Source organism: Phocoena phocoena, chromosome 4 (assembly GCF_963924675.1).
Source record: "Phocoena phocoena chromosome 4, mPhoPho1.1, whole genome shotgun sequence".
NCBI lineage: Eukaryota > Metazoa > Chordata > Mammalia > Artiodactyla > Phocoenidae > Phocoena > Phocoena phocoena.
In genome coordinates this window covers 133518891-133663069 of record NC_089222.1, presented here as the reverse complement: position 1 = coordinate 133663069, position 144179 = coordinate 133518891, and the positions used below count along the sequence as shown (strand labels likewise).

The 144179-nt window shown below is 41.0% G+C and overlaps 2 protein-coding genes across 2 annotated transcripts; one reads left to right on the top strand and one right to left on the bottom strand.

Moving 5' to 3' along the window:
- The first annotated feature begins 56003 nt into the window (after positions 1 to 56003).
- On the top strand, positions 56004 to 112220 carry SCAF4 (SR-related CTD associated factor 4). Its single transcript, XM_065875907.1, has 20 exons — positions 56004 to 56390; positions 76933 to 77016; positions 77918 to 77962; positions 79478 to 79639; positions 80790 to 80925; positions 81253 to 81392; positions 82013 to 82189; positions 86660 to 86868; positions 87215 to 87323; positions 88740 to 88922; positions 89434 to 89519; positions 90200 to 90390; positions 91323 to 91423; positions 91868 to 91981; positions 92841 to 92997; positions 94581 to 94738; positions 96525 to 96690; positions 96780 to 96866; positions 97023 to 97214; positions 110951 to 112220. Exons 1-20 carry the CDS (start codon positions 56004 to 56006, stop codon positions 111856 to 111858), a joined length of 3792 nt encoding a protein of 1263 aa, XP_065731979.1. The 3' UTR covers positions 111859 to 112220.
- A 2218-nt stretch (positions 112221 to 114438) lies between these two features.
- Positions 114439 to 122054, bottom strand: SOD1 (superoxide dismutase 1). The gene is made up of 5 exons (XM_065876900.1): positions 121871 to 122054; positions 118641 to 118734; positions 116873 to 116942; positions 115949 to 116066; positions 114439 to 114854 (listed from the first exon to the last, which is right to left on the bottom strand). The coding sequence occupies exons 1-5, from the start codon at positions 121940 to 121942 to the stop codon at positions 114747 to 114749; spliced, it is 462 nt and encodes a 153-aa protein (XP_065732972.1). The 5' UTR covers positions 121943 to 122054; the 3' UTR covers positions 114439 to 114746.
- Between the last annotated feature and the right edge of the window lie 22125 nt (positions 122055 to 144179).

Below are 144179 nucleotides of genomic sequence, written 5' to 3'. Positions count from 1 at the left end.
ATCACCATCCCTAATAGCATAACCCAACACATCAACACAGACCTCAGCACACACTGTGCCTTGACCACCTCCCTGACTTGGCACTTCTATCACCTCTGTCTGGGATCACCCCCTCTGTGCCTCCCTCATCCTTCAAGACTGGCTCAAATGTCACTTTCCCATGATATCTTCTCCCAGGTAGAGTTTGTCCCCCATCCTCTGTGCAGTCCTAGCAGTTTGTCTATTGTTTGCACTGAGCTCCTTGAGGCAGAGACAGTGTTTTACTCATCAGCACAACTATAGCACATAGTAGGTGCTTAATAAATATTTGTTGACTGACTGATGTTATGTACTTAATATTTGTCTTCCCCTCCAAATTCATAGGTTGAAGCCCTAACTTCCAATGTAATGGTATTTGGAGATGGGGCTTTTGGGAGGTGATTAGGGTTAGATGAGGTCATGAGGGTGAGACCCTCGTGATGAGATTAGTGCCCTTATAAGAAGAGACAATGGAGTGCTTCTCTCTCTCTCTCTCTCTGTCTCCCTCCTCCCTCTTTCCCTCCCCTGTCTCCCCACACCCCCACCCTGCTCCCTCCCTTCTCTCTCTCCTTCCCTCACCCCACCCTGCCATGAGAGGACACAGCAAGAAATCAGCCACCTACCAGCCAGGAAAACAGCTCTCACCAGCAACCGAGTTGGCCAGCATCCTGCCTCCAGAACTGTTAGAAAAGTTCATTTCTGTCATGTAAGCCATCTAGTCTATAGTATTCTGGTATGGCAGCCCAAGCTGACTAAAACAGCTGGGTGGCAGAATAATGCAGGGCTGTACCCCCCACTATTTTAACCAAGGACTCCTCCCCAGACCTGTGAATTGTTTCCTTACGTGGTCACTGTCTGACACTCAGTCTCAGGCAATCCCCATCTATCTTGTTTTCCTGACACTGATGAGCTCCCTTGGGTCCTTAGAGCTTTTGCATGTGTATAGCATTGTCTGAGCTGTATTGCCTTAACCAAGGACTCCTCCCCAGACCTGGGAAGTGTTTCCTTACGTGGTCACTGTCTGACACTCAGTCTCAGGCAATCCCCATCTATCTTGTTTTCCTGACACTGATGAGCTCTCTTGGGTCCTTAGAGCTTTTGCATGTGTATAGCATTGTCTGAGCTGTATCGCCTTTCTAGCCACTTTCTGTTTTCGGGGCTTAATAATTGCATTTGACTTTTACCAAAAAGTATGCATTTTGTTTTTTTCCACCCTGAAAATTCCTTGTGCCTTTCTTTTGCCAGGAGCCTGTTTGTGTAAATGGACGCTTCCCAGTCACCTCCCTCACAGGTCTTTGCCAATATCACCCGATTACAGTTAGAGTATTCTGTCCAAGGGAGATGGTGCCTCAGTCGGAAGCTTAAACCCAGCCTGAGCTGCTTTCCTCTGTGCAAACCCAGGATTCTTCAAATTCTTCTCTCATTATGTAATTGTAATTCCCACAGGCTTGCTCCTAAAACGTTTGTAATATTGCACCTTCAAGCATGCATAAATCTCTCTAATAACACATAAGTTTAAACGTACATGAAACTGGCATAGAAACATAACCCACCTGGGATTCCGGAACTCCATTTCAGAGCTGGCCATTGTCTCCTTCTACACACATGCAGATAAACCTGTTGTGTCAACAAAGAAAGTTCTTGGCGAAGAAGCGCAATTTTCTCTCCTGTATTACTGACATTTCAATAAGCCTTTCCCAACCTACCTTACAACTTGCCCTGTGAAGAAGTCTGAGAGCTTGCAGAGAAGTTGCAGGGCAGTAAGCTGAGTGTTTGCTTACTTTCTCTGGTGTCAAGGAGCCTAGAGGGGGGTGATGAAGAGTGCCTGGATCACCTAAGGGGAAAAACTCCACTGAATTGAGATTTGGAGCGCGTAGAGGGGGAGGAGATACACCCATGGTCTACCACGGCAGGGTTCAATACTGGAGCCACTAGCCACATGCCGCTATTTAAACTGACATTAGTTGAAATGAACTAAAAGCGACAATGCCATTTTTCAGTCCCTCTAATCACCTTTGAGCGCTCGAGAGCCACCTGTAGTGGCTACTGTATTGGAGAGGGCAGTTATAGAACATTTCCATCATTGCAGAAAATTCTATTCGGCAGCTCTGATCTATAAGCAGGTAATGCTTATAAGGAAGACCAAAATGTGAAGTTCCTACCATTAAAATGTGTTGGAGGGCTTCCCTGGTGGCGCAGTGGTTGAGAGTCCGCCTGCCGATGCAGGGGACATGGGTTCGTGTCCCGGTCCGGGAAGATCCCACATGCCGCGGAGCGGCTGGGCCCGTGAGTCATGGCCGCTGAGCCTGCGCGTTCCGGAGCCTGTGTTCCACAACGGGAGAGGCCACAACAGTGAGAGGCCCGCGTACCGCAAAAAAAAAAAAAAATGTGGAATGGATTTGGGTAACCGTAATAAGAGTAAAACATAATTTTTTTTAAAAGGCACTCAGATTTTTCTCTCAATGCTGGTGAAAGATATAACTGTAAGTGGAACAGAACCTTTAAAAATTATATTAAAAAATTAAAATTTTTTAAAAAGTTTAAAAAAATGGTGAAAGAAAGAAATGAAGGGCAGAGAGAAGAAAAGAAGATAGTCAGATGGTTATCAGCACTGAGGTGTCTCCTTGAAGATCAAGAGAACCCACCACATCTACAGCACAGGAAAACCAGTGGCCAGGGACCAACTTGTCTGAAGCCCCATCTGAAGGTGGCAGGCACGTCCTCATCTGAAGAAGTGGCTTCAAAGACGTGATCGTGCAGACATGATCATGGGCCATGTTTGATGTGGCTGTTTAAAGACCTAATATGAGGAAGGAGGATGATGTCACCTTTAAATAGCTCCCAACCCCTATTTACACATGGCTTCCTTTTCTTAAGGTCATCGTGGATGACTGGCCAGTTGTGCAATAACCTATGTGGGTGCCACCACTGGGGGAAAAAACACACACAGGCAAAGGAACTGGTTGCACTTGTTCAAGATGCCAGGAAAGAAACCCCAAGAATCTGTAATCCCAAGGAGTCTTGGTATTCAGACTCAGGGGCTCATGACAATGAGTGATGCCCATGTTCCTGGCTTCTCTAACCTACCAGCCCATCTCTCTAGGTCTTTAAACCTTTGCTCTGTTTAGTAAGACTCCATCCCTTCCTCCACTGTCAAGTAGTAAATGGCTAGTGTACATCCTACCGCCATATTGATTTTTCAAGACTCGTTAACAGCAATCCTGCAAGAGTAGCCTTGGCTTCTGGGCTCCGTAAAGTCTAACGAAAATCAGGTTTGCTGACTCCTCACTCTGTTCACCCTGTCTGCTGGGCTAGCCAAGAATGGAATTATCCAAACAAGCTCTGGAACTGGGCAGGATCATAAATGTGAGCGTGACCCAGCCAGGGCTGACTTGCCAACACCTGTGCTTTTTTATTCACAAAATCCTAGCCAAGTGTGGGACCTCAAAGCACAATTCATATTCTACTGCTTAGGAACGATGGCCGAGTGAACTGCTTCCAGAAGTTCCACAGACGGGTTATTGTTAGTGGCGAAGCCCGGCTATGATCCCCTCTGCCTCGCACTGTGACCAGGGGAGAGGCGATGACAAGAGGCAAACCCAGGCCTGGAGACAGGCCCCGCCCCCAGCCTGGGCTCTGGTCCTGCTCACCCCCTCCTTTTTCCCCCTCCCCCAGCGCTGTCACCCACCCTCTCACCAAAACAAGGAGCAGGGGAATGTCTCTGCACCCACATTTGGGCTCTGGCAAGCTTGTTCACCACCCGAGGTCCAGAGTATAACCATCAACGCTCGGGGATCTTTTAAGAAGGCTATGTGCATACTGGCATGCACACACACGCACAACACACACACACAACATACACAACACACACAACATACACACACACAACACACACATACACACACACACAACATACCCACACAACATACCCACACACACACACAACATACCCACACAACATACACACACAACATACCCACACAACGTACATACACACACACAACATACAAAAATATGCACCCATTCCCCAAACACATAAGTACCTACACAATCATGTACACATATTCATACACATGTATATATACACACATATACACAACATACAAACTCACAAATATATACATATACATACACCCCGTGCATATATACACACATGCAACATACACACTTAAACGTACACACTCACACATACACACACACACACCACAAACACATCTACATACTTACATGCCCTGGACAGCGCTGTTTTGCTTGGCTCAGGTTTAAGCGGCCCGGGAATAGGAAGCAAGCTCCGGAAGTGGGACCGCACCTCCCCCTCCCCTTTAGCAGCAGCTCTGGAGAGGGGTCGGGGTGGGGGGGGGCACATCTGTGCTGAAGCCTTTCCCACTTCTGCCCCATCTCAGAGGCATTCGCGATCAGCCTGAGCTCAGGGCAGAGCGTGGGCTGCTCTTCAGCGTTGTAGCTGTACTGTCACATCAGCTCCATCTCTCATTACAAGACATATGTCATCTATTGATAGAATGTCATGTGGTCTATGATATTACACTTATGGTACATAAAACATATATGAGAGATGTAAAGGATATCTATGAATAGGCCAACCAGAGGAGAGGCAGGGGGAGGAGCAATGCAAGAGCTCTCCAACAGGAATCCGATTGCACAGTTAGAAACTGGCCCCGTGGTAAGTCAGACAGCGAAAGACAAATATCATATGATATCACTCATATGGAATCTAAAAAAAGGGGACAAATGAACTTAATTTACAAAACAGAAGTAGAGTCACAGATGTAGAAAACAAACATGTTTATCGGGGGAAAAGGGGGAAGGGATAAATTGGGAGATTGCGATTGACATAATACACACTACTGTATATAAAATAGATAATAATAAATACCTACTGTATAGCACAGGGAACTCTACTCAATACTCTGTAATAGTCTATATGGGAGAAGGATCTAAAAAAAGAGTGGATCTATGTATATGTATAACTGATTCACTTTGCTGTACACCTGAAAATAACACAACATTGTAAATCAACTACACTCCAATAAATGTTTTTTAGTGTAACACTAAAAGAAAAAGAAATTGGCCCTGTAGCTCACCAGTAACGCAGCCTGGGCCCCGGGCTCTTTGTATATAATCCCTTTCACACACAAGTCAGGCACCTGTGGCCTCTTCTATTCCACTGAGAGGCTCATGCTGGAATCTGCAGGAATTCAGCTATTTCAAAGGAATCGAGAAGAAATAAGGATGGAAGGGCAGAAACGTACATTTTTAAAGGTGGAGCTCACTGGCTAATGATACCTGGGTTTCAGGCTGGGCTGCATGCTCTCCGAGGCTTCTGCAAACATGAACTAATCAGCCTGTTCTCAGAGGTGGGCGCACGTGTGAATTGTTACCACTCGAGCTAGCAGAGCCACTTAGCTCTGTCACACTTCTTGTAGCAATATGCCAAATAATCACTAAAAACACACTGGGTTTAAAATACCTGGATCTAAACTGATAGACCTGGGGGATCTGTGAAGCCACTCATGCATTCGAATTAGAATTCTCCCTCTTCTCTCCTAGCTCTTGGCTGCTCTACGTTCTTCTAGACTCTGATGGCCACTCAGTTATTTCCCTCCTCCACAAAACCTTCCCCAGCTAGGCTTGCTCTAAAATCAATCCTTCTCTGTAGTGACCAACTGTCCTGTTTTGTCCTGGACTGTCTCAGTTTTAACATTCCAAGTCCCATGTCCCAGGAGACCCCTTAGTCCTGGCTGGTCACCCTGAGACTCTCACCACCCTACAGGATCGGTAGCATGTGATTTTGCTTTTAATTACGCTGTATGCTCTCTAGTAATATAACCTACTGATTCACATGCTGAGTTTGTCCCGACTGCTCAAGTCAAGTGTCCTTTCTTGATCTCCTTGGTATACCTAATTTGGGCCCCAAGACTTGCACGTTGACTTCATTTCTTTAAATACCAGGTCTCTGCTGTGACACAATACAAAATAAGACACCCCCCCCCCACCCGCCGCCAACGGTTTCACCTGTAAAGGCAGGATGGAGCCTTCCCACCAAGTGATGTCTTGAGCTCCAATCCTCAAGATTGAAGGTCCAGACAAAGAAGGACCTACGGATTTTGCCCTGATTAGTAGAAGAGCCCTGAGAGGCCAACTCTTCTTAGTTGGTCCCAACTGGGGTGGTTTAAATGCAGGTTCCTCCAGCCCATCCTCAGAACTTCTGACTTTGGACTGCAGCTCCCCTGTTGATTCTGATTCAACGGGTCCTTAAAAAATAGAGTAGAAACCCTTTCATCAGACCCAGCTGGGGACTAGTTGTTGGTTGCCAATCAAAAGGACCACTTACAGTGAAAATCCATTTAAAAAAATAAAAAGATACATACTTACCATCTTACTTTACTTATCTTACTTTACTTATCTTACTTTACTTATCTTAAACACTCCCTTGTAACTTAAAACACGTAAATGTCCATTGCTTCACCTACCTCTTGAGGAATGACCAAAGTGTTTCTTGGGTATAGGTTTGCTGATTGTATGTCTTCATTGTTTTTCTTGTAGAAATCACATCCATGTATTTCTAGTTTTGACTACTTTAAAATAGAACAAGAACTTAAAGACACTTGTGAAGTGCTCTGTGTGTGGAATCCTTCTAGATCCTTGCAATATTTTTTCAAATCTTTTTACAGTTGTCTTAACCACATCAAATTAAGCAAAAATTTCGAGCAACTCACACGTGTTGAGTCTCACAGAAGCATTTAACATAGTTCACGTAGATACAACTCTATGACGTAGATTTTTTTTTTGCATAGAAGATAAGTTACATGAAAAAAGAAATCCTTGTTTCTTTGTTCATCGATTTATTCCAAGCCTGAAGATCAAAGCCTGGTACGTTGTTGGTGTTCAATTTGGTTTTTTTTTAAGAAAAAATTTCACATAATATTTAATTTATTAGTTATAGTAATAAGTACAACCAACATACAGATATTTGGGAGCTAACACCTGACTTGATAAACACAGCAGCTAAATCCGCAAGTGGGTGAGACAGTGGTCAATTAACTCTGAGATTCAACTTACCATGGGTACCTGTTTTGTGTTTTGGAGGCAATGGAGAGTGTCCATTAAGCTGGGGAGTCAGGTGAATGTTTCTCATGAGACTTTCCTCTCTCCTGATAAGATAAGGAGCCTAGGTCAACTGAGGCCCGAGAGACAGAAAGAAGTCAGGTAGAACTTCTCCAATTTCCAGTTTGCCAAGGAGTTCTTCTCCCAAAAAAATCATTTAAAGTCTTTCAACCCCTTCTAAATAGCTACGGGTTGCTGTGATTCCCAGCAGGGGGTACACATCCTGCCACCATTTTAAGAGCAAGATACCCACCTACTTCCTGATGTTCTTCATTCGTGTCCTCCTTTGCCAAGAATGCATCTGATTAAAATCATGTGAAGCTGAAACTAACACAACATTGTAAATCAACTATAATCCAATCAAATTTTTAAAAAAAGTCATTTGAGACCACATCTAGAATGACATCAGAGATTCAGACTGCCTTGTATGATCCTAGTGTTACATCAGCAATGTGAAACCCGGGACAAGTTCTTCACCTTCTCTCTACCTTGCTGATAACACTTCATGGGGTTACTGTGAAAGCTCCTGAGATAACACAGGTGAAGATTTTGAACCCAACATGTTGTTAATGTATTTGCATCTGTGCTATGCTTCTCTCTTGGGGCCTAGTGAGTGTCAAAAACAAATAAGCAAAAAAACAAAAAAAAAATTGTTGATTGAATTTCTGCTCCTAGCACAGGAGAATGAGTTTTCAGTGCCCTGATCCATTGCATGTAATTAACCTTTGCTTCTTCAGATTTCAGATCACTTTTGTTTCTGGGACAATCAAAACTTATGGCAAGAGGCAAGTAGAGAATACCATACTTTCAGACAGATTGGGAAGACTGCAGAAGATTCAAGGAGTGACGTGGGTCTTGTCATCGTCCAACAGGCTCTCTCTCAGACCCCAGCTCATTAGAAACGTAATATTACATTTACTGGATGAAACGTTACCTAGCCATTAAAGTGGATCGTTTTCTATTGATAATGGAAAATGATTACAATATTAGTTTAAGATTTAAAAAGCAACCATTCATTTAGGCATTCATTTATTAATGTGGAGCCATGGCAAATAAAACAGATGATATCCTTGGCTTCATGAAATATATGTTCTCCTAAGATGGCTTAGGATTCTTGGGCTGTGAGCTGCAGCTAATGTTTGAATGGTTGGTCATGAACTTGGAAGGAACAATATTGGAGAACTAGTAACAGGATTTGAGAAGGTATGTGGATGGGCTTCTAGGAGAGTGCCTCAAATGCAAACTCACTAAAAGACTCTCACTCCACAGTGGGAAAGATACTCAATAAACCAATGGACAAGGTGCCCACTCCTGTAGCTATTGGTCAGTCTCCTCCCCAGCCACCCCAGTGGTGGTTCAATGGACTCATGGGCAAAGAGGCCATGGAGGTGGGAGTGGAACATACTGATGGACTCGAAGACACAGATTTCGCTGAGGCTAACCTCCCTCCCTCCAGCGCTGAGGTCCAACTTGCAAGTGGCATGAATCATCCTTTATCCCCTAATACTGTCTTCCCTGGATGGACCAGCCTGCCACCTGGTGGCGGATGGACTGAACTCAATCCCTTCTATCATGAGGCATCAGCATTTGTCCTCATGGATATAAACACATTCTGGATTTGGACTTGTTTTCTGCACCTGTCATTCTTTGGTCAGCATCACCATCCACCATCAAATTGCGTCTGTCTAAGGAACACACATTACAGGGAAAAAAAGGTTAAAGGGCTGCTGCATTTATAATTCACTGGTCCTACATTGTACACTTTCACCCAGAAATAGCTTTGCAAGCAGACCAAAAAAAAAGATGTGTTGTTGGTTGCATTTGATTGACTACCAACAGGGAAACGGGGCTGCTGCTACAAATTGAAGGCAATTGGAGATGGATGGAACCCATGGATCATTGGGCTATCTCTTAATATTACTGTGCCCAATGGTAAAAAACCAATCAAGGGCTATAGAAACCCACTTCAGGCAAGACCACCAAGATTTCAGAACTCTTAGAATGAAAGTTTGTATCATCTCATCAGGTTCAGAACCCTGACCAGGTGAGATGCCGTCTGAGTTCAAAAGAAACATGGTGGTAGTGGAGGGGAGATATATTTATCAACTTAATCCTCTTGACCAAATACAGAAATGAGCTCCTTAATTTTCTTCCTCACTAAAATATATATGTTGGTATTTTAACTAACTTTCTTCTCCTTTCTCCCACTATTTTATATCAGGTGATGGTTATTACCCTTACAAATCTTCCCAGAGATTACAAAATATCAAAATGAAATCATTATGGAACAGATGAGAAATGGTCATGGCCCAGAGATCCTGAACTCCAAGGTGGACACAGAAGCAATGAGACTTTGAGTCACCTGTATTTAGGAAGTGAGAGCATATCTTCAATGGCATGAATGATGGTTGTTAGGTGGGAAGTATAAGTATAGGGATAAGAGTATATGTTATTGGGCTGCCGGAGGGGTACACGCTGAAGGACAATTAACTGCCCAGCTTCTCATTCTCCACACAGAGTCTCCAAGGAATACAAAGGCAACCACCCCTGATAGATGCTGGAAATGGCAGATGTTTTCTTCCCGAGCCTCCTTGGACACAGATTCCTTGCATCAGACACATCCACATGGACGGCAGATGAGGAATACGTGCTGATACGAAGCCAGAATGGCAGAGAATTCTGTGTATGTGTGTGTTACAGTGGCAGGAGGATTGAGGCGGAGGTACGGTAGCAGCAAAAATGGCAGAGGGATGGTGATTAGAGGCATGGAGTTCTTGGGTCAGCAATGCAAGCCAAGGCATCCAGGGCAGGCTGTGGCATCACTGTCCTCTCTGTGGTGTATTTGTAGACTTTTTTTCCCTTTGCTTTCTAGTTCCAAGCCTAGTTCTTCAGCCCTCCAGAAACTTCCAATAAATACCTATTATTCTTGTAGGAAATTCCTTTTCTACTTATATCAGCCAGTTATTTTGTCTTGCATACGACCAAGGATACTGACTGATTCTGAATATGCAAGAAGGGTAATTAAATACCCCTTCATAACCTGACCCACATCTCAGTTCTGTTATTCAGACGAGGCTACTTTGAACTAAGTTCTTCTCCCTTCGTTCTGCTTTCACATTTCAGCAACCTGTCTGTATCCTGATTCTTGCCTCTGCTATGTACCTTTGCCTAATGTTTCCAGGGGTTCATCCAACTCCAGGGCAGCAGGACCTAGTCTCTCTGTTCTGGAAAAGTAGGTTTCTGGGGGGGGTTTTTTTGCATTTCTTTAAAAATTTTTATGTTATATTGGAGTGTAGTTGATTACCGATGTTGTATTAGTTTCAGGTGTACAGGAAAGTGATTCAGTTATACATATACATGTATCTATTCTTTTTCAAATTCTTTTCCCATTTAGGTTTTTACAGAATATTGAGCAGACTTCCCTGTACTATAGAGTAGGTCCTTGTTGGTTACCTATTTTAAATATAGCAGTGTGTACATGTACAGTCCCAAACTCCCGATCTATGCCTCCCCCCAACCCTTCCCGCCTGGTAACCATAAGTTCTTTCTCTAAGTCTGTGAGTAAAACAGGACTTTTAGACTCTAACAACTTGGGAAAAACAGAGATTGTATTTGGTTTGAAGGAAGGCTCACAAGGTCTTATTACTGTGTTTCTAAGTTTCCACTAATTGTCTTCCCTTTTGGGGGGAACCACACATTCTTTCTCATTGGATGTTTTTGTATTTGTTTTTCCTTTATCTGACAGCCTGGCTTGATGGCTGCAGTTTTTGCTACTGAAAAGTGATTAGCCATCCTCTTGATACCAGAGCCCGAGTCCCAACACTTGTCCCACTGCTTCTGCAGGGCCCTCAACACTGACACTCTCCTTCCTCGGTGATTATAAATTTCCAGGGCCCCAAAAAGTAGCCTCAATCTTTCTGATTAGACTAGAGTTGATTTGAGGGACACCATCAAATACTACATCAAATGTATCGGTCACTATACCTGACCAGGAACCACAGGACAACCCAGGCAATCTCAGACCATTTTCTCCACCTTCTTGAAATACCCAGGTACCTACTGATCTCAGACAAGGTGGGCAGGCTTTGCCTCCCTGATTTGAACCAAATACCTCAAACAGGTATTCTGAGGCTCTACCATGAGTCCCAGGGATGTCTTTCTCATTTCTCCAAGGAGATTTGGAATCCTCACACAAACAGGATTTCTGGTTACCTCTGGTATCCCAGTGTCTCCAAGTGGACAGACAGGTTAGGCCTAGATCATGACCCTCACATGCAATGAGACAAGCAGTGCAGTCAGTTGTGAGGCAACCTGTTTTGGTTTGCCTTGGACGGTACCAGTTTTAGCACTGACAGTCTTATATCCCAGGAAAACCCTCAGTCCCAGAAAAACTGGGACAACTGGTCAACCTAACAATCAGCCAAAGTGGAAAAAAAAAGGATGCCTACAAGCAGAGATCAACTGCATGTTGGCACAGGTAGTTTTTTTTTTTTCCTTTGTGTGTACACACAGTGCATTTTCTTAGATCTACCAAAATGCTAAAGTAATTATGTCCCCTCTTTATCATAGCTTGAAAATATTCATACAAGTCTTGGAGCCGGCTTTCTTCTAGCCGGCTGACTGCTTAGTGAAGCATTCCCTGCTTAGCTGCTTCAATCTTCTCGCTATTCATCATTTTAGCTGATCTCTTCTGGAACCTCTGCCAATTTGTCTGCATCTTCTTCATACCATGATACTCCGGATTGAACGCCAGGCACGTTTGTGTAGACTTTCACCTCCCCATCTCATTAGGTGCCTCAGGCAGCAAATGCAGCAAACCCATGTAAGCATCTTGTCCAATTATTGTAATTGCTTTTAAGACACATACACACAGACAGATACGCTTTGTTAGTCAAGAGAATTAACCACCATCCCTTTTGGTTAAAAAAGGCAGGGCAATAATCTTGGAACACTGATGAGCATAACAGTAGGAAGGGAAGTGGATGGAGTTCTGAGGAGCTTCTTAGAGATCCAGCTCTGCCCCAACAGCTGGGAAACCTTGGAGACAGCCTGGCTTTTCGTTTTCTCATGAATAAAAATGAAGGGTTTAGAGAGGTCATCACAAAAGTCCTGAAGAGCTATTTGGGAAAAGACAGACACTACTTCAGGATAACGTTTCATCCAGTGGATCTCAGTAGAGGTGGAGCTGAATCACTTTCGCTAAGTACACCGGCTTTTCCAGCACACTGCCTGCTGCCCCTCCAAGGCAAGTCAACATTTGGTGAAAGGGGAAAGAGACATTTCTGCTTTATGGAAGCTCTTCTAGTGATCATGACAGTGACCGTGGCAGGCTAAATAATGCCGCCTCTTAATCCCTGGAACCCGCGAATATGTTAGGTTACGTGGCATAAGGTATTGAGTTGCAGATAGAATTCAGATTGCTAATCAGCTGACCTTAGGTAAATTACACTGAATTATCCAGGTGGGTCCAATGCAATTCCCAGGATCTTTAAAAGTGGAAGCAGGGGCAGAAGAATAGGTCAGAATACTCGATGTGAGAAGGACTCTTTCTGCCATTGCTGGCTTTGGAGATGGAAGAAGGGCCACAAACCAAGAAACATGGGCAGCCTCTGGAGCCTGGAAAAGGCAAGGAACAAATTCTCCCCTAGAGTCTCCAGAAGGAATGCAGCCCCGCTGACAACTTGATTTTAACCCGATGAGACCCATTTTGGACCCCTGACCTTCAGAAATATAAGATAATAAATCTGTGTTGTTTCAAGCCACTAAATACGTGTCATCTTGTTGCAGCAGCAACAGGAAACAAAAACAGTGATCTCTAGCGCCAACGTGCAGACACATACACTCACTCTCACACACATTCGCACACACTCATGTGGTCACACTCACATACATATTCCCACCAACCCACACTCTCTTTCATGGACACACTCACGTACACTCTCTCGCACACTCGCATACACTGACACACACTCACGTGCACTATTCACTCACATACTCATGCACACGCACTCACTCCTCACACATGCTCCCTCGCATACACACACTCATTCACACACATACTCACACACTTGTCCTTAAAAATGAATCCATGCAATTGCCCTGGACTTTATGGAATAATACGTATAGACTTTTCAGTGTCCCCAGGAGGAAACTTTAAATCTCTTCTAACCATACCAAGAAATAATTGGCAGTGAAAGAAGCTATGGAATGCGATGGGCGTTCTGGCAAACTCAGCTTCTGCCAGGCTCACTCTCAGTGACCTTACCCTGCCCCACCCACACTCCCCCAGGGGAGCATCTCTCCTTCCTCTCACGCCCCCCTCACCCCCTTCATCCCCTCCCCCGCCTTGCCAATCTCCTTCCCTTGGCCTGAAAGAAGCTCCTTACTTTCTGTGCTACTCAACACAGCAAACTCTTAGACCAAAAGGATAACCAGCCATAAAACTGCTCTCCTAAAAAAAAAAAAAAAAAACTGCTCTCCTTGCTCCTTTCCTCCCTGATGCTTCCCTCCTCCAAGATGCATTTGAAATGCTCTTCCTGATACCAGGATCTGATTTTTTTTCATTTGCTTAAAACTTCTGAGGCATTTAGGGCACAACTTACCACTGCAGTTCGTGGCGCTCGTTGGGGTCCGTGGACGGCTAATCTGATGGGAAAAGTACTGGGCGTGGAGTCAAGAGGCCACAGGCTAGTCCTGGCTTATCACGTTATTTTGTGGTCCCTTAATTACAAAATATGTCACTCTCCACAAAATAAATTAGGCTGCTGGTCTCTAAACCCCACATGAAATGTTTCATTATGAGTGTGTTTATGTTCAGTGGGAATGTTCTGTGTCCCTCAGAAATTAAAAGCTCCTTCAGGGCATGAGTTGAGCTTCTATTTATTTTTAATCCAGCCCCACACCTAGTAAAATGTGCCACATCCTGTGGGTGTCCGGTAGATGTGGGTTGATTGACTGCTGGCCTCAAAGGAAGAAAGCATGACTCAATTCAAATAGTACAGATCATGAATCCACTTAGGAAGGAAAACTGCTTGGCGGGCATGAATTTGGATCTTCTTCATATCACCAGTGACACTTTGGAGCTCTATGTCTAAATGTGTAACATAACTTTTAGCCTGCTATAAAATAATTATTAGCTTCATGCTGTAATTATGTTTTTACAGCGGAAAGTGTTTCATGTGAAAACTAGACTTCCTTACTTTATTTAGAAGGCAACTGTTATGAGCTAAATTTTGTTCCCCCAAATTCATACGTTGAAGGCCTGACCCCAGTACCTCAGAATGTGACTACACTTTGAGATAAGGTCTTTAAAGAGGCAATTCAGTTCAAATCAGGTCATTAGAGTGGCCCGAATTCAATATGACTGGTGTCTTTGTAGGAAAAGGAGATTAGGACACAGACACATACAGAGACAGGACTGTGTAAAGACTCAGGGAGAAGATGGCCATCTACAAGCCAAGGAGAAGGGACTCAGAAGAAATCTTACTGATGCTTTGATCTCAGACTTCTAGCCTGTAGGACTGTGAGAAAATTAATTTCTATTGTTTAAGCTACCAGTCTGTGGTACATTTTTTTTTTTTTTTTTTTTTTTTTTGCGGTACGCGGGCATCTCACTGTTGTGACTTCTCCCATTGCAGAGCACAGGCTCTGGACGCAGAGGCTCAGCAGCCATGACTCACAGGCCCAGCCACTCCGTGACATGTGGGATCTTCCTGGACCGGGGCACGAATCCATGTCCCCTGCATCGGCAGGCGGACTCTCAACCACTGCGCCACCAGGGAAGCCCTGTGGTACATTTTTATGACAGCGCTAGTAATCAAATATAGCAAGTATATAGGCAAATTTTGTTTATTTCAGATGTTTGTGGAAAGCATATTCATTTTGAAATTACATACTTAATACCCGATCATTGCAAAACATTTTTGTAAAGAGAAAAGAAAACAGAAATTTGATGAAATTTATATCTCCCCTTCCCTCACCACTGGTGCAAATCCTTCCAAAACTTTTAAAAAACAAAAATATATGCATATAAATATAAAAACTTTTTGAAGTGGATAATACACATACAGTCTATAATCAACTTTTTACTAAATATATGTCCATTTTGTTCTTCCCTTTTAATAAATATAAATTTAAATTTAATGGCTGTCTAGTTCTCCATTATATAAGTGTATAACTCAATCAGTCCTCTTGTTTAACAGGTAAGCTTTTTCCTGGTTTTTACTTTCATCTGATAAACAATGCACACTTTGCATTTGCCTGGTAGCTTCCTTCGGATAAATAGGAGATTGCTGTATCAAAAAGAATGCAGTTTCCAGACTTCTGATACTTTTTTTTTTTTTTTTTTTTTTGCTGCGTGGCTTGAGGGGTCTCAGTTCCCTGACCAGGGACTGAACACAGGCCACAGCAGTGAAAGCCCGGAATCCTAACCACTAGGCCACCACCTTTTTTAAGAGACTCATTTTGTTCTCCACCTTGTCCTCCGTACCTCAAACGAGGCCCAGCACAAAATAGAGGCCAGTCAACATCTGTTGAATTCATCAGTTTTGCCAGATGAGGTAGAGTTACTCATATCATGTCATTTCTAAATCTATTTTAAGATGCTATAAAATTAAAAGTTATTTTATGTGCACAGCCATGTGTAAAACAGATAGCTAGTGGGAACCTAGCTATACTGCAGGGAGCTCAGTTCGGTGCTCTGTGGTGACCTAGATGGATGGGATGGCAGGTGGGAGGGAGGTCCAAGAGGGAGCGGATATATGTATACATATAACTGATTCACTTCATTGTACAGCCGAAACTAACACAACATTGTAAAGCAAATATACCCCAATAAAAAGAAGAAAGTTATTTGAAGACCCAGAATTCACGGTTAGTCAGAGATTGGCAGCAATGAGGGCCCATTGGCGCCTTCAATCTCATGTACATCAGAGAATCTTACCTATAGCATTTGAATCAGAGTGACACCTCTCCCAGGCAACGTTGCTCTCAAAAATCTGCACTTTTGGCAATGTATGGACTTGGAAAGAGTGGAAGTGGTTAGCCTAAATCATTTGCCACTATTAGAAAAACGAAACAAAAAACTAAACCCACACATTCACACATACACACCTCACCCAAGCTCAGCTTACTAGAAGGCCGGCATGTAATGCCTCTGTCTTAGCCCATTCAGGCTGCTATAACAAAATACCATAGACTGAGTGGCTTATAAATGACAGAAATTGATTTCTCACAGTTCTAGAGGGTGGGAAGTTCAAAATCGAAGTGCCAACTGATGCAGTGTCTGGTGAGAACCTGCTTCCTAGGCGGCCATCTTTCCACTCTAAACTCACATGGCCTAAAGGGTGAGAGAGCTCTGTGGGGTCCCTTTTATAAGAGCACTAATCCCATCATGGGGGCTCCACCTTCATGACCTAATCACCTCCCAAAGGACCCACCTCCTAATGCCATCATAGGAGGGTTAAGTTTCAACATAGGCATTTTGGGATTTCGATTCATCTATTTTACAGTCCTGAAATGAAATCCACTGATGGAATGGCCAACCCACAACTATGTAAATGCTCATGCTTGACTACAATAGAAGACATCAGTGGGTAGTCAGATGCTTGCCTTTCACGGAAAACTCCAGGAATAGGACAGTTAATACTGCAGACAAAAATGGGTGTGCTGCATTGGCAACTCAAACCCCATGAGAGTGTTGCCATCGGTGATGGGATTTTCAGAAACGGTGAGCAACTCTTGGTAAGTTCTCACAAAAGAGAATGCAGTGTCACTTCAATTTACATGGTTACACAAATGGGATTCGTTGCATATTAAAAGTGTGTGAAAAATAACTTGTGTTGCATATAAAGTGGAATTCAGGTCTAGGATTAGATCACTACCAACAAATTTTTCACCTACATGAATGACCAACAAGATATTAAAAAATAATGCAGTCTGGGGGACAATTCTTCATTGTGAGGGAAAACCTCACTCATTGCAGGGGTATTAGCAATACAGGCACCTACCTACTAAGTGCCAAGTATGTCCTTAGTCATTGTGACTACAAAAAGATCCCACACGCCTGGAGGGGTGGGATGGGGGTGGGGGGTGGGAGGGAGGGAGACGCAAGAGGGAAGAGATATGGGAACATATGTATATGTATAACTGATTCACTTTGTTATAGAGCAGAAACTAACACACCATTGTAAAGCAATTATACTCCAATAAAGACGTAAAAAAAAAAAAAAAGGTCCCACAAAGATGTGGAGAAATTGGAGCACTTGTGCATTGCTGGTGAGAAGGTAGAACACTGCAGCTGCTATGGAAAGCACCATGGCAGTTCCTTAAAAAAAAATTAAACATAGAATTACCATATGATCCAGCAATTATGCTTCTGAATATATATCCAAAATAATTGAAAGTAGAGTCTCAAACAGATACTGGTACAGCCACTTTCATAGCAGCGTCATTCACAGCATCAAAAAGTAGAAACAATCCAAGTGTCCACCAACGGATGAACAGATACACAAAACGTGGTATATACCTGCAATGGTTATGTATCTATTCAGCTTTTAAAAGGGAATAAAATTCTGCTGCATGCTGCAGCATGGGTGAACCTTGAAGAAATTATGGTACGGGAAATAAGCCATTCACAAAATGACAAACACTGTATGATGGCACTCACACGAGGTGTCTAAAGCAGGCAAATTCGCAGAAAGCAGGATGGTGGTTATAAGGGACTGTGGGAGTAAACTGAGGGACTAATGTTTAATGGAAATGGATAGTGGTGATGGTTGCTACTGAACTGTGCACTAGAAATGTTTAAGATGGTAGATTTTGTGTAATGTATATTTCATCACACGCACACCCCCCCACACACACACACAAACTGGAGATACTGATAACACAGAAAAAAAAAATGTTTAAGATGGTAGATTTTGTGTAATGTATATTTCATCACACGCACACACCCCCCCCCACACACAAACTGGAGATACTGATAACACAGAAAAAAAAAAAAAATAGGGCTTCCCTGGTGGCGCAGTGGTTGAGAGTCCGCCTGCCGATGCAGGGGACACGGGTTCGTGCCCCGGTCTGGGAAGATCCCACATGCCGCAGAGTGGCTGGGCCCATGAGCCATGGCCGCTGAGCCTGCGCGTCTGGAGCCTGCGCGTCTGGAGCCTGCGCGTCTGGAGCCTGCGCGTCCGGGGCCTGTGCTCCGCAACGGGAGAGGCCACAACAGTGAGAGGCCCGCGTACCGCAAAAAAAAAAAATAAATAAACAGCAAAAAAAGTCCTGCAGATTTCCAAAATTCTCCGAGAGTGGAACTGCACAATTAAGCATCAAATATGCTTTTTAAAATAGAGGCCCAGGGAATTCCCTGGCGGTCCAGTGGTTAGGACCCGGCGCTTTCACTGCCAGGTTGGGTTCAATCCCTGGTTGGGGAACTAAGATCCCACAAGCCTCGCAGCGAGGCCAAAAAAAAAAAAAAAAAAAAAAAAATTGAGGCCCAGACACTATACTTTAAACGGGGAGTGATGCAAGTGTGAAGGAAAATATCTCAGGGATGCCAAATTGGTTTTCTCTCAAGTTCCACTGATTGCTGGAAGTTGACCGAAGTGCTATGGTGAGAAGGCATCTAACCTGCCTTTGAACTCAACAAGGAAGATCACCTAAATCTATCAACAGTGCCTTCCGAGGGCAAAAGAATGAGGCAAGGGTGGCCATGTGTCACATGTGTGTGGACTCAGAAATGTAAACCCTCTTACTCTGGACATCTTCTGCCCGTGAATGAAGCCTAAACTCAAAACAACTTTTTGGGGCTTCCCTGGTGGTGCAGTGGTTGAGAGTCCGCCAGCCGATGCAGGGGACACGGGTTCGTGCCCCGGTCCGGGAAGATCCCACATGCCGCGGAGCGGCTGGGCCCGTGAGCCATGACCGCTGAGTGTGCACGGCCGGAGCCTGGGCTCCACAATGGGAGAGGCCACAACAGTGAGAGGCCCGCGTACTGCAAATAAAAAACAAAAAACCCCCAGCTTTTTGGCAGGAAAAAAATGCAATTGACATATCAAGCTCCATCTTCCCACATTTTGCAAAACATTTCAGAATTTAGAGCAAAGAAGAAACATTGGGTTCAAATATTCAAAACCATATGTATTTCACTCAACAAGAGAAATTCACTGTGACAGAGAAATAGGGGAAAAAAGTAGAACGGCTTAGTAGATCTATAAAGCCTGGTTTGGGGAGCAGTCTGGAGGTATTTACACTCAGGCAGCTCCAAAACTCAAAAACCGAGTAAAATTCTTCAATGTATTAACTTGGATCACATTTTCCTTCCAGAGTCTGCCCTCTGGTGACATTACTATGAAGCAAACTCATCTGAGATTGAATTTACTGAGGGAGAAGGGGGGGAGGGTAAGGAGAAATGGGCCAATTCTGCCCTAAGACCTTCTAATGATGGAGGAAATATTCTGTGGCTGCTGGTGACGATGCTGGTGGTGATGCTGGTGGTGATGACGGCTGTAATATCTAATCCACATTTAACTTTTCTCCATGCCTGGCTCTACTGCAAATGCTTTACATACATTCATAAACGTAATCATCACAACAGTCTTATGGGGCAGGTACTTTTATGATACCTACTCACACACGAGGAAACCTAAGCAAGAAACCGAGAGGCCCGCCAACACCCTGCTCTAAAATATTAATTAAATAAAATTTCCTAATAGCTTGTTCCTAATTAAAGTTTCGTTAAGATTCTCTCTCAAAGGAAAAGTATAAGCTGGTTAGTGAAGGCCATCAGTCATTCACACATGTGTGTGAAGTACCTTAATCAAATATGGGAGTTTCCATCGAAGGTCAGAAGGGAGTGGTGGCACTGGAGGAGAAGCGCCTGAAGAATAGGTTTGAGGGGAGGGGCTGCTGTAGTTGGAGGGGCTTGACTCTGGCAGTCAGCAGGCACATGTCTTTGAGTCAGAAACAGGGTGTCAAGCAATCCCACTACTGGGCATATACACTGAGAAAACCATAATTCAAAAAGAGTCATGTACCACAATGTTCACTGCAGCTCTATTTGCAGTAGCCAGGACATGGAAGCAACCTAAGTGTCCATCAACAGATGAATGGTTAAAGAAGGTGTGGCACATATATACAATGGAATATTACTCACCCATAAAAAGAAATGAAATTGAGTTATTTGTAGTGAGGTGGATGGACCTAGAGACAAGTCAGAAAGAGAAAAATAAATACCGTATGCTAACACATATATATGGAATCTAAAAAAAAAAAAGGTTATGAAGAACCTAGGGACAGGACAGTAATAAAGACACAGATGTAGAGAATGAACTTGAGGACACGGGGAGGGGGAAGGGTAAGCTGTGACAAAACGAGAGAGCGTCATGGACTTATATATACTACCAAATGTAAAATAGATAGCTAGTGGGATGCAGCCACATAGCACAGGGAGATCAGCTCGGTGTTTTGTGAACACCTAGAGGGGTGGGATAGGGAGGGTGGGAGGGAGGGAGATGCAAGAGGGAAGAGATATGGGGATATATGTATAGCTGATTCACTTTGTTATAAAGCAGAAACTAACACACCATTGTAAAGCAGTTATACTCCAATAAAGATGTTTAAAAAAAAAAGAAATAGGGTGTCAGAAAACGGGAGGGTTCCAAGCATGAAGCTTATTTTCCTTGTGAATTTTTCAAGAGACTGCTCTTGACATGTATGACCTTGGTTTATTTTTCTAGTACTGTCCATCCTTAAAAAACTGGTGCAGGGCTTCCCAAGACCACTTATTGGTTAAACTTGTCACTGGAAATCATTACCATGATCATTTCAACTGCCTAGTAATTGTAGCAGCATCCCAAATAACCAAAACATGTATTTAGGAATAGGCTTAGAAAGGTTTAATGTATTCACCTACTACGTTTTAACAAAAGGGAAAGGGGATGGGGTTGGGAGGGTAGAGAAGATGATAAAATAGCCCTGGTGGGTTGATTTGACTCTGTATCATGATTTCCTCAGGATTTGGAATAGTGTAGATGCTCAGTGAATGTTTGTTAATAATAACTAAAGGGATGAATTCATGAAATATACCAGGGATATCTCTAAAGTAAGAAGTCTGATTCGACATCAGTGACGTCACTGTCAATCTCTTTCAGTTTCCACAGATAACACATTTGTAGTCATATTTCACGTGGATTTTTACCCCTGGATTCTGAAATCATTGCGTCTCTGAGTGACAATACCGAGGGGATGTGGATGACATGTCCATTATGAAACAAGACATGACTGTTGGTCTGATATGATTCATGGATTTGTGTCAATGGATGGGATTTAACAGTAGATGCTTTATTAGGGACATGATGTGATGTGCAGGTAACATCAGTTGGTTGTAAGTATTTCATAGAGCATTCAGGTAGGGTGGAAAAGAGTGCCTGGTGAAAAGGGTGAAAAGTTGTGAGAACTTTAGATTGGGAGATGAGAAGGACTTCCCTGAGCAGATGGCACTTAAGCTGAAAATCAGACGCATCACAGGAGCCACCATGAGAAGACGGGGAGCCCGCGTGTGCAGTGTCCACGGAAAGAAGGTGTGGCATAGACTGCGAAGGAATATGTAGGGAGAAGGGTCTGCAAAAGTAGGAAGGCCGTGACCGGGTGGGACTTTCTAAGCTAGGGAAAGGATCTTGGCTTCTGTTTTAAGTGCTATGGGGAAGCCTAGGTGGATGGTGGCGACTTAAGGGAGTGGCACGATGTGATTGTAAAGAACACTGGCTGTGTTTGAGGAATTGGTTAAAAAGGACAAGTGAGGCAGCACGGGAACCAAGAGGAAGGTTCTTGGCAGAAGTCCAGGCCAGCAATCACGGCGGCTCTGCTAGGCTGGAAGACAGAGGGTGAAAAGAGAAGGGCAGAGTCGGGGTGTGTCTTAGGAGAGTGGGCAGGACCTTTTTGGGGATTAGTGGAAGAGGAAAAAGAATGGACTCAAGGATTTGATTTTGGGCCTGAGCTGCTCAGAGGATATGGGTGCCATTTATGGAAATGGGGAAGACCGTGGTTGGAGTAATTGGTTCTTCTTCTTTTGGAAGTAGAGAAGAAAGCAGATCAAGAATTTATTTTAGCCTCATTAATTTTGAAATGCCTCTTTGACACTGGGGAGGAATTCCAAGCAGGACATTGGAGACATCTTTCACATCATGGAGCACCTTCTGTGTGCCTGAGCCCAGTAAGCCCAAAGCCTCCTTGTGACGGAGTTACTACTTCTACACTTTTACTGGTTAATATTAATACTTTGCATCTGTGTCTCCTGTTAGAGTTGCCTAAACACTTCTCCAAGGGCTGTCTCTGTCACATTTCGCTCCTGTAAATCACACTGGGAATTAGAAGGCCTGGGCAATGGTGGCCATAAGGACAGGAATTATACCTGTAGAAACGTATACCTGTTGAGACACACGGATGACGTCAGAGGGTATGCACACCTGTGCTTATTCTCTTTAAAAAAAAAAAAACAGTTTTTTTTTGTGATGGACACAAGAGCCCTCTGCTGTTCAGACTGGGCGTATCCATTAACTACAATTTTTCAGCTGAACTGTGTGCAGCTATTGAATCAGAATTCTCTTTAATTTTTGTAAAATGTTCTTGGCATAGAAATCCTACATGATGTATAGACTGATGTGTATACAATTGATGACTAATAAGAACCTGCTGCATAAAAGAATAAAGAAAGAGGGCTTCCCTGGTGGCGCAGTGGTTCAGAGTCCGCCTGCCGGTGCGGGGGGCGCGGGTTCGTGCCCCGGTCCGGGAAGATCCCACATGCCGCGGAGCGGGCTGGGCCCGTGAGCCATGGCCGCTGAGCCTGCGCATCCGGAGCCTGTGCTCCGCAACGGGAGAGGCCACAACAGTGAGAGGCCCGCGCACCGTAAAAAAAAAAAAAAAAAAAAAAAAAGCATCTGGCCCCAGGCAAGGTACTTTGGGCGTCATTATCTGCCCTGGAGAATTGCTATGTGGCGTAACAACTAATTAATAGCAAAGGGCTCTTGGCACCTATAAATCCAGAGGTCAGTGTTCAGTGGTAAAAACGGATGCGCACATTATGGTAGAAGTGGTATGGAACATGATTGGCCCCAATAGTGCTTCCAGGCTACAGCTGGAATCTCACTAAATTTTAAACAAGTTAGGTTTGTGCCGACAGGACTTTTCCAAAACCATTGGTTTCCTTGGCCTCCTGCACAGCTAAATGGGACAGTCCCTGGAGAGGTAGGCGGGTTTCCTGATAGGTCACACCTCCCTGGGCAGGCCTGCTCAGCCCCCCACAGGAAAGCCATGGTCTCATCTTCATCAGCCATTGAATCTTGCTTAACCCAAGACTGACAAGACCAAAACATATCCTGCTGACTGCCTCCTGCCTTGCGACAGGGTCAGCTGCGTTGAAAGAAGGGCTGACCCCCAGCAGTAGGTAACTGAAAGAATTGTAACAATGTCCTCTTCTCATCGGGCAATAAAATGTGTTGCAAAGCAATTCTTATAAATCATTAGGGGTCGAAATACAGACCACTGAGACACATAGGTGTTCTGACACAGCCTAATTGGGGTGCTTTTGGAGCAGCAGTGAGCCTCTAACTTGTGAAGCACTGCAGAGCAAAAATGAAGACCAAGAGATGTGATTGCAGGACCCTCTTATCACATGCACAGGGAGGGCTGGACCAGGAAGCTCACTGTAGCAGTGTTTGTATGTTGAAAAACCCCCAGGAACAATCTAAACGTCAGAACATCAGTAAAGGAATAGCTAAATAAAATGTGACACGTCCATAGGATAGAATTCTAGACAACAATAGAAAGACATTATATCTCTCTCCCCCTCTCTCTCTCTCTCTCTGTCTCTCTCACTGGTGTGTGTGTGTGTGTGTGTGTGTGTGTGTGTGTGTGTGTGCGTGTTTGGCTATCAAAAATTTAGTATCGAGTGAAAGTAAGTTTCTAAATGAACATCCAGTATAGTATCATGTGTTTTATAAACATATAAAATAATGTAATATTTTTTCATGGAAAATATATTTAAAGGTATACGATATATATTTTTAATGGGCCAGAAGGATACTTGGCAAATTTATAGCACAGATTGTCTTAGAAGAAGGAGAGGTTGCAGGGACTGGGGAAGGATCAATGGGACTTCCGTTCACTTTGAAAATTTTTATTTGTTATACGTATATGTATATATAAAAGACCAAGCAAATATGTTATGGTTCATCCTGATGGTTAGAGAAGAGGGGTAGGAGAAGGAGAGACAGGAAGAAGGAGCTCACTGCTTTCATTTGGCAGACAGGGCTCTTGGCAAACAAACCACAAGGAGCCCCGTCCCTCCCTCCCTACTGCACTTTGAAGAGAGAGAGGAACCTGTTCTCTCTACCCTGCAGGCCCCCTGCATGGCACCCAGGGGGGATGCTCAACACAGCTTCCACTCCATTTCTGCACAAGCTGAAAGACTTGCTTCTCCCATCTCCCTCCTCAAGCCCACAGACGACAGCCTTGGAGCAGGGACACCTGTGATGTCAGCCCAGGGGTGACTTCCCAGGAAGGTCACAGAAGTGTCTTGTAGGCCAGTGCCACGCCCCTTCCTGGCAACAAGCCTTGATCGCAAGACCAAGGGCAAATTATAGCCTTTGCGGCACATGTGTGGCTGTGTCTAGTCACCCAGCTCAGAGGGAAATTCCCTCAGTTAGACTTGTCCTTGGTCAGGGGAGAGTGTCCCCTACCTGCTCTGCCCACCTCTTCTCACGGAAAGATCCCCAGTCTCAAGTGTTTGCCCAGCGTTTTGGGGAATGTGGGAATCTAAAGGGGTGGATCCTTCATGCTCCCCACCTCCCCTGCTCCGGTCTAGGGACTCTACCCCCTCCACACCTTGCCCTCACATCCTTCAAGATCTCGGCTTGCAAGATCTTAGTTCCCTGACCAGGGACTGAACCCTGGCACTCAACGGTGAAATCGTGGAGTCCTAACCACTGGACCAGAGAATTCCCCCTCAAGATCTTAAGTCTCCAGGTCATTCTTTCATCTGGATCAGAGGTATGTATCCCTTTCTGCTCCTATGTGTCCTGGGGGCAACCTCAGCAGAGAGGAAGGAAAATACACAGAAAACCAACTGTTTTCTCTGCTCTGATGGAGACCTCTGCTCCCTGCGCATTAGCTGGGTTGATCCTTCCACACTAGCAAATGGATTTTCTATTATTCCTATTTGGCAGGTGAGGAAACTAGGGCTTTGACTCGACCCCGTACCTGTACTCACTAAGGAAGAGTTCCATTTCTCTCCTTCCTCTTCCCTCCAAGGCAAGTCTTTTGAGATAGAGAATCGGGGAGGGGAGAAAAAAAAACGCAGAGGCAAGCAGGGGAGGGAGCAGGGAGCAGGGGAGTATTTTAGGTGGGGTATTTTAGGTTCTTGAGAACAGCATTTGTGTTGTACATTTGCAGTGAATGGGAGAGAGGAAAGGGGGATTTTCAGAGCTACAGTGATTATGGGTTTCCTTGAGTACAAGAAATAGATGAAACAAATCTGAGATATTTTGAAATGACTGTTGGTTATTGAGACTGTCTTATTTTGAAGGCAACAACATATTGTAGCTAATCCATGAGGGTCATACCTTTATAAGCTTTGTAGTAATTAAGTGAGGACCAGGGTCTGACCTGAGGCCTCTGGGGTCTGGCACCGTGTCCTTTCCGCTGGCCCTGGCTGCCTGTCCCACTGTTCTCATGACCTTGACCTAGACCTGGGGCAGTTGGACTGTTGAAGAGCCTCTCAGTTAATGCTTAGACCTGGGGCAGTTGGACTGTTGAAGAGCCTATCAGTTAATGCTTAGACCTGGGGCAGTTGGACTGTTGAAGAGCCTATCAGTTAATGCTTAGCCTCTGATATATTGAGGTCCCTGAGCACCCACTGGTGACTGGGCACAGCCAGCCTTACCCACAGCATCCTCTCTGCTGGAGAAGATCTGCCCCTGTGTCCTGCCAGCAGTGCCCCGTTTCCTCCTCAAGGCCACCACCTGACCAGTGAGGGGCCATGGAACCAGGATGGGGCAAGGAAGCTTCTCACTGGGACTGTGGGTAAGCAAAAAAATACCAGAGGAGAGAGTAGAACTTAGACATACATGGAAATAAGAGGCCAAAGATTAAGATGACCGAGAGGAATCTGAGGAACCAGAAGCAGGACCCAAAGCTTACTGTTCTGGTAAGCCTAGCATCCCTTCCCCCATCCATCTCTTCCTTCATTCATTTGCTCACTCATCCATTTACTCTACAAATGTGTCTGGCACTGAACTCTGTTCCGGGGGCACCATGGAGAACCCCACAATGCTCTAATCCTTGAGTGCTCACATACCAGTGAAGGAGGACAGAAGGTTCGTTCACTTTTTTCCGTAAGGTGGCTCTAGTAGCCCTTAGTTGTCTTTAACTTCTTTTGAAACAATTTTGTTAGATTGTACTGTGACCGCTGTCATATCAGCATGCATTTTTTTAAAAGTCATCAAAATTGGTGATAGGCCATTTTAATATTGAAGATGAAAGGAAAAAGGCAACATTTTCAGCCTATGATGCTTTATTATTTCAAGAAAGGTAAAAATACAACTGAAACGCAAAAAAAGATTTGCACAGTGTATGGAGAAGGTGTTGTGACTGATTGAATGTGTCGATAGTGGTTTGCGAACTTTCATGCTGGAGATTTCTCGCTGGACGACGCTCCAACGATCCGGTAGACCAGCTGAAGTTGATGATAATCGAATCCAGACATGAATTGAGAACCATCAACGTTATACCATGTGGGAGATAGCCGACATGCTACAAATATTCAGATCAAGTGCTGAAAATCATTTGCACCAGCTTGATTACGTTAATCGCTTTGATGTTTAGGTTCCACATAAGTTAAGCGAAGAAAACCTTCCTGATTGTATTTCCTCATGCTATTCTCTACTTAAATGTAACAAAAACATTTTTAAAACAAATTGTGACAGGTGATGAAAACTGGATTCTGTGTAACAATGTGGCAGGGAAGAGATCATGGGGCAAGCGAAATGAACCACCATCAACCACACCAAAGGCCAGTCTTCATCCAAAGAAGGTGATGTTGTGTATATGGTGGTATTGGAAGGGATCTGGAATTAGTCAACAGAAAACCCATAATCTTCCTTCAGGATAACACAAGACCGCATGTTTCTTTGATGACCAAGCAAAAACTGTTTCAGTTTGACTGGGAAGTTCTGATTCGTCCACCGTATTCACCAGACATTGCACCTTTGGATTTCCATTTATTTCGGTCTTTACAAAAGTCTCTTAATGGAAAAAATTTCAATTCCCTGGAAGACTGTAAAAGGCACCTGGAACAGTTCTTTGCTCAAAAAGATAAAAAGTTTTGGGAAGATGGAAGGGTGAATACATTGTTCAATAAAGTTCTTGATGAAAATGAGAAATGTGTCTTCTATTTTTACTTAAAAACCAAAAGAACTTTTTGGACAACCCAATATAAGGTCAAGTGGTGGTAAGTGCTACAAAGAAAAATAAATTTGAGCAGGGAGACAAAGAAAGCCTAGAGTGAGGCTGGCTCCTTCAGTTTGGGTGGTCAGGGAAGGCCTCTGAGAAGGTGACATGGCCGCTTGGATAAAGGAAGAGGGTGTTCCAATAGCAAGTACAAAGGCCCTGAGGCAGGACCCTGCTAAGGAACTCTGGGAAACCAGTATTGCTGGCCCAAGGGAGCAAGGAAAAGAGTGGCAGAAAATGTGAAGAAAAAACAGCAAAGCTTAGACCATGGAGATTTTGTCAGCCGATAAAAGGACAGATTCTTTTATTTTTAAGTAAGATGGTAACCCATTGAAGAGTTTTATGCAGGGGAGTGTTATGATCTGATTTTTTTTTTTTTTTAATGTAGCCCTAACTTGGCCATACTCAAGTCAGCAGGACCCTCTTTTGAGTCCCAGAGCTAGAGATCTCTGAAACTAACCCATTTCTCAGCCCTCTTCCTAGATTCAAATCTTCTTTCCTCCTTTTCCAGCTATTTGCCTCATTTTTCTTGTGTGTTGACTCACACTTCTTGCCCCCAAAGCCTGCCAGCCCCAAGATGTACCTCTACAACAGTTCTATCACTTATCTGTCAATTTCCGGCCCAGGAGCCCCAGCAAAATTGCAAAAGGCATATTTGCATCTCACCCGCATCAGTAGAGCAAAAAGGGGGCACAGCTGTAATAAACAAATAGTTGGAGGTAGGAAGTTCTAAAGCTAAAAGAGAAGGGAAAATGGTTCCAACACAACTAAATATAGATTCCACTGTGGACCATGTTGCTGAGGTGCAGGCTTTTACAGCAGACGTTCAGTTTTGCTTAAGACCCTTTGCAATCATTCTTAAGCTGTACAGCAAGGGGCCATTAGGGAAAGAGCCCCACCCATTGCCTTACAGATGGGAAGCTTGAAGTAGCTCACCGAGGGTCACAAGGCTGCTGAGTGTCAGGGCTCAGCTCCATCCCAGGCTCATGACAACAAACCAAGGCCTCTTTTGATAACCCTAGGTAAAGATTTATGAAAGGCTGGACAACAATAAAATAAGCTTATGTAACACTTCTCCCCAGTGCAAATTAAGAAACTGATTTGAGGAACAGAAACTTGGTGAAGGCTTGCCTACCTACAAAAGGCGCTGCAGAGAAAGTTGAATACTTAAAATAGAAGAATGGTCTGTCAGGGGACTGGGAACATTATTTCTGCTCTGAATAACTGAGAGGTTGCCTGTGAAAAAGCTCACACTCAAACTTGGAAATTTCAAAGTCTGATGTAAGTTTCTCCAGTAGACCAGAAAATAACCAACATTTGCAGAGTTTAGGAGTTTGCAAATCACGGTCATCATAAACATCCACTCATTTAGTCTTCACAGTAATCCCAAGAGGAACTGAAAATCGGTATCATCATTATCTCCATTCTACAGATGAGGAAACTGAGGCTCAGAGAAATTAAACGACTTCCTAAGCTCAAGCAGCTGAGCCTTGGACTGCAGCCTGTTGAATTTTTTTCAAACTATAGAAGAGGGAAACTCCAGCGTGAAGGTAGCACGATGTGGATTTGAATCCCAGCTTTGCTGCTCACTTACTACACCGAGGCCTCAGTTGACTCATCTGTAAAATAGAAAGAATAACACCTCCGTGGTAGCCATTGTAAGAATTAAGTGAAGGAATGTATAAAAAGCACCCAGATCAGTGCCTGACACAATGCAGGTCTTTGTTATTATTACTATTTACAGCTTCTTTTCATTAATCTCAATTTACAGCCTTTCTAGCCACTCTTTGCATAACACATGACTTAACAGACACAGGGGAGGCTTCTTTTTTTCATGGTTTCACTCCCTCATTCATTGGCTTGGTTTCTTATTGAGAAAGATGTTGGCCTGGTATAAGCAGAGAATTAAAAGAATATTAAAAGAATCAGTCGAGTCACCAGGAGGTAAATGTGAAGGAGAAGATGGTCAGCACTTCATTCATTCATCCAATAAATATTAATGAAGTTTCTATCATAAGCTGAGCTCTAGGGAGACTATGGTGAACCAGGCAGGGAAGCCCTAGGGCTCAGGGAATTTACAGAGAAAGCAAACATCAAGCAAGTCATCACCAAATGTCTTAGTCCATTCAATCTGCTATAACAAAATACCATAGACTGAGGCTTAAAAACAACAGAAATTTATTTCTCATACTTCTAGGGGCTGGAAGGTCCAAGATCAAGGTGTTGGCAGATTCCCTGTCGGGTGAGAACCCACTCCCTGGTTCATAGATGGCTGTATTCTGGCTATGCCCTCACACAGCAGAGGAGGGGAGGGATCTCTCTGGGGTCTCTTTTATAAGGACACTAATTCCATGACCTAATCACCTTCCAAAGGCCATCACCTTGAGGATTAGGATTTCAACATATACATTTTTAGGGAGACACAACCATTTAGACTGTGTCAAGGACTTAGATACCTCTGGTCCCCTGGCTTTTTGGGGTTTCAGAATTAATACACAAACAGCGCTCCTTCCTCCCCATCTGCCTCCTCCACTTGTCCACAAAATCATCTCCAATTAACGAGCATCAAATCTAAGCGGAGAAAATAATTAAGTCCTCAGTGATTCCCATCACCACCACTCACATTCCATTGCTAAGAACTAATCACGTGACTGTACCTGGATGTAGCCCTTGACTGGGCAGTCACTTTCCACACTGGGGAGGGGAGACCATGAATTTTTGGTGGTCAACTGGTCACCTATGTCGCTACCAGAAAGAAGGGCAAACATATCAGTAATTATAACACCTAATGAAAATAACACAGGAAAGTCAAATATAAAGATGTGGAAAGAGATAGAAAAATGCATGCCAGGTACATACTAAAGGCATGCCAGGTAGAAAATTATCACCTACCAAATTTGTCACAAAACTTTATGAACCTAAAAATCTTAGCCTCAAAATATATAAAGCAAACCCTGATAGAAATGTGAGGAGACACTGAAAAATTCTTGGAATGGGTGACTTTATTTTATTATTTTTTAAGCCTTTCTTTTTTTAAAAAATTAATTTATTTCTTTATTTAACTTTTGGCTGCATTGGGTCTTTGTTGCTGCACACGGGCTTTCACTAGTTGCGGCAAGTGGGGGGCTACTCTTCGTTTCAGTGCACAGGCTTCTCATTGCAGTGGCTTCTCTTAGTGCAGAGCATGAGCTCTAGGCACACGGGCTCAGTAGTTGTGGCGCACAGGCTTAGTTGCTCCACAGCATGTGGGATCTTCCCAGACCAGGGCTCGAACCCGTGTCCCCTGCATTGGCAGGCGGATTCTCAACCACTGCGCCACCAGGGAAGTCTTGTAATAGGTGACTTTAAACACACCTCTCAGAAACTGGCTGATTATTACAAAAATGAATAAGGCTTGAGAAGTCCCACCTAATACAATTAACAATTATCATTTAACAGATATCTGGAGAGAAATAACTTTTTACCCAACAGAGATTACACAATCGTTTCAAAATTTCGTGAGACATTCTCCAAGTGTATTAGGTCACAAAAGAAATCATAACACAAAATCCCAAAAGGAAAACTCTGACAGTACATATTCATGAACTATAATGGAATAAATTAGAAAATAATAACAGAAAGATAACCAACAAAAAAATCTATCCTCTTGGATATTTTACAACATTCAGCTAAGTCCTAGGTTTTAAAGGGAATAAAACTGGAAATTACAAGCTATTTAGACTCACAAGAGCACTTACAGAGAGAAGTAAGTCAGAGAGAAAAACAAATATTGTACATTAACGCGTATATGTGGAATCTAGAAAATGGTACAGATGAAGAGGTTTGCAAGGCAGAAATAGAGACACAGACGTAGAGAACAAACGTATGGACACCAAGGCGGGAAAGTGGGGGTGGGTGATGGTGGTGGGATGAATTGGGAGATTGGGATTGACATGCATACACTAATATGTATAAAATAGGTAACTAATAAGAACCTGCTGTATAAATAAATAAATAAATAAAAATTTTTTAAGAAAAGAATCACAGGAGCGCTACATATGTATCAAAGTTGATAAGGCAGCATTCAGAGGAGAAATATATAGCCTTAAACACATATAAAACACTGATAGAAAACCAGAAAGGTTGAAATAAATGAATCAACCAAGTTTTCAACTCAAGAAGCTGGGGGGAGATGGGGAGAAGAGAGATAGAAAATAAATCTGAAGAAAGTTGAAGAAAGACAATAGACTCGATTAACTGGTTCTTTGAAGGAATTAATGGAAAGACAAACCTTTGGCATACCTGTCGAAAGAAAAAAGGCAAAATATTAAGTCAAAAATTGTAAGAATGTTACCTTTGTGGCAAGCTTTTAGAAAATCTGTAGATGAAGTGAGTAACTTCCTAGGGAAATATTCATTATAAAGATTCATCCAAGGAAAGGCAGGAAACTTGAATAGAATCTCAACCATAGAACAAAGTGAAGAGCTATTCAAAGATCTACTAAAATGGCATCAATTCAGAGGGATTTTCAGGTAGATTCTACCAGATCTTTAGAGAAGAGATAAATCTATACAAACTGTTTTCAGATCCTGGAAAAGACAGGAAGCTTATCTAATCATTTTATAGATTCCATACTTGGATACACCCTTACTCTCCACATATATGTGTAGATGGTATATATATGGTGTATATATATGGTAGAAATACACACACACACACACACACACACACACATATATATATACACCTCACTTAAAACAAAAATACAAAATTCCACATCCAGCAGTGTGTTAAAGGAATCATGAAAAAGGGTCATTCTAGGAATGTAAAGATGTTTCAATATTAGGAATCTATCAAAGAGGGACTTCCCTGGTGGTGCAGCGGTTAAGAATCTGCCTGCTAATGCAGGGAACACGGGTTCGATCCCTGGTCCGGGAAGATCCCACATGCCACGGAGCAACTAAACCCGTGCGCCACGACTACTGAGCCCACGTGCCACAACTACCGAAGCCCGCGCACCTAGAGCCCGTGCTCCGCAACAAGAGAAGCCACCTCAATGAGAAGCCCGCGCACCGCAACGAAGAGTAGCCCCCGCTCGCCGCAGCTAGAGAAAGCCTGCATGCAACAACAAAGACGCAACGCAGCCAAAAATAATAAATAAATAAATTTATTTAAATAAAAGGAATCTATCAAAGAGATGAAAGTGGAAAAACCATATGCATTAACAGATGTTTCAGCGGCATTTACTAAAATTCACCACCCATTTGAGATAGCAAACCAGGAGAAGAAATGTCTTACACTTGATAAAGTGTGTTGGTAACCTAAGCAAGTTCCATTTTATGCGTCAAATATCATGCATCCTTCCCATAAAAGCCAGAGATAAGACAAGATTCCTATTCAACATTGTGCCGCAGGTACTAAATACATCAAGACCAGGAAAAGCGAATACTATTCATTGACAAGTCTTTTCTTTGGGTCAACGGAACCAATCGTCTATATCTGTTTGCATTTTACAGTTTAAAAAGAGTTCCGTAAGTGCTATCTCCTGCAACCCCCACAGTGTACAGGTGAGATGAGGACAAAGATTGTCATCCCAGCTTTGAGGATGAGGAACCTGAGGGACATGGCACTTTTAGATTTCCCTAAAGACACAGGGCCAGTAAGCAGTGATGGCAGAATAGACCCCAGGTTTTCTTATTCTTAATCAAGTTCTTCCTCGATGCCAGGGAGCCTCAGTTAAAACACAATACACCTCGTTACTACCAATGACTGACACTGGTCAGGCCACTGTCCCTCTGAACAAGTTGGGGCCCCAGGAGCAAACTGGGGTGAAGACGGGGGAACACTGCATGGTGACTAAGACGGAAAGAAGAGAGAGGGTGCTGAGGACAAACGTTCTTGGTGCCACGGCGTATAACCCTAGACGCTGTTTAACAGGTGATGCTGGCCAACGCTCAAGGGTGCACCAGGCACTCTCCCAGGCACCTGTCTATGTCAATCATTTAATCTTCAGAGCTCTCATGAGGTTGGCACTATTAATATTACTCCCATTTTACAGATAACAAAGCTGAACAACGCACCGCAGCTTATGGATTTAGCAAGGGTAGTACCAAGATTTGAACCCAGGCAGCCTGGCTCCAGGGTCTTTGCTCAAAATCACTACAGTATAGTGTCTTTAAGCCAGTACCCTGGTTCTAGGGGTGAGACCAGAAACCAACCTGCCATGTGTGTGTTTTAGATATAAAAAAAAAAATCATCAGAGCATCAATTTGCTTACTCATTTTTCTGGTATTGCTGAGGCCAGGAGGAGGGCAAAGGTTCTAACATACACACAATCTGCTTAGAAACATCTGTTTTTATTAAGTATCAGTTTTGCTGCCTCCTAAAATTAGATTAGCCAAGAGAAAGGAAACAGTGTTTCCCTCAGCTTGCTCCCTTCACACTATAGACCTGTGCACTGAATCTTACTCAATAAGAACAAAAAAACAAAATCAGAAAAAAAAATATGATTGCCCTGTTAGGACCCTAGATAGGGACTATGAAGTGTTATTTTAAAGAATTACAAAAAAAAAGAAACAAACAAACAAAGAAAAAGGGGGTGGGGATATGAGGGGAACAAAAGAAAAAAACAGAATTACCCACATAATTATAATTCATTGCTCAAAACTTCTGCACCTTTCCCCGGGGAAAGGCAATCCCTATTGAGGAATAGCCAGCTAGGGAAGAATGCTGTTGCCTTAAAAAACAAAAACAAAAACCTTTTTTTTTAATTAAAAAACTCTTTTTTTAAATTAGAGTATAATTGATTTAAAATGTTGTGTTAGTTTCTGGTGTACAGCAAAGTGATTCAGTTACATATATATATATATATATATATATATATATATATATATACACACACACACAAATATATTCTTTTTCAGATTCTTTTCCGTTATAGGTTATTACAAGATACTGAATATAGTTCCCAATTCAAAACTTCTTTTATCTGCAGCTATAGTCATTTCTTATGTCAAAGGTCCTTGATGCTTTTCCCATACCCGCAACCTGTCTCTAGACCTTGTTGCATTTCCCAGAGAGAGCCTGTTAACCCTGTGGTCTAGTCTAGTTTTTACCTTAGCACATATGTTTATAAGCATAGTTAGATAATCTCAACTCTATGTTCACATGGACCTGCTGGATAATATCCAAACAGAATTACTTTACTTTGTACAACGTGTTCCTTCATCTTGGAAGACCTTTCCCAACCCAGGGATATCCTGTGCTTCCATTAAGACCTAGTTCACCTCTTCCAGGAAGTCCTCCCTAATGACACCATCACATGGGCTCCAGTAAAACCCATACAACACACCCACAACAGTAGTTCCTTTAGCACTTCCCACGTTATATTTTTTTTTAACTTGTTGGACTTTCACCTGAAATTGCAGCCTCCATGAGGGCAGGGACACTGTTCAGATCTATGTTTATTCAGATCTGTGTCTCCACTGCCTTTGGATTAAGAAATAAATTAGTATTTCAAGTTTATCGATTTGTCCTGAAAATTGAAGATCAATGCTTTCAAATATACTAAATATATATTATAATATTTTTAATAAATAGGCTTTAAAGTTTAAAATTTTCATAAATAGTAAATTTTAGATAGAAGCAACTTAGAAACAATTTATAATGTTTCTAATAAGGACATTATAAATAATGTTTATAAGGAAGTAATGAAACAAGGGTCCCTTGGCATTAGCAATATATTTGGACACTTCCTTAGGAATTTTGTATAAAAAGCCCATAAACTATCTCAATAAATCAGAATGCAGACAAGGACTGGGACAGCTACTGTCCTTTAGGTGATAATATTTCTTTACCAAAGTAATAATTAGAGAAAAATATCCAAGGAAATAGGATAAAAATAAAAATCTTTGCATTGATACTTTGCATAGGGGGAGGGGAAAAAAGAGGGAGTTATGAATGATTTTGATAAATGGATGGAAGGGAGATCAGGTATTAAATCTTACCCAGGCTGGGATGGCAATAATGTCACTTTGCAAGAGAAGTCAATGAAAATGTCGTAGATAATAAGTACAGAATCTGTCAATCTGAATAGTAACATACATTAAAGATTTATGAAGCGATGTCCTTACATTATAGAATGATAGGAGTTATGTCTAGGGGAGACAGATTCTTAGAGTGACAGGTATTACAGGAGAATACTGGGACAATTTTAAGAACTTTAAAGACAAATTGCCAAAAATGATCCATGAAAAGCAATTCCACTGAAAGAACTAGATGTGAGGTAACTCTCACGTAGCCACTAATAGATCATTTTAAAACGTAAAACATCAGGACGTTAAAAATGCACAACGGTATAACCCCACTCCAGGCACGTAAACTGGATCTGTTTATGCAGGAAACATATGTCGTGGGCCCCAAACTATTTTCCCAAGGGAGAAATCATAATGAATTTGATCTGATCCATCCAAATTCTTCTCCTTGAATCTCTTATAAGCACAGATGTAGAAGACGAATACCTGAGATTAAGAGGGTGACAGGCAATCACGAATGAGTGGAAAGCTAGCTGTTATAACACGGGATCAAACTTGGGAACTGCTCTGTTTCAGGAAGTGTATGTGAGGTAGGGGGTGGGGACAGCACAAGACCTAGGCTCCCATTTCGCTTTGATCTGATCTCAGGGGGAGATGAATCACTCCTTTGACCTAAAGGAGAGCCTCAGATCATAAGACATGTTTGAGGAGGAAAATGAGCCTCCTCAAATACAGAAGAGCCAAATCCACAACTTCGTGGCAGGCATTGGGTAGGCAATGACAATCTGCACGTGATGTAATGATAGCAACAATAATAATAATTGCCCCTTATTTGTGATATAGGTAAGGTGGGTGACCAGTTTTATATTCGTAATCCAATAGAAACAAGAAGGAAATATTTATCTTTTTTGAATCTAAAAAGTGTGAGATTTCCTCTCTCTTAAAGACCTTAAAACCCAAGTATTTCTCTAAAAAAGATGTATCTAAAATAGAGGAGTCAGCAAACGTTTTGTGTAAAGGGTCAGATGATAAATGTTTTAAGCTTTTTGGGCCATAGGTTCTCTGCTATAACTACATGACTCTGCCACTGTAGCATGAAAGCAGCCATAGGCGATATGCAAATGAATGGGCATGGCTGTGTTCCAATAAAACTTTATTTCTAAAAACAAGCAGTGGGCCAGATTTGGCCCATAGTATGCCTACCCCAATCTAAAACACTGTTCAAAAAGTAACAAATAACGGGCTTTTACATAAAACATTCTTTCATGCATAGTAGGCAAAGACAAACCAGATCAAAATGACACTAGTATTTGAGGAGATATACTTGCAGGTGACAATTAATGGTGGTGATGATGGCAAGTAACAAGGGAAGAATAAAAGCATGTTTATCTATTATTTAACAAATGCTTACACAGTGCTTACTAAGTTCCAGGCTCTAGTCCAAATGCTTTATAAATATTAGCTCATTTAGTTCCCAAAACAACCCTATCATAAACCACCATTATTATCCCCATCTTACAGATAAGGAAGCTAAGACATAAAGAGGCTGTCACTTGCGCATCATCAAAAAGCTAGTAATGATGGGAAGACAAGAAAGTCAAATTAGGAGAGACTCTCATAGAAATATTATTAGAAGACTAAATTAAAATTCCCTTCCACAACCAACTAGACCATGTAACTAGCTGGTATGCACTCCTCTCTAAGTACCTCAGAAAGCTGTGATCATAATGCTGCCCTCCATCTTGACTGCACAGAGTCCCTGCATCTCTCAAACGGGATTATGCACTGGAAAGGGCTTCATTACCTCTGTTCGCTTCCACAATATGTTAGTTAATATTAATACTCAGTTATGAAGCACTGGGAGATAAACACCAATAGATCTGTTATTTTTTCGGAAATGAAAATCAACCACCAAAATAGGAAATGTAGTGTTTATACTAGAACCAAAATTCATGAATGATCAGTGTGACCATCTCAGCCTTGCAGAATTCAAACATAAAACCTACCTCTTGGACTTCCTGGTGGTGCAGTGGTTAAGAATCCGCCTGCCAGTTCAAGAGACACGGGTTCAAGCCCTGGTCCAGGAAGATCCCACATGCCGTGGAGCAACTAAGCCCGTGTGCCACAACTACTGAGCCTGTGCTCTAGAGCACAACTAGAGCTCTAGAGCGCCACAACTACTGAAGCCCGCATGCCTAGAGCCCGTGCTGCAACGAGAGAAGACACTGCAATGAGAAGCCAGAGCACCACAGCAAAGAGTAGCAGCCCCTGTTTGCCACAACTAGTGAAAGCCCGTGCACAGCAAGGAAGACCCAACGCAGCCAAAAATAAAATAAAATTTAAAAATAAATTTAAAGAAAGAAATATAAATGCTTCCATATATGAAAAATAAATTAGAATTTAGTTGACAACTTCTAATAAAAATTTTTTTAAATAAATAAAACCTGCCTCGTCAATGCCCTGGGCTCTAAAATGATTTTTCACATATATGAATTAATTTGATGCTAACAACAATTGTTTTGCATACTAGAAATCTAAGATTCAGAGAATCAAGTTCACCTTATTAAATCATATTAAAAACCAATGCCCTGGACTCTGTCCAAGGCTTCATAATAGTAAAGTAGCTCAATGTGAGCAACATGGTAAAGTGAGGCATAAGTAGGTTTATTTTTTTACTTGCATAAGTATTTTCTAAATGCTTAGTAGTGCCCATTTATTTGTATTACTTGGAATTGAGTTGTCAACATAAAATTTTTGGTAATTAAAGTGTATTTCTTTCATTATAAAACTATACATTTCAATCTTTCTTTTTTAAATAAATTTATTTATGTATTTATTTATGTATTTATGTATTTTTGGCTGCGTTGGGTCTTCGTTGCATAGCGCAGGCTTTCTCTAGTTGTGGCGAGTGGGTGGTACGCGGGTTTCTCATTGTGGTGGCTTCTGTTTGTCGCGGAGCACGGGCTCTAGGTGTGCGGGCTTCAGTAGTTGTGGCACGCAGGCTCAGTAGTTGTGTCCCACGGGCCTAGCTGCTCCCCGGCATGTGGGATCTTCCTGGGCCAGGGATCGAACCTGTGTCCCCTGCATTGGCAGGCAAATTCTTAACCTCTGTGCCACCAGGGAAGTCCCTCAATCATTCTTTAATCTATTTATTTCCTTTCATGTCAATATTCACACGTGTTATATTGCCATCTTAGTCCAGATTCTAGCCACTCCCATCTTGCCGGACAGTAGTGATTATTATAAAGGAATACCAGTTCTGGAGGATGCCATTAGGAGCTATAAATGCAGAAGATTTTATATTGAATCAATTAAGATATTCTCAATTATGAATAACAGAATACCCAGCATAAACTGGCTTCAACAATAAGGAAATGTATTGGCTTTCATAATTCTAAGTCCAGGAGTAGAGCAGGCTTCAGGGTTGGTTTAATCCAGCAGATCCAGCAGATCCAGATTCATAGTTGTTAGACAGCAAAGGGATGAAATGGATCGGGGGGACATTTGTCATTGTTTTTGGCTGAGTAGCCTCTGAACCTCCTTATGTTTGGGATAAATATCTGGATTTATTTTCCCAGATTATAAATTCTGGTGGAAAGCAAACTCTAATTACCTATGATTGAAACTGAAAAACAGATTTGTCAGTCCCCAGGCACTTTTGTAGCTAGGGTGTGGGCAAATGACCTAGACTTGGTCAACTGGACACCTCTCCTTCCCTCAGCCATCCCCAGAGATGAATCAGTAACAAGTGGAAGCAGGGTCAGAATAGAATCTGAATGGTCTGCCTGGAAGGGATCTTTCACCATGGTTAATTGACCATGGAATTTCTAGGACAAAAATCATAAGGAGCTCATAAACAGAGGCATGGTCTAAGACACTTCAGTAGAGATTCCCAAATGCTAGACCTGAATTAGTTTACAGACCCAGAGCCTCTTGAATGAAGGAAAGGTCAGGAACTCTTGATGAGGAACACTACAATATGATCACAAATATATATTGAAAATCTTCATTTTGATCTTCCTCCAAAACAGTTACCATCATTAATCAGAATAAATGTGTACTAGAGAAGTGAAAATACCTAGATCTTCAGAGCATTTTTAGAAACTGGGTCCGTTACTAATGCTAATTCCTATGGAAGCAGAATACCACTGTTGTCTACCAGTCAGAGAGAAGATTTATGGGGAGTAAGGTAATAAATTGAGTTTTGACTTAAGTTTGTCTTCATTAGGCTCAAAGAGCCCCCAAATCTGTATTTATTTCCTCAGCTTACAAAGGTATAACTGGAACCGATACACACAACAGAGTAATTCTCCACTTTGGCTCTCTAAAATCCATGAAATAAGGGTCATTATGATAGGAATGGCCAAGTGCAAACTGATGGAGCTCTCCCTACATAAAATAGCACATCATAAGTAATATCACATCCCTGGGAGAATTACAGAGATTAAAAGACCTGAAAGATCCAGAGGTGATGATTAATACCACATTCCCATTTAACTTTCTAGTTCGGCCAGTGAAGAAAACCAGATTGGTCTTGGGGAGTAACAATAGATTACTATAATCTTAATCAGTTACACCTGCTGTTCCAGCAGGCTTCATTTGACAAAAGCAAACATACAGAGACCCTGGCATTTGGTATGCATCTATGAATTTGCCAAAAGCGTGTTTTCTCTATCCCAACACCCAAAGAACACCAGAAGCAGGTGTTTGTTTGTGTGTTTTACCTGGCAAGGACGATAGTACACCTTCACTATCTTACTTCAGTATTATGTTACTTCTCTGATACTGTGCCACAGTTTGGTCTACAGGAATCTCAGTTGTCCAAAGGACACCAAGTTGACAGAATCCAGGGAGCTGAAGTAGCAGACACCCAGGATGACTGGGTTGGACAATTCACACCAAAGCGTGGAAGCTGGACTTCCCTGGTGGAGCAGTGCTTGAGAAACTGCCTGCCAATGCAGGGGACACAGCTTCGAGCCCTGGTCTGGGAAGATCCCATGTGACACGGAGCAACTAGACACGTGAACCACAACTACTGTGCCTGCGTGTCTGGAGCCTGTGATCCGCAGCAAGAGAGGCCGCGATAGTGAGAGGCCCATACACCGCGATGAAGAGTGGCCCCCGCTAGCTGCAACGAGAGAAAGCCCTTGCACAGAAACGAAGACCCAACACAGCCAAAAATAAATTAATTAATTAATTTTTAAAAAGCGTGGAAGCTAAGTCTCATAAAACTACATCAGATTTGGGGTAGTGGATTTGAGGAAGAGGTGGGGGAAGGGGTCCAATAATGGAGGACATGTAGGGTTCTCTCTCCAAGAGTACACTGTTGTACCTTGCAAGCCCTATCACTGGGAGTCGGGTGCCATGTTTGTGGACTTTAGACTTGTATAATACATTGGGTGTGCCATCTGACTCCATGGGTGACTCAACTCTCAGTTTGGAGAGGAAGCAAGTCCAGAGCTGGTCCAGGCTGTAGTATCAGCAACTCTGCCATTTAGCACTTGCGATCCAGCTAATCCAATGAGGCCTGACATGTCTCTGGCCATTTGGGATACAATAGAGTCTGTGGCAGGCTCTGATAGGAGAACCAAACTGATGACCCCCTGGCTCTAGCAAATAACAAACAAACCTCTCAGCAAATAACAAACCTTTAGAGAACCAGCTCTTGGGTTGCTATGCTACCAGGCAGCATGACATAGTGATTGGGAGCTCGGGCTGGCTTTAGGCTGCCTGAGGTTGAATCTCATCTCTGCCACTTACTAATTGTGAGACTGTGGACCACAGCTTATCTTTCCTTTGTCTTGGTTCCCTACCCATAAAGCTGGCTTAACAGTAGAGACTTGATGGGAGGATTCAATGTGCTCACACATGAGAAGTGCCTGGCGTGGCATCTGGCACGTGTGAGTGCTCATAACTATTAGTTATCATATCCCATATGTTGAACAAGCATGAATCGCGCCACAAACACAACCTTAGTTGTGTTTCCCCGCACCCCTTCAACCTCTTCTCATGAGCCTAGATGAAACTCTAGGAGGTAGAGCTTTTCTACTCATTTCTAGTAATAAATGAGTCACCTTAAGTCACAGATTCAATTTACTACTTAGAATGGCAGAAAACTCAACTTGACAGTGTTAAATCCTCACCCTTCCTTGACTTTTTGTCTGGAAGCTTCTGCTCCTCCTCTGCCCCTGCTCATGTCCTCCCCAACTTGCCAGTTGTTAGTGTGGTGCCACCAGGGTGAAGCAGGAGTGGGGAAGGAGGAGAGAAGGTGTCTAGACCAGCTCTCGTTTGGCTGGTGGCTTCATGCTGAGTCTCAGGGCTGACAGATGGTTAGTGCCGGATCTCTCTCATGGCTGTTTTGGTGGGTTCTTTAGAGGTTTTCTTCTGGATCCTTTTCTTCCCCTCTTCCTTTGACCACGAAGGATGTACCGATTCTGTGTGGTCTCTTGCAATTCCTTCTTTAATCTCTGGGCATGCAATACCTGGTCAGCTCTAGCCTCTTTCTGTCAAGGTCTCCAGGTGGCCTACCCAATAAGACCGCAAATGAACCACATCACTGCTTTCCGTCTCCCACTCAATCCTGAGCGGTCCTCAGGAAACACTCAGAGTCACTTCCCCTGCCCACCCTGGATCCAGGCGTCACGACCCTGGTTCTGCCACCAGGAAAGATCTTACCCTCTAGACTCCTTAGGAATCAGACCCCCAGCCCATGGGCTACGTTAGTTGCCTTAGACGTGGTTTATACCTGTCTCCCACCCTCCACACAACACATTTCAAAACTCTCCCAGTGACCCCTGAAGTCTTCCTCATGAAGCATGAGATTAGAAGTCAGCAAACTTTGCTTGAAGAGAGCTGGGTAGTATATTTTAGGCTTTGTGGGCTCCAGGTCTGTGTCATAACTACTCAGTTCTGTGTTGTGGCTTGAAACACAATATATGGACAATATAGACAATACGTAACCCAATCAGCATGATTGTGTCTCAGTAAAACTTTACTTATTTATTTATTTATTGTAGCATATTCTTGTTTAAAAAAACTCCAAGTGTTTTTATTTTTTAAATTATTTATCTATTTTTTGGCGGCGTTGGGTCTTCATTGCTGCACGCAGGCTTTCTCTAGCTGTGGAGAACGGGGGGCTACTCTTCACTGCCCTGCACGGGCTTCTCAGAGCTCAGGGCGCAGGCTCAGTAGTTGTGGCGCACGGGCTTAGTTGCTCCTCAGCATGTGGGATCTTCCCGGACCACGGCTCAGAACCCACGTCCCCTGCATTGGCAGGCGGATTCTCAACCACTGCGCCGCCAGGGAAGTCCCCAGACTTCACTTACGAAAAGGTGATGACCAAACCAAAAGTTTGCCGAACGGGAGGGTCGTATTCCTCTACCCCTCATCTCACTTCCCAATTATGTAGGTTGGAAGCAGCCACTTTCTCATTACCAACCTCCTTACACCAATTCCTCTCTCTTGGTAATCTGACCACTTTTATCATCTCAAAGTGGGGAAGGATGTTTAAGAGTTTAAGAAACACTTTCTCAGACATTTCCCTTGAAAATGTTCACACATGGACTTGCCTCACCAACACTTTTGTAACTGAAAACAAATTGTCCACTCATGTGGCACCTTAATTGAAAATGAGGCAGGAAATGTTTTAAATGCGTTAGCCTGGAGAGGGCTGCAGACTCCAGCTGGTGCATCCAATAGAGAACTGAAGGCTGTGCCTTGAAAGTCACAGAGTGAACTGAGCTCCTTTCTCAAAAAAGGCATAGCTATCGTCCTCCATTCTATCATAGGTTGTCTTGCTTTCTTAAAGAATGTGGCACACACCCTCAGTTTCCTTGTTAACTGGGGTGTGACATTACAGCAGCCTTGTTGTGACTTGCTGTAAAACGGATGTCACTGGGGGTTACGGAGGTGCCTAGAACCAGTTTCCTTTAAAAAGAATGGCCCTGACAACTTTGCCTTGATGAGTTCTTGTGTCTGCTTTCTACAGATTTTTCTGTCTCCTTCCTCACTGTCAGCCCGTCAGCAGCCACTTCACATTGCTGTCAGTTTGCCTATCCCTAGCAGCCTCCTTCCCTATTTTGCTACCTTTAATGTGCTTGGACTTAAAAATCAAAGACTCAAGGTGTTAGAATTGTTGGATAATTGTAGTAGGAGTGAGGGCAGAGTGACTGTCCAGTTGGTAGCATATATGATCTTAATATGTGGACAATAAGACATTTATTGTGGCTGCTTACAGATATTATTCATCCACTCACCCTTCATTTATTTATCTTTTGCTTGAATGCAAGGGTTCACCCGTGCGGCTAATATTTTGCCCCCAGAAATGACCTTTGTTTTGGATGGGGTTAGCATCGCTTTTTTAATCTTCTGATTGATTTATGTACTCACAAATGTATAGAATTTTATATAAATGCATACATGTGATCTATGTATTTTTTGGACACTTTTTTTTTTTTGCATTCATCCTCTCCTGCCTTCATCTACATATCCACATTAGGGCTCCTTTCCCAGCTGTGATATAGCATGTGCCAACAACTGGGTTTATATCCCTCCACATTTTCTGCATATGCGTATACAGTCACACAACACACACTCACACATGGAGTGTCTTTTGTTTAGATGGCAGTCAATCTTTTTTTTTTTTTTTTTTTCAGTACGCGGGCCTCTCACTGTTGTGGCCTCCCCCGTTGCAGAGCACAGGCTCCGGACGCGCAGGGTCAGCGGCCATGGCTCACGGGCCCAACCGCCCCGCGGCATGAGGGACCCTCCCGGACCGGGGCATGAACTCCCGTCCCCTGCATCGGCAGGCAGACTCTCAACCACTGCGCCACCAAGGATGCCCAGGCAGTCAGTCTTTGTTGTCCACTCAACAGCCATACTTTAGGGCCCTTCCTCCCACTTGTTCTTTGTTAACAGAATTTATTTGTTCCGATACTATGCAAAGATCTCTTGGTATGAAGAAAGTCACCCATATTCTAGCTCTAAAAAATGAATCTGGATTGGTTTTAAATAGGGAATTTCATTCTTCTTTTCATTTGTTTAGAGATGATCGTATAGCTCAGTTCTGGTAAATAAGAGGTAAGGAGAACTGTGTAAAAAAGTTCCTTTTTTTTTATATAAGGAAATGTACTATGCCTGCTGGATTTCACAATGGGGCCACTTGAGATTCATGACCATCACTATTACCTGAGAATCAGATATCTCAATCAAAATACCAATAGAATTTGTTTTTTCTCCAAAATTGACAAGCTTTAGCTAAAATATATAAGGAACTGCAAAGGAACTAGCATATCCAGGATAATCTTGAAGAACAACAAAATTGGAGGACTTACTGATTTCAAAACTTTAACCATAAACTATAGTAATCAATACAGTGTGTCATTAGTGACCAAAGGAATAGAATAATAAATTAGTTCATAAATACACCCATACATATGCAGCCATTTTTTCACAAAAATGCCAATGCAATTCATTGAGAGTGGGGAAGAAGGCTTTTCAATAAATGGGGATGGAACAACTTCTTAAAAAATGAAACTTGAATCCTATCTCACACGTACACAAAAATTAATTTGAGGTGAACCATAGACCTAATACGAGCTTTAAAACTATAAAGCTTCTAGAAGAAAACAAGGCAGATATCTTCATGACCTCAGGACAGGCAAAGATTTCTTAGCCAGAATACAAAAAGGATTTAAATATAAAAGAAAAAGTTACTACATTTTACTACATAATAATCAAAAGCTTCTGGAGACTTCAGTTTCTAGTGATGAGGTAGTAACAAGGTTCAGATTTACCCTTCTGCTGTAAAAGAATATTTGAAAACTGGAAAATTTATAGGAAACAACAATTTTCAGAAAATGGACAAAAGGCAAATTACTGACAGGGGAACAAATATAAGAATTATCAAAGACTTCTCAGGAGAAACTATGCAAACAAGAAAACACACATACAGTGTGTGTTTGTATGTGTGAGATAACACATATAACAATGCTGGGGGGAAAATCCTGTAAATGTAGTATTCTATACCCACTGAAAATATCAAAAATAAAAGTGAAATATAGGCTTTTTCAGGTAAACAAAAGCAGAGAGATTTTCAGTGATAGTAGACATGCGCTAAAAGAAATATTAAAGGAACTTTTTCAGGAAGAAAGAAATCAATACCAGATGGAAACTTGGATCTATATAAATGAATGAAGAGCACTGGAAATGTTAAATATGTGGGAAAATATAAAAGGATTATCTTGTTTTTTAAATGTCTTTAAAAGAAAAAAGACTGGGAATTCCCTTGTGGTCCAGTGGTTAGGACTCAGCACTTTCACAGCCGTGGCCCGGGTTTGATCCCTGGTCAGGGAACTAAGATCTCACAGACCACGAAGCATGGCCAAGAAAAAAAAAAAGAAAAAAAAGGAAAAGAAAAGATAAATAACTGTCTAAAGCATAAACAATACTAATGTGTTTTGGACATATGTAGGGGTAAAATATAGGACAACTGAGCACAAGGGTTGGACAGAACACAGATAGGTTAAAAGTAAAAGCGTGAAAAATATATATCATGAAAATACTGATCGTAAGAAAGCTAGGGATTCCCTGGTGGCACAGTGGTTAAGAATCTGCCTACCAATGCAGGAGACACAGGTTAGAGCCCTGGTCCAGGAAGATCCCACATGCTGTGGAGCAACTAAGCCTGGGCACCACAACTACTGAGCCTGCGCTCTAGAGCCCATGCACCACAACTACTGAGCCCGTGCGTCACAACTACTGAAGCCTGTGTGCCACAACTACTGAGCCCATGCGCCACAACTATTGAGCCCGCACTCCACAACTACTGAAGCCCGCACACCTAGAATCCATGCTCTGTAACAAGAGAAGCCACTGCAATGAGAAGCCCGCACACTGCAATGAAGAGCAGCCCCTGCTCGCCACAACTAGAGAAAGCCCGCACACAGCAATGAAGACCCAACGCAGCCAAAAATAAATAAAATAAAATAAATAAATTTTTTTCAAAAAGAAATTGCATGGTATTAAAAAAAATTTTTTTAAGAAAGCTAGAGTGGCTATATCAATATCAGACAAAATAGATTTCAGTCTCAATAAATTTAAAAGGACTGAAGTCACACAAAGTATGACCTCTGACCACAATGAAATTAAATTATAAACCAACACCAGAAAGATATTTGAAAAAGTCCCAAATATTTTGTATTGTATTCCCAAATGTATTGTATGTAAATAATACATTTCTAAATAACTCATGGATAAAAGAAGAAACCACAAGGGAAATTACAAATACTTTGAACTAAACAGAAATGGAAACACAACATATCAAAAAAAATTTCTTTTTCAACACATCAAAATTTTGAGAGGGAAATTTCCTTTTTTTTTTCTGGCCACGCTGCGCGGCATGGAGGATCTTAGTTCCGGGACCAGGGATCAAACCCATGCCCCCTTCAGTGGAAGCACAGTCTTAGCCCCTGGACCACCAGGGAATTCCCTAGAGGGAAACTGAAAGTTTTAAATGCTTATACTACAAAAAAATATGTCTCAAATCAGTGATCTAAGCTCCCACTTCAAGAAGCTAGAAGATGGGGCTTCCCTGGTGGCGCAGTGGTTGAGAGTCTGCCTGCCGTTGCAGGGGACACGGGTTCGAGCCCTGGTCTGGGAGGATCCCACATGCTGTGGAGTGGCTGGGCCCGTGAGCCACAACTACTGAGCCTGCACGTCTGGAGCCTGTGCTCCGCAACGAGAGGCCGCGATAGTGAGAGGCCCGCACACCGCGATGAAGAGTGGCCCCCGCTCGCCACAACTGGAGAAAGCCCTCACACAGAAATGAAGACACAACACAGCCAAAAATAAATAAATAAGAAGCTAGAAGAGCAAATTAAATACAAAGCTAGCAGAATAAAGAAAATAATAAAGAGTGAAAATCAATGAACCAGAAAGTACACAAACAGTAGAGCTAATCAATAAAACCAAAACTCTTTCTTCAAAAATATCAACAAGATAAGTAAACCTCTAACAACACTGAAAAAGAAAATTCTAATAAGAACATTCAAGTGACCAACATCAGGGTTGAAAGAGGCAATATCACCACAGACATAAAAAGGATAATAAGAGAATATTATGAAAAACTTTATGCCAATAGATCATCAACCTTTAAATAGACAAATTTCTCAAAAAATACAAATTATCAAAACTGGCTCAAAATAATAGTGCACCCAAAGAGCCCTATATCAATTTTAAAATTGAATTATTAATATAAAACCTTCCCGTAAAGAAGACTTTAGGCCCACATGGTTTCACTGGTGAATTCTAACAAAATCTTAAGGAAGAAATAATAGCAATTCTATGCAAACTCTTTCAGAAAACAGAGAAGGGAGGAACTACTTCTCAACACATTTGATGAGGACAGACTATTCGGACACCAAAACCATTACAAGAAAAAGAAACTACAAACCAGTATCACTCATAAACATAGAAGTTAATATTCTTGACAGAATATTTGCAGACTGAGTCCAGCAATGTATAAAAAGGGTAATACCCCGTGACCAGTGGTATGTGTTCAGGAATGCCAGGTTGGTTTAACATTCAAAAACCAATCAATGTAATTCACCATTAAAACAGAATAAAATAGAAAAACCATATGGGCCTCTCAATAGACATGGAAACAGCATCTGACAAAATATAACACCCACTCATGATTTAAAAGAGTTTTTTAAAAACTCTCAAGAAACTAATAGAAAGGAACTTCCTCAACCTGTTATAGGGCATCTATGAAAAACCTACAGCTAACAATGTAATGGTGAAAGAATGTTTACCCCTGAGATAAGACACAGGATAACGATGTCCACCTTTCCCTCCTTTTATTTAAAATTGCCTAGAGGGGTGGGATAGGGAGGGTGGGAGGAAGGTTCAAGAGGGAGGGGATATGGGGTATATGTATACATATAGCTGTTTCACTTTTTTGTACAGCAGAAGCTAACACAACATTGTAAAGCAATTATACTCCAATAAAGGTGAAAAATAAAATAAAATAAAATTGTAATGGAGGACTAAGTGCAAACAAGAAAAATAAATAAAAGACATACAGAGTGGCTAGAAAAACATAAAACTGTCTTCCCACAAGACATGATCATGTATAAATGGCCAATATGCATATGAAAAAATGCTCAACATCAGGGCCAGGTATTAGACTCTGGGGAAGTAGTCCATGAGGAAGGAATCTATCTGTTTGTGGACAGGCTTTCTCTAGTTACGGCGAGCGGGGGCTACGCTTCGTTGCGGCGTGCAGGTTTCTCTTTGTGGTGACTTACCCTGTTGCAGAACACAGGCTCTAGGCGCACAGGCTTCAGTAGTTGTGGCACACGGGCTCAGTAGTTGCGGCACGTAGGCTCTAGAGAGCAGGCTCAGTAGTTATGGTGCACAGGCTTAGTTGCTCCGCGGCATGCGGGATCCTCCCAGACCAGGGATTGAACCCGTGTCCCCTGCATTGGCAGGCGGATTCTTAACCACTGCGCCACCAGAGTAGTCCTGGAATGTATCTGTTTTTGCTTACTGCAATATCCTAAATACCCAGTGCAGTGCCTGTCCATAGTAGGTGTTTGCCTTTATTTTGTGAATGAATGAATAAAAGGGCAAATGTTAGATTGGGGTAGTTCGGTCCTGAGAGGTCACATTTCACTTCAGTCAAGCCAATTTTAATATTTCAATTTTGGAAAAAGAATCTTAGATCCCTATTCTTAAGTAAGACAGAATATGGCTAAGAGAAACTGTTTTCCTTTAGCAGTTACTTTTGATGGTTAATTTTCTGTGCCATCTGGCCTGGGCCACCAGATACCGAGATAAGTTATTTCTGGGTGTGTCTGTGACGGTGTTTTGGATGAGATTAGCGTCTGAACTGATGGAACCACAAAAATAGAATGCCCTCTCCAATGCAGGTGGGCATCAGCCAATTCACTGAGGGTCTGAATAGAACAGAGGTGGAAAATGGAGGAATTAGCTCTTTTTTTTCCTGCCTTACTGCAAGAGCTGGGACATCTCATCTTCTCCTGCCCTTGCACTGGTTTTCAGGCCATGGCCTAGGACTGCCCACCAGTTTTCTTTCCTTTTTTTTTTTTAAAATAATATTTTGTGTTTTTAAGGGCCTTGAGTTTTGTGGGGGTGTTTTTTACAAACTTATTTATTTTGGGCTGTGTTGTGTCTTCATTGCGGTGCATGGGCTTCTCATTGTGGTGGTTTCTCTTTTTGCGGAGCACGGGCTCTAGTCGTGCAGGCTTCAGTAGTTGTGGCTCGTAGGCTCTAGAGTGCAGGCTCAGTAGCTGTGGCACACGGGCTTAGTTGCTCCACGGCATGGGGGATCTTCCTGGACCAGGGTTCGAACCTGTGTCCCCTGCATCGGCAGGCGGATTCTTAACCACTGCACAACCAGGGAAGTTCCCCACCAGCTTTCTTGGTACTCTAGTTTGCGGATGGCAGATTTTATGTATATATGTATCTCCATATACAGTCATCCCTTGGTGTCTGAGGGGGATTAGTTCCAGGACCTGTTGTGGATACCAATACTGAGGGATGCTCAAGTCCCATAGTCTGCCCTCTGTATTCACCGGTTCTGCATCCATGGATTCTACCAACTATGGATGATGTATTAAGTTTGCTATCCACATTTGGTTGAATTTGTGGATGCAGAACCTGAGGATATGTAGGGCCAACTATATATTTACTGAAAAAAATCTGCATATAAGGGGACCCACATAGTTCAAACCTGTATTTTTCAAGGATCAACTCTATATAAAATATATATGGAGAAAAAAATATAGATATATTAATGGTATATATATGAGAATATATAGAGAGAATATATATTTTAATATACACATATATATATATATATTTATTCTAATGGTCTGTTTCTCTGGAGAACCCTAACTGATACATTACTCATATGCTCATATGTTTACTATCATAAATAAGATTGTCTGTCCAAAACACTTTAGGGTTGCTACACACTTATCTGTATGGTTTCTTTTTGTAAGGAGCTTACTCTTTATGATTACAAAGGTAATACATGCCTTCTGTATGGAGTCTAGAAAGTGCTGAAAAATTAAGTAGAAAGTGAAAATTCCCTAAAATCCCGTCACCTCAACGGACATTGAGCTCTTCCTTCTTCCACTTCCTGTTTTCCTCATAGTTTTTTCCACTATTTTGGCACTAACAACATAAAGGGCATGGAGATAGAGATTGGCACGAAAAGGAATCAGGTGGGTCCCTTGGGGACAGAGGAGGATGGACGTCCATGTGGAATTTTCTAGTGGGTAGTTGGAAATGTAAACCAGGAGAGATTTCAGATCTCTAAGTGGGGAGGGAGAGGGGTCACAGAGGTGTCAGGTGAAATCTCAGGAAGGGGAGGAAGCTGGCCAGAGAAGGAAAGCAGACCAAGAAGAAAGGAAGAATCTTGTACAGTATCATTAGTTTATACTTGCTCCAGAAAGTATATGGGGTAACGCATTAGAAAGAATCTGTTTTCTCTTGAATTCTTATCTATGAATGTTCTTCTGGGCTATTCAGGAGTGAGATGCTTTCTTTCTGTATTCTCCACACCTGCAGACTGTAGCCAGCATTCTTTTCAAGAGAGTGAGTTGACATGTGAAGGGCACAGAATTAACCAGAATACTACTTTCTGAATGCCATCTTTTCTTTCCTCTGAATATTGATTTCATCTACTCTTTTTAAAAACAAGTTTGTTTGGAACGGCTTTTCAGAACTGTCTATTTCCACACACACATTATGAATACAAGAATCTGTTAAATCTATGTTCTTTGAGAGAAGGCAAGTTTGCAAGTGGATAAAATGTCTTGCTGATTCTTGTCGCATGCATTTATGATCCTCCAGCCATCTTTTTAATAGGCCGCATTCCTACTGCTTCAAGGTGTGCTCACAAAGGACAGATCTCATGAGTTTTTGTTATTAGCCCCTAATTTCCTATTGCACGATTTGACTTGTGTGCCTGGAGAGACAGAGACAGAAGTCCAGCAGTAGTTCTGCAAGTGGTTGCCAGACGTCCCAAAGCAGATAGAGGTGCTGCCTCTATCTTCTGAAAAGAAAAATGGTAGAAAATGCTGCCAAGGCACCCAAAGCCTAGTCAACAACACATATTCCCCAAACAACTTGTTTAAAAGACCTCCCAAACACTGTAACATATAAACCAAACAACTCTATATAGAAAAGAACCCCCTAAATCTAAATTATCTACCTCAAACACAAGGATATTAGATGTCAAATCTTGTTCCTTGTACGTTCATATCTCAGTAGAATGGTGCACAGGAAATGTTCTCCTCCTGGCCATCATTCCCTCAGTTCAGCAGCCATTACAGAGCTCAAGAGCTATCATGCATTGAGTCCCAAATGCAAAATGTCTGAAGCTGAACTCACCACCTTCCCCCCAGCTCAAGACTTCAAACTTCCTTAGGCAAATCCATTTCCCTGACTCACAGGAGGAAAGAAGATTGCAGATATGAGCTGGGGGAGAAGGAATTCCATTAGGCTTTGTGGGCCCATTTTTAAGATCTGCCACGGTTCACAGAAAGAGGGAGGGGAAGGGCAAGGGCACAGCAGACTTTTCCAGATAATAACAAGACAAGGTAAGATGTGCTATAGCCGGGTCATGGAAGCATATGGTGGGAGATGTTGAGTCTGGCTAGGAGGAGAGTGGGGAAGCTTTTCAGCACAGTGCCTGACACAAAGTAGGTGCCTGATAAGTGATTAATGATTGAAAGGAGGTAATGTCTGAATATCAACCTGATGCTAAATGGGCCTGCCTACATGGAGAAGCCGGGAGAGATTTTACATGACAGCAAAAAAGGCAAGCTGTGTCAATTCCCAGACGTGTCCAGGAAATGACAAAACTTGGGTTGTGCCCTGGCAGTAGGCTGGCAACATGGTATGGGGGTCTTGGACAGGATTTGGTAGACAACGGAGATCCAGAAAAGCCAAAGGGTAGATCTACTAAGAACTGTATTTTCTTTTTTATTGGCCACACCGCATAGCACTCGGGATCAAACCCGTGCCCCCTACAGTGGAAGCGTGGAGTCTTAACCACTGGACCGCCAGGGAAGTCCCCAAGAACTATATTTTCTAATGCAATGTTGGTGGTCCTATGTATGACTACTCTGAGAGAAGCAAAATGGGCTTAAAAAAATATAACCGTAGTTCAGCTGAGAGATAAAAAGGGAGTGAAACGAAGTAGATGTTAGATGGGCCCCCAAAGAATACTTTTTTTTTCCTTCAACAAATAATTAAGAGTACACATCATCTCACATCCTAAAAGAAACAAGTATACTCCTCCTTCATCCTGCAGCTTTTCCCTGGGGCCCTCACAAACTTGCCTTCACAGTCAAGGCTGTAAAATATCTCCTGCTGCCTTCCCTTCTTTTTTTTTTTTTTTTTTTTATATATTTATTTACTTATTTGGATGCACCGGGTCTTTTTTTTAATTTATTTATTTTTGGCTGCGTTGGTTCTTTGTTGCTGTGCGTGGGCTTTCTCTAGTTGCAGAGAGCAGGGGCTACTCTTTGTTGCAGTGGGTGGCTCCTCTTGTTGCAGAGCACGGGCTCTAGGCGTGCAGGCTTCAGTAGTTGTGGCGCACAGGCTCAGTGGCATGTGGAATCTTCCCAGACCAGGGATCAAACCCGTGTCCCCTGCATTGGCAGGCGGGTTCTTAACCACTGCACCACCAGGGAAGTCCCTACACCGGGTCTTAATTGTGGCAACGGGGGGTCCTCAGTTGCGGCTCCACGGCTCCTTAGTTGTGGCATGAGAACTCTTAGTTGTGGCATGCATGTGGGATCTAGTTCCCAGACCAGGGATTGAATCTGGGCTCCCTGCATTGGGAGTGCGGAGTCTTATCCACTGTGCCACCAAGGAAGTCCCTGCATTCCCTTCTTGAGGGCACATCAGTTTGGCTTCGGCCCTCTCCACTCCTGCCAACGTTCCTCCTGAGATCCCAGTTGCTAGCAGGTACTTTCTAACCTTTACCTTGCTGACTTCTACCCTCAGCACCGGACCAGGCTGACCGCTTCTCCCATGCTCTTTCTTGGCCTGTTCTCACTCTAGCTTCTTACCCCTCACATAGCTGAGTTTCCAGTTTCGTGTCCCTTTGTCAGTTTCAGCTCCTCCCAGCATGCTTTGCACTACTGACTCCCAGACCTCCACCTCCTCTCAGCCATCTCTCCTGACTCCACACGCGTTTACCCAACTGCCTCTTAGACACCTTCACTTATTTGCGCCAGGGGCAGCTCAAACTCCACAGGCACCAGAAGGAGATCATCTGGCCTTGGGCATGTTAGCTAACTGAATTGGGTCTCACTTCCTCAACTATAAAACAGGGGCATTACCAATAGCCACGTCACACAGAAGCCCGTTAAATTAAACGAAATAACACAGAATGGCATGTCAGATAGACCCTGGCACATGGTAAACGATCTACAAGTGTTAAACCATTACTGTGCCTTTACTCAAACCCATTCCTTCCTACCCATATATTCCCTAACTTATAAACCCACCACCCATGTCCTTCATCAAGCAAATACCTAGAGCATCCTCCTTGATACCTCCCTCTTCCTTAACCTCATAGTTGTTCTGTCCCAACCCATCCATTTCCCTTCTTAACTACCTGACCTTGTCTCTCCTCTACTCCATTGCCTTAAGCTCTCAGCATCCCCTGGGCTGAGGGCTAGGGCTATTCTTTCCCTGACCCCACTCTTGCTACTCTACACATTAGTCGTGAAAGAGCATATTGCATGACACCACTCTCCTCTTAAAAGCTTTCAATGGCTTCCCACTGCCTTGGGGACAAAATCCAAACTCCTTGGAAGGACACAGAGGCTCTTCAAGACCTGATCTCAGTCCTCCTCCTTACTCCATAAGCTCCAGCTCGTCCTCCTTGGGTAATGCCACAGTACTCGTCAAGCTCAGTTAGGCCACAGTGCCTTCTCCAACCACTCTTGCTGCTTCTTCCAGATGTAGCTCAGGTGCCACTTCCTCTAAAAAGCTTTCCTGGACTTCCAGTCAGATGAATATCTTTGTCCTTTGTTCCACAGAGTCTCTGCCCTAACACTTAACATGCTTTAGTTATTACCCGCTCATTTGCCTATCCTCTCCTACTAAATCGAGCTGCCTGCGGGAAAGAAAAGTATCTTTTAATTTCCATATTCCCAGAACCCAGCACAGTGCCCGGCAGGCAGTAGGTTGCACGGGAAGTTAATCAGAACAGTCTTTCCACCTAAAAGGAAACAACGTGGTTTGGGGAATAGATATTAGTGTTCAGCGAATCCACTCCTCTCGCGGCACAAGGCTGCACAGGGGCTCCTTTAAGCCTGCGTGGATATCCAGTGCCTGCATGTCCTTCTCGGGGCTCCAGCTCAGGCAGATTTAACCCTCACGATTAGGGCAGACACAGGACTGCATCGGCAGAGCCTGCACGGGAGCCTGCAAATGCACGCTCAGCGGGCTGAGGTCAAATCCTGAGCCCTTTGTTCCAGGCAGCGGAGGGCAAGTGGCTCCGAGCCCGCCAGCCCTGACGGGTGCAGGGCCTGCCTGGGCAGAATGGCACACAAAAAGGCACCGGGGAGCGCCGTGTCGGGCAGGGGCGCGCGTGTGCACTGGCCCTCTCCGTGCCAGACTCCTGGCCCTGGGACCCCGCGCTCGCCGGCGCCCCTCTCGGGGACCCAGTCTCTGGGCTAAGCACACTTCTCGGCCCGCGGCCGCAGCGGGCGGGAAAGCGCTCCGTTGCCCGGCGTCACGCGCTAGCGGCTGGGCGGGCGGCGCGCGCGCACGCGCGGGGCGGGACGGGGCGGGGCGGGGCCAGCGGGGGCGGGGCGGGGCGGGGCGGGGCTGGAGCCGGGCACAGGAAGAGCTGGGAGGCCCGAGCCGTCCCAGCGTGCCCCGCGCGGCGTGGACTCGGGCAGCTGCCGCCATCCCGCTGGCGAGGTGGAGAGAGAGGCCCGCCCGCTTGCCGGTCGGGCCAGTGTGGGCTAGTGCGTGAGGGCGCGGGGGGCCGTGTCAGCGAGACGCAGAGCGCAGCCGCCACCACCAAACGGACATGTTGGAGCCCAGGGCCGCCGCCGCCTCTTTTTCCTTATCCTCCGAACGGGACTGAGAGGGGGCCCGCCACCCCGCCGCCTCTGCCTCGGCCGCCCGCCCCGCCGCCTCGGCCGCAGCCTCTTCCTGCCCGGCCTCCAGCTCCGCAGCTCATCGCCTCCGCCGGCCCCTCAGGCCCGGCCGGTTCCCCGGCCCCGCTTCGCCGCGGCGCGAGGTCTATGTGACCGGCGGGCCCGGAGCAGCCGCCGCCGCAGCGCGAACATGGACGCCGTCAACGCCTTCAACCAAGAGGTAAGGGGTGCTTGGAACAGGAGGGTGCCGGGCCTGCCGTGGAGTCGGGGCGTCGTTTCTCCTGCCGCCGGAGGTTTAAAGCTTAGGTCGGGGTGGGGACGCTTCCTGCTCCGGTTCCGGGGCGGTGGGGCCTGCGCGGAGCGGCCTGTGGCCCGGGGAGGTCGCGGCGGCCGCGGGAGCCGACCCCACACCCCTCCCCCACCTCCCACTCCCGGGCGGCGACCTCGGGCTGCCCCTCTCGCCCCCTTCCGGCCTCCTCCAGCCCGCGTCGGCGCCTCTAACTTCGCCCCCTTTCAGGTCCGGGTACTCTCGCTCTCTGCTTCCAGCCCCGTATTGGCTTCGCGGTACCGGGAGCCCGCAAGGGGCTAAGAAAGAAGCGCGGGCGGGCGTAGGGGGCGGGGGGAGCCGGAGCATCTGCTGGTCGCAGGGCTGGCGGAGCGGTGGCCTCGGCTCTCCTGTTGCTCGGGCCGCGGCGCGACAGCGGCTGGACTCTGATCCCGGGTCGGGGAGGAGTTGGAGAGGGTGTTCATCTCTCTCCCCCGGGATTCCTACACTTGGGAAGTGGGCTTAATAAACGGGGCTCCTTATCTTACCGAGTCGTGAACCCAACCCTCTTATGGGCTCTGTGGCCCCAACGTGACACCTAAAAAGTTGAATGGGAGGGAAGAGTATTCGCTCCGCCTTAGACCGCTAGAATGCCGGCTTTGGCCTCCAGTCCCCCACCCTCGCACCCTTCTCGCGGTAGTTAATCCTCGGCTCCCTTCTTTGGGAGCATTTACATGTGAAAACCTCCCAAAACCGGGAACAAAGCTGCCTGCCGCCCTAAAGCTCTCTGGTTGTATCTCCAAACATTCCAGGTGCTGTTTTTGAAGTTTAGAGTCCACACATTTCTATTTTTCAGAATCGATTTGAGGGGAGAGGTCTTGACCATTGATGATTTAAAATGTAGTTACAGAATGGAAAGAATTGTCATGTGTTGAGTTGGATTATCTTCCTTTTCCAAATACTAAAGATAAACCCAGCACTGAAGAAGTCAGATGTAGTAGTGTAGTGCTAGATGTCTTGGGACAGCGTTAAAAACTTGGCGCATCTCACAGTGAGGTTTTTTTAGTTTCACTTGTGACAGAATTAGGGTGCAGTAACTTTCACTTTGCAGTGCTATAATAACGTATCCTCCACTAACACTGCAGTTAGCACCGTTTATTGCTTTATCAATTATCCTATAAATGATTTGTCTTCAACTGATGGATACATAACATGTCTTAACTGCAGAAGTTGGGCAGTGTCTTGTAAAGTTCAGTATTGATTATTTTCAAAATGATGAAATAGTATTTCCTCATTTTTGATGGCTAGAAAATTTGTGATAATGCTCCAAAGATTTCAGGGTTGGAAGTTGACTTTGTTTCCTTAAGGCAAAATACACTGGAATGTTGGCTTCATGAGGGCAGGGAGTTTCTGTTCTTTGCTTTCCCCGCCCCCCACCCCCCCCACCCCCCCCCGCATAGCACATGGTTGGCAAATACTTGTTGAATGAATGAGACTTTATAGAAATGGTACAATTTTTTAGAAGATAAGTACATTTCTTTCTCAAGATAAAAACTTTTTGAATGGTTTTAACGAACAGAGAGGAGGGTTTTTAGTGTATTCTTAAGATCAGAAGTATTTAATTCTGATTGAGACATTATGGAAGTTCACATTAAGCACATTATTAAGCAAAGTGTCTTATGTTAATTCGGGAAAAATGTCATCAGTAGTTTTTACTTTGAAAACCAAAATTAGGAATGATACTGACCCCTTGAAAGAGGAAAATGGTATCTTAACCTTTTTAAATGTACAAAATGAGAATTTTCTTATCATTGATCATTTTCCTCTTTAAATAATTTCTATTTCCATTCCTAGTCTTTATCACTGCAAATTGCATTATGTTAGGTGTATGTTACCAATTCCAACTCTCTTCTGCCAGACTTTCTTCCCAAAACACTTTTTTCTGGAGAAAATAGTCTGACTTTAAAATCCATCTCCTTGTGCCTGCCTGATTGTAGTGCTTCTCAGTTAATTCCCCCCATTCATGAAATGTTATTGATTAGTTCAAATCTGTAACTTCAAATCTCCCAAATCTTCATTTTGCAAACCTGCTTAGCTGTAAAGCTGTGTCCTTAATACGATGGCACTACTGCTGAGGACCTCTGTCCCATAGGAGCCTAAACTATTAGAGGACACAAAACTTAGGCAAGTAGCTTTAATATGGGATAGAATGGCTTCCTTTGGGGCCCTTGTAGAGTACTGTGGGATGGCCGTGGGGGATTAGACTTGGGCGGAGAAGAAAGTGTCAGTCTCAGGATTTCCGAAGGTGTTGGAAAAGTAATTCAGAGGCTACAGTGGTGAGAAATAAGGAACAGTAGTTTGACTCCTGAGACTACTGGAAAGTAAGAATCATTAAGGTATCAATAATTTTGGGTCTAACAAGTTTTACATCTCTGATGTGTTTGAATTCCATTTTTTTTTTCCAGGTCGTGGATAAATTGAAGCTTTTAAATAGTGGAGTGATAATCAAAATACTGCTTGATTTGTAGTATATATTGGAGAAGGCAGAGGTTTGGAGAAATTTGGCGGGTTGGGGACTGAGGTAGGAGAAGCAAGTAGAATCTGAACTTGGCATGTCTGTAGAGGGAGTGGAGAGGAGGGGAAGGATGTGGACCAGAAGAATCCATGGACTTGACATCTGGTAGGTTTAGAAGCACCTTTTGCCCCCACATTCTGAGTGCTGGGAGAGGGGGGATGCTGTTAACATGACAAGCAGTCACCAAAAGTATATTTAGTGGATGGGAAAATATGCTCGATTTTGAACAGCTTGAGTTTGAGTGGAACAGTCGTGTAGGAATTTTTGGCAAGCAGTTGGTCATGTAGGACTCAAACTTGGAAGCAAGAATTAGAGGGAGACATCAGGGAGTCACTCTCAGATGTGCCCTAGAGAAAATTGAGAGGGGGAGACAAAGGAATTAGTATTTAATAAGCATCTATATAGCATGCCAGTCACTTTATATATACATATCTAAGTTAATACTCCTACAACCTTGCGTAGTCGTCCATTTATAGGTGAGAAAACTGATTTTCAAAGAAGTTGAATAATAATTCTCTCAAGGGCATACTACTAGTTAACGGCAGAGCTGAGATTTGAATACACATGGTCCCCTCTTAATTGCTGCCTGAAGATAATATTTTATATAATACCAGGGGAGTGGTCACAGGTTAAGACTTAAGTAAGAAAAAGGCCACAAAATTCTTTGAGGGTAATGGAATCTGTAGTTTAAAGTTGAATGGTGATAGGAGAGATAAGGAAATAAGAGGTAGCAAATGTAAAGTAGTTGGGGTTTTTTGTTTGTTTTTGTTGTTTTAGAAGTTTGGTTGTGAGGTATTCCCAGGGAAAAGTTGCTTCAAGGATGAAGGGAAGGAAGAATAATTAACAGTGTAGTAGGCACTGGTGCTAGCCCTTTGGTATGTTTCTATAGTGTGTATATATAAAGTCTTAACCTAAGTAAGTGGTGTTCAAGCCCTGGTCTCTATTAGATGGGCATAGAAGTTAAAGCATGTTGAGGGACAGAATGTGCAAAAAAAAAAAAAAGCATAGTTTAAAGCAGCTAGAGGGATTGGTTTACTTAGAGCAAAATTGTGGGTGAGAGGAAGGGGACAGATCTGAGGCACAGGTAGAAGAGGTCAGTATATCTCTGATAAGAGAGGAAGGAAGATAAAAAAAGCCAAGGTTATTAAAGGCATTTTGACAGGACTTTTATGGCAAGACACTGTGTTAAGTGTTGTAAAAGATGGAAAGATGAGTAAAAAATCAGTGATACTTAATTGTGTTCTACTATGTTTATATACACTCCTTAATAAGAAGGGTTTGGTAGTTCATAAGTTTGTTGAATGGATAAAGGTTATAGATAGGATTTTTAAAATCTGTAGATTGAATTTTTAGCCTTTAATCAGTCTTCGCTAAATCCAAAAGAAGAGCTCTTCCCTCTCCCTCACTTTTTTTTTGGGGGGGGCAACATCTATGATTTTAAGATGTTTAAAGTACAAAAAACGTGCAGAGAATATAACAGGAATCGACAGTTGTTATTTATGTGTTTTTAATTTTAAAATAAAGTATTATAAAGTCCTTCTTTCCTCCCATCCCCTCTATCCCTGTCCCCCCCCAGTCAGAAGCAATCAAGTACTGAATTTAGTATAATATCAATCTCTGGTTCTTAAACAATATTCTATATTTTGATATACATGAGTAGTATGTTGTACATATTCCACAATGCTTTTTTGCTTAAACATTATTAATACTGTATATTAAGATTTAGTTCTTTCTAACTGCTGTGTAGTATGCTATTACTTGAATAGACCGTATTTTATTTATCTGGTTCCCCAGTTGATGAACATTTGTTTCTCATTTGTTACTGACCAACACTGCAATGAACTTTCTCAATCATGTCTCTTTGTGGAAGAGTTTCTCTAGGACAGCTGTTCTCAAACTTTGGAGTTTGGCTCCTTTAAACTCTTAAAAGTTAAGGACCACAGAGAGCTTTTGTATCTATGGGTTATATCTTGATATTTACCATATCAGAAATTTAAGCTGAGAAACACATTTATTAAAAATAATGTACCTATTGCATGTTAACATAAATAACATTTCTAATGAAAAATAACATTTCCAAAACAAAAAAAATTAGAAGAGTGACATGGTTTTATATTTTTGCAAATCTCATTTAAACTTACGTTTAATAAAACTTGAATTCTTGTATATACTTTTTCATTCAGTCTCTTGCATCAGGTAGCCTCTGGAAAACTGCTGTATACTTGTGAGAAAATGAATGAAAAGGGCAAGAAATGTCTTAGTATTGATATGAAAACAGTTTTTACCTCACAGACCACTGAAAGGAACTCAGACACCCTCTTCCCCACACCGCTCCCCACAACCCCCAGGATCCTGGAGTTACTTTGTGAGAACTACTGTATCGAGGTGTGGTATGCATATAATGCTACTTTGAAGTGCAGGAAGAAAATATGAGTGCTTTTATATTTGTGTTTATCTTTAAAATCAGACAAATTAAGCTTTATGAGTAATTTTAATACATGAATTGACTTTGCAGCTCTTATTCACTTGGGCTGTCAGTCTTGAACCATGTTTCTCTGAAGGAAGAATTGAGCTCCACACCTCATTGGGGAGCCTGCCACTCTTCCTATTCCCACTGGAAATTGTTCTGTATGAGCTATTGTATATTTTACCTATTGATTACTAGGCATGATTGTCCTCTAGAATTTAGGTCATATGATGAGTATTGTATGTTAAGCTTTTTTTTTTTAACCTGTAATGTCAGTCTGGTTGCTTTTTGATCATTCCTTTCTTCTTTGAGAGGTCTATCTAAAGAAGTGGACAAAGATTTGAAACACGGTTCTTACTGTGTGGAAGAGATGTAGAGGACCAGGGCAACAGAAGTAAAATTGGAGGTTTCTCTTAACTCATTTGACAATGTCACGCTGTTAATCACAGGAGTTGGGATACTAAAAGTTATAGTTTTGTTCCTCTGCTCTTTCTTGACTCAGAGAATTGCTTATCTCTGACAACAGTAGAGGTCTGGCTTTACGGTGAGTGGAATAAAGCTGGCTCTTCAGAGCTTTCTGTAGCAGGATTTATCACTGATGTTCTTGTTGAAAATATTCCTCTCCCTAGTCTCTCATTTTGTTTAGTATTTTGTTTCAGAAAAATGTGTGGACATATGATAAGGAACTGATTCAGAGAAAAATTGGAGTAATGGAAAAGTTGGCTTGTAAATCTTGTGAAACAGAATTCAGGAGATAAAAGTACCTAATAAAAAGTTGACAAAATGGTAGTTGGTTTTTGTATGTGTATGTTTTGTTTGTTTTGTGGGAGTTGTGTTTTGTTTTGTTTTTGGCTGCGTTGGGTCTTTGTTGCTGTGCACGGGCTTCTGTTGTGGAGCACGGGCTCTAGGCACCCGGGCTTCAGTAGTTGTGGCACACGGGCTTAGGTGCTCTGTGGCATGTGGGATCTTCCTGCACCAGGCCTCGAACCTGTGTCCCCTGCATTAGCAGGCAGAATCTTCACCGCTGCGCCACCAGGGAAGTCCCTGTATGTGTATATTTTTGTGGGAGTGTTTTTTGTTTACCAGGTACAAATTGTAGGTTGCTGTCCTCTGACATGGAGCCCAAGTGAATATAATTCACTTAATCATTACAGGAAACTTTTTTTGAGGCATAGTTGATTAACAATATTGTGTTAGTTTCAGGTGTGTAGCATAGATTCCGGGTTTTTTTGCAGATTATATTCCATTATATGTTATTATATTATTATAAAATATTGGGTATCTCTGTGCTATACAGTAAATCCTTGTTGCTTATCTATTTTATATATAGTAATTTGTATCTGTTAATCCCATACGCCCCCCCCCCCCTTTTTGGTAACCATAAGCTTGTTTTCTGTGTCTGGGAGTCTTTCTGTTTTGTACATAGATTCATTGTATTATTTTTTAGATACCATATATAAGTGATATCATACAGTACTTGTCTTTCTCTGACTTATTTCACTAAACTTTCTCTAGTTTCATCCACGTTGCTGCAAATGGTAATATTTCAATTTTTATGGCTGAGTAATATTCAGTTGTGTATATATACCACATTTTCTTTATCCGTGCACCTGTTGATGGGCACTTGAGTTGCTTCCGCGTCTTGGCTATTGTAAATAGTGCTGGTATCGAACGCTGGGGGTGCATGTATCTTTTCGAATTAGAATTTTTGTTTTTTCTGGATATATACCCAGGAATAGAATTGCTGAATCATGTGGTAGTTCTAATTTAGTTTTTTAGGGAAGTTCCATACTGTTTTCCATAGTGGCTGCACCAATTTACATTCCCACGAACAGTGTAGGAGAGTTCCCCCCCCCCCCACCCTCTCCAGCATTTATTTGTAGACTTTGATGATGGCCGTTCTAACCCACGTGAGGTGATACCTCATTGTCATTTTGATTTGCATTTCTCTAGTAATTAGTGATGTTGAGCATCTTTTCATGTGCCTGTTAGCCATCTGTGTGTCTTTGAAAAAATGTCTATTTAAGTCTTCTGCCCATTTTTGGTTTGGGTTTGGTTTTTTTTTATATTGAGTTGTATGACAGGTTACTTTTCTATAGATGTCTCATTTCAGATACACCTTGATAACATGATAGGAAAAATGTTAACATAAATGATGAACTTTTAGTGTTATTGATAACATTTGTTGAGATAATATGTGGAATCTTTTTTTTTTAGCATGCTTAAGAGCAACAGCACGCAGATTTAATAATAAGCCTAAAACAAGCTACGCTATGTTATCAGGTAGTATATTGGATAAACAGCTTAGCTATTAACAGTTGAAGTTTTGGTAGAGTTGGTAATAGTTAAATTTGTATTAGGCCTTACTAAGATCTGTTGAGAGCTTAGTCTTGAAGAGACATGTCTACATTTCTGTGTTAATAGTAAGTGTAATTAAAATGTACTGTCATGCTTTTTTTTTTTTTTTTTTTTTTTTTTTTTTTTTTATGCGTTACGCGGGCCTCTCCCGTTGCGGAGGACAGGCTCCGGACGCGCAGGCTCAGCGGCCATGGCTCACGGGCCCAGCCGCTCCGCGGCATGTGGGATCCTCCCAGACCGGGGCACGAACCCGTGTCCCCTGCATCGGCAGGCGGACTCTCAACCACTGCGCCACCAGGGAAGCCCTGTCATGCTTTTTTTTTGAGAACTAGAAGATTGCTCAAACAGTATTGTAATTTATTATGCTCCAGTCACCTTGATTCTTTTCAATATTTGCATGGTTTGTCAATTACTTTTTATTGTGTTATAGTTAGAGCTCTTTATTGGTGCTTGTGAATTCATGGATAAATACATAGAAACTTTGATAATACTGATGAAGCACTGTACAGGTTAGTAGTGAATTCAACAAGAAATCCAGTGAAACTCTGGAGTTAAGAATTAGAAGCCAAGCCACTATGGAGAACAGTATGGAGGTTCCTTAAAAAACTACAAATAGAACTACTGTATGACCCAGCAGTCCCACTACTGGGCGTATACCCTGAGAAAACCATAATTCAAAAAGAGTCATGTGGGCTTCCCCGGTGGCTCAGTGGTTGAGAGTCCGCCTGCCGATGCAGGCGACACGGGTTCGTGCCCCGGTCCGGGAAGATGCCACATGCCGCGGAGCGGCTGGTCCCGTGAGCCATGGCCGCTGAGCCTGTGCATCCGCAGCTTGTGCTCCACAACGGGAGAGGCCACAACAGTGAGAGGTCTGCATACGGCAAAAAAAAAAAAAAAAAAAAGTCATGTACCACAATGTTCATTGCAGCTCTATTTACAGTAGCCAGGACATGGAAGAAACCTAAGTGTCCGTCGACAGATGAGTGGGTAAAGATGTGGCACATATATACAATGGAATATTTCTCAGCCATAAAAAGAAATAAAATTGAGTTATTTGTAGTGAGGTGGATGGACCTAGAGTCTGTCATACAGAATGAAGTAAGTCAGAAAGAGAAAAACAAATACCGTATGCTAACACATACATATGGAATTTAAAAAAAAAAAGGTTATGAAGAACCTAGGGGCAGGACAGGAATAAAGATGCGGATGTAGAGAATGGACTTGATGGGGGGAGGGGGAAGGGTAAGCTGGGACGAAGTGAGAGAGTAGCAAGGACATACATACACTACCAAATGTAAAATAGATAGCTAGTGGGAATCAGCCGCATAGCATAGGGAGATCAGCTCAGAGCTTTGTGACCACCTAGAGGGGTGGGATAGGGAGGGTGGGAGGGGGGAGATGCAAAAAGGTGGAGATATGGGGATATATGTATAGTTGATTCACTTTGTTATAAAGCAGAAACTAACACCATTGTAAGCAGTTATACTCCAATAAAGATGTTTTTTAAAAAAAAAGAATTAGAAGCCAAGGTTTAGATTGGGGGGCGGTTGGGAGATAGCAGGGCTCAGTGAAAAGTAGAGGGTCATCCAAGTACCCCTTGAAAGTTATAATTGGTGTTTGGATAATTTGTGACTTTTGGTGTAAATCCATGTGGGTCACTTGGAAGAGATCGTAGAGCAGTAGTGTACCTAGCATATTTGACATCCAGAGCAGAACTTCCTTCTTTTTCTTCTTTTTTTTTTTTTAACATATTCATCTTCTACAACAAAACTGTTCTCAGAAATAATCATGAAATTGGCCAGGAAAGAAATTTGAACTTCATGCCAGTTACAAATAAATATTACAACAGAGAGAAGTAATTGATTAATATTTTTAAATTTCATTAATACTTTTTTGATAAAAGTAGAAAATTTTATCTACATCCTGCTCTGTCACAGTAATGAATAATAATCCAGTTTCCTTTTAAGCCTTAACTTCTGCATATTTGTCAATGATTGTCAGTTGATTTTCACAATATTTGAGTTCAGTAGACAGTTATAGTCAGATTTAGCAATTTTACCTTCACCTGTAAGTGACTGAAAAAACACTTCTCATTAATTCTAATTACTAAAGGTTGTATGTGAAGCAGCACATATACAGTAGTTGGGATGACTTAAACATAAGGTTTCCTTTAGCAGAAATTTAGAAAAAGCTCACTTCACAGTAAATTCTAGAAATCACAATATTGTCCATGTCTTTTTTTGGCATCGATTCTAGTGACTTCCAAATATACTCTCAGTCAAAAAATTTTCACTAAAATATTTTCACCCAGAGTTTCAGTGTAGGTCTCTATTATGATTGGTGAACATCTTTGAAATTATGTGTAATGGCATTCTCCATAATTTTTGTTCATGGATCATCAAGCTTTGTGTTTCTTTGTTAAAGACTAATTCTGGCTGTTTTTAAGTATTTACACCAGAAAAAAAAGGTATATCAGGAAAGAAGACTTGCAAACAGCTATCATACTTTAAACGTACCATTTAAACATACGAATATATATACATAGGAACTACAGAATTGCAGATGTAAACTGACCCTGAGGCGAGTGCAGGCCGTCCTGAACCTCTTTGTAGTCATTCTCCAAATGAACAGGTGTAACGAATCTGCATGTTCTATGCACTGATCATATAACTGGAAGGTTTCCTAATGAAATTCCACTTAGAGTAGATCGCTTATTAAAGGATACATAATAAAAATGTACAGATTTGATGCTTATGTATTAAAAACTTATCAGTTACCACAGCAGTAGTTTAAAACAAGAATCTCAGTCAACAAAATGTTTTAGGGGAAGGAATATTTTATCCCTGATATTATTTAGAATTGCTAGTATTTGGTGATAAATAAAACAATTCTCAAACAGTTCTATTGTTTTATTTAGAGTCTTTATAGACAGTTCACCCACTTTCTGCCTTCCCCTGGGTGGACTTTTCCCACTGTCCCTCTACAGGTGTGTTATTACTCTGGAGAGCGATAGTTGACTAACCCTGTAGTCTGTAAATCTTTTTCTGCAATATCCCCTAAATATCTTTATGCACTTTACCATGAGTATTCCACTTTATTCCTCCTTTTGTCAGAGGTTAGTTTTAGCTGATGTAGAATTATAATACCCTGCTTAAAGGAAACCTATAATAAGGAAATTTAGGGTGATAGCACTTTTAAGCTTTTAGGAAACATAAAATACTCTTTTAAACTTTAATGGTCATATATTATCTAGTTTACTGTAATTAAGAGTTGCTGGATGATAAATCACTTTAGAAAGGATAGCCACATTTGGGATTCAGAGATACATTCAAATCTTTATAAAGGCCTTAACCATTTCTGAGTAAATATAAGAGCATATTTTATGAAGTTAGGGGTTTTTTAAATATATGAAATAATCCAAAATGGGCAAATCCATAGAGATAGAAAGTAGCTTATTGGTGGTGGTATGAGGGAGGAATGGGAAGTGACTGCTAATGGGTATGGAATTTCTTTGGGGTGTAATGAAATACTCTGAAATTAAATAGTGTTGATGGTTGTATAACTCTGAATATAGCAAAAACTACAGAGCTGTACATTTTAAAGGGGTGAGTTTTATGGTATATTAATATCTCAAAGCTGTTTAAAGAAAAACACAAAAAAGTCAGGTTTTAACACCATTTTCATTGTTTTGTTGCTTGATCTTATTTTCTATCAGGTTGAAAACAATATCTTAGCTACTGAGTGGCTCTGGAAGTTATTTTGTTGATCCTGAATCCTAAGTTTGTTCAAAGGATATCTTTAGTTTTACATGCTATTTTAAGAAGTAATCCAGTGGAGCCAGTTCAAGGGAAGGACAGGAAATGAATCCTGCATTTGCTCATTAAATACCAACCAGATGCCAGCATACCAGTTAGGTGTTTTATATATGCCTTTACCTTCCTTCCATTTTAGAGGTAAGGAAACGGGAGGGGTGGTGTGATTTGACAGAGTACTGTAAGAGGCTGCCTGAGCCCAGTCTACAGCCCCACATGGCTACTCTGAAGTTTTTCGAGCAGCTGATCTTCGTCTATTGTTTATGAAGGGAGAGGGCTCCCTAAACAACTTTTGTATACTTGAAGCAAGGTAGCAAGGCACTGTAATGTATATTTGTGGAAGGATTCGCCGAAGTTTAAGAATGATGCAGTTTGGGAGTTTTTAAGTCATCCACAATAATGCAATAGATGCAATCAATGTTTAAAACTTAAGATATGCTTTTAGGTGTTTATGTTTCATTTATTAATTTATATTCACAATTAAAATTTTAAATTAATTAGGGATTTTATAAATGTTAACATTTTCAGTTTTAATCCCATTCTTTTGTATAGATCTAGTCATTACAACTTTGTGGGAGAAAAATAGGTATAGATAAAATATATACGAGATAATTTTTTTTCTTCTAATCAGATGATTTTATATCCTGGAACAAATTTTTATTTCTTCGATTGAAGTCTGGAAGGAACTATTTAATTCATAAAAATGTTTTATGGCCAACTTTGGGTGGACACAAAGTTTACTTAGTGAGGCACAGTAAAAGTGATTTTGAAACCTGGCATCTATGCTAGTAAAGTAGAGTAATGGCATGGATAAAATATTTGGCATTTCCTAAAATCACATCCTGACCTATTTCTCTAACAAGTGAAAAGGAAGTTGAGGATTGATCGCAGTTCAGTGAATCAAAATGGAGGTAAGGAATAAAAAATGACCTGTTGTAGTAAGTGGAGCTGAAGGAGTTAAAAGCCCTGATTCGGGGGAGGCAGCCTTAGTTCTAAAGTAAAAAGTTTGAGTGAAGGGTAGACCCTTGAAAATTGTAAGGGAGTTAGTCTTAGTTGAAGAATAAATTAGGGCATACTTTGAAGCAAGGTAGCAAGTGAGTTGTCAGAAATTAACTACTTAGAAAATTAGTCCTGCCAGCAGCAAATGGTAACAGAATTAGGAGTTGGTGATATAATTAAAAAGTGATGAAGTTTAAACTCCTGTTTGCTATATTACTATATTCTATTTTCATAAAGCACATAGAAACTTAAGTAGTTAACTTGAAAGTGGTTTCATATTTAATATTAACAGTATATATTTGAACTTACATGTGTGTATTTTGTAAAGCACTTCTCTAAATTCTGGAACCAGGAGAAAAGTTTATGTGTTTGTGGGAAAGTGTAGTAAGGTAAAGAAGTGTAGATCTAAGTATGAAAAATTTTAGAACTCTTTAAACTTGAGAATATTATTTGTAGGTTTGTTGTTTGTAAAAATATATGGCTTGGAAGCTTTAGAAGTCTGAAAAGTGACTTTTATGGAGAAATAAATAGAACTATTTTGTAGTGTTTAAGTCAAAGTAAAGACCCTGCTCTGTAGGAGCAGGAGAACAGTACAGTTTCTTTTTCTCATCTCTGTTTTAAAGAGCCATGTAAATTTGCTCTATTGTTAGGTATATTTTGTATTAATGCCAGACCTGTCTTGTCTCCAGACAGTCCTCTAAGCAAGTGGAAAATTAGTTAATTATTTGCGTTTCAAAGGATTTGACTCTCTGGAAAGTAAATAGAGTTTACATGGGAGTAAATCATATATCAGTAATTAAAAGGGATGCTTTCTTTAATGCACAGATGTCAAAAATATATTTAAGAAATTTTTCAGATTTGGGTTTTATGTGCACAGAGGCTTCAGTTATAAAGATTTAAAATGGCAAATTTTATTTTTAAAATGTTGTTTCAGCAATTTTGAAAAGTTGTGTTAAAGGTTTACAAGGCATTGATTTAAACATAACTGTTAACTTCAAAGACACGATTTACTCCACGGACAGGTTGTACCTGATAATGATGATTCTGTATATTTATTTACAGTCAAGTTGGAGAAATGCATTTTTGTGTCTCAAGACACAAAGTTTTTCATTGTTAATCCATGAATTTTAAGTTTTTCATTTTAAAATTAATGCAAATTATGGGACTTCCCTGGTGGTCCAGTGGTAAAGAATTCACCTTCCAATGCAGGGGACGTGGGTTTGATCCCCAGTTGGGGAACTAATATCCCACATGCTGTGGGGCAACTCAGCCTGCGCGCCACAACTACTGAGCTCGCGCACCACAACGAAGATCCCGAGTGCTGCAACTAAGACCCGAAGCAGCCCAAAAAAAATAAAGAAAATAAGTAAATTAAATAAATACTTTTTTAAAAAGAATGAGAAATCACAACAAAATTAAAAAATGTTTAAAAATAACGTTTATAAAAACAAAAAAATAAAATTAATGCAAATTAGGTAAATTTAAGCTAGAAAATAAGAAAGTATTCTACCAAATACCATTAACATTTTAGAGTATTTCAGTCTTTTTTTCCCTTCCACTTGTGTATGGAAACTTTATATATGGTTACCAGATCTTTTCAATAACATGAATTATCTTCTAATTTTAAAAGTCATCTTGGGAAATTTGGGAACATCTGATTATTTTAGATAAATTTCTAAAAGTAGAATTGTTGGTTTAAAAGATATGGACTTTTTAAGTTCTTTGCTTCATGCTAATCTACATTCATGACAGTTAGATAATTGAACTGTATCTCATTGTCTTAATTTATACCTTTTTGACTATTGATAAGACTGAACATTTTTTTTTCTATATTAATTAGTTTGGGGTTCTCTTTGTTAATTGAGTTACTCTCCTATGTACAGTTTTCAGTTTTATTTTCTCTCTTACTGTTTGTATGTGCTATTGATTAACTCATATGCAATATTCTGCTTTCAGGTAGAGTGGCATAATGATACTTGTCTAGCATGTGCTTGCAGCTCCCCTTTCCCTGTGTGCCCCACCTCTCCCTCCCTCCCTCCTCCCTCCCTCCTCCCTCCCCCCTCCCTCCCTCCCTCCCTCCCTCCTTCCCTCCCTCCCTCTCTCTCTCTCTCTCTCTCTCTCTCTCTCTCACACACACACACACACACACACACACACACACACACCTGTTCCCCCCATCACATTAAATGCCCAGTATTAAGAAAGTGTTAGCTTTGGTAAAGGCATAAACTGAAATGCCAGGTAAGAAGGGACTGTAATTGTTCTAGCAGTAAGTATTTTACGGAGCTATATTCAGGCTGTAATTAGATGGACAAAAAAGCATCTTTGTGGAGATGATGATTTTAAAAGATTTTTCTACTAAGTTTTGTTTTGTTAAATTTAATGTGTACTTTTTTTTTTTTTTTTTTTTTTTTTTTGCGGTACACGGACCTCTCACTGTTGTGGCCTCTTCCATTGCGGAGCACAAGCTCCGGACGCGCAGGCCCAGCGGCCATGGCTTACGGGCCCAGCCGCTCCGCGGCACATGGTATCCTCCCGGACCCGGGCACGAACCTGCGTCCCCTGCATCGGCAGGCGGACTCTCAACCACTGCGCCACCAGGGAAGCCCTAATGTGTACTTTTATAAAATATATTTTACAAGCAAACATTTAAGTTATGTTGCCTTTAACTCTTGATTTGGTTGAAGCCAGTGTATCAGATTTGATGAGTCAGATGAACGAAAGAGGAGGGAAGACTGTAGACTTGAACACTTTGATATCTTCATCTGTCAGAAGGGAGATTTGAGTACCAGCCTGTTACTGTGAGTGTATGTATTTCTTTTTGGAAGCATTCAAATTTTTTCCTTAAATTGAACTTTGTAATTAATTATTAATAACAGGAGCTTAAGCCAGAATTTATCATCTTGGAGGTCATAATAGCAAAGGAAGGAGTACTAGATATCATCAGTATAATTCATTATAAAATAAGGAAAGCAAATACTTAAAAGTTTAAGTGGGGGGAAGGTAGGGGTAAGTATCCCATTGAAAGAGATTCTTGTCTAGAGAGATCTAGTCACTAGGAGCCAGAACAGATTCTCACAGGCCAAATTAAACATTTTTCTTTTGTAAAGTTTGTTTGTCTAGTGATGACTCTAAACCAAATATTTTAGAAAGATATTTGTCATGATTTCATCATGAATAAATTTAAAAAATACATAGATAGGATGAGAGTATTGTTAAGTGAATTTTAGCTGACTGGCAGGGCCCAAGGAATATCACATAAGGTCATCCTACAAGTAGGTCCTGTTTTTAATATTTAAAAAACCATGGGGTTGGAGGAAGCCATATAAAGTAGTTCGTGAAATTTGCAAACTGATTGGAATAGCTGCTACACTGAAAACAAAATCATTTCCAGACTACCTAAGTAGATTGAAAGGACTGTCAGAAACCAACATAAAATCAACATGAAGATCTAGTTTTGATAAAGATTCCAGTGAAAACAGTCTGAAGGTTTCAGTTGATTATAAATGTGAGTTAATAATTAAGCACTTTTTAAAAAGTAATAAATGATCTCCCCTACCCCAGGATGTCCATGTTCTGAATCCTAGAACTTGTGAATATGTTTCCTTACCTGGCAAAAGAGACTTTGCAGATATGATTAAGGGTTTGAGTTAATTATCCTGCATTATCTGGATGAACCCAGTGTAACCCCAAGGGTCCTTCCTTGAGAGAGGCAGGCAAGTCAGAGAAAGTGCTCTGACAGTGGAAGCAGAGGTTAGGGAAGAGAGAAGATGCTATGCTGCCAGCTTTGAAGATGGAAGAAGCAGCTATGAGCCAAAGGAATTTAGGCACACTTTGGCTAGAAAAGGCAAGAAATAGATTTTGACCTAGAGCGCCCAGAACGAAGGCAGCCCTGCCAACACCTTGTTTTCAGACTAGTGAGATTCTTTTTTTTAAAACAAGGTACAGTTTTATTTATTTTTAAATTTATTTATTTTTGGCTGTGTTGGGTCTTTGTTGGTCCGTGCAGGCTTCCTCTAGTTACAGTGAGCGGGGGCTACTCTTCCTTGTGGTGCACGGGCTTCTCATTGCGGTGGCTTCTCGTTGGGGAGCATGGGCTCTAGGCGTGCAAGCTTCAGTAGTTTTGGCACGCAGGCTTAGTTGCTCTGCGGCATGTGGGATCTTCCCGGACCAAGGCTTGAACCCATGTCCCCTGCATTGGCAGGCAGATGCTTAAACACTGCGCCACCAGGGAAGTCTGGAGATTCTGACTTCCAAAAGTGTTGTTTTAAGCTAATGTGTTACTGCAGGAATAGGAAACTAATACAAAAGACAATCCACTAGATTCTACAGGAACATATCCGGGCTCTGTTTATTTTGGTTTATTATACTTAAAAGGAATTAGCCAGGATAGTCGGATCTAGGAATCATATCATTTGGCTAGTAGTTGAAGAAGATAAGAGAAAGGGAAACATGCTTAGTTATATTTATTTTATCACATGAGAAAGATCACTGTTGTTCTGTGCTCCAGAGGCAAAACTAGAACAGGAGAGGGAGGGAAGGTTATCAGAAGGGAGATTTGGGGTCAGTACAAAGAAGACTGCTGTAACCGTTGGGTAAGGTTAGTTATGAGTTATTAAGCCTGTGGACTAATATGGGACCTGCCGGGTGTATTGTGAAAGCAGTGCTGAATTTGGTATGAGTACTGGATTACATACTAAGGTGCTATACAGCTTTAAAACTCTTTGATACTACTGTATTTTCAGTATAGAGAAAATTTCTCTAAATTTCAGTCAGCACTTGAATAGTAGATGTAATACAAAAAAGGTATTATGGTAAGCCATAACAAAATTAAACTCGAGGTGTGTGTCAAGATTCCCAGGGCATTATATACCTCTATTTACTGAGCCATTTATATGTCAGGTACTAGGCTAAGAGATTTATATACATTATCTCATTTAATCTTAACAGTCTTACGAGGTGAAGTGAGTGCTATTAATCCTTTTTTTCAGATTTCAGAAATCCTTGATATTTAGAAAAGGTTAACTAAACTTGTCAATGTTCATACTGTTAATAAATAGCAGAGTATCATGTTACTTTGACTAACCCCCAAACACTATGAATTCTACAGGTGTCATGGGCCAAATATGCTCCTTCCTTATCTTCTTTTGAAACTGTTCTTTATTGATATAAGGGATCATTGTGAGTGATTCTTCATAATTTTTAGAATACTTTGTAAATCAGGCACCCAGCAGAGCAGTGTTCATATTTAGTATTTTCGAATAGTTATTTAGCTGGTGACAGCAAAAAGACAAACTCATATCTGTTGCTGACAAGTATTTTTTTCTTACTAAGGCTTTCTAAGGAGGTTTTGTACCTTTTGGGTCCTACTGCTGCTATTATTTTATATAAGAGAATTGCATGGTTTTCTCTGGCTACTTTGACACATTTGTTTTCTTTGACAGATTACATTAATTCTGAATGCAGATCTGTAATAACAGGGAGAACACTGCACCTACTGATGTTTATTGAGCACTTGCCCTGGTGCAGATGATATACTAGTCGTTCATACACAAAAGCTAATTTATAGCATTTGACCTTGCCAAATACCTTTACTTTCTGTTATTTTCCTGGTGTTCCTTTGTGCAGCTCCCTTCTCTGTACCACATTGAAATATTTGGTATACCCTAGTTAATTATATCATCTTTGTTCTCGTCTTACTCATCCTCATGGCTTTGATTCTGTGACCTTTCAGTTTCTAGCAGAACCTCTTCTTTGTTCAGGATGCATTTTCCAGTCTGCTGAAATCTCTACCTGAATATTCAGTAGGCATCCCAAATTAAATTCATTATGTCTTATCATTATCCCTGAATCAATACAGTATACATATAGACAGGCACAGATGCCTACTTGATATTTTGTCTGTGTTCCCCATTATAGTTAATGGTCTCTGCATGTATTTAGTCAATAAGCAGCAATTGTATAAGGAGAAGACTATGCTATTAAGGATTGTAAGCTTTAAAATCAACAAATTCTAGTCCAGACCCGTTCCCTGGGCATCATCCGAAAACAGATGCAATCCCTTTGGGTATCATCTCAAAATAGGTGTAACAATCTATGTTAACTGTTAATATGATTAAATAAGATAATGTACCACCAAAGGTAATTCTTCCTTATACATAAGCACTCAGTGTTGGTTCCCTCCTCTTTTCCTGAGTTGTGCCTTCTTTAGTGGAATAAACACCATTCGTCTGTCTCTTAGATGGTAGCACTTGAATGCTCTCTTGCTGTTCTATTGCCTGTAGTCCGTATTTTAATTTTTTTAAATAAATTATGATTTAAGTATAGACTGTGGAGCGTTTCATCAGAAGATACCACTGGTCTGTCTTCTGTGCTCAGTTGTCTTGTTTTGTTTTAATATGAGGAGTTCCCTACTGCAGAAATAATCAAGAAGTGCTATTTGGGACATTAAATGAATATTAGCTCTGGCTTAGGCTTCATTGAAATATGAGTCTCTAAGCTTTTAATGGCCAGGGAAGTAGTTCTCACTGTTGCTTATTCTTTTTTTTTTTTTTTTTTGTGGCTGTGTTGGGTATTTGTTGGTGCGCGTGGGCTTTTTCTAGTTGCGGCGAGCGGGGGCTACTCTTCGTTGTGGTGCTCGGGCTTCTCACTGCGGTGGTTTCTCTTGTTGTGGAGCACGGGCTCTAGGCGCGTGGGCTTCAGTAGTTGTGGCACGTGGGCTCAGTAGTTGTTGTTCGCAGGCTCAGTAGTTGTGGTGCACGGGCTTATTAGCTGCTCCGCGGCATGTGGGATCTTCCCAGACCAGGGATTGAACCCATGTACCCTGCACTGGCAGGCGGATTCTTAACCACTGTGCCACCAGGGAAGTCCCACTGTTGCTTATTCTTAAGATCCATGTGTAAACTTTTTGTCTCCCCTTTCTCTGCTTTAAGGTCCAGAGAAGGAAATAGAACCACGGTAATAAACAACTGTCTTAATAACTTTTATAACTTAGAAATGGGCAGAACATGCCCTTTTATAAAATGTGTGCTGTATATTTCATGCAGTGTTGATATTTTTCAGTTTGTGTTGAAGTTGAAATATTTTAAATCATTTCGTATTTTCTCATTGGTTTTTATAGTTTCAAAGATTACTGTCTCCTTTCTAATTGTTTTTCAATTAGTGAGCTTTTATTCTCAAGGAGAATTTTAATTATGTTGGTAAATAAAATGATAAAGAATGACCTTATTTACTTAATCCCTTTTTAAAAAATGAATTTCTGTGTTAATATCTTTATGTTTTTCCCATTTTCTGTATCTTAGTATTATTTATGGAAAAATTCTACTTTTCTCTGCTTAGGCAGGGTATGTATCTGGTTCTTATATTGATTATATCTTTCATTGCATACTTTTTCTAAAAATTACTGTTACCGTTGTCTGTAGTCCATTGTGTCTGTAGTTTTGAAAAGCTGTGAAAATTCTGTTGCCAGGGAATTTAAGGTATGTTGCTAGGTAGGGCTATTTATTCTGGGAAAGGAGACTTTTGTTCTTTAGGGTAGCCTCTTAGTAGTGGTCTAGTAAAGATGGTCTATGTCTTAGGAGTTCCATATTTGAAATACCAACATTAATTAGAAAGAAATGGAAACATGGTTCATATAAGGTTGATAATGCTCAGGAAGCCCTGAAACTTATTTCAAGATGTATTTTTAGAAGAGTATGTGTGTGTCTATGATTAAAACAAAACAAGAACTTAAGAAACTAGATATAAGCTTAATGTCTTTTATCTTTGTAACCCTCTATGGGCTATCATTATATCTTGGTTGGATTTAAACTTTAGGGGGAAGGAGTATGCATGTGTGGTTAAGTCTCCTGTGAGCACCTGATTGTTGCATTTACTGTAGTGAGATTTGTTCAATATGGTGTCATTTTTATTCCTGACTAAATCAAGAAATTGTGAATTCAGGCTTTATAATGGCATGTTAAATTTCTTGCCTGATGTAATACATGTGTTTCTCCAAATGAACGTTAGAATTATTTGAAGTTCTCCAAAATCTCAATGAGGTTTGTAATGAAATATTAAATATTGAGTCACAGTATTGCCATTTTCAGTACAGGAACACGGTGTGTTTGTTTCCATTCAAATCATTTTTGAGTTCTCCAACAAAGTTTTGTAATTTTTTCTGTTACAGATTTTGTAAATGTTTTACCTTTTTCCCCCTCTTTTGCTACTTTTAATATGATTTTTTCCCATTGTATTTTCGAAGTGGTGATGCCAGTATGTAGGAAAGCTCTTGTTTTTCTTTACTAGACAAATTATTAAACTTAGTTCCAAAAATTTATTCTTTTTTTTTTTTTTGCGGTACACGGGCCTCTCACTGTTGTGGCCTCTCCCGTTGTGGAGCACAGGCTCCGGATGCGCAGGCTCAGCGGCCATGGCTCAGGGGCCCAGCCGCTCCGTGGCATGTGGGATCTTCCCGGACTGGGGCACGAACCCGTGTCCCCTGCATCGGCAGACGGACTCTCAACCACTGCACCACCAGGGAAGCCCCCAAAATTTAGTATTCTTTTAGTTAATATATTACAAATATATTTGTAGAACTGAAGGATTAACCTCTAATTTTACTTGTAATTAAAACATTTTTTTCCTCTTTTTCTGTTTTTTAAGCTCTTTTCACTTATGGATATGAAGCCTCCCATCTCTCGAGCCAAGATGATTCTCATCACGAAAGCTGCTATTAAAGCTATTAAGGTAAGCGTAAAAGAAATGTATTTAATTTGGAAAATGTTTTTGAAATTTTGAAAATGTTATTGTTAAATGTGAAAATTCATCTTGTGAATTAGTTCAGGCCTGAATCGAAGAACACTCACCAGGTTTTGCTGAAAGTACATAATAATACAGTATGGTGCATCTACATTGTAACATATTATTTCAAAACCTGTTTTGTTGTTAATATTTTCCCTTTATATTTTTTAGCTTTACTGAGGTATAATTGACAAATTCAGTAATATAATGTAATAGAACACGATTTGATACACATGTACATTGTGAAATGATTACCTCAGTTAAGCCAATTGTTACATCCATCACCTCACATAATTGCCTTTTTTGTGTGTGGTGCTAAAAAAAGTTGAACTCGTTGAAGTAAAGAGTAGAATGGCAGAGGGTTTTTTGTTTGTTTTGTTTTGTTTTCATTTAATTCTTATTGTAAATCAGTGGAGTATTAGCTTCATTTTTATTTAAAAAACTTGGACTTCATGAAATTAAATGTCTTACCCAGTCACACCTTGAATAAGTGAGTCTCTTTAAAAACTGCATTATTTAGTTCCAGTTCCATTGTTCTTATCCCTCTCATAAAGTTCCTTGATAAACTACTTTACGAAGATTTACTGATTAAAAATCTAAGAAAAGGACCTTGTGTTTGGGGGAATTTTTGTAGTTTTCTGTTTTAGTTTGTACTTTCATTATGATGTGTTAAGATTTTTTCAATTGTTGACTATGGGTTGACTATGGATTATTTCCCTTTTTTTTTCAGTACCATCTTGGGAATTAATTCAAATTGTGCAAATTTCAAGATTTTTAAGTATTTTCTAATTACAGGGAATGTAGAAGTATGTAAACTGGATAATGATTTTCTTTTCATTCTTTTCAGCTTTATAAGCATGTAGTTCAAATAGTGGAAAAGTTCATCAAAAAGGTAACTATCCATTTATTTATTACCTCATTTTAGTTGTGATCAGTATTTGTAATTTAATTTGTAAATAGTAATTTGGATAATTGCTTCTAAAGCCACTCTACAGAAAAGTTGTCACTAGAAGTTCTTTTCAATCACTAGAGGTTTTTTTTTTTCCCTAACAAAACAAAAATTTATAGCAGTACTGTTTGAGCACTTACTATGAGGTGGGATTCAACAACAGTTTCTTCTCTACTGAACAGGACTCTTCCTTGAGCCTGATGTGCTTTCTCTCCCCTTTGCCCTGTCTACTCTGTTGACATTTAACTCATCTTGGAGTACTTCAAATGAAATCACTTCTTAAAGTTTTTCTAACTTTTCCCTGCTCCCATCATAATTAAACAGTTTTTCACTTCTTCGATTATATGGTGTGATTAGCACACGTCTTTCTCAGTAAAGGACTGAGAACGGAGGCTTACTTAGATATCCTTGTCTTCTCCCCCAACCTGGAGCTATGCCATGTAGTACACCCTAATAAATGTGTGTGGGAGTGTCTCTGGTCCATGGCCATTTAATACTGGCTGCGAGATAGGAGTTAGAGCTCCAACAGACCAAAAAGTATAGTCAATAGAGGTTTTTATAGTAGCAAATCAAAGTACCAGTAAATAAAACAGAAAAACAATTAAAATTACCTATATGCCACCACCCCAGTTATGATGAATGTTTACTCATGTTTTAGTATGTACATGTACATTTATGAAAGGAAAATGAAGACATAGGCTGATGGATAACGTGCTTTTCCTACAGAATTTATTATAAACATCTGCAAAGTATTCTAACATATGATTGTTTTTCACGATTTACTAAGCCAGTTCCCTATTACTGGCCATTTCACTTCAGTGGCTAGCCTTGTGGAAAAAATTCAGAGGCATCTTAATTGTTTTCCTTAGGATAAATTTCTAGAAATAGACTTGATGGATCAAATAAGGCTTTACTTTTATTGCTAAATCTTTCATAAAGGTTGTACCACCAGAAATGTGTGCAGGTGTCTGTCTATTCATTTTACCTTGTCAATTTGAAAGGCCAAAAATGACCTCTCCTTTCAGTTTTTGTTTCTCTGGTACTGTACTTTAATAGAATTGAAATCGATATGTTGTTAAAGTGATCTCCTTGATAATTTTAAAAGGTAAAAATTATTTTTTTGAGCAGGATGAATTACAGCAGAGATTTATCCATAATAAGTGGATTTGTATGGAGGTGGCTTAGGGATTGGTAAAGTCATGTTGATTCTGGGAAGTTGTGCGTGGGGAGACGAGGGATCAGAGAAAAGTGAATATTGGGGGTCTGAAGTATCAAGAGAATGGCAATTCTGTACAGACCTGTGGGAAATTTGACAAGCTAGCCAGTGAGAACTAAACATTCAAGTAGTTTCTAAATAGTAGTAATTCTTGGATATATAGTTTCATGAAAGTGAGATTAATGGGTGTCAAATTGTGATTTGCTTTTCCTGTATTGAACTTACATCTTTAATCTTTGTAGTGTAAACCAGAGTACAAGGTTCCGGGATTATATGTAATCGACTCAATTGTGAGACAGTCTCGTCATCAGTTTGGAACTGATAAAGATGTTTTTGGGCCAAGATTCTCTAAAAACATAACTGCCACATTCCAATATTTGTATCTTTGTCCATCTGAAGATAAGGTAGAGTTTATAATTTTTAAATTAAGCTTGTATTCTTGTTTTGGTTTTGCATCTACTTAAATCTATTTAAATGTACATTAGATATTTAAAGCCTACTGTATTACTAGAAAGATAATCATGAACTTGAAACAAAACCCAGCTTTTTCTATAGTAGTCATATCTGTTTTCTTGGGAAGTCCTTCAGGAATGTTGTACTGTTGAAATATAAAAGGAGCACAGTCTTGCTTTAAGAAGACATTGTTGGAAAGATTTCTTGTGGTTGAATGGTAAAGAAATTCTGCAAGTAGAGGAGAGCAGTGCTTATCTCAGATTGTTGCTTATTCCAAAAGGAAGGGACCAATAATTGATGGCTTTCCCCAGCATATGGAGCTGCTAGAACGTAAATGGTATTCATTAGCAATCAGACTACAGTATTTAATTCCTCACATTTGTAGCTGGTTTTACTATGTACTATAAAAAGATAGAAAAACATTATAGACAGAAAACTAGACTCCAATAAGTGGGAGAAATGCACTGGTAGACTCAGAATAATGAAGACTGGAGACTACAATAAACGGCATATAAATTTGAGTGTTATGGATTCTGTATATTCTTGAAGGAATGCTCTTGTGGGGAAAATATACAAGAGAAAAGATCATTCTATGAGTAGGAAATAAGAGTTACAACCATGAATAACACGTTTTCTCTGGATCTCCTTCGTATTTACTAGTCCACAAAACAATTTACCTAACAATTACAGGCCAATAATCGTCTTAAATATTTTAACTGTTATAGTCATCCCGGAAAATTCTTCACTTCTGTAAGATAAATGGTTGTTTCTTTGTACTCATAAGTAAAATATAATGGAAACTTCGGATGCATTTTTAAGTATTATAATGCATTTCTTTTGATTCTCTAGGTTATATTTCTTTTCTCTTTCTTTCCCCCCTTCTGTTTCTTACTCTAGATTGCACTACTGAAGAAAGGTCAGTTAGTGTAGTTTAACCAGGTTGTAATTCTGATGATAGATTTTTTTCTGTTTATGAAACAGATATAGCATGGAAATATTAGCCTGGGGTGGTTTTTTTTTTTTCTCCTCTTTTTGTAAGAGGTATAATAAATTATTTATGCAAACATTTATTGTATATTTATGTTTTCTCACACATAACAGAGTAAAATAGTTCGTGTGCTGAACCTTTGGCAGAAAAATGGAGTATTCAAAATTGAAATCATTCAACCTCTTTTGGACATGGCAGCAGGAACCAGTAATGCCGCCCCAGTAACAGAAAATGTTACTAATAATGAAGGTATGGCAGATGTATCTGTGAGCTTAGAAGATGATATAATTTTTTTGTGCATGAAGTGTTTGGAGTCTGTTCATAGTGATGGAAGTTTTCTATAAGAAGGAAACTTGAGTTTACATCTTAGAAGGTATAGTTATCTTCCCATAATTCTTATTTCTAATAAAAGTATTCAGTGCTTGTTACCGTATAGGCTGTATTACCATAATCTGTATTTTTTACTCTGTGTTAAACTGAATGCAGTATTATTTTAGTAAAGAAGCTTAATGGAGATTAAAAGGAATATTTATGAGTTAAAGTTTACCGAGTGCTTAATGATCTTCTCTTTTTTAGGTTCACCTCCACCTCCAGTTAAAGTTTCTTCTGAACCCTCACAAGCCACTACAAACTCCATACCAACTGTACCACAGTTGCCCAGCTCTGATGCTTTTGCTGCTGTGGCCCAACTGTTTCAGACAACTCAAGGTCAACAGGTAAACTGCCTATCCAAAGATTAAATTGTTTGCAGTTAGGTACTGTTGTCAGTTCTTATTTTTCATTCCTAGTTAATGAGCACATTGTGGGGAGGAAATATTTCTACTTTTCAACTAGAAAGGCCTTTACTGGGAAGGGAAGGGATACTACATAGGGATAATAGGGGAAATGTGGGAAACAAGGGAACAGCACACTGAGAAATAGCAGTACCCCTTTGGAGAGAACTGCAGAACCGCTGAGTTGGTGGTATTGTTGCTCACAATTCTTGCATTTCCAGATTTCAGAATTATTTGGATTGGTGGAGATACTTTTTTTTTACACTTTTTTAGGAAACATATTTACCTTGTTCACAATTCAGTGTATTTTCTCTTTTCTCTGACCATCATTTTCTACTGTTGGGGTATCAGCATACATTTTTAACCTTAAGTGACACATCTTATATCCCTGATACATTCATTCACAATAAACGTAACCATTATTAAAAGGTTGGTTCCTTTTTCCAGTTTACTCTGTGCCTGTGCTATTTTGAGTCACCATTAAGGGTTTTTTTTAGTAAATTAACTTTTGATACTGTGATTATACTTTATTATGTGGTTTATCAGTCTTCCCATTCTTTAAGCTTCAGCAGATCCTTCAGACTTTTCAACAGCCTCCAAAACCACAGTCTCCCGCCATTGACAATGCTGTGATGGCTCAGGTTCAGGCTATCACAGCTCAGTTAAAGACAGCTCCTACACAACCACCTGAACAAAAAGCTGCTTTCCCCCAACCTGAACAAAAAACTGCATTTGACAAGGTATGCTTCTCTCACATAACCCACCCCATTGTTTACATCACTCAACTTGGAATGTGGAAGTTACCCCTTCTCTAGCTTCTCTGGCTTGTTCATTTTGTTGTTTTGTAATTTGAGGGATTTTCCCCCTCGACATCAAAACATTGATTATTATTCCTGGTTAAAAATCTAATATATACTCATTGCACAATTTTCAATATAAAGGAAAAGTAAACAGTGTAAAGGAAAGTAAACAGGGGAACATTCACCATTAACCCCCATATGTGAAGGTAACTACTGTAACATTTTGCTGTGTATCTTTTCAGAATTAATTTCCTGGATATATGCTTTTCTTTTTTGGTCATTATATATGTGTGTGCATATATAAAAATGTGTGTTTTTAGTATATATATATATACACATATATATACATACACTGTTTTTAACTTGCTTGTTTTGATATTAATCCTCTTGTCTCTTTGTTGTTGTTAAGGTTAATAGATGTAAATCTACACATCTACTGAGTGCTTATTAGGAATATTCCATTACATAGAGACACCACAATTTAGCCATTCCCCTATTGATAGACATTTAAGTTGCTTTCTGTTTTCTGCTGTTAAAAACATTAGTTACCATATCTATAATTTGAGGGTTTGGGTTGGTTGAGTATCTTCCAACTTCTCTGTTGGGCCTTCGTTATGTTTAAGGAGCTGCCACTAAGGATATAGATGTGCTGAATATGCCTAGCTTAGAGCTTCCTGTTGAAATGTTAGCCCAGACAACTCCACTCTTGTCTGTTTATGTCATGTCTATTTACTGGGTTTATGACTATATACAGTTTCATCTCATTTTACAGGTTGCAGTGCAAAAACCACAAAAGTTTGAAAATCCTAGAATGAAGTATCTTTTAATCATCTCTAAAATTTTTGATTCTTTCTGACATTCTAAGATACAATAACTATTGCTGGTAGTCCAAATTAAGAATCCATATGATAATTACTGCTTGTTATTCTAGTACAAAAGGAATACATGCTTTTAGGGAAAAAATTGCAAATAATACAGAAAGTTCTAAAGTAGAAAGGGAAATCAGTTCCACTCTGCTTTGAACAGAGTTGTGTATGTTCCCATCCATATGGGAACATAAATTGTTATGTATTGTGGGTTTGTTTTTTAGTCTTCTGTGTTGTGTTGTGATTAGGAAAACTCTCTGAACTTGTATTAAAAATTCTCTTTCTTCTAGTAGTTTTATATTTTTGTTTTTCATGTTTGTCTCAAATCTATCGAGAACCTATTTTAGAATATGGTTCAAGATAGTTAAATCTTTATGTTTTGGAAATAGCCAGTTCTCACAATTTTTGTCATACATTTAATTCCCATTTGTTTCTGTGTCTGTCTTTGGACACTGTTCTGTCCCACTAATATCTTTATTTCTGCAACATAACAGTTTAAACACTTGCAACTTGTATTTCATTTCTAGATGTGTTCTCTGCCCTTACTCTTTTTCAGGCATTCTTTGGCTATTCCTGGGCATATGTGTTAGGGTTCTCCAGAGAAGCAGAACCAGCTATACACACAGACACACAAAGGGGAGAAAGGGAGGGATTTTCTTTAAGGAATTGGCTCACACAGTTGTTGAGGCTGGCAAATTTGAAATTTGTAGGTCAGAGTGGCAGGCTGGGAATTCAGGTAAGAGTTAATGCTGCAGTCTTGAGTCTGAATTCTTCAAGGCAAGGTTTTCATGTTGCTGTCTTGAGAATGCCTTTTTTGGGAAACCTAAACCTAAGTCCTTGCCCTTAAGGCCTTTGATTGGTTGAGGCACACCCACATTATAGAGTGTATTTCTTTATTCATAGTCTACTAATTTAAATGTTAATCACTTTTTTTTCCCTTGCTGCACCATGCAGCTTATGGGACCTTAGAACCCAACTAGGGATTGAACCCAGGCTCTGAGAACACAGAGTCCTAGCCACTGGACCGCCAGGGAATTCCCAATGTTTTCTTTGTTTTGTTTTGTTTGTTTGTTTGTTTTTGGCCATGCACATGTGGTTTGTGGGGATCCCCGACCACGGATTGAACCTGGGCCCATGGCAGTGAAAGGGCAGGGTCCCAACCATTGGACCACCAGGGAATAATTCCCTGTTAATCACATTTTTAAAATACCTTCACAGCAACATCTATATTAATTCTCCCATTGCAGAGCACAGGCTCCGGACACGCAGGCTCAGTGGCCATGGCTCACGGGCCCAGCCGCTCCGCGGCACGTGGGATCTTCCCGGTCCGGGGCACGAACCCGTGTCCCCTGCACCAGCAGGCGGACTCTCAACCACTGCGCCACCAGGGAAGCCCTATATTAATCTTTGACCAAACAACTGGGCACCATAACCTGGCCAAGTTGACACATATAATTGATCATCACAGCATACTTTACCAGATGAACTTTAGCATAAATTTTTATGAATTTATAGGTTAATTGAACAAGTACTGATAATTTCTTACACAGAATCTCAATTTATTAGATTTTTAATATGTCATACATTTCTTGTGTCATTTATTCTTAGATGTTTACTCATTTTTCGTGTTTAGTGTTTCATAACACTTTTGATTAGTTAATAATGCCATACAGGAAAACTATTGATTTTTATTTTATGTTGTAAATTATCATGGTATTAGAAGCTTAGTTTTCTAGTTGTTCACTTAGATTTTCTAGGCTACTAAATTTGACTTTTCCCATTCAACATCTAGGCCTGTTTCTTTTTCTTTTCTTACTGTTCTGGTGGCTAGGACTTCCAAAAAAGAAATGTTGAGTAATAGCAGTGCTACTGACATGCTTGTTTTGTTGTTAATTTGAATTACAACTAATTCCTCTAGTGTTTTATCTTAAGTGGGTTGGCCAATGTTTGTTAGTTATATTAAGTTTAGAAAAAGGAATTCTGTGCTTTTCCTTTGACTGTAAAGGTCTATTTTAAGCTGGTCAAACAGCTGACTGGGAACAGTTTTTCTATTTTTGCTGCTTCATAGATCTTCAGTTTCCTAAAAAGCAACAGAAATGTCTTTAGATAGTAGAGATCTCAGTTTAATATTTTTAATTGCTTCAAATCTTCTCCCAAGCGATAGGTATAAATCGTAAAACTTTAAGGAACATGTCTATATGCGATAAACTGCAAAAATCATAGGTTTTGTGGTTTTTTTGTAGACAGTTTAGACCCAGGTTTTAATTTTGGCTCCTGTCATTGACTCTGTCTTGATGTTGAGTTACAGTATTCACTGTGTACCACTGTAAAAGAGCTTGGTGGTACCTATATTTTTTTATTGCCATGAGGGTTAAGTAAGCTAACGTGCGTAAAGCAGCAAGGTGCCTGAGCCATGTTAGATCGCTCGGTTATAATAAGAACTTTGAGTCACGTGGCCTAGAATTATGAAGAAAGAAACAGAAGTGTTGTCTAAGAAGGGGACTTCCTTTCCTAATTAAAAAATCTGTTGTCCAGTAAAGTAGAACCAGAATTTCCAGGCAAAACTATAACAGAACAATACAAATTTAGGAATTTGAGGTTGGAAATCCATGAGCAGGAAGGGCACAGCCTGAGAGAAATGATGGCCTTGTTGGATGCCAGAGACTGAGGGCTTTGAGGTAGAAAAGACCATTGTCCACATCCTAATTGTACATGTATTAACTGTACAGTCTTGGTCACGTTTCTTAATTACCCGAGCCTTAGTCTCCTTGTCTGTAAGAAGAAGAAGCTATATCTACATTGCATGTTTCTTTTGATGATGAAATATTGTATATAATCTATCAAAACACAGTAGTGGTTGTATTACTTTCATTCCTTCTTTTCTGAGTAAATGTAACCATATTTTAAACGGCTCTTCTTCTAGACACGTGATCCTGTGAAGTGCACTGATTGGTTTTTTTGATTTTTTGTGTTTTTTTAATGAAAGTTTCTGGTAATCTAAGGTGGATTGTGAAGTTTTAAGAAAGAAGCAAGTGCACAGGTAGACTTTGCAGCCCTGTCTGTGCCATTCTCTTTTTTCTTCTTCATATTCTCGATCAAGCAGCATATGGACATTTTTCTGTAGGCATTTATAATGATTGGATAAGATGGTCTTTCTTTTTGTACATTTTACAAAGCCGACTGAAAATGTGTACCCATTTTCATATGTGCAAAGTTCCAAAAGTTTTTAGTCTAGGAAAATGAATGGGTAAAATCTTTCTATCACTAAATTAGTTATAAAATCATATAGAAAATAGTCAAAAAGAAAACACTGTACTTAGAGTTGGGGAAGAAAACAGAATTTTTTAAAGTGTCTTTTCAAAATGGCATTTGTGTAAAAATTGTCTGAACTAGGGTCCTAAGAGGCATGTGGGAAGGTGAAATTGTACATGACAGCATTGTGGGATTACAGATGGTGGTAAATATCTGTTTTTATAAAGTTTTTTGTTCAGTGAATCACAGTCTGAATTTTAAAATGGGAAATTGACATACACACCTATTCCAGAAGCTACTTGATAGATTTGATTACGATGATGAGCCGGAAGCTGTGGAAGAATCGAAGAAAGAAGATGCTGCCGCTGCTGCCGCCGCCGCCACCACTGCCGCCACCGCCGCCGCCACCACAGCACCTGCTGCTGCTGTTGCGCCCCCTGCACCTGCTGCTGCTGTACCTTCTGTTGCTGCGACTGCTGCTTCTCCTCCACAGGCACCCTTGTGAGTTGCTTTCTTTTGATTCCTCAGCAGATAGAGATTTGGTAGTCATTATAAGGCACAATGCAAGTAACAATAATGAAATCATTTTTCATATAGTCTTTTCTTTTTTTAAATTGTGGTATTTGGAGTTTTCTTCTGAATGGAGAGGAGATCCAATCAGATTTACAATAAAAAATGACTTCTGGGGAAAATGCTGTGTTTAAGTTAATAAGGCAAATATATGATTCAGTAAAGTGTTGATTATTAATAACTCCTGAACAGCATTCTTTAAGTTTCTGTAGTATAAATGTGGCTAAGATACATGTGTTTTCGAATGGGTGAAAAGAAGACTACTCATCTTTTTTAGTGGATTTCCTGGAGATGGCATGCAGCAACCAGCATATACCCAGCACCAAAACATGGATCAGTTTCAACCTCGAATGATGGCAATACAGCAGGATCCAGTGCACCATCAGGTAGAGGCATTTTTCTTATAGCTGAGTTTTAATAACTGAAGATCTATTCATTAGAGCATATGGGTTGCACTTCCCAGACCACTGTTACGTAGCTGTGTGCATGGCTAAATACTATAGCTGCAGTAAAAGCTGTTGAGTACATAACTGATTTGAGTTGCTTTTTGCTTTAATTAAAACAAGGATGCTAAACATTACATGCTGATAATTTAATAGGCATTTTTGTTTAAATAATTTAGAGAGAGACTGTGGTTCTATTTCAGGGAACTGGCCTGTTTAGTTATACAGCTATTTCCCTTGTGAGAAGCCTTTTTTCCTTCTTTTTTTTTTACGGTACACGGGCCTCTCACCGTTGTGGCCTCTCCCGTTGCGGATCACAGGCTCCGGACATGCAGGCTCAGTGGCCATGGCTCACGGGCCCATCCGCTCCGCAGCATGTGGGATCCTCCCGCACCGGGGCACGAACCCATCTCCCCTGCATTGGCAGGCGGACTCTCAACCACTGCGCCACCAGGGAAGCCCAGTAAAGTATTTTTTAATTAAAGTATATATGTTGGGTTTTTTAGACATAATTCTATTGCACATTTAATAAACTACAGTATAGTGTAAACATAACTTTTATATGCTCTGGAAAACCAAAAAATTCATGTGACTTGCTTTATTGCGATATTCGCTTTATTACAGTGGCCTGGAATCGAATCTGAGATGTGCCTGTATTTGGTCATATGAAATTGATATTGTGATTTTAATGACTTGCTGAGGAATGAAGTTTGAAAAATATTTTATAAGCCTGTTTAAAATACAAAGAAAACTTATGAACTTTTTTCCAGATGTTTAACAATTGCTGAAAGTTTATTAATAATTTAGAAAGAATATTTTGTGATACTATAATGACATTACAATTATACTTTTAATTCTATTAGCGTTGGAATGTCACATAGAAAATTGTTACATTGTGGCATAATTACTCTCGTTATTACGATATTTGAAACCCTAAATATCAAACCCTAAGTATTATGTATTCAACCCTAGGCATGTTGGTTGAAACTCCCCTTGGGGTAAAATGTTTAAAATATACTTAGACGTCAATTCTTCTAGCCACTTTTCCTCCCCCCAAAGCTTAATTGCCTTTAAAGTTGAAGAGAGACAGTTTGCGATAGAGAGTACCTCTGAGTTTAAGTTCAGTCTGTCACTTTGCTTCCTCATATAAATGAAGTTATGTTTTTAAATTATAAAACCAGATCATGTATTCATAATTTTAAAATGAGTTGTAGGATTTTTACCCTGTATTCTTGGATATATAACAATTCTTTGGATAAAGATTGTACCAATTGGAATTGTCAGTCATGGTTCCTTGATCAAGGTTTTTTTTTTTAATTACTTAAAGTCTGCTTGTACAATTTTTTTAAAAAACAAAAGGTTCCACTTCCTCCTAATGGACAGATGCCAGGATTTGGCCTTCTTCCTACACCTCCATTTCCTCCCATGGCTCAGTCCGTGATTCCTCCAACTCCACCCGTGCAGCAGCCTTTCCAAACTTCCTTTCAGGCACAGAGTGAACCACTTACACAAAAGGCACATCAGGTAAAACTTCATTCTCAGGTTGTTGATTATCTGTATGGTTCCCTTGATTTATAAATAGATTGCTGCCTGTTGGCTTGTTATCTTCCATTTTGAATATGAAGAAAGACTATTATTTCGGGCACAGATTTGCCCTCTCTGTGAGCGAAGTTTTTCATTTGGAAATTGGACATAATACTACAAATTTCCATACGGTTTGTGAGGATTGAGATAGAGTATAGAATGTTTAAACAGTGCCTAATTCACTGCTTTAGGTGATGGTTGGTAAACACAGTATGTAACTTTTACGAAATAATTTCCAGAAGTAGATCAGTATTTCTTCTAATCTTGTAAACCATATAAAAAAAACTTTTCCCACTCATGGCCAGTCATTATTAAACTGGTAATTTGGTCTCAAGTAACCAAAAGAGAAGTTTCAGGGCAAGAGATTTGTAATTTAGCATTTTTTAGATTTTTGTCCTGTTTTTTTCTATTTATAATTGCCACTTTCTCTTTTAATGATGGGTTTTGTGTTTTGTTTTTCTTTTTAAAGGAAATGGAAGTAGAACAACCTTGTATTCAAGAGGTTAAGCGGCACATGTCCGATAACAGAAAGTCAAGATCTAGATCAGCATCCAGGTAGTTTATAGAAAATGTTAATCCAAATCTGTATGTCTTAGGAGCCATAGAATTTAAAATCTAGTTGGATTGTTTTCAGATGCCCAGGACTAATAAAATAACACTTGGTATGTTTGTATGCATGTGTGGATTGGGGGTAGGAGAAGTATTAATTTTAAAAAACTAAGTCATCTGAACCCACATACTTTCCCTTTGAGTTGCTTTAATGCCTATTTACAGATATACATGGAATCATAAGATTTATGTATTCAGAGTTCTTTTACCAATTTATCAACCCAAAAAAGTGGAAAGAGAATAAGTAATACTGTAATCGGATTACATGTTTTAATTCCCACAGAAAAGACTTTACTGAGAAGATAGAGAATAGTAGTCAGTATATCTCAGTGATGACATTAGCTTCTTCACTATAAAGATGTCATTTAGTATAGTACCAGAAGTATCAAAGATGGGAGGTACTTTTATAAGTTAGCATCCTTATTTATCTCATTTATAATATATTTGTGCTTTCTAACTTTGAGCATATTAAAAATCTTTAAAATGAATTCCCTGCTGTCAAATTCTTACATACCCAAACATTAAATTACCTAGTTGTATTTTTTCTTTTTCAGATTAACACATGCTTACATTTTCTTTTTTACCTCCATGTGTTAATCCATTCTCCCTCGTTCTGAAAATATTAGGTCACCAAAAAGGAGACGATCTCGATCTGGTTCTAGAACTCGAAGGTCTCGTCATCGACGTTCTCGATCTCGGTCCAGAGATAGACGCCGACATTCTCCTAGATCTCGATCCCAAGAAAGAAGGGATCGGGAAAAAGAAAGAGAGCGCCGACAAAAAGGCCTTCCTCAAATCAAACCAGAAACTGCTAGTGGTACGTGAACGTTTATATTCAAATTTCCTGCATTTTTTTTTCATGTCATGAGTTTAAAATGTTTTATAACTGTTAGCAAAATACCACTTTATGAGGTCTTACTCATTTGTGCTTTGGCATATACCATTGGATTTGCCTTTGTACATTAAGCCAGCTGTAAAGCAGCAATGAGGAGCGAACCAAACTAACGATGAGGAAGTGTGTCTTGAATCGAATGTATGAAATAGAGTCATTAACTAGTTCTCCTACACATGGTGGAAAAGTGGGGTATTTTCCCCCTAGAATAACTAGTGCCCTCTTTTATAAAGATTTATGATTTACAGAATGTACTAGCTTACATTATCTCCTGAATTTCATGATGTGTTTAGAATATGTTTAATAAGGTGTGCTAGACATATTCTTGATACAACTCTGTAGCTATTAATGAAATTTTAATTTATAGTATAACTAGGGCATGTATAAAACTTCTGACTCTGCAAGGCTTATTACCGAGGACACAACATGAAACAAAACTCATGTACACTCAACAGTTGGAAAGGAACAGCTACATGCAGTGAACAAAAGCACTGAATTGGTTGGTGATCAGGATAGTTGGGATCAAGTCTTAGCTCTTGTGTTCACTTGCCAAGGGCGATCTTGGGCAAAATACTGCTTCTCTGGCCCTAGTTTACGTAGATGAAATCTTCAGATGTGTCTTCAAAAAGATCAGTTTTTTTTACCAACTCATAGGTGTACCTTTCACTATCCTGGTTCCATTTCTGGAAGTACTACCACAATTTTCTAGAATGTTTTAAATGTATATGGGGTTTTCTACTTAAACTTATGATATCTTAATGTAACTCATGCATATCTTTAATGATTTTTCTCATGTAAAGTACAGTGCTGTTCATTATCGAATGTGTATATTTTTATGATTATAATTTTATTTTAAGTTTGTAGTACTACACTCTGGGTGGGACAGCTGGACAAAAGGACTACTCAGCAGGATGTTGCCAGTCTCTTAGAAGAGTTTGGTCCAATTGAATCAATTAATGTGAGTATTTATTAAATCACTTAATGACAGTAGATAGATGTGACTAATGTTACTCTATGAAATTAAGGACTTGAAACCTAAGTTAACATTTTCCCAGGTTTGTAGAAGATGTGGCTAGCGTTCAGGTGTTCTGAGTTCATGTTTAGCATTTAACTACATTTCTTGGGTCACCAAGTTTAATCTAAAACCTTTTTCTAAAAAGTTTTTCTAAAAAAGTCTTTATATAACAAAGCTTGGGGAACTGTAGATTTGTTGATAACTGGAAGTTGAGACCAAACTGGAACCACCAATTTAACAAATTAATCTCCAGTTATAGAACTCTGGCTCTGGAGGGTGCAGGGGGTTTGAATTGGGCTTGTTGGAACTGATTACGTAGTATTATATCTTGTTGCTTTTCTATTTTTTTGTTACTATATTTTATAATATTAAAATCTTTTGGAGCAGATGATTCCTCCCAGAGGTTGTGCCTATATTGTTATGGTTCATAGGCAAGATGCTAACCGTGCCCTGCAGAAACTGAGCCGAGGAAACTATAAAGTGAACCAGAAATCCATAAAGGTACTGTTTTATAGTTTATAATTCATTTCTTTTAAAACTTAATATATAATATTATATGACTTTTAAAGAAAACTGTAATTTTGGACACTGGGGCATTATCTGTGCATCTTTTTTTAAAGAGGTTATCTCCTAAGAGTTAAAGGAAAATTTTAAATGTTAGGTGCATGGTAGAATTTTGTCTTTTTTTTTAAAGGTAGGTAAGTTCATCAAGGTATTTACTTGGCGCTTTAAATATAATGTCATTTTGTAAAATATTTTGTCATTCAGAAAATTTTGTATTTTTCACATTTTAATTTTAAAGTTTGCCATCTCATCTTAGAACTATGAAAAATACTCACTGAAGATAGAGGAAAAGATATAGGTACATGGGTATTCTTACTCTGAGGGGCCAGAGTCAGTGTTTCCTTAATGTTATAATACCACGTTCTACCCTTGGATTGCACCGCAAAAGGATTTTGTCTGATGTTGAGTAATTCCGAGGTACCCAAGACTTTTAAAAGTGCTCCCCCCTTTTTTATGCTGAATTGTATAGGGAACTTCAGCCTGTCCCTGATAAACTTTTTCCTTTTCTCTTAAGTTTTATGCTGCCTGGGTTTGCGGGGTGGTGGGTGGTTGGAAGAGTGAGTAAGGAAGTGATTGCCAGTCAGATTTCCATCCTAGGAGAAACAAAGTGAGATGGTAGGGTAACCAGTTTCCTAGCACCGAATAAAGTTTTGAGTGAGATCCAGAGAAAGCCAGGCCAGATTGCTCCCTTGCTGACCAATTCTGAGTAATTAGAATCATGAGGAACAGTTAACTCTCAATTTGTGACATTCTTCTCCTTTCCTTTCTTTTTATATTTTAACAAATGGTGAAATAGATTGCCTGGGCCTTAAACAAAGGAATAAAGGCAGATTATAAGCAGTATTGGGATGTAGAACTTGGTGTTACTTATATTCCGTGGGACAAAGTCAAGCCTGAAGAACTGGAGAGTTTTTGTGAAGGAGGAATGTTGGACAGTGATACACTTAATCCAGGTAAAGCAGTATTTAATTTAAAAAAAAAAAATTAATCTGTTTCCTTGGTAGTGCTATGACAAATGTTTATTCTTTGCCTTAGGATCTGATTTTTGAGATTTTTCAAATACCCACTATGTGGGTGCCAGTCTCTCCATTATAATAAACTGAGGAAACAACAGTGAATAAGACAAATGTGGTCCTTGCCCTTATGCAACTTACATTTAGTGGGAGAGTTGCAGACACAAATAAATACTGATTATGGGCTTAATTATTAATTATAGTATTAAGTGGATCTTAGGGAGAATTTTTCACTGTAAAAACCTAACAGATCAAATGAGTCTCAAACTGAACATTGTTAGTAAAATCCACTGCTTCATAGTAATTTCTTAGAAAATGTTTAAATGTCCAGAGAAGCCATCAAAAGTAAACGTGTAAGACGAGGAGGTACAGTTATTTGTAGGCTGAATATTAAAAATGCCAGGTTGATAGTGGAATTGCATTGGGAAAAATGGCAGCTTGTAGGGGCATGACCTGAAGATTGATAGATAGCAGGATGAAAGGAGCACAGGGTGGCATGGCAAAGTACAGTAAATACTTAAAGCATTAAAGAACTTCAGTCAGGAGTGATGATTTGAAAAGCCAAAAGGCAATGAAACAATGCTGGACTTTCCCCGTACACCACCTCCTCCCTCCTTGGTGCGTAATGCCTTCGCTTAAGGATCGGACTAGGTTTCTGTTCAGGCAGACAGGTATTGAGGGTCTACTATGTGCCAGGCATTCTGGGAGACTCTGGTCCAGGGTAAAAAGAATCCTGCTCCTCCCTCCCAGGGTCTTTAATCCAAACAATTAACACTGTTGTGGTTAAGAACAGAGACTTTAGAGCCAAATATGCCTGGGTTGAATCCCATCTTTGCCACTACTAGGTATGTGACTTTGGGCAAATTGTCTTTTGTTTACGCCTCTTGAGAAATGGGAATAATAATAGTAGGACCTACTTATAGATGGTACTTATAGATGGTTATGAGAATTAAATAAATATATATATAGCTTAGAACTGTGCCTGGCACGTAAGTAAGCATTATTTTTGCATGTTTGCTATTGTTAATTTAAGTAATTAATGTTTATGAGATTAGCATAGGCATTTCTTTAATAATCAAAATGCTCTCTGTTTTGGGTTTTTTTTTTTTTTTTTAATTTATTTTTGGCTGCGTGGGTCTTCATTGCTGAGCGCGGGCTTTTCTCTAGTTGTGGCAAGTGGGGGCTCCTCTTTGTTGTGGTGCACGGGCTTCTCATTGTGGTGGCTTCTCTTGTTGCAGAGCACGGGCTCTAGGCACTCAGGCTTCAGTAGTTGTGGCTCACAGGCTCTAGAGCGCAGGCTCAGTAGTCGTGGTGCACAGGCTTAGTTGCTCCGTGGCACATGGGATCTTCCCGGACCAGGGCTCAAACCCACGTCCCCTGCATTGGCAGGTGGATTCCTAACCACTGCGCCACCAGGGAAGTCCTGCTTTCTGATTTTAATATCAACATTTAAAAAATCATTTCTGGGTTTAAAGTTATAAGCTGAAATGTAAGCTTTTGTTAAATTTCTTTAACTCTCATAGATTGGAAGGGAATTCCCAAAAAGCATGAAAATGAAGTTGCTCAAAATGGAGGGGCAGAAACCTCACACACAGAACCAGTATCACCCATACCTAAGCCTTTACCTGTGCCTGTCCCTCCTATTCCTGTTCCTGCACCTATAACAGTACCACCTCCACAGGTAAGACTATTTGGAGCATTGTTTAAACTTTTAGAAAGATACCTTTCTAAGTCTTACTATAGATGTATGTCTAGATTCATAGTCAAAGACATGAGTGCATATTAATTTTTTGTGTGTTGGTATGTCAGACCTATTATTTATAAATGCTTTTAAAAACCAGAATAAATTTCATATTGCCTTACATCTGTCGAGATTATTCAGTGTCTTACCTCATAACCTTTTTGACTTGAGATGTGATTTTCCTGTTACATATTAAGAGCTAAGTAAGTAATGTTTTGGTAAAAATTATAAATACTTGACCCATACTTGTATGTATGATCCACTAGATTTTTCTTTTCCTTCAATGCCTTCTTTCCTCAATTTCTCACATTAAAACTGAATCGGATAAATCTGAGCTGTCACAAAACTGGGTTGCCTAGCTTCTTCATTTTTCGTAGTGTTAGGAGAAAATTACATGCTTTGATACATACTTAGCTGTGATATTTTATAAATGGAGTCCCCAAATTGGCACTCTTTAGCTGACCTTTTGGATATGCCTTCCAGTGCAGGTTCTAAATAAGATTCAAAGAAAGTCAAAGAAACTTGACTAATCTCTTAAGATTGATTATACTTTTTTGTAACAATAGCTAACATATGTTGGGTATTTATTAAGTGCCAGGCACTAGCACTTAATATTTATTCACTCTTTAATCCCCATAATTATGTGAGGTTGGCACTTTTCCATTTTACAGATGAGTAAACTGAGGTAGGTCTAGGGAGTGTAATGTAAGTAGCTTGCTCAAGGTCACAAAATGACCTGAAAGGGGGGCCAGGCACTTGACCCTAAGGACCTGTGATCTTAGTCACTGTGCAGATTACCAGGTAGCTTTTTCTTTTTCTTTTTCTTTTTTTTTTTTTTGCGGTACGTGGGCCTCTCACTGTTGTGGCCCCTCTCCCGTTGAGGAGCACAGGCTCCGGACGCGCAGTCTCAGCGGCCATGGCTCACGGGCCCAGCCGCTCTGCGGCACGTGGGATCTTCCCGGACCGGGGCACGAACCCGTGTCCCCTGCATCGGCAGGCGGATTCTCAACCACTGCGCCACCAGGGAAGCCCCAGGAAGCTTTTTTAAAAGTGGTATTTCTTGGGACTTCCTTGGTGGCGCAGTGGTTGGGAGTCCGCCTGCCGATGCAGGGGACACGGGTTCGTGCCCCGGTCCGGGAAGATCCCACGTGCCGCAGAGCGGCTGGACCCGTGAGCCATGGCCGCTGAGCCTGCGCGTCCGGAGCCTGTGCTCCGCAGCGGGAGAGGCCACAACAGTGAGGCCCGCGTACTGCAAAAAAAAAAAAAAAAAAAAAAGTATTTCTCAAACTTATTGACCTAACCATGAAACATTTTTTATCATATTAATATTCTAGCAGAACACCAATACAGGTGCTGGTGAATTACAGTGTGAGTTTGCTGTCATAAAGTAGAGAGTAAATATGTGATTTCTCGGAATTCCTTGGTGGTCCAGTGGTTAAGACTCCATGCTTCCACTGCAGGGGGCACAGGTTTGATTCCCTGGTCGGGGAACTAAGATCCTGCATGCCGCGCGGTGCGGCCAAATAGAAAAAGGGAAAAATAAGTGGTTTCTATTGTTTAGGGGTAGGTGCAGATTACCACCTGTTATCTAATAAGTGTACTTACATAATAAGCACAATTTAGAGATTCCTTTTTTCTTTTTTCAACAAGGTATTTTCTTTGTCTCTACACACTGTGGGTGGGAGGGTGGCTAAATATGTGCCTTCATTTTCCGTTTTCTTTCTAGGTCCCACCACATCAGCCGGGACCTCCTGTAGTTGGTGCTCTCCAGCCACCCACTTTCACGCCTCCTTTGGGAATTCCCCCTCCAGGCTTTGGTCCTGGTGTTCCTCCTCCTCCACCTCCTCCACCATTTCTGCGCCCAGGATTCAACCCAATGCATTTACCACCAGGTATACGAAGTTATTTGAGAAGACATTGTTTTTTTAGAGCCTGAAATAAAGTGTCACAACTTCAGTTGACATTATTTTTCTTATTCTAGGTTTTCTTCCTCCTGGACCCCCACCTCCTATAACTCCACCAGTATCCATTCCTCCTCCTCACACTCCACCAATAAACATCCCAAACTGTAAGCATGTTTTTCCTTTGTGTTCACTTGTCCTCTTGGAATTGAGAGTAGGAGGGAGAATGGACCAGTAATAGGACCTATAGTATGGCAAAAGAATGTTGACCGGGAGATAATTATTTATTCAGCTTCACATGTTGATGTAATTATATTCCTTAGCTACTATCGCTGGTATAAATGAAGACACTACAAAAGACTTATCTATTGGAAATCCCATTCCAACAGTGGTGTCTGGGGCTAGAGGAAACGCCGAGTCTGGTGACAGTGTGAAAATGTATGGTTCTGCCGTGCCACCTGCTGCACCCACGAATCTGCCCACCCCTCCTGTAACCCAGCCTGTTTCACTTCTTGGTAAGTTAAGTTTTTTATCATTAGTTTTCTTTCCCCTGCCCAAGTTAGGCTTTTTATATAAACAATGCTACTTTTGGTGAAACGTTCTCTGAGGCTATTTTTCTTTGAGGAAGATCTTTCTCTTAAATATGTGTACTTTAGTCTTTACCAAGAATGTGCTCAAGAGACAGCCTCAAAAATGAAATTATGTTTGTTTGTCTGTCTTGAATAAAAGTTTGGATTTGCACATCTTAATTTGGTATAGCAAAGTGATTAAACTAATCTCTATAAAAAGGAGTTGGTACATAGTCCATGATTAACAAAACCCCAGACATCGCAGCTTTATAAGAGAGAGCATTTCTTTAACAATGTGGGTTTTTTCCCTGTCTGGATTAATTTTTATACATTTAAAATCCCTGGACTTTGGTAGCATTCTCTGTGGGCTAGCAAAGAAATTATCTTTGATACATTGCCAAAAAATGGCTTTGTTACCTGAGTGACAGTTACACAGCCTGAGGCAATGCTTTTTCCACTGACCCCTCATTTTTCTCCTGCAAGAGTTCATCTGTTGTATTCTTTACCCGCAACTCTACTTCTGTGATCCATGGAAGTGTGGTTTAGATTGTTTACATCTTTAGGAGGCCTTACCCTTGCTTGCTTGAATTATAAGTGAATATGTCATATACTTGTTATAGTGACCATCCTATAACAATTAATAAATTGTATTTGAAGTGGTATTGCCAAATATAATTAACACTTGATTCTCCTAATGGGTAGTTAATTCATCCTTAGTGTTAGAATATTCTAGTCCTGTGAGCCCATTGTATTTTTCAGAGGTATGTGTGTGCAAATGTTCACTTTCATAATCTTAGGTTTTTTAAGGAAAGAGCATATTGGTTACTTGTGGGATGTAGGACTGTGGGACATTGGTTTGTGATGTAGGACTTTTACTTTTCACCTACAGCTTTCAGTACTGTTGGAAATTTTCACTTCGTTGCATGTACTACATTTATAATAAAAATCAATTTGTTTTTAAATGGCATGCTGTCTTCTGCCCTCTCCAAGACTGAGTTTAGGCTGATAATAAACTTGATTTTTATTTCTTTTAGTACACAGACTGGGTAATGGTAAAAGAGGATTTAGGGTTAAAATTTGTCACAAGTAATGTAGCGTAGTCATCATAATGATGGAAAATGATTTGTTTAATGGGGAAGTTGCTTAAGAGGTCTGCGCCCTAATGGAAGTCATAGTAGAAGGAACAGTGAACTAGGAGCCAGGAAACCTTAATATCTTTGGATCTCAGTTTTGTTATGATTCTCCACCCCCCCATATTTGTAATAAGGTGGTTACACAAGAATCAAAGAATCTAAGTTGGGTAGAATTTTCTGATCAGCTTCTTTCCTCCACCCCACACGCATGCCCCTGATTGTGAATTCTCTTTGAAATGAAGTTTCCTACTCTGGTATCCATGGGTATTAGGCCACCTTAGACTGTTTACAGAATTTCATGCATTTGTGGTTTTTTTCTGGTCTTAGTAAATTCACTGAATGAATGAAAAGATTTCATCATCTCCAAGACTTTAATAACTGCTACTTTCGAAAAACCTTTAAGAACAAATAACCCAGGGAGTTCCCTGGTGGCTTAGTGGTTAGGATTCTGGGCTTTCACTGCTGTGGCCCGGGTTCATTCCCTGGTCGGGAAACTGAGATCCCACAAGCTACACGGTGCAGCTCCCCTCCCCCCCCAAAAAAGAATAAATTACCTGCCTTTTATTTAACATTTAGGTCTTGGAGACTCTGCCCTTTTATTTCTTACCACTACTGAAATGTATAATTTAAACTCTCAGCCAACATGTGAAACAAAATAAAACACAAATCAAAAGTTGGTGAGCATGAAAAATAAACTTAGTAAGCTGGTCACTGCTAGAAAAATAATTAAATTTCTTAGCATTTATCATTATCTAACATACCTATTTGGATGTCCATCTCCTCCCACCCCCAAGAGTGGAAGCTCCATGAGACAGGAACATTATTATGTAAGTGGATGGATGGTTGGTTTTCAGTGTAGGACTGTTTATACTTCACCTCTGATGATGATCTTTGTAATTTATAAAACAGAATTTAGAAATTGAAAAATTGAAGGCTGTTCCAGATCTGGAAAGGTTAAAATATGACATAACATAAAAACGAAAACTTTTGTTAAAATAGGCACTTTTAACTATACTGCAGTAGTTTAGTTGAATCATGAGAAAGAGAGCCTTCCATTTTCCTTCAATTAGAAATCTTGAAAAGAATATCCCATGAATTTGACCTTTTATAGAAATGAGACTTTTTAATGCATATGCAAATAAAGGATTTAACCAAAAGACTAGTCACAATTCCATCATTTTGATAAAGGAATATTGTAATCACATGCAATATTGTAGCACTAAAGGATCAGTAAATAGGTTGAATATTGTTGATGTTAACCAAGTAACAAAATACTAGAACTAAGATGCTTTCACGTTTTCTCTTGGTGCTCTAATGTTTTCTCTTATGATAATAAAAAGCAGTGTTATACTATACAGAAAACTTTAAGCCTAGAAGGTGATACTAAACTTGTTTCTTCAACTGTGAGAAAAGGAATGAAATGTCACATCGGGGTGTTGTGATCATTCAGTTGGGCTAACATATGTAAACAACTGACATGGGGCCTGCCACAGAGTAGGCACTCAGTGAATGGTGGGTGCTTATTACAGGTAAGGAATGTCATAGACGGTATTTAGCATACCTAGAGAAGAGTACTGGAAATTCTAAAATTATATTACTTACTTGTGATTTATTTTAAACTGTTATAATTGTCAGCAGAGGAAGCAGCCTTTTTAGGAAAGTATGTATCTTGGCATGGTTGCCTCAGATATTTCATGGTATATTAGACCAGGAGATAAGTTCACATGTATTAAAGTTCCATCAGTTGGCTTACTGAGAAAATGTGTGTTAGTCATAGTGGCATTTCATTTAAATAGCACAATATGGTATCTGTATTCTTCCTATTAATGATACTCAGATTGTTTTCTTACAATGGAAGCTAAATGTATCTTTGAGACTTAACTGAGTTCTTGGATCCTAATTTCTGAAATGTGGCAATTATATTTTTAAAGTAGAGGGGCCAAAAAAAGATTTCAACAAACAGATCTTCCAAAATTCTGTTGTAGGCCCTGGTTATGAAGGACGTGGTGGGGTGCTTTAAGGATGGTTTGGTGTAAAGAATTTTCTGAATGATCAGACTTAAGTGTGGATGTTAGTTTGGGAGTGATGACTGCCTGTTTCTTGAATTGGGCTGAAGTAGCCCTCGCAGCCAGATTTGTAGGTAACTACCTCCATCTTTTGGAGATTTTGATTATTTTAGTAACTGATAATCTGAAAACATAAAACTATTCAGTGCACAATAATAACTCATTATCACTTGATTTTAAAGGAATCTGTTCTTAGTACCTCACACTTCAAAATAGCTAGAGCAGTGGTCATTTCATAAAAGCTAAAGGAAACAGTTTACAGTTGTTGACCATTTAGGAGAGAAGGCATATTAAAGGTGATAGCAATTCATCAGTACATTCTCTTTACTGTATAAGTGTATGTGTTTACTTTTCCAAACTTTTGTATAACATGTATCTCTAATACAATGTACAGCATATTTTTATTTAAAATTTCATTGTAAATGTGAAATTTGGGTTACTTTGGTGTTCCAAACAATAAAAAAATACACAAAAAAATGTTTGTTTGTGTTACATATCTCTATTGTGTTACCAGCATATCCATAATACCTTTTCAAGGAAAAATTAAGCTAAATCGGATTCATTCCTATTGTGGAAAATTAAAGTCTCTTCTCTTGCCAGTTGCATTTACTCATTAATTATTATTATACAGAGATTCTCTACAGTTTTGTCACACTGCTATAGATGATGGTAAAATTTATAAATAAGAATTGGGTATGTGTAAGATTGCTTCTTATTGATAATATTTGTTACCAGATATTTAAAGCAAAAGTCACAGATTGGTAGCCTCCAGGCTGACTCGCTAGGCAGTAGTATGATGTATACTTCGTGCTTGATTCTCACACATCCTTGCCTGGCCTCGACAGGCATATGATGTTCCAAACTTTGGACACTTCAAGAATTATGTAGACAGAATTGGTTTGTGAATTAAACAGGCGTGTTTGCTTTTATGCAATAACTATCTGTGATCCTTAAGACTGCCTTGAAGATGAATAATTTTACTATCAAGTTCTGTAATTCCATTTGACTCTTGAACAACGCGGTGATCAGGGGCGCCAACTCCCATGCAGTAAAAACTCCACACATAACTTTATAGTTGGCCCTCCATATCCGAGGTCCCACATCTGCAGATTCAACCAACTACGGATCGTGTAGTACATAATTACTGGGAAAAAAAAAAAATCTGTGTATAAGTGGGTCCGTACAGTTCAAACCTGTGTTATTCAAGGGTCAACTGTACTTTAAAATTGATATTTGACTTGTGATTTCACTTAGCTTTAGATTTTTCTGCCTAGAATTTTGATACTTTTATAATTAGTAATTTTTAACACTATAAATTAGAACATTAGAGCACCAGTCTACTAGTGTGAATAACATTCAAAGGAAACCTGAAGAAAATTCTCAAGTTTTTTTAATGGTAACACCTAATTTTTAAACACTTGTTGCATTTTAATATTCTTCCTTATTGTAGACTTTGTTATAATATTGGTTATGTTAAATTATAACCCAGAGGGGTCTACCAGATGTTTGTTTATCCTTTAAAAGTGTTCTTTGAAAGCTTTAAAATATTTGAATTGGTACTCTAAATATTGCATTATATTACTCCACTATGTTTCTTTTCCCAAATACTCATCACAGTGCCATCAACTTTGTATATAACATTGTTCAATGAATGTTTTAATAGTGATCGATCCACAGCAGATATTTACCTTGGGTATGAATTTATGCATGAATACACACTATATTTTCTCAGAAGGCGAAGCTCTTCAAACAAAACATGGAGAAGGTCTTGCACGAAAACTTGAAAGCTGCTTATATTGTCTCCATCTCTCTCTGCACTTCCTAGGCTGCAGGACTCCAGCCTAAAGAGTCTCTTCTAAGTTTAAATCTCTCTGACGTCTCTTTGGGCCTGAGGAAGGTGGGAGGGGCAGAAACTCTGGGCTCTAGATTGATTTTGGTAGACAAAGATAATGCTGTGAAGAATTTCAGGTAAGATTTTTTCCAGCTAACATTGAAAATAAAATTTCCTATGGATGATCTCATTCAGTGATGGATTACCAGTATATCCCAAGCTTCTTGACTCTTAATAGTACAACTCTTTAACTCTTAAGTCACAGCTGTTATACTTTGCCAGTTACAATAAAATAGCAATTCATATACAAACAAATTCTTAAAAAACGACTATAAATGAGCCATAGGGAAATTGACCAAACCTTATTGTATGTTATTTTGCAAAAAATCCAAGGAGACATTTTAAAGAGATAGTAGTCTCTGATTCTTTATTTGAAATTATGGTTTTCATGTATTAGATTGTATCAAAACATAATGTGCCCCATGCTAAAAATAGATACACATCTTAGTCTGCCTGCACTGTATGTTATTGAAAACTCAATTTTCTTTTAGCAATCTTTTGCTACCATTCTAAGAACGATTTTTTTTTTTGGTATAGTAATGTATAATGCAGTCTAAAATGTGCTCGCTCTCATTCTTTGAAAACTAGCTCCGCATTTTTCCATTCTCCCCTTCTCCCATCACAGTGCCTCCTGTAAGAATCACCTGGGAGTCTTTTCAAAATAATTAGGGCCTAAATGTTAACTGGTGAATCTAGGCTAAGGAAATACATGTATGGGTTGTACTGTTATTTCAATTTTCTGAAGGTTTGTAGTTAAAAAAAAAAACACTTTTAATGATTAAATATATATATATGCCTTGGGGCTCTCAGGGCGTTGGTGGGAGATAAGAGTGGCTCGTAAATCTTTCCTTGTATGAACAAATTTTGAGTTAGGTCCATGCACAATGCCACAGTGACATTCATTCGTTTGGAATCAAGAAAAGGTGGAACTGCGACTAGGAGCGGAAAAGGCGGTTGTGAAAGGACATTGCAGCTTTTCTCAAAATTTCAGATATTCATAGGTTTACAATGGAAAGAGACTCACCGCCCTGGGGGAGAGACCTGGACCTTGTAGCCACTGCTTTTCCCCCCCGAGAGGTATCTTGTTGATGAGTTTAGTCATCCCGTATGCCACCACCATTTATTCATTCATACGTTCAACATGTATTTACTCGAGTACCTACTGTGTGCCAGGCACCCTTCTGGGTACTAGAGATCCCTGAATGACAAGACAGGGCCTTTCTTCCTGGAGCTTACGTTCTAGTGGGAACTTAGATAGTAAGTAAACTAATAATTTCCCATGAAGCTATTCCTGTGAAGAGAGTAAAGCAGAGAACGGGATTGGAGGAATGTCGTTTGAGATGTACTCTTTTATATAGGATGGCCAAGGAAGGCTTCTAAGGAGGTAATACAGAGAAATAATAGAGGAAAGAGCCATAGAGACACAGGGAAAACATCTCATTTAGAGGAGAACAGAAGGGGAGCTTGGACTGAGAACAGACTTGGCTTGTTGGAGGGACTACAGCGGGCTGCGAGGGTTGAGCAGTGCAGTCATCCGGAAGAGCGGCAGGTGATGAGTTCAGAACTGGTTGTCGGGGCCAGAGTACAACAAGAAGTATAGGTCTTAAACACTTTAAACCTGGTTTCCATTTTTCAAAGGATTATGGATGGCTGTTCTATAGAAAGCAAACTACAGGCGTTGGTAAGAGTGGAAAGACGAGACTGGTTTGGATGCCGCTGGAGTAGATGAGATTAGAGTGCTAACAGCTTGCACTAGGATGGCACAGCAGAAGTAACAAGCATTTGGATTCTGAACTTATTTTGAAGATACAGCCTTCAGAATGGCCTTATTATATATATGTGAGAGAAAGGAGTCAAGAACGACCATGTTTTTGACCTGAGCAATTTAGTTGAGTGTAATTGCCATTCCTCAGATGGGCAGATCTCAAAGAGGAGTGGGTTTAGGATGAGGATGTCAAGTTAAATGTTGGATGTTTTAACTTTGACATTCAGGTGCAGATAACAACTAAACAACTGGTAAATAAAGTCTAAAGATGTAAATTCTGGTGTAGTCAGCAAATATAAACAATATTTACAGCCACCAGAGTATGTGAGATTACCTAGGGAGGGAATGTAGTGAGAGGGATGAGCCCAGGAAAACGTCAGCATTTAGCAGTCGAAGATATGATACGGAGAACTAAGACATGATGGGAACTCTTCTAAGGAGTTTGTGTATATATCAGTCATTTAAGCCTTACAGTTCTTTGAAGTCAACACAGTTATCCCCAGTTTGTAGATGGGGAATCAGAGGCATAAAGAGATGAAGTGACCTGCCCAAGGTCACAGCTCCATGTGGCAGCACCTAGAATTCAAGGTACACTTATTCCAGCACCTGTGCTTTTTAACCACTGTCCTCTTCTGTTCCATCCAGCAAAGGATACTGAGAAGGTGCAGCTAGAGGGCTAGGAAGCAAAAGTAGAGGAAGGTATTCCGGAAGCCCAGTAAAGAAAGTTCCTAGGAAGGAGGGAGAGATCAACTATCAGATGCCATTTTTGGGTCAAAGAAGAGTGCTGAGACTTGCTAACGGGATTTATCAAAATGAAGGCTTCTGGATGACCTTGAGAAATGTGGTTTTATTGGAGTGATGGGTTCAAAAGTATATATAGATAGGGTCAGGAGAGAATGAGAGATACAAGAAATGGATACAATGATTTTGGACATCTCTCTGAGGAGATGTGCTATATAGGGTAACAGTGAAGCGGCGGTGAGCTGAAGGGAGATAGAAGGTGAGGCCAGTTCTTTCGTGTTTATTTCTAAAAGACAACTCTAGCATGTTCATTATTGGAAAACCCAGTAGAGGGGAAATTTTTGTTGCAAGAAAGAAGAGATATTTTCTAGGTTGATATTATGTAGGTGAGGGTATGGATTCAGAGTTTGAACGTGGGGCACAGATGTTGACAGATGGAAGGAGTAATACAGATACAGGTGCAGGTAAATCGGTAGATTTGGTGGTAGGTAGGTGGATTAAAAAAGCCTTTCTAAATGTCTTTTTTTTAAAACAAATATACCAACTAGGATAAATAAAATGTATTTCCATTTAACAATACTTGATAATGAAAAGAAATGAAGTACTTATACATGCTACAACGTGGATGGGCCTTGAAAATATACGCTAAGTGAAAGAAGCCAGTCACAAAGGGTCACGTATTGTATGATTCCACATTTATGAAATGTCCAGAATAGGCAAGTCCATAGAGACAGAAAATAAAATGTATGGTTGCCTGGGGGTTGGGATGGAGTTGGGGGGAAACAGGAAATGATGGTTAATGGATACAGGGTTTCTTTTGAGATGATGAAAATGTTCTAAAATTTATTTCGATGGTTGCCCAACTCTGAATATATTTAAAAAAACATTGAATTACACCCTTTATGTGGGTGAATTGTAGGCTATGTGAATTTTACCTCCCAGAAGCTATATAAAACCAGCTAAGAATAGACGGGATTAAGGAGAAACAGGAACATGTGAAATAGATATCTAGAAACATAAGAATGTGAATTGACTAGGGAAATTAGAATTGCTGGCCAGGATTAAGGGAGCATTTGTGGTTGTAGTTATAAATAAAATGAGACCAGTCAGCATGTCGGAGGTGGTGCCCAGCCATATTCAGGTGCAGGTTAGGTAGAAGAGTTGCATTTAAAACCAGTGTTGAGGTTTTTCCAGGCAACATGGTAAGGGAGAACCGTGGACTCCAAGACAGGTAAGGAGGAAAGTAAAGATGTGAAGGGCATTGGGGACTTGATCCTAGTGGGATTGAAGGTTGTTTTGGGAAAGAGGGTCAGAGAGTGGGGTACTTGAAAATGAGAATTCAGAAGTGATAAAGTTACTTGTAATGAAAGGTCCAGGACTTCGTAGAGGCGTTGGCTGTGGTAGAATGGAAGACAAGATGATGGGCGGAGAAGAGGTAGAAGAGCCGCCCTTTCTACTGATTTCCCTTTTCAGATGTTGTCTCTGCCCTTCCTTTTTTTGTGTGTGAAAGATCCAACTTAAATTTACATCCTCCATGAAAGGGTTCAACTAACATTCTCCTGACATTTCAAGGTCCACACTGGTCTCCAGTCATGATATCAGCCTTCCCCTCCTTCACCACCCCTTTAATCTTTTAACATACCTGTTCTTTATTTCCCATAATTACCAACGTCTTCGCTATAGAAAGCACTGGCACCTCCCCTTTAATCTTGATTTTTACTTTTTGTGAAAGTGGGTTTTTTTGATTCATCATAGGAAATAGCCTTGGTTATTTAAACTTCAGTGTATTTCTTAGACTTCTTGAATTTAAATAGAGACATTTGGGGCTGTCACTTTTTTGGTCTGCCTTAAAATCTTGTTGTATTAGGAAATTTGGAGTCTTCTGTCTATAGTGTGAGTTTCCCCAGGTCTGAACTCTTCCCTTTTTTGTTTCATCCATGTTCTGGATAAGTTAACACCATGGTTCTTCTGAGCTCTGTACATTTAATCAGTCACTTCAGCACGTTTCCACCAGGTGTAGCCTAGGCCCCTCCAACTCTATTAACATGTAAAATTTGTTGTCTGTCTCCAAAAATTGTTTGTCTTTCTAAATTCCTGCATTGAGTTGATGCCTTCATCCACCCACTCATTCGAAGCAGCTATGTTCCTCCATCTCATGTTCTGCCGGTCCTGCCTACTAAAGGGCTTAAATCTGTTCTTCATCTCTTGCACGTCGTTCAGTTGTCTCTCACCTCTTTTCCCTAGATTCTTGGAATAAGAGCCTAACTACTATTCAGTGTCCTCTGCCTCCTTCCTTTCCTGTATGCTATTTGCTGGAGGGGTCTTTCAGAAATGAACATGAGGATCATCCCTGGTAAAAATTTCTCCGTGGTTTTCCCACCACTCTAGATCAGAGTCCAGGTTCCTTTTCATGGCATGTAAGACCTGGATTGCCCCGGCCTAACTGTTCAGCCTTCCAAACCTCATTTTTTTCTTTTTTAATGGATAGCAATCTGTATTCATACAGATTCTTTCTTGCTGCTTCAATAATAAACCTCATCTTTTCTCTCCTTGATTCTCATCAAAAGACATTCTGTTGCAATTCTCAGAACAACACACTTTACTGCTTCACTTTGCTAATAATATAATAGGCCTTTCCAGAAGCCGCTGTTCTCTTTAACCAGTAATGTCCTTCCTTAAATTGGCCTTGAATGTTCTTCCTTTCCTTTGGGACCCAGTTCAGACATTCCCCTGGGACTCCCGCTCAAATTCACACACACTGACTTTGTCAGTTCCACCTTTGTCACCATAATAGTGTGTGCCGTCTCCTATAGCAATTGACATTTGTCTGTTTCTACTAGGTTATGTCCTGTTTGAAGGAAAAGATTATTTTTTTAAATCTTTATATCCCCAGCACATTAAATATGTTAATAATGTAAAGCTTAGATGTTCAACATATGTATGAATAAATGAATTTTTTAAAGTTTTTAACTCTAGAAAACTTGTCAGGTATTTCACGTCATACTTCCAAACAAAATGAATAATTGCTTTGAATGTCCTTTAGACTTGGGTAACTCACTGTGTATTCCATTGGTATATGCATCATGACAGCTTTCCTAATAAAAATAAAAATGAAATTTAGCTCTTATGCCTACCAAGGGCTTATGCCACCTGATATATTTTTTAATTATAAAATATTATAAAAGCAGTACTTTTTTGTTCACTGCAAAACAACAGAAGAGAAAAAAATATCTAATTCCACCACTTCTGTGCCCTGAAGGCCAACATTTGGAGCTGTGGGAATTCTGTTGGGGGAATCTGTAAGCTTTGTTGGTCCGTAAAGGGTTAAAAGGAAATCAGCTTATTTACAAGAGAGGGAAAGAATTTGAATAATATTTTAAGTAAATCCCAAATACAAATATCCACATATATGGAATAGATGAATTAGGCTATGTTTTTCTCTTTATAAAAAATGTGCTTTGTAGGAGTTTTAAATATATGGGTACTGTAAAAGTTAACCCTGTTAAAAGAACCTGTATGTACCCTCAAATGCGTGTTATAAAAAACTCAGAGATATGTTGCTAGAGATCGGTTTATATTTTATAAAGAATGATTGCCCATTTGCTCTCTTCTGTGCAAGATTGAGGTTGGCCTTGCTTCCTTTGGCAGCTGTCAGATTGGTAGCTGAGGAAGCCATCATTATGGGGAAATCGGGAATAGGACCTTGCCATTGTCCTGCAAAGGTCTGTTTCCTCTTAAAGGTTCATCTGAATTTAATTCTTCTGTCACAATAAGATGCTTTGAACCCCTTCCTCATTTTTCTAGTGTTATTTAAAACTTGCCATTGGCCCCTTGAGCATATAGTTAGGTACTGGAATGTGGCACAACAAGTATTTAACAGAGTAAACATTTACCGGTTTCATCCTTGAGTAAAGCTGGTGGGAAAGTAAAGTTCAATTTGTTGAAGTGTGCTTCTCTATATGATGACTCTAATGACGGAGGCTGTACGTGGGTGCACATTTTATGTTGCTTATGTTGCGGCTCTACGATTTCTTTAAAAGGTGGGAGCAAGGACATATCTTAGGTGCCTTGTTGTCCCTTGTATGGTATGTACTCAATATATGTTCACTAAATGATATGAAGAATGTTAGTTTGCCATGAATTTTATATCAGTCTGAGATAATAGTAGAAGCTCTGTAATAAGTTCATTGTCTGGGATTTCCTAAGGAGAGTGTAAAGAGTCTATGGGGTCTTGGCCTTGTTCATCCAGTTCATCATTTCTGGCTTTTCACTATGGTAATTAGCATTTCTCAACTTTACGCCTGACATATGGAAGCATAATTTTTTCCCCAGTTACCAAAGTGCTTGACTCTAAACAGTGGTGGATATTGGGGGACCAGGAGAGGCCAGTAAGATCTCAATGATCAGAAAAGAAAAATGTGTTTAAGTGAGATATTTAGTGTTAGGATAATTATCATCTGTCAAAATAGATGCGTAGAATAATAATTTCAGCACTTAACTGTGTGCCAAGCTCTGAGCTCATGCTTGTGTACTTTATCCCGTTTAATCTCCACAAGAGGCAGGTATTACTATCCCCATGTCTGAGGCATGTGTCCAAGGTTGCTCCTATGTGAGATCCTTTTCACTGAATGGTATTTCTCTTTAAGCATTTAAAAGAAGGTACTCTGTTTAAGTAAATACCAAGGCGGTGAGTCTTCATGTTAAGAGTTATAAACTGATGCACATAACATTTTCCAGTCTACTCTGTTTGGGGCCTAAGTCTGACAGAATAGCATTGGACCATATGTCCTGAGGAACAAAAACTGAAGTAGAAATTCTTGTCTGTCATATTAGTATTAATTGTTTATACAGAAAATCTAGGAGCAAATAGGACTTGTTAAAGGTTTGCTAAAGTGAGTGGAAGTGATTGAAACTGTAAACATAAAATAATATGCTGGGGACAAAAAGATGAAGTATTGGGTTTGCTCTCTGGTGGTTTTTCTGTCAGTGTCACGCAAGCATTTTTCTCACCATTGCCAGTTGATGGTCATAACGCACAACTTGCTCAAAGGCATTTCTGCAGTACATGGGTAAATGGCACATTCTGACAATATCTGGAACGTTTTCCTTTATTAGAATAACTTGTTGGTCATAGTGTTTGCCTTGTGATGTTTATATTTGCAGAGAAATAAATTGAGAGAGACCACGATACCTGTTACTTAAGTTGTGAACCACAACAGATCCTCCTTTTCCATGGCATTATAAATGATGGGTTGGATTTGATTCTTACAGCATAAGCACAGCCCTGTAAATGGGAAATAAAGGCATTGTCACTTTCAGCGGCAGCACTGACTTCATCCGTTTTGCCACCTTTGGGGAAGTGAATAGAAGGCGACTGGCTGGGCACGCAGCATTGTTCAGCAGTCATGTCGGCATGGCAGTTTACACGTTATGCTGTGCTTTGAAGAGGGACTTGTAAAAATAAACTCTACGTTTGTGCATGGATCTTTATTTTATAAACATTAAAGTAATGCTTACTGCGTAATAACTGCACAAAGCATTGTAATGACATAGAATCAAAGAAACCTCCCTCTTCACTGGATTTTCTGGGTCATTGACCCCATTTTTTCCTAGTAAAAAGTCAAATTAAGACTTAGAGTAAGAAGTTTTCTTCTAAGAGTACACCTGAAATGACCTTCAGTTGGGTCAAATAGTTCAGTTCTTTATCTCATTACTTCTTTTATCTCAGCGCACATGTGTTTCTCAAGTATTTTGAGTGGTAAACAGCTACTAGTCAAGGCTATAGAAGGAGATTCTGACATACTCTTTCCAAAATTTGGTATATTACAATTTCTTTTTGGAGCTTATTTTGACCTGTACCTATATTAGGTAGATGTGTATACATAGTGTGTGTCTCCAGGACTGCTTGCCCTGCGTTGTTACTGGGCCATCACATTTTTCTGCTAGGTAGACAGGCAAACGGTATGAAATTTGAAGGTTTGGGGTTGAATTTCATTTTGCTTCAAGCCCCACAGGAAATAATTGGAAATAGAATATGCTGTCTTCTGTGTTATTTTATTTAGACTTTAATTTTTATTGCCTTGCAGGTACTCAAGGAGTAATTGGGCTCCAGGCCCCATCCACTGGTCTTCTTGGTGCCCGACCTGGCCTGATCCCACTCCAGCGCCCGCCAGGAATGCCTCCACCTCACCTGCCACGCTTTCCTTTGATGCCACCTCGTCCCATGCCTCCGCATATGATGCATAGAGGTCCGCCACCAGGCCCCGGGGGCTTCGGGATGCCTCCGCCTCATGGAATGAAAGGTCCCTTTCCTCCCCACGGCCCCTTTGTCCGGCCCGGTGGAGTGCCAGGGCTCGGGGGCCCAGGGCCAGGCCCAGGGGGTCCCGAGGACAGAGACGGAAGGCAGCCGCCGCAGCAGCAGCCGCCGCCGGCACCGCAGGCGCAGCAACAGCCACCGACGCAGCCACCGCAGCCGCCGCCGACGCAGCCACAGCCGTTTAGAAACGATAACAGGCAGCAGTTCACTTCAGGTAGAGACCAAGAAAGGTTTGGAAGAAGATCTTTTGGAAATAGGGTGGAAAATGACCGGGAACGGTATGGGAACCGTAATGATGATAGAGAGAATAGTAATCGTGAAAGGAGAGAGTGGGGAAGAAGGAGCCCTGACCGGGACAGGCACAGAGACTTGGAAGAGAGAAATAGACGCTCTAGTGGGCATCGAGACAGAGAGAGAGATTCTAGAGATAGAGAGTCTCGTAGAGAGAAGGAGGAAAACCGAGGCAAGGAGAAGCCTGAGGTGACAGACAGGGCAGGCGGTAACAAAACCGTTGAACCTCCCATTAGCCAAGTGGGAAATGTAGACACTGTTTCAGAACTTGATAAGGGGGAGTCTGAGTCTGCAGTTGTAAAACCTTCTGAAGAGTTACCTGCTGAGGCTACCTCACCCGTTGAACCTGAAAAGGATTCTGGCTCAGCAGCCGAGGCTCCTCGTTAGAGACTGGAATTTGTCCACATGTGACAGTGACACTTCCTGGAGCGTAGAGCTTGACGTGTACAGATGCTGTATTATACCTGCTCCTGCTATATCACAGCCCCGCAGTAGTTGGTGGGGAATTGTAAGCAATTTGATTGCTTCCCTTCTATTTAAAAATAGCCACAAAATAACAAAAAATACTGAAAATATGAATAAATATTACCCTTTTTGCTGTAACTTTTTAAAAGTTTTGACTTTAAAAAGTTTACAAATCGTAATTAGAAGTGCTCTCTATTTTTTTTTTTTAATTTAAGACAAGGTAACGGTGAAAGCTCCTCAAAAACAATAGGGATGTTTTTAATAAACTCTATTTTCGTAACAAACTTTAATGTGTGCTATTCTTCCTACACTGCATTAAGGTGGAAAAGGATTGTTCACCATCAAAGTTTGAGCTGTTAATACTGTGTTGGAGTCTAAATTAGACTTGTATATTTGATGGAAATAGACATCTTTATGTAGTTAGTCTCAAACACTTCATTTGTAATATTTTTTATTTTTAGCCTTTCAATCATAAGGCAAAGGTTAGTGGTTTTAATGTTAACTGAAAAGCTTGTTTTGGAATTCAGTCAAGGTCTTCTTTTTTTGCCATTGACTTTGTGGTAAATGTTGCCCTAAATAATTGTAAAAAATTTTTTTCGCTGGGGGGAAAAACTGGACCCCAACATCACCTGTTGTACTATAAATTATCTGATTGCCTGGGTATTACTTATTTAGAAAGAAGGTTGGGTGTTTTTCTTAACCATCCCATTAAATTTTTCAAAAGGGTGAAAGAAATCAAGGTTAGTATTTGCATCCTAAAAGCTTATGGTCTTACCTGTTTAAGGACTTAAATGCAACCTATTGTTTCTATACAAGCCTCGCCTGTTGCCTTTCTTTACCATTTTTTAAAGTCCCCTGCTGGGCAGAGGTAAACTGAACTTTTTGCCACTTACAAAGTACTTTCTCTCTTTTCCTTAAAATTGTTGGGTTAACTAGGAAAAATAGTCGTAGGTTATCCAAGAGCTATTACATGAAGACATCCAAAGTCAAATCAGACCTATACCTGAAATAGTACAGAAAAGCAGTTACACAAAGCTGCTTACCTAGTGCCAAGGAAAAGACCGTTAACATAATCCTAGTACTTTCGGCCTTGAAGCTTTTTTCTTCTTAAATCACATTTTTAAACTGTCATTGTTTCAGTGTGCCTAAGATAACTTTTTTCTTTACCCCCATCCCCAGGCGCGAAGCTGCTTTATTACTTTGGTTTTGAGTTTTCTGCAGCAAGACCTTTGTTTTGATGGGGGGAAAGGTATTTATCTAGGGCAGTGTTCTTGAGTCCCTGCCTTTGGAAAGTAAGAGAAAATCTGGTTTCATATATGCAGATTTGAGTTATAAAATTTATCCTGTTTTATGTTGGCCCACTGAGAAGTTTAAAAGTCCCAGCTGAAGCTGCTTTTGGAAACAGAAATACACCTGATTGATTAGTGTTCAGATTTCAAGGACTCGCAGCCCTGTATTTCCAATTGAAAGTATTAAGGTCACCCTATTTGCACATGGCAAAACCCCGAAAGTACCAAGTGGTAGTAATTACACTTGAGGCTTTAAAGGACACAAGCAAGTCCTGTATTTGAGTCTTATCCCATTTATGTAACAAAACTGTACATCATGAAATCTGTTTGTTAGTGTTTGTTTTTAAATTCCCTACCTGATGGTAGTTGTAACCATTATTGTGAGCATACTGTTATCACCAATTTAAAACTTTGAAAACAAACACACACTACAAATTCTTACTCTAAATTAGCTTTTCCTCTCCTAAGTGACCTTCGCTTGATAAAGTCCATCATATAATTTATGACCAACCAAAACTGTTGCTTATCTGGCTTCCCTATCAGAAGTAATATTATTATAACCCACCGTCAAACCTGAGTTAGATTAACACTTAAAAGCCTTCTCTTACAGGTACCTATTTCCATTAAGAGAAACAGACTTGAATTCACTAACTGGGTGTGTCAGTTCTTGTATTTAAACAAACAGAACCCACAATCAAACATTTCTTTGCTTCCACCTTACAGTGGCATAATGTATTTCTTTAAGGAGCTTATCTGAAAGCAGATTGTGCCAACCTCTACTTTTATTATAAACTAAACGTTCACAGTTCTACAAAAATGCAGTATGTGCTATTTGACAGGTAGGTAAGTCTTCTCAGCTACCTGAAGCTCTAACTAACTTGCCATTCACAATTTCACTGAAAGTTATCAAAGGGCTCTCTTAAACTGCAACATCTACTTTTTAAAATAAAGGTACCACTTTAATTTCCCTAAAGCTAACAAAGGATAGCCTATTTGTCTGAGATTAAAGTTCAGCTTAGTCTTAGCTAAATGTACCAGTTGCTAACATTTTAAACATTCTGAGCTCATTTAAAACAAACACTTTCAAAAAAGAGCTCTATGAAAGTTAATACCCGTCAACATATTACTCAATCTGTTCCATTCAAGCTCTGTGTATCAGTATCAGAGCTAATTTAGAATTTCAATTTAGATACTTTAATAGGCTCAAAATACAGTAGTGCCACAGGGAATGTTTATTGCAGGCTTGAGAACTGAAGAAATTCAGACAAATAATATCCATATGTGACTAAGTTTGGCAAAATACAGAGACCACTGAAACAAGACACTGAGTATGAGTCTTACAAAATTATACAAATCTTCAAGTGATCATCAATCAGTTCTTATTACAGGTACTTAAAGCAATTAAAAGTCACACAAAATACACTTTTAAGGTTACAGTGTTTAATGTTTCTCTAGTTAAATTTCTACAACTAGCAAGATAACATGAGTTACTAGGACTCAAGACCACCTCCTAGGGAATGTTTATTGGGCGATCCCAATTACACCACAGGCCAAACGACTTCCAGCGTTTCCTGTCTTTGTACTTTCTTCATTTCCACCTCTGCCCAAGTCATCTGGTTTTTCATGGACCTTTAAAAAATTTTAAGAACACATTAACTTAGGGCTATCAAGCAATTATCATATCTTCTCAACAATACCCAAAGACTTAAGAACCATTTAATATTAGAAAATGACATGTTAAAATAATTTTACTAGGAGGAAAGTATACTAATATTTAATCTAATAGTAAAAAGTAGAAAACTACTCCTCAAAGCTTTTTCTTGACAATGCAAAGAAATAGTTACCCTCAAACACTAGGTAAGCAGCGCTATCTCTAAATGAAATACAAAAAAACCTATACAATAGGTTACACGGCTGCCACATGCTGAATCCAACACGAGAAATTCTAGTAATCTCAGTTACAGTAGTCATTCTTTTATTGTATAAATTGCTTTGGGGGGGAAAAGTAAACAAAAAAGAACATCAAAATCATGCCTAATTACGGACCCATAAACGAGGTAATCCTAAAAATATCTCGACGTATTCGAGCAGTAGTATTTTAAATTTTGCTCATCAAACACTGATATGTGATTTTTCTGCTTCACAACTACAGGTGAAGAAAATTCTAAGAATAAAAGGGTCAACTGAAAGGAGGTGTCTACTGAATGTTAACTGTCCTCTGGGGCAGGCAAAAGGGAGCCTATCCTAGGTGGTGTTCTGTATGAACCAGATGCAGCTCTACGTAACTTGGGGCAACTGCTTCCCACATATTAAACAAGTGATGATAACCTGCAGACATGAATGAGTATTAATTAGTATTGAGGTCCATCCGATTTCAGACTTAAGATGCTCTGGTTAACTACAAGGGGGAAACCCAGCAGTGGCAAGAAAGTCTGGCCAACTAGATGAAGACCACTCCTGTTTCTGTAACACAGATCTAATTAATACGATCTAATGTAATCTACTTTATTACCGCATCTTAGCAAAACAGTGTTCTTAACTGACCTAGATCATTAATTCTTCTTCACTGTCATCATCTAATAACTGCTTTTCCTAATCTGAACTAAAAGTACAATTTATATGGATCCTTAGAAACCAGGACTAATAATCATGAAATCATGAAAACATATGTGACCATGTGTTAGAAGTAATTTTATGCATATTCTTCTTATGTGAACACTTACCACCATTGTGCGGCCAATGATGGAATGGTCTCCACAGAGTGAGATTATAGAATCTTCAATACACACTTCGGCCACACCATTTTGGTCAGCCTTCACATTGCCCAGGTCTCCAACATGCCTAACATTGAAAAAGCGTTAGAGGGATTAGGACTGGTTTCTATTTAACTTTACTTCATGAGCTAAATTAAAAATGGACTGAGTCAGATATGTAAAGGTGGGCTAAGAGGTGGATATAGTCTATATCAAATAGAACCCACTTTTCCAGACTGACAAAACGCTGAAAAACATGTAAGTTTAAAAACAAGTAACTAGATGTTCTAGACACACAGCTCTTCAAACACAGGCTTCAAGTCTATAAAGCAATGCTCTGGGAAGAGTGGTAGGATGGGGTGCACCTCTAATTTCACAGGTAAAGGACCAAAGGGTAAACTCTAAGTTACGCCTGTTATTTCCTGGCATGGCAGAGCTATGCCCCTAGGCCTCTGATATAAAAATAAATTAATCCTTGTCCTTAAATTTAATATTTTCCTGAAAGGCTCTCAGAAAACAAACACAAATGGGAGTCTCACTGAATTTTCAACATCAAATTTTTATCTACAAACCTTCCAGTGTTTCACAATGGTTTATTTTGCTAGTGGTTGACAGTACTGTTATTCATGACATTTCCTGTATTAGATCCCTTTGACACTTGTATGAGCTCTATATTCAATAAATGCTACAAAACCAAATCGTTTTAAGTGTCCCTATTTAATTCCTTAGCCCAAGGAGTAAGCCATTCCAGCACTTGGGGGCAAGGGGTTACATGGGGGCAACAAACTCAAGAGCAGAGGTGCAATTATCTTAGCATGCAATCTGCAGGTCATATACCCATACTGCCCCCTCAAAGCCGTCGCTATTATTTCAAAAAGAGTTAAGATCACTCACCTCTCTTCATCCTCTGGCCCACCGTGTTTTTTGGATAGAGGGTTAAAGTGAGGACCTGCACTGGTACAGCCTGTTTACGAAAAAAAAAAAAAAAGTGCTAAATTATGAATCAAAATTCCAAAGTAAGTTCTCAAAAGAAACTGGTCATTGCTAAAAACCTCAAATGGAGAAAGTACTGACCCACACTGTGACTTCTAGGCTAATAAAAACAGAAAGCAACACATTAAACAAAACGGGCAGGGAGTAAAGACATTCTAACTACTGTGTAACACTGGTGAAGTTAAATTAATACCCTTCTCTGGGCTCTGGTTTCTTCACTGCCCTGTAAAATGAGAAGGCCAAGACTTGATCTTCAGTGGTTCTTCTGTTAAAATCCCACGATTATGATCCTACTTCATTAGACAACAGCACACCTCAACTACAAAAAACTTATCTCCCCAGCAACATACTACCAGGCAGCTCTCCTGTTTATGGCCTTTACTTGGTGCGTGCAGAATATAAAACAGCACCTTAATCCAAGGGCTGCTGCCCGGCACAACTCTGGGGCATTCAGACTGTATTCTGTAAAAATGGCACTCCAGTGCACCAGGGAACAGCATTCACATAGAACACAACCACAACAATGCAGGAGGCTCTTTCATGACATGGTTCTTCATTCAACAGCTGACAGAAAGTTTCCCCTGTTTACAGCTTTTATCCATTCTCTACCCAGGGAGAAGACATGCAGGTTACAGAAAGTAGCACAGTAAGTCAAAGCCACAGAGCAATCACCTCCCAAAGCAGAAGCAGTAAAACCAAAAAAAAAAAAAAGACTTGAGGAATTGTTTTTAATTAATAATTTATTTCGGCTGCACCGGGTCTTCCTTGCGGCATGCAGACTCTTAGTTGCAGCATGCATGCGGGATCTAGTTCCCCAACCAGGGATCCAACCCGGGCCCCCTGCATCGGGAGCGTGGAGTCTTACCCACTGGACCACCAGGGAAGTCCCAGGACTTTTTATAATTGTTGAAATGGATCAAATCTGATCATTAAATCACTATTTACAGAAACCAAATTATGGAACATTAAAAACAAGTTCTAAGAGGGGATATATGTATACATATAGCTGATTCACTTCACTGTACAGCAGAAACCAACAAAACACTGTAAAGCAATTATACTCCAATACACACACACACACACACACACACACGTTCCAGCACAATGAATTAAGTTCTCACCATAAAAAGTCTAAACACTAAGTTTACTCAAATATGGCACTTTAACCCATAAGCTTTTGTTGACTTGCTTCTAAACCCAACTTGAGAAAATGGAAGCACAATCCAAAGTGTGAAGAGTTTACACCCCCTCATCAGTTTGTACCTTGCGCCCCCCCCCCCCCCCCCGCAAGGCCCTTAGGCTAGAGGCGCAGAGCTACCTCGCAGGGTTATGCAGATAAATGCACCCCGCTTGCCACACCTGCCCTCAAGCCCCAGCTCACCAACACCTGGGAGTAAAGGGGAAGGTCAGAAAGAAGCTGCGTTTTTACTTAAAACACACCTGAGACTCTTACATAATCAACCCATAATCATGACACAAAACATCAACTCCTTCTCCTTCCATTCCACACGGAAGAGTCAAAAGCCATTTTTATCCCTGAGATCGACTTTAGTAGTCATATTAACTTTTAAAAAAACTGTCACAAGTTTTTAATGTTTGGGGGTAACTCTACTCAGTGTATCTTACTAGGTGAAATAACTGTCAGTCACTAAACCAGCACAGCACCCACCTTGTGTATTATCTCCAAATTGATGGACATGGAATCCATGATCGCCTTCAGTCAATCCTGTAATGGATCCCGATACCACGACCGTCCCATCTTCCTTTATTCAAAGAAAAGTGCAAGAAGTTTGAGACAGCAAATGCTTCTGAACAAAGAAAACAGTTGAATTATCTTTACCGCTCACAGGAAAGTGAAAAGAACATGGACTCAGGAGTCGAAAAATCTGTGTCCAAATCCCAGGTCCGCCACTTTCTAGCAGTGAACCTCCAGCAAGCTGCTAAGCTACTCTATTCATACGTAATATGAATAAGTTCTTGTTTATTATGTAAATACTTCGAATACGTCATACTTGCGCATAGTGAGTGTATGTGTACAAATCAAACTTTTGAACCCAAATGTTAGCACATCATACACTTTTTAGCACCCTACTTTCTTCATGCACTCTTCTATGTTAGCAATCATACAAATCTGCCTTAAAAAGAAAAACAATATCCAACTTGCTACCCTAGAATCCCTGTTCTCCACTCTCCACCAGAGGGGTGTTTACCCGTTTCCAGCGTGGATATCTTTGATTTACAGCCAGAAAATATCCTACCTCACTGCCCCTGGGGGACTGATCCTAGTCCAAACAGAAGTACTGCTTTCTCAAGTCTTTTTAGGCATTGAAACCTAGATAACCTTTCCACTACGGAGACCAAAAAGAAAGGACAATGAAACACTAAAACAGGTGAAAAAAAACACACTGCAATTCAGACAATGTGGATGGATAATGGTACCGCATGCTACATATAGAAATCAAAGAAGTTACTTCTACAGCTACAAAAAGATCTTAGGAAGTACAATGAAATAGACACAGCATCCACACCATATAGTAACACACGACAGAGTCTTTGTTTTTTAAAAAGCCAGGGCCAACAGTTACAAGAGGTGTTAGCCTTGAAGATCGTACTTTCCACTGGCTAGATACCACTGCTCAACGGAAGTGGCCTGGCAACTGCTGCCTCTTGTGTTTCTTTTTGAGAACAGATACACTATGATTCTTCTACGTACAACCTTTAATTCTGGAGAACCCCAAATGTGAAAGTTATTCCCCCAAACATGCCATGTTATCAAGAGCACAGACAGACAAACATGGCAGGTTCTTCCAAGCCTCCACTTAATTGGTAATGCATAGAGCACAAGAAGTTCAACAGTGAGCTGCCTGGGTACAACCCTGCAGGGACCAGGCTATTGTCTCAAATGAGTACAACAGGTCAGGGAAGCAGGAGGAATGTAAGCCGGTCCAGCACAGCGCTGCCCTGGGCTAATGAAGGCTCAGTATGGGCAGATCTCCAGATTTTTCAAGAGAAGCTAAGAATTTGGACTTAATAGGTGAAAATTTACGATTTTTGAAAACTGGAAACTAATCCAAACTTTTAAACACTCAATAGGCCAAGAAATACAGTTTATCGTCAATTTAATACATCTGCATATCCAAGGGTCTTTATCAGGTACAAAGAGCACCACCAAAATGACGCTGGAACTTAAAAGAGGGGCCATAGAAGCTGCTCAGGGAAGGTGGAAAAACCAGTTTAACTTCTGAATGCAACACCACGAGCCGTTTTCTCAGTGGCCACAGGGAAAGAATCCCTCAGAGGCTTCTTAGGTTCTCTAGTGGAGAGAGGATGGACAAAACAAAGTCTTGCAAATGAAAACAGCAAAATTCAGTCAAATGTCAAAGACCCTTTTCTAGAAAATTTGGAAACCACCTAAAGGAAAAAATTAAGCTCAAATATAAGCTCTCTCTCGTTTAAATCTCACAGATGGGGGACACTTACCTAGATTACTTTGCATGTCCTCTCACATTTCCATAAACCACTTTAACGACTAAATCTCATTCATATTCCCTCATGATTAACAAGCCAACATAAACAATTTTCCACCCACTGGTAACCTCACTAAGATTTGGGGGGACAGGCTTATTACAAGCACCTTCCTCACAACACCTGTGTTTTGCAGTATCATCAATGAGTATGTCTGTACACTTTATTTTACAAGATTTGTTCAGGGGTTTATCCACCTCCATCTCAGTTAACAGGCCCACGGGTAGAGAAATTTCAAAGTCACTTTACAGGGAATTTGTTTAAACGAATGCTCCAAGCACAGAAATGACAATTCCATGCAATGGAAATACTCTAGGTGTCCTAACGTTGGACTTCCAAACCTCATCCACTACCCTCTACCAACAGGAATTCTCAATCCTCCGTGCACTGTTAAGAACCACTTTGGAAGCTTTAAAAAGAGCAACACTCAGACTGCATCCCATCAGGTTTTCATGTAATTGATCCGGAGTTGAGCCCTGGTATCTGTATTTTAAAAGCTCCCCAAATGAGTCTGCTGTGCACCCAGAGTTAAAAATCGCTCCTCTGGAAAACCCCCAACCATGGAGGCTGTTAGATCTCTGGCTTTTGGAGCTCTGACCAGGGCCGTCCTCTTTGCCCTTAGAGGATGACCCTGACCTAGAGCAGGGGTCGGCAAACTTTCCTGTAAAGGATCACTGTCACCTACTCTTGTTTTCACGACCCTTTAAACACAAACATATAAAAGCATAAATATATAAAAGCCACTCAGCTCGACAGCTGTACAAACACCGCCTCGGGACAGATTAGGCCCGCGGGCCGCAGTCTGCAGACCCCCTAAACTAGAGAGTTCAAGGTGGAAAGTCCCAAACGGATACGGATGCTACGAGACCCAGACGGCCCAGCCGCATCCGCCACCCCCGGGTCTCAAGAAACGGCCAGGCCTCGGACTGCGCAACTCAGCATCCGCGGTATCTCAGGACCCAGAATCTGAGCCCGCAAGAAGGGCCACAGCGTCCTCCAGCACCTCAGGTCTCCGCCCGGGCCTACGGACGCCGAGGAGGCGCCAGGGCAACCGGCTTTCCTCCCACGCTTTCTCTCCTTCCGAAACTCGCGGTGGTCGGCACCCACCGGGCCGGCCGGGTGTTCCCTCCCTACACTCCCGCCCAGGCCTCGCCACGCACAGCCGCTGCCGGGCTCGCCCGGTGACTCAGCACTCCGCGGCCGCGCGCGGCTGTCGGCTCTGAGGGCGCCGCACGGCCGAGGACCCGGGGGGCGCCGACCCGCCGACCCACGCGCCGGGGGCGTGGCGAGGTCGGCCCGAGGCCCCGCCGGCCGCTCGCGGGCACAGGTGTGCGTGCACGGCCTCGCCGCCGGTCTCCCCCCGCCGGTTCTTGCCTTTTGTTCGAAGTGGATGGTACCCTGCACCGGGCCGTCGCCCTTCAGCACGCACACGGCCTTCGTCGCCATGACTCACGGGGACGCGCTCCGGTCCACTGCGAAGACCACAGAAGAAGCGGGAAACACTGCCGAAGATGCCGACGCAAACCGAGGACGCCGCACCGCGCCGAGCCGCGGCACCTTTATATGTCGGGCTGCCGAACCCCGCCCACCCTGGCCCGGAACCAATCGCCGCCCGCGTTCTCAGCCCGCTCCCCACGGGACGCGAGTGGCCTGGAATCACCGGGGGCGGGGTCAAAGGGCCGCTTGGGGCGCCTTGCCTTTCGCGCTGCCGGCTCCCCCCGCCCGGCGCCCGTAAAATGCCCAGAAACCTGGAACGGCGAAAAACAACAGCTCTTCTCCTCCAAAAGGTGTAGTCCGTGGATTGCAGTACACAAAATAAGGAAAATGAGGTATACGCGGCACGCCTTGAAGATCTGAAGTCCCTTTGTCTGGAAATGTAGTTAGTTATAACTGACTTTGTTCATAATATTGTCGCATTTGTTTTTTTAGAAGTTGGGACTGTCAAGCTGGGTGCTTTTGATAGCTTTTACTTTTTAATTGTCTTGTGTTTTGGGTTTCGGAGGGTATGTAAAGTCGACACATCTCAGTCCCTGGTCTCACCTTTTCTTCCCCGCAATTTTCGTAGTCCTAAACGTATAGAGTTCCTTGGTTATCAGAACTGTGTATTCTTTTCGAATATTTCCTGTTTGGCAAGGCCGCAAACGTGAAAATACCAAAGAATGTCAACTGATTGATTTCTCCATACCTCTGCGTTTTGTCTGACTCTGCTGCCCCAAATGTCAAGGAAAAGGGTAGAAGGGGTGAATAATTTATGATACCTCCGTACCTCAGAGTATTTCTTATCCTTCAAGGACAAGACTTCAAAAACATGAAATGAGCAAACAGTACAAACTACTTCTGTGGGTTTTTATTTAAAAGTATAAACATATTTACTTGTGCGCTCAGAAATCTAGAAAGATGTACAAGAGACTATGGGTGGGTACCTTTGGGGAGTGCGAATTAAACTTTTACTAATGTTCTCTCAAAAAATTTTTTTACGATAGATGTGCATTTGTCTGCCACAGTTTGGCTTAGAATGAGAATTCCCCTCCCCCCCGCCAACACACACACATACTTTTGTTGGCAGAACAGCTTGATAAACCAGGGGGCTGGGGAGGGGGGCATCAAGAGAAGGATTTTCATCTTCCCTCCCTTCGGGGCTGCCTGAATAACAAAGATGAGTGAACTGTTTTCAGAGGTGAGGTTAATTTAACCTGGAAGCATGCCTTAGACTTACCCAGAAAACTCATTAAACTGCAGGTTGCTATGTTTCTGACTCAGCGAGTCTGGGGTGGGAACCTGGAATTTACATTCCTACCTTGTGCCCAGGTAGCGCTGATGCTGGCACTTTGAGAAACTCTGACTTGCAGGTGTTTTTCACGCCCAGTGAAGTATGCAAGTTGAGGGCAAGAGCTGGACCTACTTGACTCAAAAGAGGAGATAGAGAAAGCATCCCGAAAAGAAACTTGGAGTCAAGGGGACCCAATAAGGGACACACCTAAGGGAGAAGAGCTCTGGCTACTGGGGATTTCTGTTTTTGTTTTGTGGGATTGAAATCCTTCCCATCTCCCCATGAACTCCAATGCAATCTGCATTTCCCTCTAATGCTCTGTAGGGAGGATTTAGTTGTAAGGATGATGAAACACTGACACGTAGTTCAAGGCCAGAGTGAAACAAGGCAGAAGCTGATTCAGCCACATCTTGGCTGTCCATTACTTATTTATTGAATTACACCCTTGGACTCAAAGGCATCTTCTGTCAGAGATATACAATCCACATTTTTTTATCATCCTCTTGAAAGTATACATATTTGTAATTTTGCTTGTACTTACTAGCATTTCCCAGATAGCTGACTTGTGCTAGGCAATTGCATAAATGTGCAAATTCCAGCCACAGGGTCTTTGCCCAAGGCCAGAGTTTCTCTTTGGCTTCAAAATTCCAGGAAGTTGGAATCAGATTTCAGTTCGCTGGCCAACAAAGCAGCCCATGTACAGAGTGGCCCTGGGATCCTGAGTCCCTCCTCTTTTGAGATATGTAGACAAAGCCTGGGTCAGTGCCAGGGCTTGTGTCATGCAGGATTAGAGGACCCCTGGGGTTTATTCCTATGACCACCCTCACACCTGGGCAAGGGGGTCCCACACTTTAGAGGACTCTGTTCTGTTCCTCTCAGGCCATATTTCCCCTGGGGGGTGTTTTGCCAAGAAAATGCTTCCACCCAGAATTTTACCCCTCCTTCTAGAGCAAGGTTAAGGAATATGAATATGTGATGTTGAACAGTATTTGTTTGCTTCTAAGGCAGCCTGTGCGGATGACTAAGTTAACCGTGTGTCATTCTGGCATTCCTGGGGATGAAAATCGGTGTTTGGGGACCTCTGTGGTTAAGAGGTAAGCAAGAAGGTAGACCAGGAATTCGGTCTGGCGTTTCCGTCCTTTTCTCTTCCTCTCCTTCCTTTCTTAGGACTCACTCTTCCCCTTTCTCCTTTATCTCATCTCTCTCTTTCCCCAAATCATTTTTTTCTTCTGTAATCCCAAGGTGATTCCCTCCTTTACACCTTCCTCATGCTCAGGAAATAAGTAGTTTTTTAATTTCCTTCACATCACACATCACAAAGGGATTGTCACCAAGACCTTTGTTGATGAAAAATATGTTTTTATATGAATTGTAGGAAAATGTCAGAACTAGGGAAAATACAAAAGAAGCAAAGTACAAAGAGAGAAGCTTTTTAAAATAGTTATTTATTTATTATTTGTGTTTTTGGCTGCGTTGGGTCTTCGTTGCTGCGCGCCGGGCTTTCTCTAGTTGCGGTGAGCGAGGGCTACTCTTCGTTGCGGTGCGCAGGCTTCTCATTGTGGTGGCTTCTCTTGTTGTGGAGCACAGACTGTAGGCGCACGGGCTTCAGTAGCAGCATGCGGGCTCAGTAGTTGTGGCGCACGGGCTCTAGAGCACAAGCTCAGTAGTTGTGGTGCACAGGCTTAGGTGCTCCGCAGCATGTGGGATCTTCCCAGACCAGGGATCGAACCCATGTCCCCTGCATTGGCAGGCGGATTCTTAACAACTGCGGCCACCAGGGAAGTCCCAAGAGAGGCTTTTTTAAATGCTAAGAAATAAATGCACTAATAACTAGGAAGCAGGGGCTTCCCTGGTGGTCCAGTGGTTAAGATTACACGCTTACAATGCAGGGGGTGCAGGTTCAATCCCTGGTAAGGGAACTAAGATCCCACATGCTGCATGGTACAGCCAAAAAATAAAAACAAAATAACTAGGAAGCAAATTAAAAACAGTTAAAGGCAGTATTAGCTAGTCCTACCTGCATATATTTAATGTTAGTAAATTCCAAAAACTGGAAGCTATTACCAGTAAACACTGTGAGAAGATTATATCCCAGAATCGCGAAGTATCTGAGGCATTTTTTGTTTTGTTTTTTGTTTTTTGCGGTACGCGGGCCTCTCCCTGCTGTGGCCTCTCCCGTTGCGGAGCACAGGCTCCGGACGCGCAGGCTCAGCGGCCATGGCTCACGGGCCCAGCCGCTCCGCGGCATGTGGGATCTTCCCGGACCGGGGCACGAACCCGTGTCCCCTGCATCGGCAGGCGGGCTCTCAACCACTGCGCCACCAGGGAAGCCCTCTGAGGCATTTTTGAAAGTTGGAGAGGGAAAGTTCTAAAAATTAATTTATATTGTTAGTAAACAGGAGTGAACAGCCTGGGATTAGAAATTTGCAAACTATAATTGAGAGTTAGCTGTATATTTAATAATCTTGGCTATAACCTGTCATACGGTCTCTGTTTAGCAGTTACAGCCTGGGCTCAGGCCCACTCTGGCCCACTGTATCATCTTGAGTAATTCTCTCTAGAACTCAGCTGTAAATCAGAGGCACCTGGGTTGGGTACAGGGCTTGTCCACAGTGGCTGCACCTCAGAACCACCTGGGAGATTTTTGAAAACAGTGTGCTTGGGCCCAATTATATTCACATCTTCAAATTGCATATATTTAAACAGTAAATGCACATTACATTGCTGTAAGATACGTAAGATACCAACAATGGTTTTCACTGGAAATAGGCTTTCCATCCCATGAAGAAAATAAACTTATATTTGATTAAACAAGCATAACCAGGTTTCTGTTACATGAGGTCGAAACAATTTCTAACTGACGAGATAAGAAGCCACAAAAGGAGTTTTAGCAGGAAGCAGCTTGATTGTGTTCATGGGTAAGGTCAGGGTGCATCTGGGTGCCTGAGGAACCTCGAAGTGCTGAGCTGGAAGTGTCCTTTTGGACACAGATGTGAACCTCAGGGTCACCCCTAAGTGTAGGCTCTATATCAAACTCAACACACATGCTATTCAGATTTGTAAGGAAAATGTAGTTACTCGTTCGCTTTAGGGGATGTAATTGTCTTCACGATTCTCTACCACTCTGGGTAGGAAACCGGTGAGACTTAAACATCAATGACATTTTCTCAGGTTCCTCTGGTTTAAACAGTCTCTTTAGAGCAGTGATCCTCAAACGTTAATATACCTTAGAATCAGCTGGAAGGCTTGTTAAAACTCAGATTGCTGGTTCCCCAACCCCAGAAGTTTTTTCTTTAAAAAAAAAAAAACACTTTATTAATATATAGTTTATATGCTATAAAAAGTTCACCCATTGTAAGTATACACTTAAGCGATATTTTTAGTACATTTATGTAATTGGCAACCATTACCAAAATGCAGTTTTAGAACATTTCCATCAGCATAGGAGATTTCGTCATCTGGTTTTTGCTTAAGCCATTCTCCCACTCCGAGCCCTAGTCAACCACTGATCTGCGTTTTTCTCTGTAAATTTGCTTTATCTGGACATTTCTTATAAATGGAATCATACAGTATGTAGTGTATGATTTTGCACCTGGCTTCTTAGCGTAATGTTTTAGAGCTTAATCTATGTCGTAGCATATTTTGGTAGTTTGCTCCTTATGTCTAAAAGAGTACTCCATTGCCGAATATACCATAAATTGTGCCCCCTCCAAAATTCATGTGCTGAAGTCCTAACCACCTGAAAATGTGACCTTGTTTGGAAATAGGATTTTGGAAATGAAATTAGTTAATATGAAATCATACTGGAGTAGGGTAGACCCCTTATGCAATATGATTAGTATCTTTATAAAAAGGAAATTTGGACACAGATAGGCAGACAAGGAGAACACCATGTGAAGATGAAGGCAGAGATCAGGGTGATGCTTCTAGAAGCCAAGGAAAGCCAAACATTGCCAGCAAACCCCAAGAAGCTGGGGGAGAGGCATGGACAAATTCTCTCTCACAGCCTCAGAAGGAACCAACCTCGCTGACACCTTGATGTCAGACTTCTAGTCTCCAGAACTGAGACAATTCAATTTCTGTTATGTAAGCCACTTTGTTACAGAAGCCCTAGCAGACTAATGCAAGATGATTTCCAGGTTTTGACTATTATGAATAGTGCTGCCAAGAACATTGGTATACACATCTGTGTGGACATACAGTTTCATTTCTCTTTAGTTTGCTTTTTAACTTTTGTTCAATTTTTTTAAAACCTGCCAAACAATATTTTAGTGGTTACATTATTTTATATTCCCATCAGCAAGACAAAGGTTCCACTTTCTCCACATCCTTGCCAACACTTGCTATTGTTTATCTTTTTTTATTATATCCATTCCAGTGAGTATGTAGTGGTATTTTATTGTACTTTTATTTTGCATTTCCCTAACAATTAATGATGTTGAGCATATTTTTATGTGCTTATTAGCTATTTATATATCTTCTTTGATGAAATGTCTATGCCAGTCTATTCCCATTTTTGGCCTTATCGCACTGGCTGGAACCTCCAGTGCAATGTTGACCAGAAGTGGTGAGAGTTGAGATATTTGGGTTGCTCTCAATAGTTAGGGGAAGCATTCAGTCTCCTACCATTAAGTGTGATATTTGCTGTAGGTTTTTCATAGATGCCCTTTATCCAGGTTGAGGAAATTCCCATCTATTCCTAGTTTGTTTACATGAAGGATGTTAGCTTTTGTCAAATGATGTTTCTGCATCTATTAAGATGATCATGTGGTTTTTGTCCTTTGTTCTATTTATCTAGTGTACTACATTGATAGAGTTTCAGGTGTTTAACCAACCATGCATTCCTGTAATAAATCCCATTTGAACGGAGTATATAATCCTTTGTATGTGTTGCGAATTTGATTTGTTAATATCTGTAATGTTATTTTCTTGTGATGTCTTTATTTGATATCAGGATAATACTGGTGTCATTGAATGAGTTGAGAAGCCATCCATACTCAGGCTTTTCTTTGTGGGAAGATTGTTCATCACTAATTCAGTTTCTTATTAGAATTCATTTTAGATTTTCGATTTCTCCTTGATTCGGTTTTGGTAATGTATGTCTTCTAAAGAATTTGTCCACTTCATCTAAATTGTGTAATTTGTTGATATGGAGTTGGTCATAATATTTTCTTATAAATTTTAAATTTCTATGGGGTTGGTAGTAGTGTCCCTGCCGTCATTACTGATTTTGGCTATTTCTTTGTTGGTCTTATTATCTTGCTCAATCTTAACTAAACAGTTGTCAGTTCTGTTAACGTTTTTCAAAGAACCAACTTTTGTTTCTGTTTTTGTATTTTGGCCACACCGTACGGCTTGTGGGATCTTAGTTCCCCAACCAGGGATCAAACTCTGGTGGAGTCCTAACCACTGGACCTCCAGGGAATTCCCCTCAAAGAACCAACTTTTGGTTTCATTGATTTTCTTTATTGTTCTTCTGTTTTCTATTTCACTGATTTCCAACCTAATCTTTATTATGTCTTTCCTTCTGCTTGCCTTGGGTTTATTTTGCTTTTCTTTTGTCTAGTTTCTTAAGGTGGAAGCATTGTTTATTGATTTGAAATCTTTCTTCTTTTCTAGTGTGGGTATTCAAAACTATAAATTTCCCTCTAAGCATTGCATTAGCTACACCCATAACATGATACGTCACATTTCCATTTTAATATAATTTGAAATATTCTCTAATTGCTCTCATGATTTCTTTTTTCACTCATGCATTAAAGTATAGTGCTTAACTTCCAAATATTAGGATTCCCCAAATTTCCTTCCGTTGTGGTTTTTTGTTGTTGTTGTTTTGGGTTTTCTTGGCCATGCCACACGGCATGTGGGATCTTAGTTCCCTGACCAGGGATCTAACCCACACCCCCTGCAGTGCAAGCACTGGAAGGGCAGAGTCTTAACCACTGGACCGCCCGGGAAGTCCCATGTTGTTGATTTCTAATTTAATTCCACGGTGAGTTAAAAGAATAGACTCTGTATGATCTCACTCCTTTTAAATATAGTGAGATTTGTTTTATGGCCTAGCACTTGATCTATTCTGGAGAATGTTCCACCTGCTCTTGAAATGAATGTGATTATGCAGTTGTTTGGTGAAATATTCTACATATATTATTAGGTTGCATAGGTTGGTAGTGTTTTTTAAGTCCTCCGTACCTTTGCTGATTTTCTGTCTGCTTTTTCTATAACTAATTGGGAGTGGGATATTGAAATCTCCAACTACTATTATTGTGTTGTCTACATTTCGTTTTTTTAATGACTGAAGTAGAGTTGACTTACAATGTTGTGTTTCTGGTGTACAGCAAAGTGATCCAGATTCTTTTCCATTATAGTTTATTACAAGATATTAAATACAGTTCTCCGTGCTATACAGTAGGACCTCGTTGTTTACCTGTTTTATATATAGTAGTTTGTATGTGCTAATTCCAAAGTCCTAACTTATCCCTGCCCCCCCCCCAACCCTGGCCCTTTCCCCTGTGGCAAAACCATAAGTTTGTTTTCTATGACTGTGAATCTGTTTCCGTTTTATTAATAAGTTCATTTGTATCATTTTTTAGATTCCACATATAAGTGATTCATATGATATTTGTCTTTCTCTGTCTGATTTCACTTAGTATGATAATATCTAGGTCCATCCATGTTGCTGCAAGTGGCATTATTTCAATTTATTATGGCTGAGCTGTATTCCATTATGTATATATACATACCACATCTTCTTTACCATTCATCTGTCAGTGGGCATTTAGGTTGCTTCCATGTCTTGGCTATTGTAAATAGTACTGCTTTGTACATTGGGGTGCATGTATCTTTTTTGAATTAGAGTTTTCTCTGGATATATGCCCAGGAGTGGGATTGCTGGACCATATGGTAACTCTACTTTTAGGTTTTTAAGGAACTTCCATGCCAGTTCTCCATAGTGGCTGTATCAATTTACATTCCCACCAACAGTGTAGGAGGTTTCCCTTTTCTCCACGCCCTCTCCACATTTATTATTTGTGTCTACATTTCCATTTAATTTTCTCCATTTTCTTTCATGTTTTTGAGGTTCTGGTAGTAGATGCATATATATTTATAATTGTTATACCTTCCTGATTATATACCTGTTATACCTTCCTGACTCTTTTATCATTTTGAAACATCTCTGTCTCTAGTAATATTTCTTTGTCTTAACATCTATTTTAGCTGATATCCATATAGCTACTCCAACTCTCTTATGGTTACTGTTTTCATGGCATATCTTTTTCCAACTTTTTACTTTCAACCTAATTATGTCTCTGAATCTAAGGTGTTCTCTTGCAGACAACACATAGTAGACTCTTGCCCTTTTTGTCCAATATGAATATCCCTGCTCTTTGATTGGATTGTAGACCATTCAAATTTAATGTAATTAATAATACGTTTGGATTTACTTTTGCCGTTTTGCTGTTTGTTTCCTATACGTCTCTTCTTTGTTTCTCTGTTCCTCTTTTACTGCCTTCTTTTGTGTTAAAAAAATTTTTTTAGAATATCATTTAAGTTCCTCTGTTAATTTTCTTACTACTTAAAAATTTATTTTATTAGTGGTTGTTCTATAGATTGCAACATCTTAACTTACCAAAATCCAATTGTGATTAATACTAATTTAATTCTGGTAAAATATAGAAACTTGGCTCCAGTATACGTCCATTCTCTCCCCTCACCTTTATATTATTACAGTTATATGTATTACATTTATATGTAGTGTAAACCCAACAATAAAGTGTTACGATTATTGCTTTACACAATCTTATGTCTTTTAAAGAAATCAGGAGAAGACATAAGGAAAATATATTTATAGAGTCTTTTGTATTAACCCACGTATTTACCATTTCCAGTGCTTTTCATTTCTTCCCATGTGTTCACATTGCAATCTGATGTCACTTCCTTTCAGTCTGAAGGACTTTCTGTAATACGTCTGGAAAGGCAAGGCTGTCATCACTCCCATTAACAGTGCCTCTGGATGTGAGCATCACCCACTACACCCGATCAATTGAGGCCCCTTTAATCACAGCACCATAACTGCCAGTCCACACGGCCTGGCCAACCCACTGGGCTGGAGGAGATGGAAGCAGTACTGGCAAGCATGCCTCGGATATCCACTATTCTTATCCAAAGTTCAGCAGTTTTCAGACATAAACACTTCTCAGATTGTCCTACGTCTTTGGTCAATTTCCAGGGCACTTAAATGTTGTTCTTGTCAGTTTTTTTTAGCTTTACGGTTGCTATCTGGGCAGAGGATTTGCTAACCATTTCACTTGGCCGTAGCCAGAAGTCTGCTTCCTCCCCATGTTTCTGATTCATTAGACCTGAGGTGTAGCTGGAGAATTTGAATTTTAATGAGTTCTCAGGTAGTACTAACGCTAATGCTGCTGGCCCAAGGACCACACTGAAACCCACTGCTTTAGGTTAAATCAATCTCTTTCAGATGTGAAAACAACTTTCTCAGATATGAGTTCATTATGAGTACACAAAAAATTTTATTTTAAACTTGCTGCAGGGGAACAAGGCATCCAATAAAACCAGTTCAGATATTTCCTTTTGGTGGAAACTTTTGGTAGAAGTAAAGGTTACTAGATAATTTTGTTAACATCAGCTTCAAGACAGGCCAGTCGGGTGAAACACTGTCTGTTCACACCAGCCTGATGGTCAGCAATTCGGGTGATTCATAACAAGACACACCAGTAAGTCTGGCAGCCCACGGGGGCTCTTAATCTCATCAGAGTCTACAAGAAAATTGCTCAATTATTTTATCATGAATGCTAGGCACTTTCCACAGGAGGTTGTTGATTTTACCAGGCCCCTCTGTTCTTCTCCAGACGGCCCTCCTCAGATGGTGGAAGTGGACAGTTTTCTCTCTCATGTGTAAATGCCGAGTTTCCTCCCTTTCCTGCTTTTGCACCCCAGGATGGACTCTGGGCATCTAGTTGGCAGAAGTCAGGCAGCAATAGAGGAGGGCACTGCCTATCCATGTGTTGTCATCGGGATCCCCGTTGGTTTCTGCTGCATAGCAGCTGGTCCATTCTGCTTCTGGACCGGTGACAGCTATGGCGTGACTCGTCCTACCACTATCATCTGTGGTTCCGACCACTGCCATCTTGTCACCAAATCCCCACTTCTTTTGCATTGCCCCCAGTCTTCTGCTGGTCCCCGGTCAACTTGGCCTTTTCATATCCCAACAAGGGGGCCCACAGGAACGTCAGGGTTCTAGGTGCTAGGCACAGGCCACATTTTACTGCTTCAACTTTTCTATCCTGACAGCTCCCTCTACACCCCACTGCCCTGCCCTGGCACCATGTTGAAATGTATCCACATGGACCCTCTCTTAAAACTTTGTTCCTCCTCCACCCACCGTTGTATGAATGCCACTGGCATTCCTAAATTTGTCAAGATCTTCCATTTCATCTGGGTGTTTCTACCTCAGCCCTCAGCACTCACAGGGAGAGAGGAAGTGAGGACCCAAGTGGCACACACCACTTGCTTGCCCTACAGCTCTCTCCTTTTCCCTCCCTTCCCATAATGTTGAAGGAAGAGTGTTTTACTTTCTCCACCTCAGAGGATCTCAAACTTTTGCTGCATCAGAACCCCTTGGAGGGCTTATTAAAGCACAGATGACTCAATCCCATCCCCAGAGTTTCTAATTCAGCAGGTCTGAGATGGGGCCTGAGAATGTGCATTTCTAACACGTTCTCAGGCGATGCTGCTGCTGCTGGTGCTAACCCCACTTTAAGAACCACAGGTCTACCTTCTACCCTGATTTCTTGCTACCCCTGATCTCAAGTAAAAGCCTATCGTCTTTTCGCAAAACTTGATACTTGGTTTGTTAATGGATGCTAAAGGGACTTAGAAAATCCTTTCTTCTCAACAAATGATTTTCAAACTATTATCTTCTAAGGTGGGGATGACTAATTTATTGTCCAGACAGGGATACCTTTGATGCTTAAATGGGTTAATAATAATAATAATGCCAGGACCGCAAGAGTAGTCCGGACTGCCGTAGGCAGACCAGGATGCCTGTTCACCCCGTGCTACGGCCTCAAGAAAATCATCTTTGGAACTCAAAGCAATTACTTCCTTGTTCTAGGAGTAAACAAGCTCTCCTTCCCTGGGGCAAAGAGGTTGGTGGCTCAAACTTGGAGATGGAAGGGCTTCCCTGGTGTTGCAGCGGTTGAGAGTCCGCCTGCCGATGCAGGGGACACGGGTTTGTGCCCTGGTCCGGGAAGATCCCACATGCCACGGAGCAACTAAGCCCGTGAGCCATGGCCGCTGAGACTGCGCGTCCGGAACCAGTGCTCCACAATGGGAGAGGCCGCAACAGTGAGAGGCCCGCGTACCAGAAAAAAAAAAAAAAAAAAAATCTTGGAGATGGAAGACTGACAGGGAGTGTGATTTAAGAGGGAAACAAAACACAGTGGTTTAGTATTTTCAAAACATTATCCCCATTACAGTAAGTCCTCTACGTACAAACCAAGTTGTGAACTTTCAAAGAGGCGAACGTGCGTTCCATCAACGTCAGGTGTGAGTAGAATTTCAGCCCTCCGTCTCCTGTTGCTGACGATCCTTCCGCTCTACCATCTCCCCCCTCCTCTCCCTCCTCCAGTCAGTAGCTCTTCTTGCCTGTTCACTCGATGCCAGCCCCTGGATGCCAGCTGTTGTGCTGTACTGCTGTACTTTTCAAGGTACTGTACTGTAAGGTTAACAATGTTTTCTTGTGTATGTGTGTGTGTGTGTGTTTATGTATTATTTGTGTGAAAAGTATTATAAACCTATTACAGTACAGTACTATATAGCCGATTGTGTTGGGTACCTAGGCTAACTTTGTTGGACTTACGAACAAACTGGACTTAGAAACATGCTCTCGGAAGTGAACTCGTTCGTATGTAGGGGACTTCCTGTATATACATTTGGAGTTAACCGCCTTAGCACCAAAGCGCCTAACCAGCCTGTGGGCACAAAATAAAGGCAGTTTGCATTTCTTCCTGGCACAAGCCTCACCAGCTCTATTGGAAATTAGCCCTTTTCTTCATCACCCCGTGTCCTTAGTTATTTCTGGGCATGCCCAAAGTAGCAGCTCACAAGTGCCCACAAACCAGAATGTCAGCTGCAGCCCCCATATGGCCTTGTCCTTCCTCTTCTGCTCAGGCTTCCTGTTCCCATCCGTAGTCCACAGAGCCACCTGGAGAAGTGTCACTCCTGCAGCTTCCCATCATGGGGACCCCGTTCTAGGCCAAGGGTGCTCCTGCAGATGCTCCCTCGTCTCTGGTACCAGAGCATGGCTGGGTTTTATGCAGAGCCTCTCCCCCAACTTCCTGCCATACTTTGTTTCCTGAGCCCCAAGTTGGATTTTTTTTTTTTTTTTTTTTTGTCCACGCCACGCAGCATGTGGGATCTTAGTTCCTCAATCAGGGATTGAATCTGCACCCCCTGCAGTGGAAGCATGGAGTCTTAACCACTGGACCACCAGGGAAGTCCCAAGTTGGATGTAATTTGAAGGCAACACAAATAGGATTTGCTGATGGTTAGAATATTGGGTGCAAGAGGAGAGGAGTCCAGGCTGATTCCAGGGTTTTGACTCAGTGAATGAGGTTGTTATTAATTAGGATGGTTGGGAAGATTGTAGATGGAGCAGGTTTTCTTTGGAAAAGATCAGTAGATTCATTTTGGAGACAGTTTGTGATGTCTTTTCAATATCTAAGATAAGAAATGTAATAATGGACCTTCCCTTTCAACTTCTATGCCATTACCGTAGACAGAACTATAAAGATTATTTTCCAATTCCAGCAGGCACTGTTGGGTGCCTGCCCAACTGCCCTGTTCCCTTTATTCCACACTGGCAGAACCCTGATTTTGTTCCAGTGTCTAACCTCACCTGTGTGACTGGAGAAAATGATGGCTGTCTAAACCTGCCAGGGTCACCCCATTCTGCATGTCAGTGAGGAGTAGAAGGGTAAGCCTGGCAACCACTCAATTCGGGTCAATGAGACGTCGGGGGCAGTCATTTGGAGGCTTCTGGGAAATGTTCTTTCTTTCTTTTTTTTTTTTTAATGTTTTTTTTAATGTTCTTTCTTTAAAAAAGATTTACAAAAAGAATTGGTCTGGCTTTTTCTCCTGGATGTCCTAGGGCAACCATCCTGCAAACATGATGTGAGTAAAAACAAGCTGAGGATGGTCAAGCTGAAAGATAGCATTTTCCAGCCCATTAGTTAACTAACTGGAACCATCCTCTCTCTGGATCTCTTCTGCAAGATGACGCACCCCTTGATTGGTTAAGCCATTTTGAGAAGGGTTTTCTTCACTTGCCTGTTAAAGCATCCTAACTGGTACACAAAGTAAGGAGAGAAAGTCATCCTGAGGAGGAAACCACAGAAAGTTCAGGGCAGTAGATTAAGGTGCCCGTTTGTCACTGGCAAGGTCAGGCCAGTACCAGCAGCAGGGCAATTTCCAGTGCAAAGAACTGACTGGATTATGAACTTGAACTAGAAACTGCTTGTATTGTCATAGGTCTCTACTTTTTCTTTGCCAGAGAGGGCCGGTGTTTTACACTGTAGGGGTATCTGTGCCCAAGGCCTTATCATCTCCTGTCGACTCCGAGCTCCGCCCTCCTACACAAGACTGTCCTTGGCACCGAGTCAAGTCCATGAATTGCTCTCACACTTCCTATTCCACTTTGTGCTCACAAGCGCCTGTTAGGAGGCCAGGCATATCCCCAATTTACAAACTGAGAATTAAGACTTTGGGGAGGTGATCACAGCCTAGAAATGGCAAAACCCCGACTTGAACCAGGGTAGATTCCAGGCTGGCACTCTTTGACCCACACCATGAAATTTGTTTTAAAGTCTAAAATGACATCATTGTTCTTACTTGGTTATTCTAATTTTACATGTTAAGCATGGTTAAAGTAACTAAAATTGTAAGACTCCCATGTGTCTTGATTCAAACAAAACACACACTAAATACCTAAGGTCTCTAGGGTATGTTTGGTTTTCTGTTACTCAAAATAACAATAATTTTCTTTCATATGCCACTTGATCAAGACTGTTTTTTGCCCTTATCAGTTTTCTTACAAACGTGCTTTGAGTTAACCTTTTAATGCCTTATATAACAGGGTTCAGAATCACATTAATTCTAGAAGTGACCTTTTTATTACTCTTGACAATTAACAGGTATTTAAATTTATAGCAGTCCTGTTACATATGCAATTCGTTGTGTGTGAACCAGCGTGGTATGTTTTTCTTCTCATAAAGCTCTTCATTTGCATTGGAATAAAAACTGCATTGGTTTGAAGTGAGAAATTTAGTCCAGTTTTACCAGGAAGGGAAGTCAAACCAGTTCCGCTGGGTGGGAAAGTTGTTCAGTTTGGTTTTGTTAAGAGCCAGTTATTTCAACAGGAAAATGAGTTTACTTGGGAATAGCAGAGGAATTACAATTCAGGACGGTAAACTATGGCGAAACGTAGGCGAGTCCTAAAAAAGTGGTTCTTAATAAGTTGGTTTGAGAGTGAGTGTGGAATGTCCCTACTGTTTATTTTTGCTTTTAAGATGAGAAATGTTCCAGAAATGTTAATGTGCTGAATTTTTCAAAGAGCAAATCATTTTTTAAATGTTCCAGGAAGGTTTGATTTTGACAAAATGTGTACGAGGTGAAAGGAAGTTTATCCTCTAATTATTCGTGTACACATTTTATAGTGAAAACACCCTTATTAACCAGGACATCTGGGGTAGAGTATTGATTCTTTTCTCTGGTGTTCTTGTATCTCAGTTTCTTCTACAGAACGAGGGGTTGACAAGATGTATGAGTTCCTTGTTACTGCTGTAACACATTACCACAGACTGAGTGTTTTAAAACGACACAGATTTATTTTCTTGTGTTTCTGGAGGTCAGAAGTCAGATGCGGGTCTCACTGGGCTAAAACCATGGTATTAGCAGATCCGTGTTCCCTTCTGGAGTGTCTTGGGGTGAATCCATTTATTTGCCTTTTCCAGTATCTAGAGGCTGCCTGCATTCCTTGGCTCATGGCCATTCCCTCCATCTTCAAGGCCAGAGTCAGCAATGGCCAATTGAGTCTTTCTCACATTACATCACTCTGACGCCGACTTTTCTACCTCCTTCTCCCACTTGTAAGGATCCTTGTGGTTACATTGAGCTCACCCTTGTGATTTCATTGACCCAGCTCAGCCAGACTTATCTCTTTATTTTTTTATTTTATTTTTTAAAATAAATAAATAAATTTATTTGTTTATTTATGTCTGTGTTGGCTCTTCTTTGCTGCGCGCAGTCTTTCTCTAGTTGTGGCGAGCGGGGGCTACTCTTTGTTGCGGTGCACAGGCTTCTCATTGCAATGGCTTCTCTTGTTGCAGAGCAAAGGCTCTAGGCGTGCGGTCTTCAGTAGTTGTGGCTCACGGGCTCAGTAGTTGTGGCTCGCGTAGTTGTGGCTCACGGGCTCAGTAGTTGTGGCTCGCGGGCTCTAGAGCGCAGGCTCTGTAGTTGTGGCGCGCGGGGTAAGTTGCTCCACGGCATGTGGGATCTTCCTGGACCAGGGCTTGAACCCGTGTCCCCTGCATTGGCAGGCACATTCTCAACCACTGCGCCACCAGGGAAGTCCCACCTCTTTATTTTAAGGTCAGCTGATTAGCAACCTAAATTCCATCTGTGAACTTAATTCCTCTTTGCCATATAACCTAATATATTCACAGGTTCTGGAGATTAGGATGTGGACATCTTTGGGAGCCGTTATTCTGCCTACCACACTAGGCAATCTCTTAGATCTTTCCAATTCAAAATTTTATGAAAAAACTCAATATAATTGTCCTCCATTACTGTAACTTTAAAGTGCAATAAGTAAAACCCAAACAACTAGGTTATAGGGAAAGAAGTAGGATATTTTATTAATTGTTTAAATTTTATTTTTATAAAAGGAACTATATTCACATAGTTCAAAATCCAAAGCATAGGGCTTCCCTGGTGGCGCAGTGGTTGAGAGTCCGCCTGCAGATGCCGGGGACGTGGGTTTGTGCCCCGGTCCGGGAGGATCCCACGTGCCGCGGAGCGGCTGGGCCCGTGAGCCATGGCCGCCGAGCCTGCGCGTCCGGAGCCTGTGCTCCACAACGGGAGAGGCCACAACAGTGAGATGCCCGCGTACTGCAAAAAAAAAAAAAAAAAAAAAAATCCAAAGCATGATAAGGACTAGATTGAGGGTCTCACACCCATCCCTAGTCATGTGTATGTATCATTATTGAGCCATCCCCTACTGTATTACTTTCCTAGGGCTGCCATAACAAATTATAACTAACTGGATAGGTTAAAATAACAGAAATGTATTCTCCCACAGTTCTAGAGGACAGATGTCCAAAATCAGGGTGTCAACAGAGTTCTGATCCCTCCAGAGGCTCTAAGGAAGAAGTCTTCCTTGCCTCCTCCAGCTTCTGGAAGCTCCAGGCATTCCTTGGCTTGTGGCTATATCACTCCAATCTCTGCCTCCATGGGCACATGGCCTTCTTCCCTGTGTGTATGTGTGTGTGTCCTCTCCTCTTCTTACAAGGACACCAGACATTGGTTTAGGGTCCACCCTAATCTAGTATGACCTCATCTTAACTAATGATATCTAGAAAGATCCTATTTCCAAATAAGGTCACATTCACGGGTGCTAATTGTTAGGACTTGAACTTATCTTTGGATGGAAACGTGGAAGTTTTCAGTTATGTGCTATTAGAACAGAGGCTGCATGTTTTCTTATGGACTTGTATGGGTATTCTTATGGATTTGTGAAATGCCTCTGAAATACAAATTCCTAAAAGCGTAAATGCTGAGCCATAGGTTTTTTTTTTTGCCAAATTGTGCTTCAAAAAGGTTGCAGTTATTTCCATCCCCACCCTCAGTGTTTGTTTCCGTACAGCCTCATCAAGCTTCCGTAATACCGGTCTCTTTATCTGCCAGTCTGAGAGGTAAAACTAAGATCTCACTTTAAATTTCCATTTATTTGTTATTCATGCAAATGACCACACTTCCTTGTGTTTATTGACTTTCTAAGTCTGTGAATTGCTAGTTGTTTCCTATTCCCTCTTGAGCAGCTGATCTATTTTTTATTTAATCCACTTCAGGCATTTTTGGTCACCATCTTTTCTTTGTTCTTTCTCTTAAATGGAGCTTGATCTTTTACGTAAATCTAAGACAAGAGATTGTGTGAAAGTCCATACCTACAGTGAAGGGGTATTTGCTTTTCAGGGCTAACTTTCTGTGATACAGCTCTGACGTGAGTAGGGAAAGTACCTAATAAGAGTATGGTATCTGTGGTGGTTGTAATTTCTGGCGAGAGAGAGGGAGAGAGGGAGGACAGTTATATCAGAAATGAGGTATGTTTGAAAGTGTGTCAGTGGGTGGGAGTTTATACAAAACTGTGAGAAGGTGAAATCCCTTTTTCTCTTTTTTTTAAATGAGAAAGCTTCAGCTGGGTTATCAAACTGGTGGTAAACATCCAACAGACTGCATGTTCATCCTGAGTTTCTCTTCCCAGCACAGAGTCATTTAGTTTGTAATTAAGAAAAGTGAGGAGGGTAACTCCACTTCTGGGTACACATCCAAAAGAACTGAAAGCAGGACATGATCAGGTATCTGTACACCCAGGTTCATAGTAGCATAATTCACAAGAGCCAAGATGTGGGCACAACCCAAATGTCCATGGACAGATCAATAGATAAACAAAATGTGGTCTATCAAAGCAATAGAATATTATTCAGCCTAAAAAGGAAAGAAATTCTGACACAGGCTACAACAGGTGAACCTTGAGGACATTACACTATCCTTTTTTTTGCTGTACATGGGCCTCTCACTGTTGTGGCCTCTCCCGTTGCGGAGCACAGGCTCCGGACGCGCAGGCTCAGCGGCCATGGCTCACGGGCCCAGCCGCTCCGCGGCATGTGGGATCCTCCCGGACCGGGGCACGAACCCGTGTCCCCTGCATCGGCAGGCGGACTCTCAACCACTGCGCCACCAGGGAAGCCCTACGCTCTGCTTTTGAGTGAGACACAAAAGGACAAACACGGCTTGATTTCACTTATGTGAAGTATCTAGATAGTCAAACTCATAGACACAGAAAGTAGAGTAGTAGTTGCCAGGGACTGGAAGAAGGAAGTTGTTTAATGAGTACACAGTCTCAGTGTACAAAACTCAGTCTCAGTTTTGTGAGATGGCAAGCGTTCTGGAGATGGATGGTGGTGGTGGATACACAATAATGTGAATGTACCTGATGCCACTGAACTGTGCACTTGAAAGTGTCTGAGATGGTAAATTTTATGTTATGTGTATTTTACCACAGCTTAAAATTTTAAATTTAAAAATGTAAAATTTATGTTGTGTATATTTTACCGCAATTAAAAATAAATGGAAGGAGGGAAGGAAGGAACAGTGAAGAGTGAAGAGTGAAGAGCGGTTGTTTTTAACGTCATTTCACAGAAGGTAATTTCCAGCACAAGAGGCAACCCCAGGACAGCGGGCCCTGTAACTGAATTCTACTCTCAGTCCTTTACAGCCAGGCCCCGTCTCCAACCCACTGGCTGCAAGAAGTCTTCTAGAAATCAGAAATGGCTCCTTGTCTAGAACTGGCAGCATACGGCACTGCTTAAAGATGAAAAATGGGTAGTTCACTGGGATTCCTGTGTTGCAAGGTCAGTTTTTGTTGAAGAAAAGTAGAGTATAACATCCTTCAGGGATCCTTTGTTCAATCAGTGGTGGCTACAAATCCCTCGCATTGTAGGTGACTAGGGAAGAAAGGACTTGCACTGCCCCCCTGCCGACATGAAGCTGTTTAGTATGCAGTTAAGAATAGTGGGGTGGGGGAAGGTTTTTTGCCCTGGTTCTCACACCAGGCACTCATCCAGCCACCCCTTACCAGCTCTTCCCCTGCAAGAAGGGGATGTATCCCAACTAAATGTCTGGACCAGTGTCTGGCATCCATAAGCATTTGAGAATGAGTAACTTCCATCCCTACCCCAAACAGCTGGTTGGATATGTGAACCCAAGGCCTTTCTTGGGGACTTGTCTCACCCCTGCCGCAACCCCCCCTCTGCCCAGCATGCCAGAGCCCTCGGGTCCAAGGATCTAGAATAGGCCTGAGGAGAAAGGAGAGCTGGCTAGGAGGTCCCCCTGCAGGCCTGAAGCCTAAACTTCTCCTACCAGCTCTGGGGGAAGGAGTGGTTGACTTACCTGTGATCCCTTCTGGGCCATTTGAATTTACCATGCTCTGGTACTGTGTAATCTTTTCCAAAAATATTTTATTATATATTTTTAAAATGCTTAACTATTAAAAATACTACTAAGATAAATTTTATAAGATGTAAGATTCACCTCTGGTTGAGACCGTTAAAAACAAGACAACAGGCCCCAAATGGAGTCGCTTATGTTAAGCCCCACGTCACCAAACCAAGACAACTTAATTACAGTTTCTGCTCTCCTAGAAATGGAATCTTTAACCGGTCAATCAGGAATCACCTGATTCCTAGAATCACCTGACTCCTAGCACTAGTTAGGTAATCTGCCTGACAGACTCGAAAGGAAAGTAACCTGCTCTAACCACCTGGATTTTTTGCCTAGTATAACGTCCTTGTTTCTGCTCCCTTCTACCTATAAAAAGCTTTCATTTTGTACAGCTCCTCAGAGCTCCTTTCCATTTCCTAGATTGGATGCTGCCCGACTCAAATTAATTTTGCTCAAACTCTTAAAACATTTAATATACCTCAGTTTATTTTTTGACAAGACAGAGGTAGAGTTTTCAGTTCTCAGAGAGTTTTTCCCTTCAGAATGAAAAATAACTGAAAGCCATCTCAGAGCGGTGCCTTTCTTCAACTTTGACCTTGCCTACCCTGCTCATCATTAAGCCTCCAGTGCCAGCATAGCGCTGGGCACAGAGTAAACCCTCAATAGGTATTTGATGAATAAATCAATTGATGTCAAAACAAAATGCGGGATACTTATGATCCCCAATTCTGCATTTTCCTAAAGAAAGGATATTTGGGGCTTCCCTGGTGGCGCAGTGGTTGAGAGTCCGCCTGCCGATGCAGGGGACACGGGTTCGTGCCCCGGTCCGGGATGCCGCGGAGTGGCTGGGCCCGTGAGCCATGGCCGCTGAGCCTGCGCATCCGGAGCCTGTGCTCCGCAACGGGAGAGGCCACAACAGTGAGAGGCCCGCGTACCGCAAAAAAAAAAAAAAGAAAGGATATTTGGGTCATGGTATGGTAATGTAATTAAATACATACTTGGTCCTTGTCCATTTCTGACACAGAGCTCCTAAAATCCTTGCAATTTCCTAAGTGACTAGAAGGATGAAAGTTCTTTTTTATGTTAATGAGATGACTTTTGGATCCCCCTAAGGGTGGGAGTTGGTTGCCAGAAGAACTGACCACGTGATTAGAGGCTGAACCTTTTGGTCCCACCCCCTCACCCCCAGGGAGGGGAGAGGGGCTGGAGGTCGAGTCAGCCACCAATGGCCAATGACTTAATCAATGATGCCTATGAAATGAAGCTTCCGGAAAACCCCCAAAAGATAGGGTTTGGAGAGCTTCTGAGCTGGTGAACACTTGGAGATGGGGGGAGAATGGTATGCCTGGAGAGGGCATGGAGACTCCACGCCCCTTCCCCATACCTTGCCTTACGAATCTCTTCCATCTGGCTGTTCATATCCTTTTATAATACACCAGTAATCTAGCGAATTAAATGTTTCTCTGAGTTCTGTGAGCTGCTCTAGTAAATTAATCAAACTCAAGGAGAGGTCTTGTTGGAACCTCCAATCGGTCAGAAGCACAGGTGATCAGCTGGCCTTATGCCTGGTTTCCGAAGCTGGGGAAGGGGCTAGGCGTGTGAGACTGAGCCCTTAACCTGTGGGATATGATGCCCTCTCTGAGTAGGCAATGTCAGAATAGAGTTGAATTGTGGGACACTGAGCTGGTGTCTGGAGACTTGTTGGATAGTGTTGGGAACCACCCTCCCTACTGCCACCAACACCCTCCCCTCGCACAATGGAATGAAATTGGTGCTAGAAACATTTTACATAGAAACCAGCCGGGTATATAATATTTATTGTTCATTAATTGAGGTGATAGATGAGGACCTCTGATTTTAGGCTTGGCTGAGATTCCCAGATGCTTAAAACTGGAGGCAGAAGGAAAGTATCTAACTGGAGCTGTGGAAGCCCAAGATGCTGGGAAATCCCTTTCAGGGCGACCGGAACGGCCCATGTGATGGGAAGTCATATTGACTGAGTCACTTTCACACTGAAGACACAGAGAAAGAGTCAGCCATGAAATTGATGGTTGAACAGATCAGGTGTCTGGGATGAATCCACAGACCTCCAGATTTGGAAGACTGTAACAGACCCCCGTCTGGGAGTGTCAGCTGAAGCCCCAGACCAAGCATATAATTGAGGGAGTTCCCTGATGGCCTAGTGGTTAGAATTCCGGGCTTTCACTGCCGTGGCCTGGGTTCAGTCCTTGATCAGGGAGCTGAGATCCTGTAAGCCACAAGGCGTGACCCACCCCCCCAAAAAAAAAAAAAAAAAAAGGAAAAAAGAAAGAAAACATCTGTCTGTGGCCCTGGCATCCTATCCAAGGAAGGCTGGAGGAGCATGGAAATCCTGAGAAGGACACTGGGTGGGCTGGAGGACCTCGAGAGAAAACAAACTCTGTCCTCCTCCTTCAGGATAGCCCAGTGTGTGGAGAAAGCCTGTGAGGTGAACCAAAAAGCTTTTTCTCCTCCCTCCCAGCCCCCCTCGCCACGCCACCCCCAATCCCCTGCTCCCTCAGGTCTGAATTTGTCTTCCTTTCCTCTCCCCTCCCCCATCCCTAAATAGTAAGGCTTGGCGGCCTCCTCTCAATT

Bases quoted from the DNA above. Each gene is read 5' to 3' on its own strand.
- SCAF4 (XM_065875907.1), top strand. From the start codon at position 56,004: ATGGACGCCGTCAACGCCTTCAACCAAGAGGTAAGGGGTGCTTGGAAC. The intron at 77,963-79,477 runs GTAACTATCCAT...TAATCTTTGTAG, and splicing joins TGGAAAAGTTCATCAAAAAG to TGTAAACCAGAGTACAAGGT. The intron at 80,926-81,252 runs GTATGGCAGATG...TCTCTTTTTTAG, and splicing joins AAATGTTACTAATAATGAAG to GTTCACCTCCACCTCCAGTT.
- SOD1 (XM_065876900.1), bottom strand. From the start codon at position 121,942: ATGGCGACGAAGGCCGTGTGCGTGCTGAAGGGCGACGGCCCGGTGCAG. The intron at 118,735-121,870 runs GCAAGAACCGGC...CTTTGAATAAAG, and splicing joins CCATCCACTTCGAACAAAAG to GAAGATGGGACGGTCGTGGT. The intron at 114,855-115,948 runs GTAAGTGTTCAC...AATTTTTTAAAG, and splicing joins TCATTGGCCGCACAATGGTG to GTCCATGAAAAACCAGATGA.